The sequence below is a fragment of the Apodemus sylvaticus genome, chromosome 4 (assembly GCF_947179515.1).
Source record: "Apodemus sylvaticus chromosome 4, mApoSyl1.1, whole genome shotgun sequence".
Taxonomy (NCBI): domain Eukaryota; kingdom Metazoa; phylum Chordata; class Mammalia; order Rodentia; family Muridae; genus Apodemus; species Apodemus sylvaticus.
Window position 1 is genome coordinate 33,515,751 of NC_067475.1, and position 144,179 is coordinate 33,659,929.

Consider the following 144,179-nt stretch of genomic DNA (forward strand, 5'->3'; position numbering starts at 1 on the left):
CAAATACAGACTTATTACCACGAAAGGAGTTAATTATTATGTACAAATCTGAATATCCACTCATGGCTTTTCATAAAAGTTCTATTCTCTAGAAGCAAATAATTATGTTGTTATTGTGATGAATTAGTTGCCAATAGTCATATACATGTGATACATTGGGTTAAGTATTTAATGGCTGTTTCGACTATATGAATAAAAGATGTTTTTATTTTAAAAGTGAAAAAAATACAAAAAGCCATATAGCTTAATGCTGCATGGAATCTGAATTACTTGGATCTTGTCTAAGGGAAAAAAAGGACAGTAGCTGATGCAGTTTGAAGGTTTAAAAACTAGCCAATAATATTCTATCAATGTTAATTTTTCTGGCTTTAATCACTGTTCTATAAAACATTAACCTGAACATAAGTATAAAATTGTTTTTAATGAAGAAATACTTACACACAGGGATACACACAGATACATACACAGACACACAGACGCACAGACACACAGACACACACACACACACATACACACACGCACACATCAAGACAACTCAAACACAGATAGACAGACACACATCAAGATAACCCAAACACACACACACACCACACACACACACACACACACACACACACTTCAAGACAACCCAAGCAAAACTAAGGCAGAAGAAAACAAAGATTTCCTTTTACATTTAGTATATTTGAGAAATATCTGAGTAGCAGTACAAAATTAAGACATTCTCCATTGTCCATTGTTTGCTGATGTCAGAGAGTCAGTCTTCTCTTACTGAATCCTATGTGAGCCCAGGTTATTTCATCATCTGGATCTCCAGTTACCACCCCAGAGGTGCAGCCCATAACATGTCGCAGTTCTTTGCATACTTTGTAATTTGCAAAGCGTCTCAGCCCTTATCTAAACAAGAAGGGATACCTTAAAGAACTGGATGTAACATGCTAGCCCAGGTATTTTGTATTATGCTTTTTTTTTACTGTTATTAATTTAACAGTTGATGATAAAACATATATTCTCCCCTGCTTTACAGTTCAGGTTTTACTAGGAGACCATTTGATAATATGCCTTGTATCCCTACACTGACATGCTGGCTTTACTTTTGAATATAGGAGCCTGTTTCACTGACAACTGATAATGTGTTCAGAATCATCCATGATGCTGCAAAGTAATCTATCAACAAATGATGTAGACAGCTTGGACCAGAAGACTTTAGTGCAGTTGAAAGAACAGAATCAAACCTGTCTACTATCTCCTTGAGACAATGTACTACATTTAAAAGTAACCGTGTTCTCAAATTCATCTTGATTGGGGAGTATGGTGAATCAGAATAATACCAGAATAATTAAAGCAATAGAAGCAGTATGTGTGTATGTATGTGTGTGTGTGTGTGTGTGTGTGTACATGCCCAGGGAATCCAAAGAACACTTGTTTTCCCACTTCATCTCTCTCTGCCTTGTTTATTTGAGGGTCTCTCACCAAACCAGGAGCTACGTCTGGTGGGTAATTTGAATTAAATGTTCTTAAATATTTAGAAAATCTTGACAGGAGTTTCCTAGTTATTAAGTTTTCTCATTCTGATGTCTTTTATTTGGTGCAAGTCAGTGTTTAATTGCTTATGTTAATTTGACATTCCAATAACAATGCTTTCTCATAGAAAAACCATGCTTATCCCGTATCTATATGACTCGTCTCAAATTAGATATAGTCAAAGTTATGACCCTCAAGGAATATAGTCTTCTTTTATGTGTGACATTTTAACTGTGAATTGCTGGAATGATTTTGCTTTGCTTAAAGTTTTATTTCAACAACAACAACAATAACAACCACAGCAGCAGCAGCAGCAGCAACAACAACAACAAATACCTACAACCCCCCCAAATTCCCCAAAATAGCAACTTGTGAAGAAACATACCTTTGGTTTTTTTTTTTTAATTCGGTATATTTTTTATTTACATTTCAAATGATTTCCCCTTTCCTAGCCCCTGTAAGTGAGCAGTTGCCAGCTCTTCCCTGCTTCGCTGCGGAGGAAGGCAAATGTCCGGACCTGGCTTCTTAGTCCGCCTTCTGTATTTATAAGCGCTCTCATGCATGCATCCGCAGCCACCAGGCAGTGATGATCATAGGTGCTGCAAATTGATTCAGTTCCTTTAGCTATATTTGTGGCTGTCCTTCTAAGTCAGTACCTTTAAATTGGTATGAGGTATCACAATCTCCTCGTGGTGGTGGTGGTGGTGGTGGTGAAAGTTCTGTCAATGAATTTGCTTTGATTTGAAAGATTGAATTTGAATTCTATTTTGTCGCACACTTCTCCATGGTCACAGCTGCTCAGTGCTCAGAAGCATTCACATTTGGTTCCAATGTTACATGTATTGTCATTTATCTAAAATTATAGTCCACTGTACTGCTATATCTTCAGCTATTTACCATCTTCTCATAATGGGACTGTAAGGTCACTTCTGCTGTCCAACTTCCCGTCTCTATTGAGAATGCTATAGTAGTGACCATATTGTAGTATCAATTGCATGCTATTTAGGCTCTGTTATTACAAGGGAGAGTGGATGGGGAGATGGCACAGTTGGCATGAGTGCTTTCTGGGCAAGCGTGAGGACTTGAATTCAGATCCTCAGTACCTAGGTTAAAAGTCCAGCTTGGCTGCACACCAGTAATCCCAGGGATGGGGTATAGACAGGAGGATCCCCAAAGGATGCTGTCAACTAGCCTAGCTAAAAAGGGAGCTCCTGGTTTGGTGAGAGACTCTCAAATAAACAAGGCAGAGAGAGATGAAGTGGGAAAACAAGTGTTCTTTGGCTTCCCTGATAGAAGTGTACCCATAGATACCCAAATGTGATACACCATCTCTCTCTCTCTCTCTCTCTCTCTCTCTCTCTCTCTCTCTCTCTCTCACACACACACACACACACACACACACACACACACACACACGCACACTAAGTGAGGCTGCTCAGTTGTGAGTATTATACATTTCAATCTTTCATAGACACTGCAAGTTATTATACTGTACAAATTTAGCTGCTTATATTTCCAGGAATTCCATGGGAATTCCATCGAACAGTTCCAACTTGTTCAATTTCTTTTTAGTCTGAGTGGCAATAACATTCTCATCATTTTAATTAACTAGTGTTTAGAAAAAAGTTTCATATGCTTGTCATCTATATTCTGAAAACTCTATCTTCCTAGTCTATGTCCATCTTCACTTGAATTGTCTGTAACGTAAAGCCTCGACTCCTTGTATTCGACTTGCCCGTTCCAGCCTCTTGCTTGTCAGCCTCCTGCTTGCATCTCATGGCTTTAGGAGTTTGAAGTTTTATGTGAGAAAGTCTTCATCTGTTTGTCTTAGCAAGAGTGAGTGGCGATCCGTGCTGTCATACCTTGTTGGTGAATGTACCAACACAAGAAGCAGAAGTCAAAGTTGGTAAAGAAGTTTGATCCAGAAAGCAATTGCCACATGCCATAAGATGCTAATTCATCAGTGTTTAGCAAATGTGTCAAAGAATTTCTGTATGCAAAGCACATTTGTGCCTAATGTGCTTGAGGCCCTGGCTTCCATCCCCAGTAACATAAGAAATGAAAAGGATGAAAGAAAAACAAATTGTGTGTGTGTGTGTGTATGTATGTATATATATATGTGTGTGTGTATGTGTGTGTCTATGAATATATGTGTGTATGCCTATATAATATATATGTGTGTTTGTATGTGTGTCTGTATATATATGTGTGTGCAAGTCTATTTAATATATATGTGTGTATATATGTATTTGTGTGTCTCTATATCTGTTTCTATGTATTTGTGTGTATGTGTGTGTCTATATATGTGTGTATGTTTGTGTATCTCTCTCTATGTGTGTGTATTTGTGTGTCTATATATCTGTCTCTCTGACTCTCTGTCTCTCTCTCTATATACATATACATATACATATACACATACACATACACATACATATACATAATATATACATATACATATACACATACATATACACATGCATATACATCATATACATATACATCATATACATATACATACACATCATATACATATACATATACATATACATATACATACACATATACATCATATACATACACATACACATACACATACACATGTATATATATAACATGTGTGTGTGTATGTGTGTGTGTGTGTGTTAGGCAAGATCTCTATAATGGATGAAATTCCCAATCCCATAATGCTGTGGTAGCATTTATAGCCACTCACCTAAATTAGGAGTGTTGTTCTTAATTGAGCTTTCAATCAAAACCTCATGTGAACTTATTTCCTCATTTCAAGGATGAGCCAATGGCCTAAATTAACATGCAGTGGTTTGCAGAAGTTGTTTTGAGTTTAAGCTCATAAAACTGTATACATCTTCCTCCTTGATAATCGTATACCCTCCCAAATACAATATTAATCATGTAGCTGTGCCACTCTTGAGTTCTTGCTATTGGACTGGTACGACACTCCTGTATTTTCCTTTGGAGCCCACACATACACAGTGAGAGTAAGAAGTGCGCCAGACATCAAATAACTGCTGTATACCTCAGCCCAGAGCTTTTATGGAAATGCCTCATTTGGCACCTCAAGTCACGACCTTGGGACCCATCTGCTTTGGTGTCCATGGACTTTTCGCAGCCTATCAGACAGACTGTATTCATTATGCAAAGAGCCCGGTGCTGGAAGAAGACTGGAGGCAGAAATCACTTTGTCCCAGCTGAGTAGCTACATGTGGACACGCCTAAGAAGGCAGGGCCTCTCATTCTACAGGCCTACAAATAACAAGGTAAACCCACATCTTAACTCAGAAACCAAGAACAAAGATCTGTTCCTGACTTCAGGAAGTCATTCTAGCTTTTGAGACACTGAAGCCCTGACCATTAGTAAAGCCAATGTCACAAGTAAGAGACTGTTGTTCATTGACTTGTAATGGATCCTTCTGGGTCTAGGACTGAATAAGAGGATAGAGTAGGTCAGACAGATCAGAAAGGGTCTTGCTGATGGTAATGCACATGGAAGGAGGGAGGGAGCTTTTTATTTCTGTGAGCTGAAGCTGAAATGTACATGGGGACATTTATTTTAATGATCCCGTGTGCAAGGCTCTAATAATTTTCTCATTCATGTTTTGTAATGTAAGTTGAGCTTTGTTGCAAGTAGAGAATAAGATGTTAACGTACAAATATTTTTGGAATGCTGTGCTGAGGTTTGTTTGGCTTGCTGAAACTGAGTGTATTGTTTTGATTAGTTGAATCTGGACCTCACACTTGTATATCCTGGCTACTTATTGCATACAGGTAACTCTGTGCTAGGTGTGCCAGGAACCCAAATATGAAAATGACTGGCTCTGTCTAAATAGGCTTCTAGTATTCTGATATGGTTAAACATGAGGCCTTGGAATGATGCTGCTTGAGTTTGGTGACTAGTTTCTCTTTTCACCATCTCTAAGTTTTGGTTTCTTTTTTACTGGAAAATGAGAATATTAGTGTGGTTATATGAACATTATATAGAGAGTATATGGAAGGTGTTTGGCATTGTGCCTGGGACTTAGTACGTGCTCAGTAAACAATTACTGTCACCATCATGATGATGAATACTGTACTACTCTCAGAACTGCTGAGTAATGTGTGAAATGCTAACTAACTGACAGCTTCCAGAACACCAAGATTCCAGATATGAGTAATGTAGCCAGACCTGTTACCTGCTGCCACAGTTGCCATGTGGTTCTGCTTTCCTGACCATAACTAATTAGACTGAGCATTGGTACCCAAGAGCCAATGGTTCTGAGTTGTTTCCTTGTTGATGGATGTTAGAATAGAATTTTTGTCAACCAAGACAAAAGCAGCCCCTTGACAGAGCTTTGAGGCTAGGTTACCTACACAAACCCATGGCTATGCAAAATTTGTTACTTGGATCTCACGATTCTACTTATGATTTATACATATTTGTAATATCTGCTTATCTATGCCTTCCTTCAAGTGAGTGCAGCTCAGTGGACTCCACATCCCAGCCACACAGTACAGAAATCTGTCTCCCCTCCCAAAAGCAATCTGTCTCAATGGTGTCCATGCATGGGGGAAGGGGTGGGGCTGGATGAGTTAGCAGCATCCCCAGTTCTAACAAGACATTCCTTAAATACCACAGGGCCAGACTAGTGAGCTACTCAACTATGACTCTTCATAGTCCTCTTCATTAAGATTCAAGGTTATTCCAACATTGGAAATATAATTATACTGACAGCTTTATGAATATTCATTATTTAAGACAAGGTAGGTATTTGACATACAGAAATCCTCTAATGACATGGCTTTAAAACAAAGACTTTTGTATCTTTATCATTTAGGAACTTCAACATGGCAGTAATACTTTCTGTATTAGTTACTTCTCTAATGCCATGACTAAGGCAGTGTATAAAAGAAAGTATTTCATTGGGCATTGGTTCCAGAGAGTTGGAGTCCATTGTGGTGGCATGAAGGCATGGTTGCAGGAGCTGCCGAGAGCTTGCATTTCAAACTACACGTAGAGGGTAGAGGGAACTTACTTGAATGATAGGAGTCATTTGAAATGTCAAAGGCTAGCCCCAGTTACGTACTTCCTCCAGCAAGGTCATACATCTTAATCCTCCCCAGACAGTCACCAACTGGGGACCAAGTATTCGAATATATGACCCTATGGAGCCCATTCTCACCCAAATCATGGCATTATACTCCTTGACTTTCCTAGGCTCATGGCCATATCATAATAAAGAAATGCATTTACTCCAACTTCAAAGGTCCTCAAAGTGTTTCATAGTTTTAACACGTTATAGTCCAAAGTTCAGTGTCTATTGTGAGACTCAAGGCAATCACTTAACTGTAAACCCCTTGTAAGATAAGAAAAAAAAAAAAGCAAATTACACATACCTCCAATATACAAAGGCACAGGATACATATTAGCATTCAAAAAGGGAGTATGTCTAAGTCTGAGTTTCCATTACTGCAACAAAACACTATGACCAAAAGGCAAGTTGGAGGGGAAAGGGTTTTTTTTTTTTTTTTTTTTTTATTTTGGCTTACCCTTCCATATTTCTGTTCATCATCACTAAAGGAAGCCAGGACAGTAACTCAAACAGGGATGGGACCTGGAGGCAGGAGCTGATGGAGGAGTGCTCTTTACTGGCTTGCTCAGCCTACTTCCTTATAGAACCCAGAACCTCCAGCCTGGGGATGGCACCAACCACAATGGGCTGGGAACTCCCACATCCATCACTACTTTAAAAAGTGCCTTCCAGTCAGATCTTATGGAGGCATTTTCTCAACTGAGGTTTTTCTTTTTTCAGACAACTCTAGCTTGTGCCATGTTGAAATAAAACCAGCCAGCTCAAGGCATGTGAAATACCGTGAGAAAATACTGGAAAGAGCAAGTCTGAACCCTAACAGGGACAACTCTAAATCCCATTAGTGATCACTAACACCACTATGACAAAGTTTTAGGGTGTCCTCTCTGCAAAAAAGTTAGTTCATACTTTTTAACTGAGACTCAGAAGCATTCTTAGGACAAGGTAAGAAAGCAACCATGTTCTTTCCCCAGATAGTTCTTAATCCCACTTGCTAATATGGGTCTCCTTTGAAATCACTTGAACTGGGTCTCTACAGTCCATTGATCTCAGAACTACTGTCCTCCAGGCTCTGGATAAGACAGCCCACTAAGTTCTGCTCACACCATTCAAACATTTTTCTTGTTTAGAGTCAAAGTTTTCCATATTCCTTCAAAAACCAGTATGTCCAGGCCTGTCACACTTCCTGGTATCACCTTCTGGATTAGTTAATATTCTGTTGCTGGGATAAGACACAATGGTCAAGGCGACCAATAGAAGACAGAATTTATTTTGGATTTATGTTTCTAAAGGGATAAGAATCTACCATGGAAGCACAGCATGGCAGCAAGTAGCAGGCATTTTAACTGGAGCAGCAGCTGAGAGCTCCTGTTTCTAACCACATACAAGAAACAATAAGGGCTAGCCTGAAATGGTGCAAGTCTTTCGACTCTTCCCCACCCCGGAAGTGACGGAAGTGACATCCTTCCTCTAGCAAGGCCACACTCCCTCCTCCCCAAACAACCACCAACCAGGAACCAAGTATTTAAATGTGTGAGCCCCTGTGGGACACTCTCATTCAAACCACCACAAATGCTTGAAGTCCTTGATTTAAGCTGTCTCAGAGCCATTTATGTAATATATCCCAAGATGTTGTCATTATCTTCCTGGTCTGTGCTGGTTTTCTTCTGTCTGGGTTTAGGACAGTAAGCAAGGGAATAAGAATATGAATAAGGTAGGTTGAACACTAGGAATGAACCTGCAGATTGAGTCTAGAAGTAGTCAAGATCATTGCTTCTCTATTCTAATGCTGAGATGATTCATAAGTGCAAGAGAGAAAGGCCGGGAAGTAGAATTCGCCTGGGTCACCTGGGCCTCACCTGGAGAATATTTTTTGGTGGGCAGATAATAGCTCCTCCATTGAGTCCTTGTCGAGAAACATATTACAACTGTAGTTTAACATTAACTCTGACCAGGGGACTATAAAAGAAAACCATCTCCTTCTGAATTCTTAGATAAGACATTTTATGGCTTATGGAGATTAAAACTTTATATTCAAACCATTCACATAAACATATACATGTATTCATCATTGCATCTTGATTACCTTCTCGGGGTTGATATTATAATAAATCCAAGTATGGGGCACGTTAGGAGAACCTATGATGAGAGGTTTGACATAAGACACATAGGTTTATGATATGGGTTATCTGAAATTTAGTGCTGGCACTGCCGCTATCTGTGTGACCTTGGACACCTGTGTAACACTTCTGGCTTTCGTCCTCTCAGCTCTCTGATACTTGAATACTACAGTCCTATCCGGTGGGTCCTCCATGTCTTCTGGCTTCCACTCTCCTTACACAGATTCTCTCAGGCTTCTCAGCCAGTCCCCAAGTCTTCTCTCTTCTTACTTAAAGCACTCCTAGGTATTTCCCCCCACAATGATGTGTCAGTCCTACACTTCCCCAAGCCCTTCTGTTCCAAGACCTTTGCACTGCTATCCTTTTGGGCTGCAATGGTTTCCTCTGGTTTTGCATGGCTACCATCTCTATTCTCTACATTACTTTCTTTTTTTTTTTCCATTTTTTTGAGGAAAACCCATAATTTTATTAAGCATCTTTCTGATCGGTATTAGCCTAATTACGAAGCAAACCTTACAAATGACATTCATTAGCAGCTTTTTCTTTATCCACTTTTTTAAAAATTGCTTTACTGTAGTGGTTTGCAACCTCCCCAATGCTGTTACCCCTTAAAACAGCTCTTCATGTTGGGATGACCTCCAGCTGTAAAATTATTTTTGTTGCTACTTCATAATTGCAATTTGGCTACTGTTATGAATGGTAATGGCCCTGAGCAGTCTGTCTTTCCCCTGGACATCCACTGTCTGGGACTTCTCCTCTCCCTTTCATCACACTTGTTGATCTCGAACCACAAATGTTAGATTCTCTTCCTGCACCCATCTTCCCTGCCTGCCTCATCCTCTGGGGTGCTCCCAGCTGCCCCAAGCTGCCTGCCGTTCACACCACCCCCCAGTGCCCAGGACCTTCATCAGATCTGCTGATCTGAACCCATACAGGGCTACACCCAACCACTGGGAGACTTGTACCACCCCTGAGTTCCATGATCTAGCCCAAGGATACCTATCAGAGGCCTGCCACACCAGGATCATCAAGGTTAGGCTCATACCCAATACCTGCTACAACAGGAGCATCCAGGGTCATCCAAATGGCTAAAGGCCTATGAAAGAACACAACCAACAAAAGGCAGGGCACAGCTACCCTACTACAGCAAGCCCGAGGTATACAAATGGAACTGAAGCACAAAAAATGACCTCAAATTCAATCTGATAAAGATGATAGAAGCCTTTAATGAGGAAGCAAATAAATCTCTTAAACACAGGAAAATCCATCAAACAGGCAGAGGCCTTTAAAGAGGAAACACATATATCCCTCAATGGAAGAATGGATGCAAAAAATGTGGTATATATACACAATGGAGTACTATTCAGCCATTAGAAATAATGAATTTATGAAATTCTTAGACAAATGGATGGAGCTGGAGAACATCATACTAAGTGAGGTAACCCAGTCTCAAAAGATCAATCATGGTATGCACCAACTAATAAGTGGATATTAGCCTAGAAAATTGGAATACCCAAAACATAATCAACACATCAAATGAGGTACAAGAAGAATGGAGGAGTGGCCCCTGGTTCTGAAAAGACTCAGTGTAGCAGTATAGGGCAAAACCAGAACAGGGAAGTAGGAATGGGTGGGTGGGAGAACAGGGGGAGGGAGGGGAGCTTACGTGACTTTCAGGGAGTGGGGGTCCAGAAAAGGGGAAATCATTTGAAATGTAAATAAAAAATATAAAAAGAAATACAGGAATACACAATTAAATTGATAAAGGAAATATAAATATTAATGTAAATATTTTTTGGAGATAGAAATTTGAGGGGCTGCAACCTGCAGGTTGAAAACCATTGTTCTATTTACTGTTAGGTTTATTAAAGTAAGAGAAAATGTCTTTATTATTAGCACCTAAGGTAGTGCATCTAATGGTTGCTTTGGGAATATTTTTGGAATAAATGAAGACTTCACAGAAGTATCATATGATAATTAAAGCACAATTTAATATAATTATAATTAAAAATGAATTTGTATTTAGCAATTTGTAGGAAAGTTTTAAAAAATAAGTTCAGTGGAACATTTTAAAATATTTCATTCTATGCATTACTATTTTAAATATTTTTATTTCAAAATTTTTGATCTCATGTTTATTTCGTTTGATTTAGATGCTCTTTCAACGTTGCTAGAACCTTGCTAGATTAGGGGGAAGAGTACACACTGTTCTCAGCACTTCATTTTCTTTCATATAATTTTAATCATGACAGTTTTAAAAATCAGATCCATGTTTGCTTAAATATTTACTCCCTTTTGCATATGTTTGGAATCACATATGTTGTTTTAATTAGCAGCTTTGCTTTCTTGCTGTTAGATGTATTGTTTTGGCATTGGACCAAAACCCAGGCAGAATAAACACAGTGTATACTATGGAAAGGAAGGGAACCTTGGCATAGTTCAGCTTCTCATGGGCAAGAGTGTGTGATAAGGCAGGCAGAGAGAACTCAATACTAAGAGATGCAATTCCTGTTTATGAGAAGGTTTGATATATATATATATATATATATATATATATATATATATATATATATATATATATGTATATTTGTTTGGAAATCCTATAATAAAAGATCAATGAAGTGACATGAAATTGGTGGGAAAAGAGCCTTTAAAGAAATATGTTATAAGGGATTTAGTAGAGTGGCCGATACATGAAACTATGAATTTGGTCCTTTTTAAAAACTATATCAACAGAGTTTGGAGGTACACCTGAAATCCTTATACTCAGGAGAATCAGATCATTTTTCAACTACGTATCCAGTTTAAGCCAAGTCCAGGATACAATAGACCCACTTTCAAACCAATTAATCAACTAACCAATCAGTCAGCTAGTGAACTTACCAACCAACTCACCAACCAACCAACCAACCAACCAACCAACAAACCAACCAACCAACCAACCAACCAACCAACCAACCAACCAACCAACCAACAAACCAACCAACCAACAAACCAACCAACCAACCAACCAACCAACCAACCAACCAACCAACCAACCAACTCACTAACCAAGCTTCTTTTCTGAATGTTTCACAAGAATATGTGAATGGTTTTAGAATCTGTAATAAGACTTCATTACATATTTGTGATATAAATGAGCCACATAGGTGGTTCTGGGTCAGGAAAAATGGCAAATGCCTCTTAGGCAAGCATTCTATCACTGAGCTGTGTTTCTTGTGGCAAATGTTTGACCAGTAATAGTCATTCATATGTATTAGCAAACTTGATCCTGATAAGTTACCATTTAATTTTATTTATTAAGTTGTTCTTTATAGTAAGTTGTTCCTCTTCCACTTCCTCCTCCTCTTTCTCCTTACTCCAAACATCACACTTTTACTGGTATCTATTGTATGTTGGCTATAATCTAAATTACATTATTGTGTAACATTTGATTGCTATGTTATAAACTTCTCAAAAAAGCTAGCCTCAAACATTTATTGTAAATAACATGATTAATGCTGGTCATGTCTTCATAAACTGTTTGCTTCTGTATTTTCTTTTTCTTTTGTTAGTGAGAGACAGTCTTGTGTTGTACCTCAGGCTAGCCTAAACCTTATTATGATCCTCCTATTTTAACTTCCTGAGTGCTTGGATTAAAGACCTGCACCAAAACGTTTGGCTTGCTTGACTCTAAAGAAGGCAGTTCACAGCTGAAAATCAAGAGCAAGACAGGATGACAGCTACATTTTGTGACTCATGCACAATGCCACTTTCCCAAGTATTGAGGTTTCTGTTGGCTTGACTTGTGGGCTAGATGATCCATTTGGTTGCAAGCTAAATAGGCAAATAACATAAGTCATCATCAGTATACTACTAGTCTCTATCAGTGCAGTTTACAAGGCCTGGTCTTCAAACATTTCCATTAAAACTGTATCAAAATGCCATTGTTAAGGCTGGAAACATGACTCAGTTATTATGAGTGCTTGCTGCTATTCCAGAAGGCCTAAGTTTAGTCTCTAGCACCAAAAACTAGGTATGTCACAAATGCCTGTAACTCCCAACTGCTCCAAGGATCTGATGCTCTTTCTTGGTCTCTGCAGGAAGCAATATACATGTGGCATACAATAAACACACACACACACACACACACACACACACACACACACACACACACTAAATGAATGGATGAATGATTGAATGAATGAAAAAAATCTTTAAAAAAGAACAAAGGCTGTACATCACTGGCCATTGAGTCCTAAAGAATATTTCCTGAAGCAAGGTAAGCAAAGTTAGCTATTAATTAAAACTTGAGTATTCCATCTTTTAAATCACACCCATGTAACTCTTTAGACTGTTTGTATATTGTATATGAAGCTTTCATACCTCAAGCAATTTTGGTAGAACAGATTTACTTTTTTTAAAGGGACAATAGTCTCAAGTTTATGTGTGTGATGTGACCACAGATGTCCTCAGTTAAAGTAACTTTGTTTGGTTCAACTTGTCATGTGATAGAAGGGTGCACTGTAAAATGATTTACAAATGTGAAAGTTATGCATTTTATGCAACTGATCTAGGAAAGTAGCTTACTTTATGTTTTCAGCATACACTGATTTAAAAAAGAAACACTAAGGAAGTAAATAAGGAGACAGATGCTTAGAAAACCAGAAAAAAAACAATTAAAATTTTAGGCTTTGAAGACAAAACTACACAAAGAAAATTATTAAAAATAGCTTACTGGAAAACTTGGCTGAGATTTCCAAATTTGTCCACCATGATCAGAACACACTATCCATATTATTAATTGTAACATTTTGTTCAACAAATTAAAACAGATCAGACACTTGGAAGAGTTACTGTAATTGAAAAACCATTTCAAGACAATATGTTGGGTGTTTTTTATTCATTTACAATGACAATTAGAACCTAAATTTATAATCGTGCAGCTTGTAAAATGCCATTTGGATGTAATCTGGTGACTCTTAAACATCACAAAATCCTTAGATTAAAGTGTATAATCAACAACTAAAGCCCAAAGCTGTGACTTAGTACATACCATCACTGACTTTAGAAAATCTTCATGCAAGGGGTTCAGTTGGCTTGACTTTTATTAACAATGGCACAGAAAGTTAATAGTAAGGGCCATTAGCATAGTAGATTGTTTCTAAGTGTTTAGAGTTTGGGTCACAAGAGAGATACTGAAGATAAATATAAGATGTTTCCAAACACCTAGGGAATGGTGTTTTATTCATCTTTCTTTCTTTCTCTCTTTCTCTCTTTCTCTCATTCTCTCTTTCTCTCTTTCTCTCTTTCTCTTTCTCTCTTTCTTTCTCTCTTTCTCTCTTTCTCTCTCTCTCTTTCTCTCTTTCTCTCTCTCTCTTTCTCTCTTTCTTTCTTTCTTTCTTTCTTTCTTTCTTTCTTTCTTTCTTTCTTGCTTTCTTGCTTTCTTGCTTTCTTGCTTTCTTGCTTTCTTGCTTTCTTGCTTTCTTGCTTTCTTGCTTTCTTCCTTTCTTCCTTTCTTCCTTTCTTCCTTTCTTCCTTCCTTCCTTCCTTCCTTCCTTCCTTCCTTCCTTCCTTCCTTCCTTCCTTCCTTCCTTCCTTTCTTCATTGAACCTGCATGAATATTTTGTCTGTGTGCATTTGCATGTACTAAGCATGTGTGGTACCTGAGTAAGTCAAAAGAGAACACTAGGTCCTCTGGAACTAGAATCATGGACAAGTGTGAGCTGCCATGTGGATGCTGGGATCCTACGCTATGTCCTATGCAAAACCAGTAAATGCTTTCACACACTGAACCATCACTCCAGCCCCCTGGGGAATGCTGTTTAATGCTGGATTAAAAAATATGTAATTATGTATTTTCATAATTGCTTGTATTTGTCTTAGTTACTTTGTAACTGTGTGGTTTTGTTTCTCAGGCATGAATGAATATTATAGTTAACTTTTTTCTCAGTCACTCCATCCTTACTGACTACAGGGACTTCGGGCCTCTAAGTAATGGCAGGAGAAGAAGTAATATGTACTAAGTCAGGGTGGAGTTTGAAGGAGACAGAGTCCTAAACATTCATTGTAAAAATGTTGCCATTTGGCTGTTGCATATAAGGCGTTACTGCACCATGCATAACCGCTAGCACTCTGTGGTTGCTCATCATCCACATCTATGCAGACTGACATAAAAGTATCCTCCCTACCATCAGGGAATAGCCAGAAAGTAAAGAAGTTACTTGACAACTCTCATGATAGCACTGGCCATTATCGTTGGGTGGTTACTGAGAGGCCTGAGAAGGACTTTCATGCTTACGCAGGGTGAGACTAGGGGCTGCTTGTCTCTGCCTTTCAGATATGTCAAGCAAAGCCAGATAGAGAGAGAATTCTATGACGGGAGTGGTTTTACTAAGCGTGCTGTGAAAATGTATCAGGTATAAGGTATGTGATTTACAACTATGGCTTACTGATATTAGGGTAAGAACATTAAAGAAAAGAAAGTATTGGTTTGTCTCTTGGGAGGTTTGTGCTAATAGAGTAAAACTTCTTCCACATGCAAAAGGAGTTAAGAAAAATAGTTTTAGTAGAGATGTGAAGAATTAAATGAAGAGAAGAAAGAATGTGTAGATACAGTGCTGTTTGTAAGATGCAAATGGAGGAGATCTTTAAACCTAAAGCAGGATAGGATAGGCATGGAAAGGTACCAGAAGGGAACAGAGGCATCCTGAATACCAAATGAAGGATCAAGAGAAGACGATGTGTGTCCAAAGCCTTATGTTCAAATAGAATTATGGAATATTTTTCTTTTTAAAGAACATGTATTTATTTGCAAAGGAATATACATATGTTATATTTTAAAATGTAAACAAACCCACACATATTTGGAGAACATTTGCACATTGTTGAGATTGAGATATTTTCTTGAGACAGTGAGAATAGACAAGTTAATGCCTCTTTTAATTTTCCAGTGTTTTCAAAGCTAGAGGAACTTAAATACAAGTTCTTTGATCAGGAGAATCAGGATAAAACTATGACAGCATCATAAGACAAACCTAACTGTATCTTTTTAATAAAATGAATATTAATAGAGACTGGGGAGACAGTTCAGTGGGTAAGAGTGCTTGCAATGCAAACCTGAGGATGTGATTTAAAATCTCCAGCATTCATATAAAAAGCCAGATGTGTCTGCAGTTGCCTATAACCACAACACAGGCAGAGATAGGCAGAACTATAAAAGTAAATTTTGTTCACCAGATGTAATTGACATCTTGAAGGGTTACTGTTCAATAAGCTTACCATTGAATAAGCTCACCCTTTCTAGTTCTTTCTGAACTCTGGCTGGCTAGTTCAACTCAGATGTTCTGGCCCAAACTCCTCTCCAACATGAATGATTCAAACTGACTTCTCTTGGTTTCTGACAGAATTGCTCTACTTGGCCTCATACCAACTCTGGAAATGTGTTCCAATCTTCTGGCTTCTTCTCATTCTCAGCATAGTTCTGCCTTTGCCTGTAATCTCTCTCTGTAAAACAGGCCCAATAAAATAGCCTTATTCTCTCTCTCTCTCTCTCTCTCTCTCTCTCTCTCTCTCTCTCTCGTTCTTTCTTGTCACCTCTCTTTCCTGCACCATTCTCTTGAGAGTTGGATGTCTCCTATCTCTGACTCATTCTGACAAATCTTTCTTGAATTTAGCACTTTACTGGTTAATTACATGTCACTTTCAAACATGGCTGCTTCCTTTTACAAACTAACATTACCTTCATTGTTAGGGAATTAAAGGTATGTACTAAGGCCATGTCTATAGTTCGACCAGATCATACTGTTACCCAGCGCGTATATACATTTCAACTGGATCATATATTTGGATATGCTCCTTGCCAGAGCAGTCATGCTGCTGGATTAAAATTCCTCTACATAGAACCCCAGCATTTCTGGGTAGATACAGGCAGATTCAGAGAATTTCTGGTCAACCAACCCGACCAGATTGGCCCATTTCTGGTTCAATGAGAAACCTGTCTCAAAACGGTGAGTGATACAGAAAGACACCAATGTACTGTTCTGACCTATGTGCAGGTAAGTACCACTCAGTATGCATTCTCTCTCTCTCTCTCTCTCTCTCTCTCTCTCTCTCTCTCTCTCTCACACACACACACACACACACACACATACACACACACCTAGTGCTTTAAAATATATTTCTGTATTGGAAATAGCCTAGATATCTATCAACAGATGAATGGATAGGGAAAGCGTGGTACATTTATACAATGGACTATTACTAAAGTCATTGAGAAGAAATGAAATCAGGAAATTTGCAGGTAAATAGATGGGATTAGAAAAAAAATAATCCTGAGTTATCCAGACCTAGAAAAACACATGTGGTATATATTTGCTTATATGTGGATTTTTGCTGTTAAGTTCATGATAACCAAGCTACAATTCATAGAATTACAGAGGTTAGGTATAGACAGAATAAGAAAATGGGGAAGGACAGATAGATTCCATAGGAAGGGGCAATAGAATATATAGTGATGGATGGATGGGAGAGGCTGAAACAGGAGAGTTAAGTGAAGAGGGTGAGGAAAGAGGAGGATGAAGGAGGGAATATAGGGAGAGATGGCTAAAATTAAGGCCATTTGAGAATGACTATGGAAGCTTAATACAGTAAAAGTATCATAAAATTAGACATATATATATATATAGAAGATGGAGGTAAAACTGTCAAATACAGAGTCCCAACTGGTCATCTCTTGTCACCAATGAAGCTTTCATACTGGGAATGGGTTACTTTTAGTTGAATTGTTGGCCAAAGGTGACCCATGGGAACCATTGAACAACCCAGGCTCCTGTCAAAGCTATAAAATTATGGCAATATCCAATTGCTGAAGACCACTACCTATACAACTCGTTGAACATGGAGAAGTTGAGCTGATGCATACTTAGAGACTTTAACCCTGTGTGCTAGCATTTCTGGTACTGGAAGCTACCCTGTATACTACCAAAGGACAAATACAAACACTAACCCAACTACAAATCCTTTGATCAACAGTTGTGTCTTGCCTGCAAATTATGTTAGAGCAATGGTGATAAACTTGTGGGAGTAGTCTACCATCTTTGCTCCCAGACTGACCATACAGGCAACACCAGGTACAAAGAAATGAGTTTAACATCACTCGGGCACAGCCCACCAGACTTCTGCCTGCACCCAAGGCCTGGGCAACTCTGCTGGTCAGTCTGTGTGCCAGCCCTGTCCTGGGACCTTTGCCCTGCAGAGTGATCAGCACTTGGAGGGAGTCCCTGCAGCCTCTGCCATCTTTGCTCCAGGACAGACCAGACAGGAAACACCAGGTACACAGAGATATCCTGAGTTTAACATCGCTCAGGACACAGCCCGCCAGGCTTCTGCCTGTGCCCAGAGCCTGGGCAGCTCTGCAGGTCATCTGTGTGCCAGTCCTGTCATGGGACATTTGCCCTGCAGGGTGACCTGCACTTGGAGGCGGTCCCTGCAGCCTCCACCATCTTTGCTCCTGGACAAACCAGGTGGGCAGCACCAGGTACACAGAGACAACCTGAGTATAACATTGCTTGGGGCAAGGCACACCAGGGTTCCAAGGGCACCAAAGAGTAGGGCAGCCCATCAGCAATCTGTGCTAGGGGAAAACCAGTCATCCAGTGGTGCAGAAATAGCCTTATAGGCTCACAGTAGGTTCAAGCACTAGTCAGTGACAACAGGACCAACTAACGCCAGAGATAACCAGATGGCAAAAGGCAAACATAGGAACATTATTAACAGAAATCAAGGCAATATGGCAACATCTGAACCCAATTCTCCAACAACAGCAAATCCTGGATACCCTAACACACAAGAAAAACACGATTTGGATTTCTTCTTAGGAAGAAATCAAGGGTCATAGATGCAAATATCATCAACAGAATACAATAGATAGAAGAAAAAAATCACAGATGCCAAAGATACCAAAGAAATCATTGACCCAACAGTCAAAGAAAATGCAAAATGCAAAAAGCTTGTAACCCAAAACATCCAGGAAATCCAGGACACAATGAGAAGACCAAACCTAAGGATTATAGGTATAGATGAGACTAAAGATTTACAACTTAAAGGGCCAGCAAATATCTTAAAAAAATTATGGAAGAAAACTTCCCTAACCTAAAGAGAGAGATGCCAATGAATATACAAGAAGCCTACAGAACTCCAAACAGACTGGACCAGAACAGAAATACCTCCCATCACATAATAGTCAAAACCCCAAATGTACTAAACAAAGAAAGAATATTAAAGTCAGTAAGAGAAAAAGGCCAAGTAGCATATAAAGGAAGACCTATCAGAATTATACCAGACTTCTCACCAGAGACCAAGAAAGCTAGACTATCCTGGGAAGATATCATACAGACTCTATGAGAACACAAACGCCAGCCAAGACTACTATACCCAGCAAAACTCTCAATCACAATAGATGGAGAAACCAAGATATTCCATGATAAAACCAAAGTGACACAATATCTTTCCACAAACCCAGCCCTACAAAGGATAATAGGCGGAAAATGCCAATACAAGGAGGGAAACTTCACCCTGAATAAAGCAAGATAATAACCTACTTTCATCAAACACAAAAGAAGATAACCACTCAAAGATAAAAATAACATCAAAAATAATAGGAAGTAATAATCACTATTCCTTAATATCTCTTAACATCAATGCACTCAATTCCCAATTAAAAAAAAAACATAGAATAACAGACTGGCTACGTAAAAGATACTCTACATTTTGCTGCATCCAGGAAACACACCTCAGTGTCAAAGACAAACAATACTTTAGAGTAAAGGGCTGGAAAACAATTTTACAAGCAAATGATCTCAGGAAACAAGTCAGAGTAGCCATTCTAATATCAGATAAAATTGACTTCCATCCTAAAGTCATCAAAAGAGACATGGAAGGACACTTCTTACTGGTCAAAGGAAAAATCCACCAAGAAGAACTCTCAATTCTGAACATCTATGCTCCAAATCCAAGGGGACCCTCTTTCATAAAGAAACTTTACTAAAGCTCAAAGCGCACACTGCACCTAACACAATACTTATGGGAGACTTCAACACTCCACTCTCCTCAATGGACCAATGAGGAAAACAGAAGCTAAACAGGGACACTGTGAAACTAATTGAAGCTTTAGACCAATTGGATTTAACATATATGTATGTTAACATATATATATATATAAACATTTCATCCTAAAACAAAAGAATATACCTTTTTCCTCATGGTAACTTCTCCAAAATCGACCATATAATTGGTCACAAGATAGATCTCAACAGATATAAGAAGATTGAACTAATCCCATGCCTTCTATCAGATCACTATGGAGTAAGAGTGGTCTTCAATAGCAACAAAAACAACAGAAAGTCCACATACACATAGAAGCTGAACAATACTCTATTCGATGATACCTTGGTCAAGGAAGGAATAGAAAGAAATCAGAGACTTTTTAGAATTTAATGAAAATGAAGGCACAGCATACCCAAATCTATGGGACACAATGAAAGCAGTGATAAGAGGAAAACTCACAGTCCTGAGTGCCTCCAAAAAGAAACTGGATAGAGCATACACTAGCAGCTTAATGGCACACCTGAAAGCCCTGGAACAAAAGAAGCTAATTTACCCAGGAGGAGAAGAAGACAGGAAATCATCAAACTCAGGGCTGAAATCAATCAAGTAGAAACAAAGAGAACCATACAAAGAATCAACAAAACCAGAAGCTGGTTCTTTGAGAAAATCAACAAGATAGATAAACTTTTTGCCAGACTAACCAAAGGGCACAGAGATAGTATCCAAATTAACAAAGTTAGAAATGAAAAGGGAGATATAACAATAGAAACAGGAAATTCAAAAAATTATCAGATCCTACTACAAAAGCCTATACTCAACACAACTGGAAAATCAGCAGGATATGGACAATTTCCTAGACAGATACCAAATACCAAAATTAAATCAGGATCAAATAGATTATCTAAAGGGTCCCATAACGCCTAAAGAAATAGAAGTGGTCATTGAAAGTCTTCCAATCAAAAAAAGCACAGGACCACATGATTTTAGTGCAGAATTCTATCAGACCTTCAAAGAAGACCTAACACCAATACTCTTTAAACTATTCCACAAAATAGAAACAGAAGGAACACTACCCAACTCGTTCTATGAAGCCACAATTACACTGATACCAAAACCACACAAAGATCCAACAAAGAAAGAGAACTTCAGACCAATTTCCCTTATGAATATCGATACAAAAATATTCAATAAAATTCTTGCCAATCTTATCCAAGAACACATCAAAACAATCATTCACCATTATCAAGTAGGCTTCATCCTAGGGATGCAGGGATGGTTCAATATAAGGAAATCCATCAATGCAATCCACTACATAAACAAACTCAAAGTAAAAAAAAAACCACGTGGTCATTTCACTGGATGCTGAAAAAGCATTTGACAAAATTCAGCATCCTTTCATGCTAAAAGTCTTGGAAAGAACAGGAATTCAAGGCCCATACCTAAACCTAGTAAAAACAATATACAGCAAACTTGTAGCCAACATCAAACTTAGTGGAGAGAAACTTGAAGCAATCCCACTAAAATCAGGGACTAGACAAGGCTTCCCCCTCTCTCCATATCTTTTCAATAAATTACTTGAAGTTCTAGCTGGTGCAATTAGACAGCATAAGGACGTCAAAGGGATACAAATTGGAAAGGAAGAAGTCAAACTATCACTATTTGCAGATGATATGGTAGTATACTTAAGTGGACCCAAAAAACTCCAGCAGAGAACTCTCCTACAGCTGATGACTTCAACAAAGTTGCTGGTTATAAAATCAACTCAAGCAAATCAGTAGCCTTCCTATAATCAAAGGATAAGCAGGATGAGAAAGAAATTAGGGACATGACACCCTTCACAATAGCCACAAACAATATAAAGTATCTTGGTGTGACTCTAAGCAAACAAGTGAAATATCTGTATGACAAGAATTTTAGGTCTCTGAAGAAGGAAATCGAAGAAGACATCAGAAAATGGAAGAATCTTCCATGCTCGTGGATTGGCAGCATTAATATAGTTTAAATGGCCATTTTGCCAAAAGCAATATACAGATTCAGTGCAATCCCCATCAAAATCCCAACTCAGTTCTTCATAGATTTAGAAATAGCAATTCTCAAATTCATCTGGAATAACAAAAAACCCAGGATAGCTAAAACTATTCTCAACAGTAAAAGAACTTCTGGGGGAATCAGTATCCTGGACCTCAAGTAGTACTACAGAGCAGTAGTGTTAAAAACATCACGGTATTGGTACAGTGACAGGCAGGTAGATCAATGGAATAGAATTGGTGACCTAGACATGAACCCACACACCTATGGTCACTTGATCTTAAAGAAAGGAGCTAAAATAATTCAATGGAAAAAAGATAGCCTTTTCAACAAATGATGTTTGTTCAACTGGAGGTCAGCATGCAGAAGAATGTGAATTGATCCATTCTTATCTCCTTGTAGTAAGCTCAACTGGAAGTGGATCAAGCACCTCCACATAAAACCTGACACACTGAAACTAATAGAAAAGAAACTGGGGAAGACCCTGCTATACCACTCCTGGGCATATACCCAGAGGATTCCCTGGCATGCAATAAGGACACATGCGCCACTATGTTCATAGCAGCCTTATTTATAATAGCCAGAAGCTAGAAAGAACCCAGATGTCCTTCAATGGAGGAATGGATTCAGAAAATGTGGTATATTTACACAATGGAATACTACTCAGCAATTAAAAACAATGAATTCATGAAATTCTTAGGCAAATGGTTGGAACTGGAAAATATCATTCTAAGTGAGGTAACCCATTCACAAAAGAACACATATGGTATGCAGTCACTGATAAGTGGATAGTAGCCCTGAAGCTCTGAATACCCAAGACACAACAAACATATCAAATCATTCCCAAGAAGAAGGAAGGAGAGGGCGGGCCCTTGTCCTGAAAGGCTTGGTGCTGCATTGTAGGGGATTACCAGATCACATTATTTCTGTGGTATATGCATATCTCTCTGTCTGTCTCTGTCTCTCTCTTTGTGTGTGTGTGTGCATTTGTCTGTCTGCGTTATAAAAAAAGAAAGGGGACTGTGAGAGGAAAAGATACTAAAGTAGAGATAGAGGAAAAAGAGAGTAATTGAAAACATGCAAGGTAGAAAGGAGTGCTAAATAAGGTAAGGCAGTGGTATAGCATTGGAGCACCAAGGAGCAAGGAAGGATGGATGAAAAAGAAAATGTTTACATCTCATTTGCATGTGAAAATGTAAATGATTTTTAGAAGTTCTGTCCTTGTAATTTGGTGTAACAAATTGATGATGTCTCCAGAAGCTGTTGTTCACTTAACCAAGTAAGGGCCACTTCCCCCAGGGCCACAAATATGTAGGGCAGAACCCATGAGTACTTCTTGGCTGTTTGGCCCCATTCATATATGATGGATTCAAGCTTTTAGGACATAGTTTTCAAAATCAGATCAACATCCTTCTGAGGCATAGCAATTATATAATCTGTCTGAAGAATTATGTTACTTTGAAAAGTGATGTCTTAAACCCCATAAATTTGTTATGTTCCAATGAGCCATTTTCCATATCCTTTACAAGCTAAAAAGTACTCAGGCCTGTTGACAAAGCAAAGAAATGGTGTCAAAAATAATTTTAAAACCTTTTGACCTATAAGGTTTAAAAGAATTAGGCACAGATTCTTTGCTTTAAGCCTCTTGGTGACAAGAAATATGGTATGCTGCCAGAGCGTATGATTGACAGCGGCGTTTGTAGTTTCAGCTGTTAATACAGTATGCTTCTTGTATATTCTGAGTGGGTAAATATAGAAGACTATTTGTCACCTGGGCTGATGGACTACACATAAGCGAGACAATGTGGTTAGGATCCCAAGCATAAATGAGAAGTCAAAAGATTTGTATTATTTACAGTACAACACATAGGAGTTAGCGTTTGTTCTTTCTCTTATCTCAGTAGAAATTCTTGAGTTTTAAAATGAGCATGTGACTCCCTTTTAATAATGTCCCCTAGTTACAGTTATTTGTCACATGAATGCATCAGTTAAATGTACCACAAAGCTGATTAGAACGACGGACTTATTTTAGGAGCTGCATTTATTTTTAAATAATCATGATTCAAGTATCTTAAAATTTTTTCCACTCGTAGGACCTATGACTAATGACACATCTTTCCACCTAAATAAAGCTTGTTTTGAGAACCTAATTAATGCTCAGGCTTGTTGTATGCACTCAAGTTAAGAACAGTGGTGATTCTGAAAACTCTTCCTTGGTCAATAGCCCTCTAATAATATTGATTTCTCTTTCTACAACATTTTGAATTTGCTAAAGTGTTACAAGTGCTATAACATCATTTCAAAATGATATCGGGAATCACCCAGTAATTAATATTTTCAAAGAATCGTGCCATTGGAGATGAAAAGATTATTAAGGCGATATTACTGAATCTTTGGATTTAGAAAAGAAAATTTGCTTTGGAAAATGTGTTATCAGCTTTGAAGTCAAAAAAAGCAAAATGGGCATTTTCAGCATACTGTTCTTATCTTTATTTGCAGATAAAGAAAGAAACCAGAGATTTTCAGAACTTTAAATGAAAAGCTCTGGTGAGGTTTACATTACACAATCTTTACAAAAATACAATGAAAGTCAACTCTGGACATGAAAGCTCAGGACTGGAGCAGAGACAATGACGTTTGTGGCATTTGATTTTAGAGCTTTAAAAATATTTCTGTTCTCAACAAAACAAAGCATATGAAGTTGATTTGTTTTCATCTATGCAATTAGCACAGTATTATGTTCAAGCACATGAAAGTTTGTGGCTGATGGTCTGTAGCTGTAGCTTCATTTAACAGATGAATGCCAGGTCGCAATGGACACGGCTTCTTTTTGAGTAGCCTATTCTGCCAATGTCTATATGTGAGGTCAGCTTATATAAAATTAGAGGGAACATACTCAGTTCTTATCTAGATTTTACAGTTTTTGTGCAGGTTTAAAGATCTACTTTCTTTGTATTATTATTGTAACACACTTGAGTTTTTACATTTATTTATTCATTAATATATTGTGTGCATTTGCAAGTTTGCTCACACACATGTGTACATTCCACAGGCACATGTTGAAGTCAGAGGACAACTTTCAGGAACTGATTCTCTCCTTCCATCTTGTAGGCTCTGGATATTAAGCTTAGATATTCAGAGCTGGTGGCCAGTGTCTTTACCCATTGAGTTATTCTAGTAGCCCTCCATTGTGAGATATTTGTTACTTATCTCAACCTGCACTGACTTGAAACTTCACAAAGAAATGGTAATTTAATACAGAACTTTGGAAAACAGAATATTGTAAAAGAAGCATTATGTCCCTTAGAACTCTGTTTCAAGAATGTATGCTTATTTGGTTAATGATTTCTGAATTGTAATTTATCCTTCTGTATACATCATTTTCATAGGATGTGAGAGTTCTTTTATATTCTTATTCTCAGCCACAGTGCCATCACCTAGGTAGAAATAATTGACTGTTATATCACTTGAGCACCATTTGAGTTCCTCCCATATTTAAAGGGAAACTGTACATTCCTTGTTTTTGCTAAAACCTAAAACTCAAGGCTGTGTGCTACAAGGATTTCAAAAGATTGAGAGCAAATCACAGCTCATGCAACTCAGATACTAAAGTTTTGTTTTCCAGAAGGAATTGAATGTGATTACATGTTAGTGTTCTTAACGTTTTGTCTGCCTTTCCTGTCCTGTTTATGGGGCCATGGGATGTGAGGAGAGGGTGTATCCTGGGGCAGGGAACCATGTGGTGAGTGTGGTCCAGCACCAAGCTGCACATCCCGTGCTGCAGGAGCACCGATGGACCAAGATACTCCAACCCAGCATTTTCCTAACACTCTTTGGTTAACATTTCTTGATTCATGCCATGAAGATATTATGTGTTCATTAGAGATATAACTTCTATATATTTAAAACAGCAACAACTGTAACCACAGAAAAAAAGAAAAAATAATTGAAAGACCACAAATTACAGTTTTTGAACAGACAATAAGAAATTATTGTCTTCGTTTTTGTCGTTATTGATGGAGTCATGGTACAAAAGAGTGCAGGAGTGTGGGACATTTTTAACTGGGGCCATTTGTTAGTCTTTGATAAGAGTATAGTGGGAAACCGGTATCGATTTTATCTATAAAGGATGTCTTTTAAGATGATGGAAGTGAATGGTGTATTGATACAGAACTCATTTTCTAAATAACCCAAATGTGTGTAAACATGACTTACTTCACTGTTTCTAAAAATACCGTGCAAATCTTCTGAAAACATATTGAATATATTGTTTGTCTGGAGTGAAAGCATACACATAGCTTATACTTTTCCAGCTTGGTAATGCAGGACTCTAGGATATGGAGCCCTAGGCCATGTGTATGGGACATACGTTGAAGCCTAGCACCTTGGGAAGACATGTTAGTAGCTGCTGTGGTTGGTGTCTCTTGAAAATATGGTTAGCAGGTCTCATTGTCTTCTGGCTTTGCTTGCTTAATTGTGCTTTGATTGAGATGTGTCAACTGTGAAGGTATTGTGAAAGTAAAAGTGCATTCACACAAGTTCAAATGCTTACAATTTTATATCAATGGAATTAAAAATATGTATTTAATAATTTCCTATGCATGATGTGCATGTGTGTGTGTGACTATTGGCACTTGTGTACCCCAGTACATGCATGGCAGTCAGAGCAGAATATTTGGATGTCTATTCTTTCTTTCTACCTTGTAAAGGAAGACTTATTTGTTTGTTTGTTTGTTTGTTTGTTTTCTTCTGATGCACTGTTCTCTCCAGGCTAGCCAGCTTACGAGCTTCTGGGAAGTTTTCATTTCTCTGCGTTCCATTGTGTTTTAGGAGTGCTGAGGTCACACATGTGGCTTTTCACGCAGGTTTTCAGCATTAAATTCAGGTCTTCAGGTTTGCACAGTCTATGATTTTATACTTTTTTCCTCCAGAAGCACTCCAGATACCAACTTCTGTCTCAGGGTTTTACTGCTGAAAACAGATACCATGACCAAGGCAACTCTTAGAAGGACAACATTTAATTGGGGCTGGGTTCAGTCCATTGTCATCAAGGCGGGAACATGATGTCCAGGCAGGCATGGTGTAGAAGGAGCTGCGAGTTCTACATCTTCATCTGAAGGCTCCTAGGAGAAGACTAACTGTTCCTCACTGAGCAGAGCTTCAAACCCCACCCCAACAGTGAAACACTTCCTCCAACAAAGCCACACCTACTTCAACAGAGCCACACCTCCAAATAGTACCACTCCCTGAGCCAAGCATATTCAAACCATCACACCCATGAGCCACCTCTTCAGCCCAAACAACTGAAAATTTAATATATTATTTAAAAAGTTGTCATTAGATGGGAAGCTTGGAATTAGTAGTTGTAACTGAATATGAACCCCCCCCCCCCCATTAGCCTCTGGTGTTGAAACCTAGAGCTCTAGCTTGCTTTCCTATTTTGGGAGATCCTAGTAACTTTGGGAGACATAACCTGGCGGAAGGGGCCAGCCCTTGATGCTCAGCCTTACCTCTGCATCTTTTGATGTTCAGTCTCACTTATCCATCACTTGATGTCAGCCTTGTCTCTCCATACAATGATGCTTAGCTATACTTCTCCATCCCTTAATGCTCAGTGTTACCTCTTCATCACTCGATGCTCAACCTTGCCTCTCTATCACTCAGCCTTACCCCAGGCCCACAACAGTGGAGCAAGAGGACCGTGGACTGATAGTTCTGAAACCAAGAGGCACACGAAATGGTGCCTTCTTTTCGGCTATTTCTGTCAGATATATTATCACAGTGAGGAAAAATTTAAGATAGTGGTAGGTCAAGGGTGAATCTGAGCATCTAGACTTCTAGTTCATTCTGTCACTAAGTTCTAGCGTTAAGTATATTCCATAACATCCACAAAAAAAGATTCAGCATCTGAAGGAAATTAGGAATCATTATATGAAATGTTGACAAAAATATAAAAAAGGATTAAAAAGAAAGGGAAGTGAGTGTCTGAGGCTAAATTTGTTGAGGCCAGCATCCAGCATTATAAACATTTTATTGATGACAAGAAATAGTCAAACCTCGGTTGAGATTTAAAATATAATTGTGTGAAGTTTTTTCATGTATAGTATTTCTGTTTTGAGCCTCAGAATTATTTTGAAAGAACACAACATTTCAATGAATGAATTGCTATTTAAATTGCCATGATTATTATTTTATGCAATATATGAACCCCAAAGAGTAGATTCATTTTTATACTTAATATGAGCCTATAACATTAATGAACTAAGTAAAGTGAATCAAAGGTAGGGCCTAAGTTAATTTTAATTAAAGCAGGTAATTATTGCCTTTGTTAAGTACAATTAAATGTGATAACAAGCCAATTTACAGAAGTGGTCTGCTGTATTAGAACCTAGTAAATGGAGCCACATTAGTGTGATTATGCTGGCTTTTATGGATTCACAGAATTAGAATCAAGAATGATAGGTTGGCAGCTGAGAGATTCTGGGTGTGTAGGATGCATGGTATCCAGCTATCAACCCACCATTGAGCCCAACAATCTCAGTTGACTAACTCCAAACTCAGTATCACACAGAATGGCCTGATTACACTCTGTGGAACACTCAATAACACAAAACCTAGTAACTGGGGGGAAAAGAATTATGAGAATTGGGGTGGCTGGTAGGGATGGGAAAGTAGGGGAGAGGGAGAGGGATTAAAATAGACAGAGTTTATGTATGAAATTTTGTGAAAGAACAAAATTTACTAGTAAAAAATAAAGTAGCACAGTTAAATAAGTGTGCATTGGGAGAAAACCATTTACTTATAGCATGAAGAATAACAACCACCCAGCAGCCTGATCACCAGACAATCAACTTGACACTGGCTGTTTTAATGTATTTCTATTCTGCATGGTGTGTTGTGTCTATGACAACTGCATCTCAGATAGAGTGGAGCGGTTTATCAAGTGTTGGTGAAGCATCTTCATACAGAGGCATTGTGAAAACTCCCCGAATAAGTCACTAAATTTAAAGACAACAATCTGAAGCAGACAGTTTTGTTATCCTCAGCACTTAGTGGCGAGCACATAAAGCCATAGACAAGTTAAATAACTCTTCCTCAGTCCCAAAATTGCATCCAAAGCCAGGATTTGGATAACAGTGTCTCTTTAGTTTCTGGTAGGTCACACACTTGTTGAAGTTTCTGTACATTCAGTGAAGGGGACATCCCAGACTCTGCTCCAAGCTCATTCATTCACATGCATTCATAAAAAATTTCCTTGGGTGAATTGTCTGGGAAATGAAATAATTTCATAACAATACAATGTTTTAAGATTCTCCTTGAGTTTTGAAGGTGTGACAACAGTTACTGCAGCTGTGAGTGACTAAAATACCTCACTGTATGCTTTCTGTCTGTCTTTGCTCCACTGAAGAGAAATAGGGCCAGCTGGCTACAGAGGAGAGCGCTTCAGAGAGTTGTTTTATAAACTTAGTCTACCAGTGTTAAGAGGTTACATTTGGTTGGCCAGTGTATTAAGTGCTACACATTCATTAAAAAAAAAAAAAAACAGTATAACATCACAAACTCTTTTTTTTCACCTTTTAAAAAATCACCCTTTTCCATGCTCCCAACTCTATACCAGTCTACTCACCCTTTCTCTGCTAAATTCAGGATAAATCTACTTCTGACAAACTGTAATTGTTCAGTGACTGGCAGTGTCATCACATTTTGAAGGGGGAGCCACTTGTGGCCTCAACTGCATGTCTATATCTGTGTGCTAGGCACGCCATCTGAATCTCTGGGATAACAAGGCATGCCCATGAGTACCTCTTAGCTACTTCAAATCACTGCATCTCTTAGCTTGCCTCCCAGTCTACATACTGGTAAAATCCCTGTCTCTTGATGGCAAAGTCTTCTTTTTTATCAGTAGAGAGCAGCAACCAGCTAGGGCATCTGGGGGAGAGTCATCTGGGGCAGCCACATCACAAGAACAATAATTTCATGCTTCCCATTACCAGACCTATCTCTTTCCTATCCATTCACGATTTCATCTTTTCATTCTTCAGACTCTGTGGTTGGCTGGTAGCAATAAATAAGGAGCAACCTCAGCTAATGAGGGGATCACTGTCTGATAAAGAGACCCCAGGTAATCCATACTTGTTAGCAAACAAGGTGGGGGGGGGCTCTTGCTCTGGTCTGTGTGCTTTAGAAAGACTTATCTGGTCTCTCCTGTGACTGCAGGCTTAACGTTGGGGTGGAGAACTGGAAAGCCAAGAGATTATAGCCTACTAGAGTTTGCATTGCCTTCAATTCTGTCACTTGGACTATGGCAAGAGTGCACATATCTGTACAAAAGAATGACCCAGGCATAGCTGTTTATACATTCAGCAAATGGAAAAAATGGACAGTGTTAGGACAGGTGAACATAAGAAGCTATAATAGTGAAGAATAAAGAAAGGAGAATAGTTCATTTAGAAAGGGAGGTGACAGTCTTGGAGCTAACAGAGAGGCCTCCTAATTCAGCTAGTTTGGGTTTAGGACTATGAGCTCCGGAATTTGATTTCCAAAGCCATCTGTCTAGAAGATGTTTCTTCTTTTCTTTTTCTTTTTTTAAGAGGAAAACATTGATAACCCTTATTTTAATTTGTGGAGTGTCACAGAATTCATTTGCGATAACATTAACTAATTAATTAATTTTTGGGGAAGAGGTGAGACAGCTTATCTTTATGTAGTCCTGCCTATCCTGGAGTTCACAACATACACCAGTCTGGCCTCAAACTCACAGAGATCTGCCTGCCTCAACCTCTCAGGTGCTGGGATTAAAGGCCTTTGCCACCACTCCTGGCTAAATTAAGGTTTAAAGATAGGCAAATGTATCCATACTGCCTGGTCTGTGGACAAGCAACACTGGGAAAACGTTTCCAGACCCACTAAATCTGAACCAGTGTGGTAACGATGGAATCCATGAACCTGTTCAGGACTCTCAAGCTCTTTGTAATTCAAAAATGATCATTATTATTATTTTTATTTTTTTTATTATTTTTATACACTTCGTATTTTATTCTCCACCCCACCAACCCCTATCCACCCTCCTACTGTTCCACATCCCAGACCTCCTCCCCTCCTGTGTCTCCACGTGAATGCCACTACCCCCACCCCACCTGACTTCTAAACTCCCTGGGGCCTCCAGTCTCTTGAGGGTTAGGTGTGTCATCTCTGGATGAACACAGACCCAGCAGCCCTCTATTGTATGTGTACTAGGGGTCTCATATCAGCTGGTGTATGCTGCCTGTTTGGTGCTCTAGTGTTTGAGAGATCCCTGGGGGGGGGGGTGGTCCACATTAATTGAGACTGCTAGTCCTCCTACAGGGTTGACCTCTTGCCATTAGAATTTTTTTATTCGATATAATTTTTTATTTACATTTCAAATGATTTCCCCTTTTCTAGCCCTCCACTCCCCGAAAGTCCCGTAAGCCCCCTTCTCTCCCCCTGTCCTCCCACCCACCCCTTCCCATTTCCCCGTTCTGGTTTTGCCGAATACTGCTTCACTGAGTCTTTCCAGAACAAGGGGCCACTCTTCCTTTCTTCTTGTACCTCATTTGATGTGTGGATTATGTTTTGGGTATTCCAGTTTTCTAGGTTAATATCCACTTATTAGTGAGTGCATACCATGATTCACCTTTTGAGTCTGGGTTACCTCACTTAGTATGATGTTCTCTAGCTCCATTCATTTGCCTAAGAATTTCATGAATTCATTGTTTCTAATGGCTGAATAGTATTCCATTGTGTAGATATACCACATTTTTTGCATCCACTCTTCTGTTGAGGGATACCTGGGTTCTTTCCAGCATCTGGCAATTATAAATAGGGCTGCTATGAACATAGTAGAGCATGTATCCTTATTACATGGTGGGGAATCCTCTGGGTATATGGCCATTAGAAATTTAATGACTTTTAAAATTGTGTGTGTGCATGTGCCTGCGTGTGTGTATGTGTGTGTGTATGTATGTGTGTGTGCATGTGTGTGTCCCGTTGTGTAATGGCTAGCACTCTGGACTTTGAAGATATATTTCTTAAGGCAGATAGAATGTATCATATATAACAGTTTGGCAGCTGGATTTATGACTTACATGTTTGAGGATATAACAGATGGGCTTTCCCCAAGCCTGGTAAAAGCTGTGGAAAAGCTGCTCATGGTTAGCACAGTAGCACCGGAGCTAGGTGCTGGATGATAGACATTTCGGAATTATTTTCTTAAGATGGGTAGATGGAGAGAACAGAGAGTTGCCAGGGCACAGCAGGGGTAGGTTCAAAGCAGGCCGGTCTTCTACTGTATGAGACAGAGCAGAGAAGCCGCAAACTTGGATGGGGCATGTTTGAGCCTTGATGTAAGGCAGAACTTACTAGGAGGACGATGAAGTTCATCCTTTAGATTCTCCAACAGGAAGAGTTTGTCAGGAGTTCTCTGGGTTGTTGAGGATATTTTCTACCTGTCTGTCTGTCTGTCTGTCTATCATTTATATAATCTATTAATATGCATCTATAAATCATTTATATATATATATATCTTTCATCTATTTCTATCTATCTATCTATCTATCTATCTATCTATCTATCTATCTATCTACCTACCTATCTGCATCTATCTGCCAATCATTTATTTATGTATCTTTCATCTATCTATTATCTATCTATCTATCTATCTATCTATCTATCTATCTACCTACCTATCTGCATCTATCTGCCAATCATTTATTTATGTATGTTTCATCTATTATCTATTTCTATCTATCTATCTATCTATCTATCTATCTATCTATCTATCTATCTATCTATCATCTTACCTGTTCATCTATTCTTTCTTTCTTTCTTTCTTTCTTTCTTTCTTTCTTTCTTTCTTTCTTTCTATCTACCTACCTGTCTACCTATCATCTATCAATTGCTTATGCATCTATCTGCCAATCATTTATTTATGTATCTCTAATCTATCATGTTGATTTCACATTCACAAATGAGAAACATGATGATGGCCGTATTCACTTCCAATGCTGCATTAATCATTTATGACTTGTGTGACACTGGACAGACCTCTTAATCTCCGCACCTAAATTTCCTCACCTATAGAAACAGGTCATGCTCCCTCCTTCAAAGAGCTGCTGGGAGAACACCATAGGGCAGTATGGATTGAAGCCTGTGTCTCAGTGTCAGGAAGATATTAGGTAGTTGTTTTTTGTTTATGCTTTATACTGATTGATGGTATTATTTGCTATTTATTTTTCCTTACTAGTGATGGAATTGTTTTGAAAGTTCGAAATATCTGGTTCTAAAAGAACTTAAAGCTATTGTAAATAGCTATTTAGCTTTATTATTTGAATTTTTAGGAAGAAGCTCTATATTTGTAAGATTTCCACAGACTCAGAGAAATCATCTCTGGAGCCAATGTCCTTTGACCCGACAAATCACAGTTGTTTACTAGGGAGGTGGTGGTTTATTCACACTACAAGAACTCCTGGCACAAGGGTTAAAGACATTGCTGGTACTCATATTTTTTTAATCATTTTTTATTATTTAAACATTTTTAAAATTTAAATATATTTTGATCATACTCTTCTCCCCTAAGTCCTTCCAGATCCTCTCCTTGTCTATTGCCTACCCAACTTTAAGTTCTCTTAAAAACACTAACAAAAATACAATACCAACTCCCCCAGGAAGTTGCTACTGTGCTAACCATGAGCAGCTTTTCCACAGCTTTTGTCAGGCTTGGGGCAACCATGATTATAGAAAGCCCATCTGTTATATCCTCAAACATGTAAGTCATAAATCCAGCTGCCAAACTGTTATATATGATACATTCTATCTGCCTTAAGAAATATATCTTCAAAGTTCAACTTTGACAAACCAGGAAAAGAATAGTGAACACACAAACAGAATAATAAAATATCACACCAAATTGTTAACAAAAAGGCACACACACACACACACACACACACACACACACACACGAACTGTGGAGTCCATATTGTCCATTATGGATCAATTATTCCTGAACATGAGGCTTGCCCTGGAGTGACTGATATGCCCAGTGTCACTCCATTGGAGAAAAACAATTGTCCTACTTCCAGCAGGTATAAATGACAGTTCAGTTGTTAACCTTTACCATAGTGGCCAGTTTTTTATCCAGGCATCCATCTAAAACTAAAACAAAATATAATATAATAAATATAACAAAATAAAATATAATAAGAGAAAATAGAAGCTATTGCATGGCTTGGACAAACCAACAGAGCCCAAGAGAAAGCACAAGAACCGAAGACCGACTATTCTCACACTCATGAGTCCCATAAAAACACTAATCTGGAAGGCATGACATATATGCTGAAGACCTGGTGCATGTGCAGAGTCTGTGCATGCTGCTTCAGTCTCTGTGAGTTTATATGACTCATAGAGTCATTTGCTCATATTGACTTAGAGGGCCTTGTTTCCTTGATATCTTCCAGTCCCTCTGGCTCTTACATTCCCCCCCTCCCCCCTGCTTTCTCTGAGTTCTGAAGAGAGGGATTTGATGGAGACATCTCACTTAGGGCTGAGTGTTTCAAGGTCTCTCACTCTCTGCATAATGTCTAGCTGTGGGCCTCCGTTTCTGTTCCCATCTGCTACAGTTGGAAGCTTCTGTGATGATAACTAAGCAAGGCACTGTCTATGGATAGCAGAATATCGTTAGAAGTCATTTTGTCAGGCAGCACTCGACTTTTTACTTGCAAGTTCAGTTTGGTAGACAACAGCAATAGCTAATAATCTAGGTCGACCGGAATCCAATGGATTGACAGTTTGACATAGCAATTGATATAATGATATCAGGCAAACACAGCCCGTCACTACCACCTTCCTCTCCTGTTCTGTTTCTACATCTCAACACCAATGAGACTTTCATTGTTTTTACATAATGTGGTCTTTCTAAATTGTGAATGCACTTTTCCACAGAATGCCTCAGCCCCTCAGAGAGACACAGCAGTTGTTTTAGCAAAAGGCAAATAACATATTTCACTGGCTGGAAGTAAAACAAACACAAAAGATCCCTGCTCCTGGCGTTGAATGGAGTACCACGTGGCTACCTACATTCAACTCATTGTTTAATATTAATGGTAAGCTTAGGTATGTAAAGCAAGGCCTCCTATATTCCTACATGAATGCATTAGAATCAGACATAAGTGAATCTCGAAAGGAGAGGAATTTGGTTCATTTTACATAAGCACCCAGAAATTCAGCTGCTTATGTAAGGCTTATCTCGACTGCCTAAACATAGTTAAGTCTTCAGATGTTAGCAGAGCAGGATTGCATGTGAGATTGTCAGCATTTGTGTAGATAACTCAGACACAAATATTGAGAAAGAAACCTTTTGCTAGCATGCACTGTCATTTCTAGATCTAGTTATTATTGTGAAGCTCAAAAAGGCCCAAAGCAGAATTCTTTACTCAATTTAAGGACTAAGAATCTGTATGTCCCAATCTCACAAGGTGATGGTTATCTCCATTCACACTGATGATGAATTGTTATCATCCTCAGATTTATGATTGAGGAATGACTGAGGTCTAAAAATTTCACCATCACCAGGCATTAGAGAGAGGAAGTTAGCTTGTTATGAAATGACTTTTGCATTATAACGCAGATTTTCTCTGGTTGCCTTTTAAATGTAGTTCTTTTGTGGAACTTGCTTCCAGAGTGCAGATGCTTTGGAGGGACTTTCCCAGTAGAGAAATGCACCATGCAGAGATAAGTCTAGTTATTCCAAAGAGGTGCGATGTTGGCATGGCTGTTAAGGACTATTAGGACAGCATGAAGACTCTATTCTTTTCAGAGGCCCACTGATAGGCTATGTCAAAGCCTCCATTCAATCCTACACTAGAGAAGACTACCAAATAAAGATCAATACTCATGATAATATCAGGGAAAAGAGCCCTCTATGGTCAAATTAAAAGCAAATTATAAATAAAAGGCAAATTCTAACAATGTTTAAAAATATTAGCTGGAAATTACATTTAGTCTGACAGAGACAATGCCTTATTTTAATTTTATTTATTCTTTGTGAGTTTTGCATTATGTACCCAGTCTCCCCATCCCCTCATATCTACCTTTCACTTGTACAATCCCCCAATGAAATACCCAGATACACACACACACACACACCACCACCACCACCACCACCACCACCACCATCACCACCACCATCACCACCACCATCACCACCACCACCATCACCACCACCACCACCATCACCACCACCACCACCACCATCACCACTACCACCACCACCACCACCACCACCCCACCACCACTACCACCAGAAAACAAAGCATAGAAAACACCTCATTGTGGAAGCTCCAGTGTGTCCCCCAGTATATCCCTCTGTCCACAAATCTTCCCTTGCAAGTGTTTATTGCAATGAGTCATTCATCTGGTTCAAGATTTCTAGCTTCTCTGACACCATCAATATTGGATCTTCCCTGGGACTCATGCAGGTTATCCTGTTGTTGTCCTGTGTCCTGGAGATCCTGCAGCTTTAGAACAGCAAGACTGGTCCTTTCATGCACCCTAACCATTCACGGATGATACAGATTTTGGGGTGGGCCAATTCAGAGCCCTGGATCCGGGCCTTGGTGGAAGCTGAACTGTTCAGCCTCTACCTTTTGCTTGTTGCCCTACCAGGGTGAGTTCTCCCACACTGCTCCTGCTAGGCCACCCAGTGGCAGGAGGCAAGGTCAGCTCTCCTGTGACAGAGACACAATCTTAACAAGTTTAATTTAGCATGCAGCAGAGTCTTCAAAAGTGTGAAGTCTTGAGGGTCTAGACATGTCTCAATCTGTGCAGAAGCAGAGGACTGCTGATCTGAGAAAGAGACGTCCTCCATACATGGAATATATGTTGAAAACCTCACTGACTGTTTATGTGCATTATGGCTAAAAGCATCTGAACTTCTGTAGCTACAAAAACAAACCATGATTGTGCATCAGGGGAGTGCATGATTCTTTGAGTATTCTAATTAGCAGTGGGCTGGCTGCAAGTCTGTGGTTGGTTCATATTTACGATTTCATTTCATCTTCTGTGTGTTTCCATTTCGTTCTTCAGATTTGTATATACCATGTAAATAACTTGTCCTTGTTTATGTTATCCAGAAACTTTTTCTTCCTGAAGTAGGAAAATAGGAAGGTACTTTGTGTTGGAATGCCTTCAGTGTATTGAGTATTTACCATCACAAAGAGGAAAGGATAAGGTAGCAACATTAGTGTATTACATCATAAAGCTGACAAGGTTCTTTAAAAACATTCTTGATGACAATGACTTCTGATATGCAAAGATGTCTTTAATTTTCCTGGTACTCAGAATCATTCAGATTTTTGTTTAAAAGATTTACTGGGACTCTCTCATGATCTGTTTAACCCGTGTCTTTAGGGAAGACATTTAACAGCAATAGTCAAAGGGATATTATTTTTCTAATCAATTGTGTTTGACTATGATTGAATTAGTCCTAGATTATCAGAGAATGCTGTTCTTTGGCCTGAAAAAATGGAAATATTCAAGCTGGGCCAGTCATTGGTTGGCCACTCCCACAATTTCTATGCAGTCCCTGGAGGACCAGGAACCAGAGGCTATATAGCCCAGAGACCTAAGATAGGACCAAACATGATTGGTTTTACAAAAAAAAGTCAATGAAACGATTCTTGATTATATTATGCTACACTGATAGGTTTGTGCCTAGCCCAGTTGTCATCAGGGGCTTCATCTAGCAACTGATAGAAACAGTTGCAGATATCCACAGCCAAATATTAGGTGGAAAGAAGAAAGGAAGGATTGTAGGAGCCAGAGGGGTCAGGACAGCACAAGAAAACCTACAGAATCAACTAATCTGGGCTCATAGGGGTTCATAGAATGTGGTCCACCAATCAGGAAGACTGACCTATGCCCTCCATACATCTTATAGTTGTGTAGCTTGGCCTTCTTCTGGGACTCCTAAAAGTGGAGCAGGAACCATGTCTGACCCCGTTGCCTGCCTTTAGGGCCCTTTCCTACTTAGTGGGTTGCCTTGTCTAACCGTAATAGAAGCGGAGGTACCTAGTCTTACTGCAACTTGATCTGTGAAGGTTGGTTGATATCCATGGGGTGATCCATGGGAGGCTTGATATTTTCTGAAGAGAATGGAGGAGGAATGGATCAGAGGGTGGTTGGAGGAGGTGGAGGGTGCTAGGAGGAGGGGAGAGAGAGGAAACCGAGGTCAGGATGTTAAATCAATCAATCAATTAATCAATCAATCAAGTAATCAAATGGAATTGCTCATTATGATTTCATGTGCTCTTGACTTCTGTTGGCTTTATTGGTTAAAACACATTGGTTATGTGTTGGTTCACAACTGTTTCATGGTTGCCGCTTAGACCCTTGACCTAGTTATATCCTGACCCATTAACCTTCACCTCTTGACTTGTCAAAAGTAAGAAGGAAAAGTTAAAAACCCGGGTTGACAAGATGGCTCAGTGAATAAAGCCATTTACCTGTAGCCTTACTTGGATCCGAGGAACCCCCAAACTAGAAAGAACTGACTCTCAGCAAGTGTTCCTCTAACCTCTACCCCCATGTTGTGACATGAGTGCTGATCTCCCTTACCACACACAAAATACATGTAAAAAGTGAAATGGCCAATCAACAAGTAATTCCACAAAAATGTGGGGACAGAAACCCTACTAAAGTCTTTCACAATGCCAATGATCTATTTAAAGGTGGCACTTCTGGTCCAAGGAGTAGAAAAGTTCTTTTCTTTTCTTTTCTTTTTTTTGGAAAGTGAAAATCACGAATATTTCTAAATTCATCATAAAAATGAATTTAATGATTCATTGCTTGAAAAATGAAAAAAGAACAATTTAAAAGCATATAAATATTATTCATAGTTCTATTATCCTTACTTGGGGCAAGATAAGACTTGATTAGCATCTATGGTAAAAGAGACAGAGATGGACTAGGCTTGCAAAAGGAAGGGAAAGCCATTGCACTTAGTTGCTTCATTTTCTTTCTTTCTCTTTTTTATTGTTATTTTATTTATATACATTTCAAATGTTGTCTCCCTTCCCAGTTTCCCCTTTGTAAAATCCACATCCTATCCTCCTCCCCTTTGCCATTATGAGGGTGCTCTTCTACCCACTCCATCACTGGCTTTATTTTCTAATAATTAACTTTCTGAGATATAGGTTATATTACTTATCTTCTTGTTGCTGAGACAAAATACCCAACAGAAGCAATATAAAGAATAAAAAGCTAATTTTGACTGAGTTTGATGGACAGCACATCATGGTGTAGAAATCAGAGCAGCTGGAAGGTAAAGCAGTTGGCCACGTTGCATCCATAGTCTGGAAGCAGAGAGAGATGGCTTCGGTTGCTTGGTCTCTCTCTCTCTCTCTCTCTCTCTCTCTCTCTCTCTCTCTCTCTCTCTCTCTCCCTCCCCCCTCTCCTTTGTATGCTGTCTAGGATCTAGCCCATGGAATGGTACAACCTACATTTAGGATGAATCTCTGATTTCAACTTAACTAATGTAGATGTTTTGTCTCAGGAATGATGTTTGGTAATTCTAGATCCTGCGAAATTGACAATATTAATACCACACAGTTGGAAGGAAGAGCCTGATCTATCTTCTGGGCGCTTGGAGAACCTTGTGTAGATTTTTCTCTTTGGATATATCTCCCCTGGCATGCAATTTTAAACATCTTCCCTATCAAATTCTTTGAGCTCTTTGAGACAGGGACAGTGCTTCCTTTTTTATTGTCATATATACCATTAGTGAGTGTAAAGCTATAGTGTAATCCTGGCACAAATGATTGACAGATTGTACCAAGGAAAACACGGTTCTTATCTGCAGGGCTACTCAAGCAGATGCAAATAGGAGAATAATTGTTCTGCGTAATTGATATCAGCTTTATTATTTAATCCATAGGCAGTTAATAATTTAGAAACCATCATAGTTTTCTGATCAAATTTATTCAGTAATGTGTAGCAGTAATTAAAATATTTAAAGAGAGCAAGCACTACACTTTTCAGCTTGGCATCAGGATAAATTATGGGGTTGGAGAGACAGCTCAGTCTGTAAAGTGCTTACCTTGAAAGCACAAGATCCTGGGTTTGATCCCTGTATTCACATAAAGAAAGTCAGATATGATACATAAACTCACTACCCTACCACTGTGGAGACACTCTAGTCTCCCCAATGAGCTCCAAGCCAGGAATCTTCCTCAAAAGAAAGGTAGACCTCACCTGCACAATTACACCCAAGATTATTCTCTGGTCTCCACACATGCACATATATGTGCACTTTCACACACATAAGTATGCATATACAATATAGATAAAATAAATCATGGCATATCAGCATTGAACAGGCACTATGGACATTTTATCTTGGGGATTTTTATCAGTTTCACAAAGTAATCTTCTTTGCCATGCAGACATCTTCCTTTGAGTGCCATGAAGCCAAGGCTACCAGACTCAAAGAAGACATTTTTTTTTTTAAAATAGAATCCCCAGATTAGCAAGAACTCAGCAGTAGTTGAAAGGAGCCTACCATTAGAGCAACTAAATGACAAAGTTCTTTTAGAACAAAAAGGGATATGATTTGCACATGCAGACATGTGAAGATCATATTTTTCAAGGTTTGAAAATAGATTTTTTTTGAAGAAGGGTAATTTCAAGTTAAACAGGAACAATATTTTGTATATCAATGTGCTATTATAAGTTTATGATATTATTGCTTCTATTATTATCAGACATGTACACACATGCACATACACATACAATGTGGTTTGGTGTAACAAAAACCCAAGATCTATTCTTTATTCTTGATTCATGGTCACAGTTAGTGCATTGGAGACTAGCATTAGATGCTCGTTGTCATTGTAAAAGCCCTTGCTGTCTGGTTTCTTTCCCAGGATCTCAGGAAATTTGAAGAACAGCTAAAAATTTACTGAACACATTCTGGGATTAGTAATAGAAAGTAAAATAAATTGCGTCTTTAAAAATTAATTCTAGAAATATGTATGAAAAAATATGGGGTGAAGTTACATTTCCATGAAAAATGAAGAGCTGTTCCTTCAGAGCCCACAGGAGAGGTGTGGTCTGGAGCCACTCCCTGGACATCTTGGAAACATCACTGATGAAGAGCAGGTCAAGTTCTATGACCCTGGTTCATACTCATGGAGCTTGGGGAAGACTAATGCAAGGAACGCTTTATCTTAATATATAAGCAGTGACTACTGGGATGTCATTTTCAATAAATAAAGGTTGACTGGAGTACTTATCGCTAAGTTTTTACTCATAACCATTTCTTTCTGTGTTCATTTAATTTATAGTTATTGCAGGAAAACAGATTTTTCTTCCAGCACACACACACACACACACACACACACACACACACAAAAGCATGCATGCAGCAACACATTCACAAAACCATGTATGCAAGCACACAGGTATGTGTCCAATTATTTTAAAGTTATTCCAAAACACAGACACAGACACACAGACACACAGACACACAGACACACACACACACACATACATATATACATACACACACTTGTATGCATGGAGACAAGGTAGGGAAAAAGGGAGGGAGGAAGGAGAGAGAGGAAAGAAGGAAAGGGGAGAGAGGAGGAGAGAAGAAAATGAAAATGTTGGAGGAGAGGAAGAGGGTTTGTGTGTGTGTGTGTGTGTGTGTGTGTGTGTGTGTTTCTCTGCCTTTTTAAATTCTATCTCCAATAGCCAGAATGACTCCCAGTTGACTAGCCAGTTCCTACATACTTTATATGAACACTCTTGCTGGGTTATAGTCAAGTCTAGGTATTTTCTGATCTGACTCATGAGTGTTAAGTTTCAACTTCTCTGGGTGCAAATTGCCTTTCATGTTCTTGGAGTGGGTAGAGGTGGTAGTGGTAGAAGAAATGATCTTGTTTATTATCCATAGACAATGCTGACAAGTGCCCATGGAAATTCTTTAAATGAAATGTTAACGTAAGAACTTAAGTTTGTGTGAGATCAAGTAGAAAAAAATACAGAGAGTAAAAGAGAAGCAAATTCATCGAACTATGGTTTTTTGAAAGCTAATAGTGCTGGGTGGTGCAAAGCATTTTGTATTGAGCACACCGTGGAGGGCGAACCTTTCACATAGGTCGAATAGTTAAGCAGATACAACTTTTATTAGATCCTCTTCAAATATTCAGAAATTTATCAAAAATAGAAAAGCTACACAAACACCATTACTTAAACACTTCTGCTGAAAATGATCATATATGCATTTTTTATGGTTCTGAAACTAAGCCTGCGACATCTGCTGTTGATGAAATATTCCATTTAGGCCAAACTAGGTACCATGACAAAACTGTTAACAGATTTGGTCATTAAGTACAGGTCAGATTTCCTATTTCTGTTTGAACTGGGTCTGGAAAGTAAAGGAGAGGGGTCATACTTTGTTGAATTGCTAAGTGTGTAGTATGGCAAATATGCATGGCATTTTTAAGTTGTAAACGTGGGTGATCATGTTGGTGCCACCCGTCAACATATAAATTTCAGTTTTAGAGACTCGAGGTCAAATAATAACTGTGTTGTGAATGCAGTGAGCATTCTGTACTTAATCACCTCTCCTAATAAACACACAGCATGAAGGATTAAGAGCTGTAGATTAAGAGGGTCCATTACCAGCAAGTTTCACACTGTGAAATCCCACACAGAGTGCATTCTGCTTTGCCCGAGAAATCTTGATTATAAACTGGAAGTTATACCAACAGACAGCAGAGGTTGCTAAACTGTGATTATTCATTCAGTGATTCATATCTTTTTTTATTTTTTTAATATTTTTATTTTCTATATTTGTTTACATTCCAAATGATTTCCCCTTTCCCAGATCCCCCCTCCCCATATGTCCCATAAACCTTCTTCTCTCCATCCATTCTCCAATCACCTCCCTCCTTTTTCTCTGTCCTGATATTCCCCTCCAACACTAGATCAATCCTTTCTAGGATCAGGACCATCTCCATACTTCTTCATGGGAGTCATTTGTTATGCGATTTGTGCCTTGGGTATTCAGGGCTTCTGGGCTAATTAATATCCACTTATCAGAGATTGCATTCCATGTGTATTCTTTTGTGACTGGGTTACCTCACTTAGGATGATATTTTCCAGATCAAACCATTTGTCTAAAAATTTTGTGAATTCATTGTTTCTAATTGCTGAGTAGTATTCCATTGTGTAAATATACCACATTTTCTGTATCCATTCCTCCTTTGAGGGACATCTGGGTTCCTTTCAGCTGCTGGCTATTATAAATAAGGCTGCTATGAACATAATGGAGCATGTGTCTTTATTGCATGCCAGGGAATCTTTTGGGTATATGCCCAGGAGAGGTATAGAAGGGTCCTCCGGAAGTGTCATGTCCAGTTTTCTGAGGAACCGCCAGACTGATTTCCAAAGTTGTTGTACCATCTTACAGCCCCCACCAGCAGTGGAGGAGTGTTCCTCTTTCCCCATACCCTAGCCAACACCTGCTGTCTCCTGAGTTTTTGACCTTAGCCATTCTGACTGGTGTAAGGTGAAATCTCAGTGTTGTTTTGATTTGCATTTCCCTAATGACTAATGGTGTTGAGCACTTTTTAAGGTGCCTCTCGGCCATCCGAATTTCTTCAGGTGAAAATTCTTTGTTTAGATCTGTACCCCATTTTTTAATAGGGTTATTTGGTTCCCTAGGGTCTAACCTCTTGAGTTCTTTGTATATATTGGATATTAGCCCTCTATCAGATGTAGGGTTGGTGAATATCCTTTCCCAATTTGATGGTTGTGGTTTGTCCTTTTAACAGTGTCCTTTGCCTTACAGCAACTTTGTAATTTTATGAGGTCCCATTTGTCAATTCTTGATCTTAGAGCATAAGCTATTGGTGATCTGTTCAAGAACTTTTCCCCTGTGCCCATATCCTCAAGGGTCTTCCCCAGTTTCTTTTCTATTAGTTTCAGTGTGTCTAGTTTTACATGGAGGTCCTTGATCCACTTGGAGTGAAGTTTAGTACATGGAGATAAGAATGGATCAATTTGCATTCTTCTGCATGCTGACCTCCAATTGAACCAGCACCATTTGTTGAAAAGGCTATCTTTTTTCCACTGGATGTTTTTGGCTCCTTTGTCAAAGATCAAGTGACCATAGGTGTGTGGATTCATTTCTGGATCTTCAATTCTATTCCATTGGTCCACTTGTCTGTCACTGTGCCAATACCATGCAGTTTTTTAACACTATTGCTCTGTAGTATTGCTTGAAGTCAGGGATACTGATTCCCCCAGAATTTCTTTTGTTGTTGAGAATAGTTTTAGCTATCCTGGGTTTTTTGTTATTCCAGATGAATTTGAGAATTGCTTTCTCTAACTCTGTGAAGAACTGAGTTGGGATTTTGATGGGGATTGCATTGAATCTGTAGATTACTTTTGGCAAGATGGCCATTTTAACTATATTAATCCTGCCAATCCACGAGCATGGAAGATTTTTCCATTTTCTGAGGTCTTCTTCGATTTCCTTCTTCAGAGACCTGAAGTTCTTGTAGTATAGATCTTTCACTTATTTGGTTAGAGTCCCACCAAGATACTTTATATTGTTTGTGGCTATTGTGAAGGGTGTCATTTCCCTAACTTCTTTCTCAGCCTGCTTATCCTTTGAATATAGGAAGGCAACTGATTTGTTTGAGTTGATTTTATAACCAGCTACTTTGCTGAAGTTGTTTATCAGCTGTAGGAGTTCTCCGGTGGAGGTTTTCAGGTCACTTAAATAGACTATCATATCATCTGCAAATAGTGATAATTTGACTTCTTCCTTTCCAATTTGTATCCCCTTGACCTTCTTATGTTGTCTAATTGCTCTAGCTAGAACTTCAAGTACTATATTGAAAAGATATGGAGAGGACAGCCTTGTATAGTCCCTGATTTTAGTGGGATTGCTTCAAGTTTCTCTCCATTTAGTTTGATGTTGGCTACTGGTTTGCTGTATATTGCTTTAACTATGTTTAGGTATGGGCCTTGAATTCCTGTTCCTTCCAAGACTTTTAGCATGAAAGGATCCTGAATTTTGTCAAATGCTTTTTCTGCATCTAATGAGATGATCATATGGTTTTTTTCTTTGAGTTTGTTTATGTAGTGGATAGCATTGATGGATTTCCTTACATTGAAACATGCCTGCATCCCTGGGATGAAGCTTACTTGATCAGAGTGGATGATTGTTTTGATATGTTCTTGAATTCGGTCAGCAAGAATTTTATTAAGTATTTTTGCATCAACATTCATAAGGGAAATTGGCCTGAAGTTCTGTTTCTTTGTTGGATCTTTGTGTGGTTTTGGTATCAGCGTAATTGTGGCTTCAGAGAACGAGTTGGGTAGAGTTCCCTCTGTTTCTATTTTGTGGAATAGTTTGAAGAGTATTGGTGTTAGGTCTTCTATGAAGGTCTGATAGAATTCTGCACTGAAGCCATCTGGTCCCGTGCTTTTTTTGGTTGCAAGACTTTCTATGACCCTTTTTATTTCTTCAGGTGTTATGGGACTGTTTAGATGATCAGTGATTCATATCTTAAAAGAACCATGCCAATCAAAGTGCTCTATTATGTGCTCCATATCTTATTCTTTTTCGTCCTCTCTAGGCTGATTCTGTTAAATATCTGCTCATTTCCTTCTCTGTTATAAACTATATGAACTCTTATGAAGAGTAAATACTAAATTTGTCTCTTGCAGGCATTGTTTAAAAGAGTAACTAGACGTTTGAAATGGCTGAAAATTTTCATCAGGCTCTAGGCTCTTAGAAGGTATTGTCTGTACATTGAATTTTGTCTTTCAAGTAGTTGTGATGCTTGAGTAGGATAGGCTGACTTTATTAAAACATGCATGATGGAACTTAATCAACTTACACTCATTTCAGGATGTATTTGCCTATATGCTGTTTAGTTTTAAATGTGTTAAATGGATTATTATGTGTGCACACGTGTGTAATTGCACATGCCATGACATCACTTGAAGATCTGGAAAATGATGGGCTAGTGTATTTGGAAAGAAAGATGGATATAGGACCATAACAACAGGTGATGTTTGTTGAATAATGCTACTTTTTTTTATTGCTGTGATAAAAGACCATGACCAAAGACAACTTGAGAAGGAAAGAGTTTATTTTGCTCTACAGTTCCAGGCAACAACACATCACTGAGTGAAGTCCGCAGAACTCAAGGCAGAAACCTAGAAGCAGGAACTGATGCAGAGGTCATGAGGAACATGGCTTGCTTGTTCTGGTTCACTTAGCCAGCCTTCTTAGACACCCCAGCGCCACCTATCAAGGAGTGGTACCACCCACAATGGGCTGGACCCTTTCATATCAATATGAATTAAGAAAATGTCCCTCAAAAGTGCCTACAGGCTGATCTTATGTAGGCTTTTTCTAAGTGGTAGTTCCATCTTTTCAGATAACTCTAACTTGTGTCAAGTTGGCAATAGACTAGCCGAGAAATTGAGTAATTTTGCATTTTGGAAAATTAAGTCATATATACCATTTCTATCATCTTTAGATATCTCAAGAATTTGGCTTAATCTTCATTTTATAAATAACAAAGCCATCGCCCAGCAACCTTGAATGGTGCCCAGCATACAGAGCCTCTTATGAGTTCTGAATACAAGAAAAAAATGGATGAGCAACATTTGTGTACCTGGTACTTGGGGGAAAAGGAGTCATGAGGACCAGGAATGCGTAGCTCAAACTTCCAGTCGAGTTTAACTTGCATCACGAGACCCTACTTCCTAGCTGGCTACACTGAGGATGCCGGAGGCCCATCTCTTATGTCTTCCGCTTTCACATCTCTTTTTCTATCTGCTGTACCCTCTACTCCACAGCTCAGCATCCTGTCCTTGGCTCTGACACTTCGTATTAGAAGCATGGATAGTGCTTTTCAGGCCCTCAGCACCCAGCCTGACTGCCAGCCAGGTCTTCCCAGCCTCTGATGTCATTGGTTCACTTTCTTTTTGTTCTTTTTCTTTTCTTTTCTTTTTTTATTCAATATACTTTTTATTTACATTTCAAATGATTTCCCCTTTTCTGGCTTCCCACTCCCCAAAAGTCCCGTAAGCCCTCTTCCCTCCCCCTATTCCCCCATCCACCCATTCCCTGTTCTGGTATTGCCCTATACTACTACACTGTGTCTTTCCATAACCAGGGCCCACTCCTCCGTTCTTCTTGGACATGATTTGATGTGTGGATGCTGCTTTTCTCTGAGGTATGTAGTGATATCCTTTTGGATGATGACAAATGGAAACAGTAGAACTTAACTTCCGTCTCGAGACTGTGGCGTTAGCTTTCGCTGCTCTTTTCTGACATTACGAGAAGTAGAGTGGGCATCAAGAGTCACTCCTGCCTGAGTGAGATTTGGGAAGATCAAACTAAGAATTTAGCTTTTTATCAAATGGGATCGTGTATAAATACTTTTGACATTTATATTTTGCTGGGAGGATGGGTTGAGGTTGCTAACAGCTCTGTGCTTTTTGGTGAGCTTTGTGGCTGTGCTGAATCTGCATTTCTCTAGGTGTCAAATGGGGCATAAGCATCCCCAAACTGTGATTTCTGGGAGGAACAAGCAATGTGGTGACTGTAGTCAGAATCCTTGATATAGCATCAGACACCCAGTGTGTCATCTTCCTGCCTACCTGTGAATAGCTGTACGCTGCATAATTGGGTGTAGCGGCAGGGAATAAACTGAGAGCCTACAGACCCATAGTGCTTCTTCCCATGAGCTGCACTGGCTGGAGTCTTTGCTCCTGATATTGGAGGGGATGCTGGGGGCACATTGCTCAGGGCATCGCTGTGACAAAGCCCAGACATGCTGGGGGTGTGTCGAGAAAAGTACTTTGTGGCATATCTCTCACAATGAGAAGATGTGAACAATATGAAAATCACTCTGTTCTGTCTTTTTGGACAGAATGTGCTCAGAAGTAGGGTTAGAGCTTTTGGATGGATAAACCTGAGAGTTGAAGTCACGAGTTACACTTCATAGTGATCAGCCTATGGTTGGATTTTTCCCTCTTTACTTCCTAATTTTCTTTGTCCCTCACTGTTGATCCTGGGATTGCACTCCTTAATAAAACAGCAGCTTCTAAACCTTTCCCTGGGCTCTGCTTTCTGACAGAACAGAAGGTGCTTAATTCAGTGACTGGCTTCTGTTTATTTTGGATATTAGAATGCAAAGCTAATTTGTTAATGAGTGCCAATATTAAAAAAATGGCTATAGACAGAATTTGGCTGAGCTGGATAATTTTCATTTCCCAGACTCCATATCATTCTCAAGAGACAATAGCATTTCACAAAAATGCTTTTAACTTGTCCTATATAGACTTGGATGAAATTTATGTTAGATAGGAAACTTTCAGTGATATCTTAGAAATGATCACTCAAAGTTGACTTTGTGGTATTTTTAGCCACAGCAAGTCAGAAGCTTTCTGCAGCATGGTCATGGTCCTCTAGGCATGCCACAGCAGCCGAGAGTATCTCTCTTTAAGTGTCTCAAGTGGAATGCTCTTCCTGCAGCATGAACTGTCTGCATGGCATGCTATGTGTATGTCTGCATGAGCTACTGTCGTGAGATAGATACCAAGAGGAGTTCCAGCCAGCAGGGCAGTTCAGTGAATCTCCTTGGCATATTCTACCTGAGAATTACTGTGTTTCTATTTATACATTCATTGGCTCATTCATGAGGGGTCAGATTGAAGTTAGTGAATAAAGCACTTCATTATTTTTGGTCCACTCCCAGATCTGCATTTAGAGATATAAAATGAAGGGCCTGTCTTTTAGGGCCCTTACCATGTATGTGGACAATCATGAATATACTTTAATTGGAGAAATTCACTTGGAAACCAGACCCGGAGCCAACTTCTCATTTGCTGAAGCATGGGGCTTCTCCCGTTATGATCAGATAGCCACTAACACTTTCCTTTTGAAATATTGTTTCCCTTTAAAGGACATATACCAAGCTGGAGAGATGGCTCAGTAGCTAAGAACACCTGTCGTTCCTGTAGAGGACCTGGCTTTGGTTCTTAGCACCCCTGTTGGCTGACGACCAACTTGTTGTCTAGTTCCAGGGGATCCAACACACTTTGCTCACTTTCACCAACACATGGAACAAACTGGTTAATATACATACCTACAGGCAAAACACTCACATGCATAAGACAAATTCAATCTAAAGGAAGTGTTATTTAAAGGAAGCTATTTAAAGGAAGTGTTCCTTTTCTCTAACAGGAAGTGACACTGTGAATTCATACATCCAGATGACAATGTATTGCTTGGCCTTATCATAAAGATTCCCCACTTACTTCCGAAGTATATGCTTTTTTCTTTTCTTTCCAATAATGCTGTTCTATGGCAGAGATATACAATTTCTTTACCGTGTTCAATTGCCTAGAGTAGCGCCTGCAGTGAGCTCATTAGCCTCACTTCCTGTTTATGAAACTCTACTGAAGACCTTTCTGTTGTTTTCTAAATGGAAGAACAGGCTCACTCACATACAATACGCTTTCCTTAACAGGAGACATATGCAGCTACCTTACAATGCTAAAGGAGTATAGCCGTTGTTCCAGAGCGTAGCCATTATGCTCTGAAGTCTTGTGACAAAGCGCAGAGATGACATGGTAGGTCAGGGGAACTAAGAGGAGCTGAGTCATTGTAAAGGGATAAAGCCACACCGAAGCAGGCAACGGCAAGGCAGTCCAAGCTGAGAAGTACCTGGCTGGGCTTTACAAGGCAGGAATACAATACTCTTACTAAGATGCACTTTATAGAGTCCAATTCACAGCCAAGGAAAACAGCTTTTGGAGCTTTCGGGTGCCCATAAACAGCTAGATGAATGCAAGGAAGCCAAAACCAGGGATGAGTGGGGTATTTAAATGCTCCGCTTGCCCGGCTGCCACAGCGGGCCCCTCCCTTCACACAAACGCAATGGCATGGGAATATGAACAACGCCCCACGTGTGTGATTTGTGGAAACTCTGTACATGAGGGCTAGGCAGGAAAACTGAACAGAGCGCCCCGCCTGCCAGCTGCTCTACAACGGCTCTGAACAAAACACAACCTGGATCCCTTTCTCAAGGTGATCGCATAGCATGATGCTGAAGGGGGGGGAGCCCAGTCTGGTACTGACCCCAAGATCGTGGTCACTTGAGTGCTAGGCGACAGTTGCTGGTTGATAAGCTGGTTCAAGCATTTTCTTAGTCAAGACGCTTCATAAACTTTGCCAAGAGAAAAGGGCAAGTGACTGTAAGTTGTGAAGTGATAAAAAACAGACATGAGTGTAAAAATATTTTATCAAGAGAGATAAAATTGAGAATTTCTGCGACTATGATAACAGGACAACAAAGAATATTTTATAGAAAAATTTTGTAATGTTGCCAACCATTAAGGAGAAATGAGTGAAGGGCAAATGGGTTGTATTTCAAACACATACCATCTCAGTGAGCTACAGTCACGTTTTACTACCCCAGTCACATTTTTTGACCGATGCTATAAAATTTGCAAAACTCAAAGAAAAACATGGGATTTATATCTTTCTTTTTAGCTTCAGATTTGAAATGGATTTTATGGTTAACCATTCAATAAAAATGTTTTGAATCATTTGTAGTCTTTTAGGAAGCCGCAATGTTTATAAGCAGGGAGTTCCCTGTGGCTGGCAGGCTCGCCGGATAATCCTTGCATGTTTTTAATGGCATGATTTTTGTGCTGGTTTACTTCAATAATAGTGATATTTAAATAGTTTGTAGTGATTAGAATGGTCTAGGAGGGATTCATGGATCATAAATTGTGAACATGTTTTGTGATGCTGAGAATTGCTCCTGTATGATAAGCGATTTCTTCTTCTAGTAGTTTCGTTTGATTTGACTTCTGATGATTGAGTAAATGTGATTTGAAATTATTTTCTATAAGTCTTTCCTTGTCTATCTTAGGTTCACCGTTGAACACTTTGGTTAAAATAGGTAGCTAAAAGGAACTTGGATTCTGATTGTAAAGTGAGACATTATTTTTACCATTTTTAGCAGGCATTAACTACGAGGCAGGACAGTAGTACTACTACTACCTTTCATAATTTACCTAAACTCAAAGGATGATTGCACTTTGCAGAGATTTGTCACCATTCCTTTGCAGGTTAAAAAGAGTGGTGAAAACATAAAATAACAGCAACATCAAAACAACAACAACAATAACAACAACAAACAGCAACAACTAACAGACCAACCAACCACCACCATCACCACAAACACCAGAATTCACTGGTGTCTTTAGACATGTTTCTCCGACTCCACACTGTTGTTGTAGCTTAGTGAATAACTTCTGCTTTTGGCATTTTTCTAAGCAGCTATCACCCATTAACCAGAACGTCAGAAGAGAGCTCACTCTGGAGCTGCCCATGTGGTGGCTGCTCCAGTGTCTTCCGCATTCTTCAGGAAGAGCCCCTCGGCCAGTGCACACGTCTCTAGAATGGCATTTGCTTCTGTGCACAGTTGTCCTGAAAGAAAATCCGAGGTGCGCTGTTCCTGCTCAAGATAACAAACACTCCTGAAGAAGTTCTATTTGCACTTAACAACCTGTAAAGTTTTGTCTTTCGAATTAACTGAGTAGAATAATATGTAGTTGCAATGTATGTGGCGTGAAGTGATCAGTACATGCTGTAAGAAAAAGATTATTTTGAATGTTAATTCAAAAACTTGAGATCTTGTGAAGGGTTCTCAGATTCTATTAGTCTTGAGTATTCTCTTCTGACCCGGAGTAAACTACTCTAAGTTATATAGGCAGTGGAATTTCACACAACATGTAAATTAGAAGTTCTGGGAAATCAGAAAATTGCTGAAATTCGAGGTGGAGCGCACCTGACATCTGAAATTCCGTGTATGTGCAACTATACCTGCTTTCCAGACCCTCTGTCTCTTTTGTACTTTCTGCCTTTTCCATCATCCTTAGTGGTCTCAGAGACGGCCACAGACCATCTGGGTTGCAGAAGCTGTGGTGGAATCCTTGAGAGTCTGCTTTAGCTATTCAAGAACCTCAGTCTCCTCATCAGGGCAGCAAATGGGCTGAGTTGGAAGTATTTCCAAGAAAGGATTTCTAAAAGGGCAGAGCCGTCTGTTAAAGGAGAAGATAAACAGGAGCATGGACTTGCTGACCCAGCGAGTGCTGACCCGGCCCGAGATTACTTTCTGAAAGAATGAAATCTTGACAGCATTATAGCTGTGTTTAGAGCAAGGAAATAAATGTCAAAAGGCCCCTTTGAAGTTGCTCTTCTATTTTTCTAGCTTTAGAATCAAGCACTATTTGAGGGATGCCAGCAGTAGAACTGACGTTGAAGCCAAGATGAAAACATTTGCCCTGCTTTTGATGAGTAGTGGTGTTTGGTCCTTTTTATTAAGTGGGACATAGTTGCTAAAGTTGGTTGCTTGGATTCTGAATGGCCTCACTCCATCTACTCTGTGCTTACATTCCTCTTATTGGCAATACTTATGTCTTGCTCAGAGAGTGCCTGCCACTCACATGAGCTCTTTTCAGCTCATAGTAGTGGTTGGAAATCTATTATTATTATTATTATTAATTTGCCAATTCTTTTGAAACTAACTATCTTTCAATCTATGATTTTTAATGTACATGGCGTTTGTCTTTCTTTATGCATTTGTTCCTCCAGGTTCTTGTAGGAGGGTCAGGAAACATTTGTGATTTTAGCTTTGGTAGCCAAAATGTCAGGATTTGAATAAGGTCTTGCTGTATTCTGATTTGGATTCTAAAGCTCATGCTTCGGCAGGGTATCACTATTACTCTCGTGACTAAATGACAAGATCCTGTTGCTGAAGACACCATACACTTTGGTTGAGGGACACAGAGAAATCACAAGGGAACCAAACTGGCAGCCTTCTCTTTGTTAGCTTTTGTGGTGCTAGAAAGTGCTATCTGTGTAGGATGCAGGAGCACAAAGTTGTCAGTGGTCTCATCCCATTGTGCATAATAAAAACCAAGCCTTCCAGGCAAGATGATGTGGTACAATAATGGCATGGAGGGTATAGAAGGAACCAGTCACTGATTTCTGATTGGATTTAGATTTGTTCCACAGAAGAGAATTCATGTTTGGTATTGTGAGCCTGGTCAAAAGCCTGTGGCAGAAGAGGTTAGGGTTAGGTCCTAGAATGGAGCCTGCTACATGCTACTGTTGTATTACTGAATGGACATAGTATCAAACTGCCTTCTAAATATTTATGTTTATCCCTATATTAGTGTTACTTTTCATGAGCAGCAGTCAGTGTAGACACTTCTAGTGATCAAAGTACTGAGGATAAGTTCTGTTGAGTGCTTTAAATAGGACACATAACAAACCTGTCCTTCCATGCTTCCTCAAAGCTCAGGGACTATTGTATAAGAGGATTGGAAAGAAAGCAAGAAAGCACTGGATTTGGAACAATGTTATGAAAAGCTGTTTTCTGGACACAATGTAGTTGCCAGGCTCATGAGTTCACGGCAGTAGAGGTTACCTGTACAAGATCAGCGCAAGATCAAGCCAACCAACATGCCGAAACAGATAGAGAAAAGGTTCGTCGACTCCAGCACTAGCCAAGGAGGTGTTGTCAGTTGATGACAGATAACAAAGAAGAGTCATTCTTCCTTAAGTGTGGTAGCTGCGGTGGATGGATTCACACCAATGTATCTGCAAACAGTATGAACTGGATTCGGTCATCATTAAAAAGACAAGGACATGAAGGTGGGCTAGAGAAGTATTGGAGGAGTGTAGGGAGAAAAGAAAGGGGAGTTTGGGTATATATATGCTCAGTTCATACTTGTCTCCTGGATATTTTGGTGATATCTCTCCCTTTGTTTCTGCAGAAGAGTTACTACAGTCTCATTTCAAGAGCATGTTGCAGAGGAGAGGTCTGAATTACGTACTATAGCAATATAAGTCGCTGGCAATGTCACTGAGGAGTCTGAAGAACTTCTCCCCCAGCATTTTTTCTCCTTTCTCCTAAACACTGAGAACTTCATCTAGAACTGTGGAAGAAGGAGAGACACAACACGATACAACACAGCATTCTGCATCACAGAGCTCCCGCTCAGAAGTGACACTGTATGACTTTTGACAGTTTATTTTCCAGTGCACATCAGATAGTTAGACATGATTCCAACAGGAGAAGATCGCCGTCAGGTTGGTAAGGAAGACTGCACTCTGCTATAGAAGCTGAATGGAAGTATATTCTTCCTTCCTCTTTTAAAAAATGTCCTTGTTTTGTGGTCAAGAATTTCAGTAGAGAAAATGAGTCATCTATTGTAATAGATACATTCTTTATAAGATGATTATAAATACAACAGCATCCCCTAATTGCTCAATTTTGGTTTTAATGTGATTACAGTTGCTTCCATAGTTTGGGTACAGAATCAACTATTTTTGAAACTCTTGCTACAAATGTATTTGCTTTTTTTTTTTCAGCAGAAAGAGGATTATTTACTTGGTCCACAAAATAATTTAGATTAAACATAGTGACTATCGTAGAAAACACCACTGTGGATTATAGTATCGGGAAGGATGCTTCTGTTACATAAACAAGTGGAAAAGCAGGAAGTTTCAGTCTTTAGTGCTACCAGAGCAAATGGGTCGACACAATATGCCCGCTTCCTGTTCTGTAATGTTAACGTTGGGGTTGTCGCACACCAGGAACGCACTGGGTGCCACATGTGAATGGGTCATGTTGAATGATGCAATGCTTAATGAAGGTGGAATTCTTTTTTTTAATTTATTTATTTTATTAGATATTTGCTTTATTTACATTTCAAATGGTATCCCATTTCCAAGTTACCCTTCCAAAAATACCCTATCCCCTCCCCTTCCCCCTGCATATTGCCTCCACCCCCAACCCCCCTCACCCCCACCCCCGCCTCAGTTTCCTGACTTGCATTCCCCTATTCTGGGAAATTGAGCAGAAGGTGGAATTCTTACCAGCATTCTATGCAGTTATTCAGCTGAAAGGTGACATCACTGATACTTAAACTCTGAAAAAGTCTGTTGCAAGTCTACATGCTTAGCTATTTTGCTGTGTAAACAGGATGGTGTACTGATTACTGCTATAAGCTGTGCTTTGATTGGCTACCTTAGCCTTTTCTTTCTTAAAAGGAAAGAGCTGTGTTTTCATAACTAACTCTGCATTTTCCAGAATTCCTCTAAAGTGTACATGAACCAGGCCAGCCTAGTATCACCTAAGAGGTGGCAGCCAGAATGCATGGATATCGTCCTGACCTGCTGTATCCTCTTTCTGCAATTGATCTGCTGACACTGTGTACTATCCAAAAGGCATCGGGGACTTTACCCAGAAAGGATATAGTTCAATATGAGTGGGCTTATCTCGCTGCAGTACTTCTCTGGCTACCCAGGAACACAAAGCTAATTTGTAGGGGACATTATAGTTTCATCTCATGCTTTGTATGCAACCTCTATCCATGTTAATGGGAATTTTTTTGTGTGTGCTTACTCTAGGGAAAATTGATTCCAATTATTGAGTATAATTTATTCCAACCCCTTGATGGAATAATTTATACTCTTGAGATACTCTTGAAATGTGTAACCAACAGGGGACTCTATTTATACATAAGTTTTTACACATCTTTCAATTAAATAAGAAATCCAAGTGCAAAACCCATCACTCCCGAAAGCTCATGAGTTCGTAACACTCCCGAGAGGTTCTTTGGTCCATAAACCAATAAATGGATTACACTTACGGGGCAAAATTCGTCTCTCAGATCCCATGTGGAGCTCCTATTGATGTACCAGTGAGGCAGACACAAGGGATGTGAGGTACTTTAGGTTGCAAAGACAGAAATGGTCATTTTTTTCATATAATCAATTTTAGAGCTCTAAAACGATTTCCGTAAAGAACATATTTAGCAGGATACAAACTATTACATGCTTAAATACACACTTGTTTTGTTATATGTCCTATGGACAATAGGCATTTTATCAAGAAGTGGATGTAATGTTTTAATATTAAAAACACATTTATGAATATTTACAAAAACAAATCAAATCACATGAGAAGACCGCTATAGGGTTTGTATTATGAAGTTGTAGCAGTATGTAGTTAGTGGGAAAAAGAGATGTTAAAAGATTTTTATTTTCACGTTTTCAGAATTTCATGAAAATCCAAAATAAAAAGGTTAAGCTTGAAAATACAAACTGGAAATTTGTACTAAATGTTCTGTTTTACTTTTAAGCTGAATATCCGTCTTTATAGTGAATGCCAATGGAAAATGCTATTATTGTAGCTATCAGTCTAGGGAATAATGTTTGAGCTGCCTGTACTGAAGTGGTTTATAAACCAAGTTTTATTGTATTTTGTGGTAGATTTTATTTTAGGAGAAAAGAAAACCGTCTATTTTAGAGAATTACTATTCTATACAGAGATTTAAGAATTTTGAAGTGCCCTTAACCTCAAAATAGCTATTATGTTTTGTGAGAGAGTTTCCAAATCTAGAAAGCAGTTTTTAAATATCAGAAGCGGAGTCTTGATACCTGTTAGCATTTGCTGTTGACCCAAATCTTTCTTATAAGCCTTAAGGATCTAACGTGATGGAATATCAACTCCTCACTCACAGTTTGTAAGTCAAAGCTATGGTCCCTGATGCAATGTTTTGTGGAGATCAATGAGAACATTTATGGCCTTAAAGAATATTTTAAATTTTATGAAAACAGCATTATCTAGCACATATATATTTTCATAGACATTTTGGGGGGCTTGAGACTTTTGCCTCCCAGATGGGTTTAGTAAGCATACATGGCGTTTGGTTTTTATATGGATGGGGGTATTTAATGCATTAACCTTCTCTCCACTGTACAAGAATGTGAACAACATTGTCCATTCACCAGATATGATCTAGCCTTTCGTCACCCACTGCCTGAAGACAGCAGGAGTGGCATGGTTGCTCATAGGTATGTTCAAATAATGTGTTTACATACCTTACCTTCTCCAGCTGACCTTGTCTTTCCGAACAAGGCCTCGTCCTTACAATTCTCTCAGCGAATTGTTTTTGTCATCTGCTATTTTTAATATAAGAATTATTGCTAAAGATATTTTAAAATGGAGTCCCTAACCATCAGTGGCAGTCTACGGAGAGGAATGCCAAGTCAACAGCCTTGGGCAGCCTTGGACACACCCCAATGGCTTAAGCTTCTCTGGTCTCAGTTTGCTCCATCCTCATCTGTGGTAAGAAAACAGAGGGCTCTGGAATGTCTCTTGTCTTCAGCCCACTCTGCTGATTTATGTCTGGAGAATCTCACTGGGTTTAAGTGGAAAGTTCATCTGATGCTGTTGTGTCCAAAGCAGTGGATCCAGGTGCCCGGGAGCCACTGGCTACCCAGCTTCTCTTTTCCAAGCACATTCGGTTTCTGTTTTTCAGTCCACCCAAGAAAGTGTTGGGATCAACAATTGACTCGTGAAAAGATAAAGAAGCTGATGCCCTAGAGAGCCAGAGGTGTGCATCTGCTCAGGCACAGTTCCTGGGCACAGGGTGATGTTATTTCATGCTGCGTTTGCTGAACTACGAGCTTTAGGAACAGGAACAATGATGTAAGCTCTCCCAGGGTCACTGTGTTCACCTGTAAAATGGGAGTTATAACAGTGTCCGTCTCCTAAAGGTGGGGATGAATTCAATAACAACACTGAGCATTGTGCCTGCCTGGGGTAAACAATAAAGACTGTTGTTGATATCATTTTAAGTTGTTGTTATCATTAATCTGAAATTATTGGGAGGAGGAAGTAAATGATGGGGCAAATATTTCTGAAGACGTCTTAGGTGTGGATCAGAATTCATATACTGATTCATGTAGTCATTGAAAATGCCAATTTTATTTTATTTTACCTGTTTATATAACATGTACTCAGTCACAGGCTCTATTTTAGCCACTTTACAGCTAATAATTTGTGTGTCTCCACACAAGATTAAAAAGGAGTTGCCCTTATTTAAGATACGTTAAAGAGGCAAAAGAGAGACTGAGGTTGGTGTGTCAAGTCACAAACCTGGGAGACACAGGAATTTGGCCTGACCGACAGCATGCCTGCATGACACCCCCACAACAGAGTCCCAGCGTGGCAATGCTATGCTTATTTGTGGGCATGGCATTCCCAAACAAGAAGAACGTAGCTTTAAAAGCCAGTGTAGAAATAGAACCTTAATTACATAAATATCTTTGAAGCATTTGTGTAAACAGTCTACTGTTTCAAAAGAAAAAAATAACACCGTTGAAAAATCATGCCCATTGTGACAGTATAAAATAAATCATTAGAAGAAGGAGCTTAGGGGTGGTATACACATAAAAACAGCATATATCCTGTGTATAAATATTTACAGTCTTTGTTTTCTATTTTCTTGGCTTTAGTCTTGTATATATGTATGAATATTTGCAACATCACGCACAAATGTAGGAGGATTTAACATCTGGCTGAACTAGCTTGAGACTGTTTTTTTTTTTTTTTGGCTATTTTGCTATTTTTTTTTAAACTTTGAAATCTATTGTATCATTCCATATGCAGACAGCATGACCTTCATAAAGCTAAGATATGGATAGGTGTTACGAATACAGAGAATGTGTATCATTGTCAAGCCTTCTTATATTTAGTTATGCTATTCCTATTAAATGTTGCTGGTGATTGTTTGGGGATGAAATATGTGATTGAAAATTTATTAATGAAAGAATGCAGTTATAGATCTTCTCATTTTTTTGAGTTCTCAGTATGTTGGCCTCAGAATATATTCCCTTACACACACACACACACACACACACACACACACACACACTCTAACAAAACAAAACAAAAACCAAAAAACCCCCCACAAAACAAATTAGCAGTTTGTTACTACAAGACTAGATAGAAATGGTTTGGTTCAAAAACTTAAATCTTTAACATTCCATTAAATGACTCAAACATTTTTCTCATTAAACACTATATGCTCAGGCATATACATGGTCATTGTGCAATTCCTTATTCGATTGCTGCTGATAATGAGTAACTGGAGTCTCTAGATAAGAACTCAACTTTATGGCAGATGATTCGATAGCTGTTTACAGATGCCAGGAGTTAGTTTGTGAGAAATAGAGAAAAAAAAAAATACCAGTGTCTGTCAAACGAAAGGAGCTAGCCAGCGTTGCTCGCATGCCGCGGTGTTTATCATCGCGGGCTTTCATTCTTCCTTTAGAGCGAATGAATCATTTTAAATAGAAGCAAACTGATCCTCCTATTAGCGAGTCTAAATCAGTAAAGCAACATCTATTTTCAGAATCTTTGTAGCTATAATGGGACCGTTACAGTGTGGAACACTTAGCCCTGTCCCAAAATGACAGCATTCTGTTACAAATAGATGGTTAAGGCCCTGGTGCCAGTGTCTCTATTGTGGAACCTTTGGTTGGGAGAGTGGACAGCTGGGCGAAGCTCTGTGTTTTGAAGGTTATGATCACAGCAGTTTCGTAAGTGCTTCATTTCAGTTCTCTTCTGGCGGCAGAAGGGACAGGTGCTGCAGTGGGTCCGATTTCACGATTTCACTGCTCTTAATTTCTTATCTGACCTGGTAGTCAATCAAGGGCGTGAGAGAAGGGACTGAAGGCAAGATGGATGCATGGGAGGGAAGAGGTTTGGGAGAGAGAAGTTGCAGGGGAGGGTACCAATGTCTGTGAGGGACAGTGCATATGTGTGTGTGTGTGTGTATGTGTGTGTGTGTATGCGCGCGTGCATGTGTTTCCCTCCCTCCCTCTCTCTCCCCCTCCCTCTCCCTCTTTCCCTCTTTCCCTCCCTTCCTCTCTCTCCCCCTTCTGTATTGCTAAGACTGACTTTTCTCATCCAGAACCTGGCAGCCCCGCCTGCCACTCTGCACTGCTGTGTGCACGCATGCTGCCCCGTGCAAAATGGATTTCCTAGTGTTAACCATCATGTTCTTTTTTTCCAAAGGGTCTTCTGTAGGATTTCATTTGCAGAGCACAGAGGGCAATATCTAGGGTAATTCCAGGGCTTAGTGGCAGTGATCTTTTGTCAACTCTCCTTGTGAGAGAAATTAAACTTGGTATGAGCACTCACAATCGCAGAGAGTGCAGTGCCATCCCTGGCCAATGGGTAGGAAATCCTAAACCCGGCAAGTATTTATGAGAGGGAAAAATGAGATGCCATAATATGACAAGAATATATTCATTAAATCTTTCAATTTCCCAGAAACAGAATTCCCACTTCAGTAAAAGGCTTTGAGCAGATTTATCAAGTCAGATATTCTTACTTTTATGAGATTTGACTCCCTATGCTAAAACGAGATATATTTAAAAGCAGGACAGCCTCAGAAAAGGAAGAACACTTCTAAAAAAGATGGAGTTAATAACATACTCACCACTGTGCCTTAGATGAAATACCAGATAAAGTCCACAAGACGCACTGAAAACATCTGAATGCACATGCAGACACCAAAATAAATCATGTTTCAAAAGCATAGGGAGAGGTATTGAGTTATTGTATGTTTTCTTAAACAGTAGTCAAGGCAGTTTTATAACCTCTTATAATTGCAAGCAGTTCCATTTTATTTTGATACAATCAAACAAGAACAGCTTGCATTTAAGGTATTTGCTTGAATATGACTTTCCCAATTACGGCAAGCCTATAGACTAGACTGCTTTCCCACAGATGTCTTTGGTGTATGCTGGGAAATAAACACACAGGACTACACCCAGCACCACTGCCTTGATTGGTTCTTGATCTTTGAGAATAGCATAGGTGTAGTATGGTAGGTGTAATTCTAGTCATGGTTCAAAGTCGAAATAATTTTATGTTGTGTTTGGTTTAGAATTTCTTAACTCCATATGTCTCAAACCAGACCAAGGTTTTATAAGGACAATGCTTTCGGCAACTGGGACACTAAACTTCTCTTCGATTTTCTTAGAATTGAGCCAAGGTTTGGACGTTGTCTTCTGTGGGAAGTGGACAAGAGCTGCTTCCAATGCCACTGTGTTTTACTGTTTTGACTTTTACAATACATGGACTAAAAATGGCCTTGAGTTTCAGGTCGTAACTGTGTGACAATTGTAACTGGTATTCATGCCAAGAGGCCCTGTGTTCTTGTGCGTGTCTTTGGGGGAAATACGAGTGGTTGTTATGGTGAGAAGAGAAAGACAAAACTATGGTTTTCACTTAACTCCAGATCCATGATTGAGACTTTAACAGGAGCTCACAGCATCCTAGTAAAGTCTCATGGTTGGGATTGCTATAACATAGTCTTAAAAACGTACCCTGGATGAAAATGCTTCTAACTCTTCTAATGTGTGTAATATTTAAAAGTGCTATAAACACTAAAAACAACTCTTCATTTAGGTAGCTTTTATTTGGCCTTTTCTTTACAGTCTTGACAAAAGAGAAGCTACCTCCGAGAGTAAGAACGGGGAGACAGGATATTCACAGCTGGACTATTCCAAACTGAATGCAAATATGGTGACTTTAGTATAAACGGATGCATACATCGAGGGTACAAGAAAAGAACATGACAAATGATGCTAAAAATGATTTGGAAACCTTTGCTTCCCGTATACAATCTATTTTACTTATTAATTATTGTTATTTTCAATTATTGTGTGTGTAAGTGTGGGTGTCGGTGTGCGTGTGGAAGATGGAACAAATTTCAGAGTCGGAGTCTCTCCTTCCACCTTGCAGAGGCTGGCGGATTCCTTCATTTTGCCGGCTGAGGGCTGAGGGCTGAGGGCTGAGGGCTGAGGGCTGAGGGCTGAGGGCTGAGGGCTGAGGGCTGAGGGCTGAGGGCTGAGGGCTGAGGGCTGAGGGCTGAGGGCTGAGGCTGGACTATCTGTTTTCACTTCTCCCTGATTATGGGAGTGCTGCAGTTTCTTTCTTTTTTTGTTTTTGTTTATTTTTTATTTATTGATATACTTTAAATTTACATTTCAAATGATTTCCTCTTTTCTGGGTCCCCATTCCCTGCAAGTCCCATAAGCCCTCTTCCCTCCCCCTGTTCCCCCATCTACCCCTTTCCGCTTCCCTGTTCTGGAATTCCCCTATACTCTTGCACTGAATCTTTCCAGAACCAGGGGCCACTCCTCCATTCTTTTTGGACGTCATTTAATTTGTGGATTATGTCTTGGGTAATGCCTGGCATGTCACCTCAGATTTTTACATAGGTTCTAGGGATCCAACTCAGGTCATTAGGCCAGCACTTCTGCCCAGGATCCAGCTCACCACTGCTCATGCGCATTGTTTATTCCTAAGCTCTAACCCCTCTAACCCCTAACAACATCCAGTGTTTCCTTGGGAGTCAGCCTAGACTCCATTGTGTCTGTGGCCAAGGATTGCTCTCCCCTTCACAGCCAGGCAACATCAGGAGCAGTCAATGAACGCAGGAGCTGAAGGGACCTCATGAAGGGGAGCCTTGTGATGCCAAGAGGAAGCTTGTTTTTCTAGCTGAGTGTCCATGGCCAAGTATTGCTGTTTTCCCTACACCTCAGTGCTCATTCTCACACTAACGTTATTGATAGTCGTTTATATCCTTGAGAGTAAATTTTTCTCTTTTTGCCTAGTACAGGGTCAAGCTCACCACACTGCCAGTTTTATGGCTCTTCTTGTACAAGTTCTGCCTTTACCACCTGTGTGACCTTAGATAAATTAGTATCTATGTGCCTCAGCTTCCGACGTGTAAAATAGACACGATGCTAATATTTGCACAGTGGAGCTTTTATGAGGATCAAATTAGAATCATTTACTGTGTCCTGTGTAGTAAGCACTCAATAAAGGCCAGTTGTATTTAGTAGAGAATCAATGTCTTCAATGTCTACTGATGCAAGGCCTACTACCAATCAGGAATGTGTTATTTATTTCACATGTTTAAATGACCTCAAGAAAGCATGGAACATAGAAACCATTACTGAACCTTTTTCTGTGCCATAGGAATTACTTTATAGCTGACAGGCAAAGTCCCTACCTTAGGGCCAGACTTGGCATCTTCTTCTGTCTAGGTTCCCCGAGTTTGTCTCTGTTTTAAGGTGTTATGAATTCTGTGTCACAAAATCATGAAAGGTTATCTAATTTTATCCTAGCTAAGGTGTGTATGCTTGGGGCTAAGGAAAGGCCATTTTTATTGTCATATTTCATGTAGATGACATTATTTCTTTCCTTACCTCAGTCAAGGTAGCAGATCCCACTAGTTATCCCTACAAAACTAAAGTGGGGCAGAACAAGCTGCATCTCTGCAGGCAATGTTCCAAAAGGAAGGAGGGAGGAGGGAACAGAAAGGAGGGAAGAAGGAGGAGGGAGGAGGGAAGGAGGAAGGAGGGAAGGAGGGAGGAGCAAAGGAGGGAGGAGCAAGGAGGGAGGCGGGAGGAGAGAAGGAAGGAGGAAGAAGGAGGGAGAACAGAGGAGGGAGGAGGGAGGAGGGAAGGAGGGAGGAAGAAGGAGGGAGGACAGAGGAGGGAGTAGGGAAGGAGGAGGGAGGAGGGAAGAGGGAAGGAGGGAGGAGGGAGAAGGGAGGAGGAGGGAAGGAGGAGGAAGCTGCTGGTTTACCCAGAGCCCTTTGTGACTTTCTGGCTGGCAGTTCCTGCCTCATGTCCTTACCCTGGCCACATGATGTGGCTAGCAATTACAATTGGTAGGTATATGCATTAAGCTCTCCTAAAATCTCTCTTTTGTTTTCCTTCAAGAACCCATATAGTTTTCCCTGAAAGATTACTCAGTTTTCCTGTAGAGTATGGGCTTTGCTGATTACATGCCATCATTTTTGTTTTTTGTCTTTGTTTTGATTTTAGACTAAAGGCAGGTTTATCCAGGCATGATAGTCCTACCCCCCCTCTGTAGACAAGCTATACCAAGTTGCATAGGGTCGGGTATATGCTGAATCCCTTCAAGTGCCAGGGGCCAGTATGTATACTGGGGATCTACTTTGGAGAAACATCAGGGACCCTGTTATTGGGCTCTAAGAGCTTGGTGGTGTCTGTGGCAGGTTTCTAGTTTCAAAGTCTCAGCATTCTTGGCTTCCTACAGGGACTTTGGTTCTGGGCAAACTACTTACACATGGTGGCCATTTCCATGAGTAGACAGGCTTCTCGAGGTAAAAATTTGAGTAATTTACATGTTTCTTGCAAAATGGCTATCTTCTAGGATGCCGCAGGTCTTCCAGCACAACTGGGAACATGTCAGTGTGTGGAAGGAAGGAGTGCCACAAAGGCTCCTGTCTTATCACTATGACCATACAGAAGGCTTTGTCTTTCCATTCAGGAGAACGCAAGAGCCAGTGGCAAAGATAAGCCATCTTTGGAGCACAGCATGAGTGTCCCACAGAGAGGAGGTAGGCAGCAAGTAGATTGAACATTTCATGGTTGGCACGGTGACCATGTGCTCTAGCTGTATTTATGACTACACGTTGATGCTGCTGCTAGCATCACATGGCCCACTTGAACCCTGCCATATCCCAGGCCTGGACCGAGGCAACCAGCACTCGCTAACCCTATAGCTTGAGGGACAGGCTCAGCTGACAAGTGATGACTCCGTCCTTAGGGACTACATCTAGCTGGTAAAGAGGTAGCAGCTTAGGTCATTACAAACACAATGCCAGAGAAACTGCCCTCCCATACCCCACCGCAGGCTTTGGTTTAATTTTGGTTTTGTTTTCTCATCTTACTTTTGGTTATTATTTTTGCTTTATTTGTTTTTTTGTGTGTTTTATTCATGTTGTTTTATTTGTTTTTATTTTTGGAGATACTATGTATCTCAGGCTTAGAATTATCATCCCTTTGCCTCTGTCTCCTGAGCCCTGGGACTACAGACCTTTGTCACTGGGCCCAGATGTTCTTCCTAGATTTAAAAATTGACAGCTGAATAAGATTCAGTTTCTTTGATTTCTTTCTTTTTGCCTTATCAGTCTCCTGGAATTTCATACACATATTTAATGTATTTATATCATACTGCCTGCCACTCTTCCTGGAGCAGCCCCCTGTCCCTTCCCAACTTCACCTTCTCTTGCCACCCTTCTTACACAACTCATTGGATCTATTGGTACTCTTTCTTTTTGTAGGCAATACTTCACTCGTTTATATCCCTTTCTGATTTCTGGGTGCTTGAAAATGTTGAACTCACTGCTATTGGCTTGGTGCTTGTCAGTGCTTTGACCTAGGGTCAGAATCATCCTCATTAGTTGGGAAGTCATGGAGGACAGGGTCTGGACAAGCCTCAGACTGGCTGAATCAGAAGCTGGGTGTAGAGTCCAGTAAGATACGTGTGGACAAGCAATTGGGCGATTCTGACACAAGCTAGCCAGTCTATCATCACTGTGAATTCTCTAGAGACCATGGACCTTTTGCAGTCTTCAAAACCAAAAGCTTACTGGTACCTTTGAAAAAGCAATTGAGTGAATTAATCATTGCGTATTGTAAATATCTGGGCACATTTGCAGTTGTCCTTTTTACTTTTGTTGCTTCTAACCTAGTTGTGACTCAAATTCTTGTATGGATTATCTCAGTAAAAAGAATACAGGGAATCCAATAAGTAGCTGATGTTAATCAGTCTATATCCTTTTTGAGTTCGCCAACATCCTTGTCCACCTGCCTTCTGCTTTGTAGTTCTTGAGGTTCTCTAAGGGACTAGAGTCAAGAGAATACACACACACACACACACACACACACACACACACACACACCTGAAAGGGCTGAGGGCTGAGGGCTGATGTGCAAGTTGAATACAGCATCAATGGATGCACTCTCTCAGGAAGAGTGGAGCTGAACGCTCTGGCTGGTTTCCTCCTCCACTAAAAGCTTGTCTAGGAGCTCTCTAGTGGAGTTCTTTGGGTCACTTAGGTAGACGATCATGCCGTCTGCAAATAATGATAGTTTGACTTCTTCCTTTCCAATTTGTATCCCTTTGACCTCCTTATGTTGTCGAATTGCCCGAGCTAGTACCTCAAGTACAATATTGAAAAGATAAGGAGAAAGGGGGCAGCCTTGTCTGGTCCCTGATTTCAGTGGGATTGCTTCAAGTTTCTCTCCATTTAGTTTGATGCTGGCTACCGGTTTGCTGTATATTGCTTTTACTATGTTTAGGTATGGGCCTTGAATTCCTGTTCTCTCCAAGACTTTAAGCATGAAGGGATGCTGAATTTTGTCAAATGCTTTTTCAGCATCCAATGAAATGACCATGTGGTTTTGTTCTTTGAGTTTGTTTATGTAGTGGATTGTATTGATGGATTTCCGTATATTGAACCAACCCTGCATTCCCGGGATAAAGCCTACTTGATCATGGTGGATGATCGTTTTGATGTGTTCTTGGATTCGGTTGGCAAGAATTTTATTGAGTATTTTTGCATCGATGTTCATAAGGGAAATTGGTCTGAAGTTCTCTTTCTTTGTTGGATCTTTGTGTGGCTTTGGTATCAGCGTAATTGTGGCTTCGTAGAAGGAATTGGGTAGTGTTCCTTCTGTTTCTATTTTGTGGAATAGTTTGAAGAGTATTGGTGTTAACTCTTCTTTGAAGGTCTGGTAGAATTCTGCACTGAAGCCATCTGGTCCTGTGCTTTTTTTGGTTGGAAGACTTTCTATGACTCCTTCTATTTCTTTAGGCATTATGGGACTGTTTAGATGGTCTAGTTGGTCCTGATTTAATTTTGGTATTTGGTATCTGTCAAGGAAATTGTCCATTTCCTCCAGATTCTCCAGTTGTGTTGAGTATAGGCTCTACAACTTCAGCAAAGTGGCAGGTTATAAAATCAACTCAAGCAAATCAGTGGCCTTCCTATACTCAAAGGATAAGCAGGCTGAGAAAGAAATTAGGGAAATGACCCCCTTCACAATAGCCACAAACAGTATAAAGTATCTTGGGGTGACTCTTACCAAACATGTGAAAGATCTGTATGATAAGAACTTCAAGACTCTGAAGAAGGAAATGGAAGAAGACCTCAAAAAATGGGAAAACCTCCCATGCTCATGGATCGGTAGAATCAATATAGTTAAAATGGCCATTTTGCCTAAAGCACTATACAGATTCAATGCAATACCCATCAAAATCCCAACTCAATTCTTCACAGAGTTAGAAAGAGCAATTATCAAATTCATCTGGAACAACAAAAAACCCAGGATAGCTAAAACTATTCTCAGCAACAAAAGAAAATCTGGGGGAATCAGTATCCCTGACCTCAAGCAATACTACAGAGCAATAGTGTTAAAAACTGCATGGTATTGGTACAGTGACAGGCAGGAGGATCAATGGAACAGGATTGAAGATCCAGAAATGAACCCACACACCTATGGCCACTTGATCCTCGACAAAGAGGCTGAAAACATCCAATGGAAAAAAGATAGCCTTTTCAACAAATGGTGCTGGTTCAACTGGAGGTCAGCATGCAGAAGAATGCGAATTGATCCATCCTTGTCTCCTTGTACTAAGCTCAAATCCAAATGGATCAAGGACCTCCACATAAAGCCAGACACTCTGAAGCTAATAGAAAAGAAATTGGGGAAGACCCTTGAGGACATCGGTACAGGGAGAAAGTTTCTGAACAGAACACCAATAGCGTATGCTCTAAGAGCAAGAATTGACAAATGGGACCTCATAAAATTACAAAGTTTCTGTAAGGCAAAGGACACCATCAAGAGGACAAATCGGCAACCAACAAATTGGGAAAAGATCTTCACCAATCCTACATCAGATAGAGGGCTAATATCCAATATATATAAAGAACTCAAGAAGTTAGACTCCAGAAAACCAAACAACCCTATTAAAAAATGGGGTACAGAGTTAAACAAAGATTTCTCACCTGAAGAACTTCGGATGGCGGAGAAACATCTTAAAAAATGCTCAACTTCATTAGTCATTAGGGAAATGCAAATCAAAACAACCCTAAGATTTCATCTTACACCAGTCAGAATGGCTAAGATTAAAAATTCAGGAGACAGCAGGTGTTGGAGAGGGTGTGGAGAAAGAGGAACACTCCTCCACTGCTGGTGGGGTTGCAAATTGGTACAACCACTCTGGAAATCAGTCTGGCGGTTCCTCCGAAAACTGGGTACCTTACTTCCAGAAGATCCTGCTATACCACTCCTGGGCATATACCCAGAAGACTCCCCACCATGTAATAAGGATACATGTTCTACTATGTTCATAGCAGCCCTATTTGTAATTGCCAGAAGCTAGAAAGAACCCAGGTATCCCTCAACAGAAGAGTGGATGCAAAAAATGTGGTATATCTACACAATGGAGTACTATTCAGCCATTAGAAACAATGAATTTATGAAATTCTTAGGCAAATGGATGGAGCTAGAGAATATCATACTGAGTGAGGTAACCCAGACTCAAAAGGTGAATCATGGTATGCACTCTCTAATAAGTGGATATTAACCTAGAAAACTGGAATACCCAAAACATAATCCACACATCAAATGAGGTACAAGAAGAAAGGAGGAGTGGCCCCTGGTTCTGGAAAGACTCAGTGAAACAGTATTCAGCAAAACCAGAACGGGGAAGTGGGAAGGGGTGGGTGGGAGGACAGGGGAAGAGAAGGGGGTTTGCGGGACTTTCGGGGAGTGGGGGGGCTAGAAAAGGGGAAATCATTTGAAATGTAAATAAATTATATCGAATAAAAAAAAATGTAAAAGGAAAAAAAAAAAAAAGCTTGTCTAGACTCATAGCCTATTGGATGGTGCTGCTCCCATTCAGGGTGGGTGTTCTCAGTTACTACAACTACAAATCAGTTGTCCTAGCAAAGGCCCTCACAGAAATAGCTGGGAGCAGGCTGTATTCATGTCCTGGTATTACCAATCATATCCCATATCTCTGTGTTAAAAGGTCTTCACACATTTAAAATTTTAAAAATATTAAATATATTCAGAACATGGACTGAATACATTCTAGCTAATCTATATTTTCCAGTAGCAGTGTTTTCTTGGATGAACTCCAGGGTCATGACAAACATTTATGAAGTACAGAAAGGAAGTTCATAGCACAGGGCCTGGACTCTGAATCTTATGCTTGTTACTGTTGTCTGCAGTGATTTTTTTCATCTGTAATGTGGGGACCACTAGAGCACATACTGACTTCATTGTGGTGTTATAAGGACTGAATAATTTGTCACATATAATATGCTTTGAAGACTACTTAGAAAGACTTACCTGCTTTTCTCTTAGACCACATAAATTTCAGTTTATAAGTTCCCATGAATATTATACATCCAAATGGATTCATGTTGGCCAGGAATTATGTGCCATTGGGTTTCTGCTAATACCACATTTAATTCAGTGTCACCTGCAATTAGGTGTTTTGAATTTAGTATTGTTTAGGATGCCAGACCTTAAAATAGAATGCAAGACCCACAGGGAAACACATTAAGTAGAGTGGAGCATCAAATAGAACAAAAATATTTTAATCATGTGTTGAAAGGAAAGCAGACAAATAGTTAATGAGCAGGGCCAGGGGGGAAAGGGGAGGGGGGTTTCAGAGGGGAAACGAGAAAAGGGGATAACATTTGAAATGTAGATAAAGAAAATATCTAATAAAAAATTTAAAAATGTAGAAAAATAATATTTACAAAATACAGACTTTTAATATTGTCTATGTAGTTTCCTCAAATGGCTTTATATTCTGATGCAAGACTGCTCTTCATAGCAGGGGAACAAGTGACCTGTCTTGTCAGCACTTGTGAATTGTAATAACCTGTGTTGAAAGGTTTCAAAGTCTAACTTGTAGTTAACAAAGGCACCTTAAACACCAAGGCAATGTGTTAATGGCCACAGGAGGTAAATCTAAAGGACACATTGACAGTTAAAGTGATGACCCGAGGTGACATATAATTAGCTGGCTAAATATTATAATTGGTTTTCGTTCTTGGTGTTTACTGCTCTGTGGCAGAAATCAAAGTGATCACAAGATACATGCAATGTATAGCATATATAAGTTACTGTCTTCCATATGGTTCCTATACTGGTCAGTATTAAATCAATTTGTCAAACATTAAATCAGATATGCTGGAGGTCAGTTCTGTGCCATCACAATTCACAAGGCCTATTTAATTTCTTTCTCATATTCAGATTAACCCAAAATGCTTGCCTTGTATTTTTCTTTTAACAGAGGGTGAGTATCTCTTCTAGTCCCCGGGCATGACTGGGACTGTAGTTGAAGCATAGGTATATTCACACCATACCTACGGTCCTCTATTGGATGTTGATGTCTTACAATTTTGCTTTGAAAATAAATAAAGGAGAATTTAAGTAAATAAAGTAAGTAAATAAATAAAAAGAAAAATAAATAAAGAAGCCATTTCTTTAAATTAGCCAAGAATCACGATTTTTCAGAAAAATGGTTAGGATAGACACAGAGGGATAATTCTAACCCATCTTGAGTTTGCTCTAAAGACCTATGTGTTAGAATTTGCAATGGGCCTCAGAAGGTGCTTCTCAGAGTTAAAGGCTGTACCAGGTTAGCTATATAGGAACATATTTTTCTGTCTACATTTATCATTAGCTGGTTCTGATGATGGCCAGAACAGAAGATACTTGGAGTTATAGTGGACTGTGGAATATGCTCTCAGTTTTTTAAAAAAAATCATTTCTCTTTCTATCTTTCATTCCCCAAGTCTCTCCTTCGGGGTGAGGCTTGCTGAATACCTTTAGCAGTATGGTCTGTGTGCCACACTCCAATTATATGTTTTTCTCAAGTTGGAGGATAGAAGTGTTAGAATCTTTGATAGATGGACAGTCAACCCCAACATTATGATTTAAACTGAAAAAAGAAATTAATCCTCTTGGGTTATGGGCATATTGTACACACACACACACACACACCATGTGTGGGATAAGAAGTCCAGGATAGGAGCTATGAGACAAAAACCATGCATTTTACCAGATGGAGAAAGAGAATAGAGTTTAGAAATAGTGCCCTATTCGTGTGCTCAATATCAAGTTGCAGATGTAAGGAAATGTAGTCTGAAAGGAAAAGCAGTACATACCCCCTTTAAAAATTTCAGATCAATAATGAGGAAATACTTCTGTCATCCAATCTGTAAAACGTACTGAGGCCTCAGGAGCAGGTCACAGGCTGAGGGGCAACGGCTTCTCCTGCAGTTGTATTTTTATATCACCCAGAATACTTGTGAGAACCAATTAGTGTCCACAAGTCTCCATGCTGCTGTTAAGTGACCCTGGCACAGGAGTTGGCTAATCCTCTGGCAGCTTGTGTGAAGTGCTCAGGAAACTGGCGTGTCCTTACTCCAACCTTATGTCGCTTGAGCCGGCTCTGGTCATTGGCTATTGGCCCTTTATTGTGCACTGGTGAATTTTTGATGTACAAGGAATTGTGGAGATTGTCTGGACAAGGTGATGCTTAGGGGTTCTTCAAAGTCCAATTGTTTCAAGCTTCAAAAATATTGTCTTTGGCCTTAATAACATATGGCCAAGGCGAGCATTCTAGACTTTGAATTCTCAAGTGCATCAGAAATATGGCCAAGAGATAGCACCATGGTTATGAAGAAAAGAGTCTCAAGTAAGACTTTACTGAGTCAGGGCAAACTTGTTAGATTGAAGCTTGGTTCTTCAGCTTGTTACCTGTGTGGCTTCAACATTTACTGAACTTCTTTCTACCTTAGTTTTCTTATCTAGAAAATACACCTGACAGAGACTGTTGTCTTGGGATGAGTTAAGATAATGCAGATCACGTGCATAAATAGGCCACTGCTTCTGTAAAGTTGGCTAGTTAGACTTCAAAGCTTCTGTAAAGTTGTTAGTTAGACAAGGAAGCAAAAAACATGCCTAAATCTCATTTTAAAAATTAGAAATGTGATACTGAGTAACCATTAATATTCAGACTAGTAGAATTTGGGTGTATTATTATTTTTTCTCAAGAATGTACATTTTGATTCAATTTAGAAAAATAAAAATAAAAAACAAGCTCAAAACTTGGGTCAGCCAGGTAATTAATTCAGTGACTACAGGCACTTACTGACTGACAGTTCAGGTCTGACCACTCAAGGTCAAGGCCCAGAACCTGCATAAATCTAGAAGAAGCAAATTTATTCCACAAAGTTGTCTGGAGACCTTCACACATTCACTTCCCCACAAACCCTCACACTGATATAAATAAATAAAACACTTAAATAAAACATAACCTCAAACCTGAAAAAACTTCACAAAGGCTGGAGTTGAAAACACCAGTTAGCAGTTCATTTGGTGGTTTTTCTAGATAGGAAACAAACTGGGTATTCTTTCCTCCACTTTCTTGGTAATCACGTCACGGCTACCATCCTGAAGGTGACCAGAAACACTAGATTGTTGTCATATGGCCTCCATTTGTAAGAATGTAGGGACATATAAAGTGGCTTCATGAGATCTGGCCATCCCCACATGTCACAGCTTTAGGAGTATGGGTGTCAGTGACAGGTATACTGATAGGAACAAGCATCATCCCATCAGGACAGTGCCACACTGCAGTGACACCATCAGCCAGGGCTGAGTTTCAGGTTCAATTTTCTCTGATCTGCTATGCAAGCTTGACCCTTTCTATCTCAGTTTATTCATCTGTGAAATGGGTATGAAGGAGGTAATGAATGAATAGGCAATTTACTCAATATCTGATTCATAGTTAAGCCCTTACACCACCCAACAATCGTTCCCTCAGCTCCTGCCTGTTTCTCTAGAAATGTCTAAGTCCCGTTTACTGCCTAGGGACCTCTATGGAACTTCACGCCTAAATGACGGAAGGGACACATGGAGCAGATCTGCAAGAACAGGACTTCCTGAGAACATCTGAGTCATAGCTACGCAGACAAAAGTGCCCTTTGTCCCACAGAAACCTTTTGATGAATACACAAGGTAGACAATTCAGTGGGGTCTGTACTTTTTCTCATGTAGGTTTGTCAGGGAAATACAAGGTGACAGTGCAGTGTAAATTGGTGTTATAGAATAAGGGTTTCTCCAAGTAGATCCCAAATGTTGCATGGGGCACATACATGTGCTAAATGGACTCATTTTAATTGAGAGTTAAAATGTAATTGGGCCACCTTGTACTTTTACCTGTGAAATCTGTACATCTTAGCACTGTTTTCTAATCTGAATTTCAGTTTTGTTTTCTTTGTCATAGATATATTTTCTTCAAAATCAGCAATTTATAAGTTTTATTAGAATAGTAAGGTTACACTCTATGTGTGTACAAACATATATATGCCTACAATGTGTGTACATGTATATGTCTATAAAATACAAGGATAAAATAAATTATGAAATAAAAGTACTATGGGATAAAAGCTAAAAGGAACATTAAACAGACCCATGTCTAAGATATATAATTAGTATAATTTTAATCTGATTATCATGAAACTAGGAGCCAGTAATGAGTAGAGTGAGAAAACAATTCAAATCCAGGTGACCCATTGATGCTACATGATAGTTTTAACAGATTACCAGTACAACAACAATAAACAAAAATCCTTAAGTTTTTCTAATTCCAGACTTAGACTATTTTCCTGTTAGTATTTCTATGCTTATATCTTGAGATGATTCATAATATACTTATTAAAGTTCCTGTACTGAATAGTTACTACTGAGCTAGAACATGAAACACTCTATACACAAGGACATTTCCAGGCCAAAAACCAACCAAACAAACAAACAAAACCAAAAAAACAAAACAAAACAAAACAAAAAACCCGGTAAAGCCATGGAATTGGGCAGTTGTAAGATCCTTGTTACCTAAAAAACCAATGCTATTTACTAATGTTTAAGACACCGATATGTATGTGTAAGCACATTTCCATCAATGCATGTGTCTTCATGGCTATTTGTAAGATAAAGCTTCCTTTGGACCTCAGAGCTCTACAAAATGAATCACAGAACTAGTATGGTTCTTACTCTTTGAAAATGTAGATGACACCAAGAGTCACAGGCAACCAAGGAATTCTGGGAATGGGAGATAGTCTTCCTTGGGGAAGAGAACACCAGTAGGTTATCCAATATCTAGTGGTCAGCCCTGAAGACATACACAGGTAAGAACAATGGTATAGACTGAGCAGGTTGTATTTATGTATTTAGGAATATATAGTATATACATATACATAAATCTGTGTGACAACTAATGAAAACAGGAGACATGAATCTGAAAGGCACCCTGGAGGGGTATGTAGGATGGTTTAGATGGAGGAACAGGAAAGGGAAAAATGATAAAATTATAATATTAAAACATAAAAGAAATAAAAAAATGGGTGAAGCAGAAGCTCTATTTTAAATGGATAAAGTTTAAGCTTTCCTGAAACAAAACTGAGGGTCCACCAAAAAAATACTGAAAATAGATGGCCCATTAGATGCTTATGAATTGTGATGAGAAATGCATTTGTGTGCCCTAATTATTTAAGTGCGTGCAGGCAGAACACGCGAATGCAAGAAATTCCATGCAGCAGAGGGGGCCAGATCGTGTGATAGCATTTCTTGGCTTTATTGATGTTGGGAGGTCTAAAATAACATTAGAAGGGCTTTGTTTTTAAATTTTTACTAGCTTCGATAATCCATCCCATTTTAGTTTTTGCCCCTTTAAAATGTTGAACTCTCAGTGTCTCCTCTGCAACATCTCAGTGGCTTTGTTTTCCTTCGGAAGATGAAAGTGCTCTCCAGGACCGTGCTACCCTCCTGCCCTGTTGCCCTTTTAATTTCCGCTCACTTTCTAGAACCTTCCCTCCTGCCCTCAGGTAACATAGTAATTAAATTAGGACAGAACCAAATAGCTCTGATATTCGGACAAACGTAAACACTTCTTTCACATGCCTAATAAATTACCCTCTTGGTTTTCCTGAATGTGTAAAATTATCTAAGCCGTTACCACTATTGTGTTACCATTTAGGGATGGTGGCTACTCTAAAATGTCAAACTGTCATGGAAATTCTGGCATTATTATGCATTTCTAGATTAAATTCTATAGGAAAAGATATTAGGCCCAATTAAAAATAACTGGTTTATATCCCAATACTATAGTGAACTTTTTGTGTAATAGGAATAAGCTGCACGTTTTTATGTTTTCATAAAATCCCAGTTCAATTCCCTGCCAATTCATCCTTAACCTTCAAACTAAAGGGCCCTATGAAGTTCATGTTGTCCCTGCATAGGTGAATATATTTTTAATATCAAACTAAGGAAAATTTAAAGGTTAAAAGTCAATTGGACTTTAAGAAGAGTCTATGCAACAGTAGCATTGAAATATCATAAAATTTAAAGCAGCTGTAATGAAAAAGGCAAATAAAATCTTACTTAAGGCCCATGCTTCATTAAAAATAGAAAACATTTATAAACAAAGGAAGTTAGTAGGAACATTTATAGTGGTTTTTATTGTTACTTAAAAACTTAACTCTTCAGGATAACTACTTCCTTTGCCATAAATAAATGAGTAACATTGTGGATGATGACAACGATGATGTTGTACTGGCTTGTTTTATGTCAACTTGACACAGCTAGAATCATCAGAAAGGAAGGATCCTCAACTGAGAAATGCTTCAGTAAGATCCAGCTGTAAGGATTAATTAGTAATTGATGTGGGAGGGAGGGCCCAGTCCATTATGGGTAGGGCTTCCACTGGGCTGGTGTGGTCTTGGGTTCTATAAGAAAGAAGGCTGAGCTCTGCGAGGAGCAAGCCAGTAAGCAGCATCCCCCACCCCAGGGCCTTTATATCTGCGCCTGCCTCCAGGTTCCTGTCCTGTTTGAGTTCCGGTCCTGACTTCTTTCAGTGATGGACGATGATGTGGAACTACAAGCCAAATAAACCTTTATCCTCCCCAGCATGTCTTTGGTCATTATGTTTAGCTGCAGCAATAGAAACCATAAGAAATAATATTTTCAAAAGCTGAAACACTTTATTAAGTTCTAGAGTAATAGAGTCTATTTTGGTGGGGAAGACATGACAACAGACAGGGAAGGCATGGTGGGGGAAACAGGATGGAACAGGAAAGTGGTCACATTTTCATATATCTCCAGTAAGGAAAGAACAGGTTATAAAACTTTCGCAGCCTGTCCTGGGTGACGTAATTCCTCCAACAGGCTCTGCCTTCCATAGGTTCGACAACCTTTCCAGTCAGAATCCGTAACTGGGGACCAAGTGTTCAATGTCATGATCTATGCGGAGTAGTCACTCGTACACTCAGGGTCACCTCATGATGCAAAATGCACTTAGTCTGGCTTTTAACGACTCCATCGTTTTAAACTGTACAACCACCGTTCAAAGTTCAAAGCCAAAAGGCTCTTCCGGGACTCAAGGCTATCACTTAACCCACTGTAAAATCAAAACAAAACAAAAGAAAACAAAAACCAGTTACATACTTTCAAATACAGCGGCCCAGAATATACACTCCCATTTCCAAAGAAAGGAACGGAAGCATAATGAGAAAAGGTTGGACCAAAGGGAGGCGGAAGCCCAGCGGTGCCAACACCGAATGCCATGGCTCCGTGTCTGCCATCTGCTGCTTCAGTGTCAAAGCACTTAGACTGCTCTGCCCCTCCAGCCTGGTTGCCTGAACCATAAGTCACTCACTTGCCCTCCCTGTATGCATCTCTACTTGGAGAATGTGTCATATTTCTGGCACCTCCAACATCTTGGGGTCCTTGGGGATCTCTATTCCAAGACAGGTTTCACCTTTACAGGTCTTTTTGTTTTGTTTTTTGAGACAGGGTTTCACTGTGTACCCCTGGCTGTCCTGGAACTCACTCTGTAGACCAGGCTGGCTTCGAACTCAGAAATCTGCCTGCCTCTGCCTCCCAAGTGCTGGGCTTAAAGGCGAGCGGCACCGCTGCCCGGCTTCACTTTTACAGCTTAATGCAATGGTCCTAATGAGTCCTATTCAGGGATTCTGACTCTGCCTGGCCTCAGAGGCCCTCAGAAAAGGAAGAAAGATCCACGACCCCACCAATCTTGTATCTTTCACACCTCCAAGACTTTCAATCTGATGTTGCAGGGGGTTATGTGGTTCACAGAGTGAACCACACTGGTCTTCTGGAAGAGCAGTTCTCATTCTTAACCACTGATCCATTTCTCCAGTCCCTTGGGATAAATTCCTTGTCCCAGACTGTATATCAATAAATCATTCAGAGAATGAGGAAGAAGATGGAATGGTATAATTAATACACAGAAGAATACAGTGATCTTGAAACCAGGATTTCCTTCAGCCCTTTGGCATACTTCATTTTCCATTGTATTACTTTGGCAGCATCTTAATGCCTGGCCCTTTATGATCTGATTACATTGAAACTGAGTGTTGGTAAAGATAAGAAGGGTCATACAGTGGCTTGTTTTTCTCTGTGGGTAGAGAAATTGCCTTACAGGAGAACTATGGCCAAATCTCAATGCTGCCCGCTCAGAAAAAAATAGCTAGAGTGTAAGCTTTCTAAGAGCAGACATACTTCATCAGGTTACTGATGTACCTCTAGTGCTTACGAGCAGGGGCTGGCACACAGGTAGTACCCAAGAAATACTTGCAGAGGGAAGAAATGGAGTCTCGGTTGAGCCAAACAGGGTGTGGGGAGCAGTTCTCTTCTGCTGGGAATCCCTGAACACAGAGGACCCGTGTGAAGAGAGCCTGAGTCTGTCTTTGGCTTTTGGCTTTATGACTTGTTTCTCTCTCTTCCTGGGTGATAGGCCTCTCCCCGCTGGAGATTTTCATCTGCTTCTGTGAGACAGTGATAGAGAAGCAGCATCCGCCAGTGTTACTCTTTTCAATTCGAAAGCATAAGTTCTGCCCTCATCCAAAGATCTCTCTTTTCCTTTCCTGCCCTACCTTTGTGCTTTGTCACTGCCTTCAAATGAGGAAGCAGTCCTCCTTAAATGAGAAGAAGGCCGTTTTGTGAATACAGAACTAGTTACGAGATGTTTTCATTGTGTTGAACATGCTCATGGTTGTCAATCTTGAGTGGCCATTTTGAATGAAATGACCTCACAAGACTACAACAAATGTCTTGAAACATTTACTTTAGAACATATACATTGAATACTAATGCTAGACTCTCAGTCCAGTGAGGTGGCAGACATATGTAGGAAAATAAGACCAACACACGAAAGAAATAGGTGCTAGTAGGTTCAAAATTTCAAAGAAGGGATTAATTAAGCAAAGTCAGAGGCAGCTGCACAGGTGCCCTGCTTGAACAGACTGAGCAGCACAGGTATGGGGAACTGGGCTGAACCTCAGTGTCTGGAAAACAGAACAAAACAGATCCTTGCTTGCAGGAGCAAGGGTGCATTCCAAGCATGGAAGCCTGAGACTGCAACTGGGAGTCTGCAAATTTGCCAGAACAGATATTGGCTTTGGAATATAGATATGGCTAGAACATGGATTCCAAAAGAGAATAAGCAAGACAGTTGAAACTGGTATTTAAGAGACCTTTTGTGCAAAGGAAGACGTGGGGAATTCTGATGAATTTGGAGCATGAAAAATGGCATCATCATTTATTCAACTTAGAAAAACAACTATGTGCTTTTGTCAAAAGTAATAAGGTTGGTATAAAACACCTCATTCTCTTTTCTGCTCCCTCTTTACTCCCCTTCCTCTTCTTTCTAAAAAAAAAAACACTCTATCAAACCCAGATAAAACTGCTAATACAGAAACAATTTAGGGAGAGAGAGCTCACTCAGTGGGAAAATGTGTGCTGCGTAACTAAAAGGACCTTGGGTCTCATGCACATCTGTAAAGGCCTGCCTTGGGAGTGTACTCCTATGATCCCTGTGCTGGGAGACAGAGGCCGGAGAACCTCTGGGGCTTAATGGCTACCTAATCTAACCAACCAAGTGAATTCTAGGTTCAGTGAGAGACTGTTGCAAAATAAGGTGGAGACACTGAAGTTAACTTCTGGCTTTCAAAACCCTATGCACGGGAGAGCATGCACGCGTGCACAGACATGCAAACACTATACTACAACACACATATGGACATATGCACACACACTAATAATATTAATAATAATAATAATAATAAATTAAACAAAATACCAGCACTTTATATATTAAAGTACATATTCTCTCTACTCTCTGGAAAATCATGAGTTATTATTATTATTATTATTATTATTATTATTATTATTATTACTTAAAGAGCAAACAGGTTTGAGGAAGTTAATGAACTTGACTTAGGTCCCAAGAGTAGTAAGGGGACAAATCTAAGCAGTGTGATTGCAGAGTGTGACCTCCTGTTAGGTATTAATGGGCCCATTGATGCCAAAATTCTTGAAGTTGCTGTGACCATTCTTACTTGCTGCAGAAGGATAGTAAGCACCTTCCTTAAGTCTCACTTGTTTATTTCTGGTCATTTCCAGTTGGAGTCTAAAACCCAGAACTGTCTTCTCATGTTTTTGTCCTGGGGTCACAGATAAGCCCAGACTTGTCTGTGTCCCAGCTTAGATTCTGGCCGCTGTAATCATTGTGTTGCTTCACACTGACTCCTGTGGAATGTGCCAGTCTCTGAATGGCTGTTCTGACCCAGCTGCTAAAACTAACATGCTTTATATGATTAAGTATATTCAGATACATTGATCAGTTCATAGATTTCAAAACAGAATTGAAATAACTTTCTATCTTCCCCTTTTTCCTGTCTTCCCATCATTATGAGAACAAAAGAGGCATTTCAAGTTAGGGTCACAGATGTAGGTATTAAGAAGAATCTCAGAGGGGCTAGCAAGATAACTCAGGAGTTAAGAGCACTAGATGAGTGCTCGGGTTCAATTGAGCACTAGATGAGAGGACCCGGGTTCAATTCCCAGCACCCACACGGTAGCTCACAACTGTTTGTAACTTTGGTTCCATGGGATCTGACACTCTTACACAGACATACATGCAGGCAAAATGCTGGTGCATATAAAATAAAAATAAATCATTAAAAAAAGAACCTGAGATCACTCTTTGGCTATCTTGGAAAAAGAAAATAATTAGACTATGTTAGTGTATGTGTGTGCATATATGATATTTGTTTTGTTTTGGGTGAGGCCACGCATGTCATGAAAGATATGTGAGAGTCAAAGGACAACTTGTGGGAGCTGGTCCTCTTTCTTCCCTGTTGGTCCTCAGATCAAATTCAGATTATCAAGCTTGCCTGTCGGGCATTTTTTCTCTGCCAAGCCATCTTGCTGACTCAGAAATTAAAAACACTAATAAGAATAAGTTGCTCTTTCTTATATTTTAGACTAAGAGCTAAAACAAATTCCAAACTCCCATCACAGATTTCAGATAAAATATTAACTGAGCCAAAAACCTTGACAAAGGATGCCGGCCATTGAGCTTGGGACTCTTATTTTTACCTATACCGAGCATTCTTCTGTAAAGCTAAATAATTCCTCAGCTGACTTACGGCTCAATGTTTATCTCTTTTGATAAAATGATAGTGTCTTAGGGAAAAGCAGTTCTTATTTTTAGACATGTATTTTCATTTCTCCTTCCCTCCCCCTCCCTCTCCCTTTCTCCCCTCCCTCTTCCCCCTCTCTCTTGCTCTCTCAGACACCCTCATGCACATGTGTGCTTGTGGGGGTCTGAAAAGGGCATTAGATCCTTCAAAGCAAGAGTTACTGCCTTATGTAAATATTAGACTAATGTCTTCTGGAAGAGCAGCAAGGACTCTTAGCCACCAAGCTGAGCCATCTTTCCAATTCGAAGAAACATTTTAAAATGTTTATAGTTACAACTATAGCATCAGTCTTGAGAATAGGGCATTAATGCCAGCAGAATCTCAGCGCATACTTATTGCATACACAGAAATATGATTGATCAATTGACAAACTGATAGGGATTTGACTTTTGTCAGCAGAGGAATGAGCAGGGTTAACGGTGCTCTTTGGGATCCCATCTCAGGAATGAATCTGTTCTGAAGAATACAGGTCCATTATGTACCATGGTCGAATATCCCTTGACAGCTAGGCATTTCTTGCCATCCTATCTTAACTGAAATGAGGCTTAGCCCAGTATTCCATTCTGCTTTTAGTTTTGTTGGCTCAAGAACACTAGTAGTAGTAGTAGCAGCAGCAGTAGTAGTAGTAGCAGCAACAGCAGCAGCAGCAGTAGCAGCAGCAGCATTGAGAATGAGGATGTTTTTAATGGGAAGCGAGTGCCTGGTCTTAATTGTTTTTAACTGATTCATTGATTTGCAGCACAAAGCTTGCACCTTCTCCAGTAGTGAAACTCCAAATAGTTTTCTTTTTGATTATATTCTTTATTTACATTTCAAATGTTGCCCCCTTACCTGAAAATCCCATAATCCATCTCCCCTCCCCCTCATTCCCCAATCAACCCTCTCCCACTTCCCTGTTCTGGTATGGTTTTCTAAAAGCAAGACACTCTTCTAAAAGAACACAGTTCAGACATTTGAGTGGTAGTTTGAAGAGCCCATTAAACACTCTGTACAATTGGAATTTTAATTCTGGCATGTGCAGCCAATCTCATCTCTGCACGGACTCACACATGGCCTCTGGACAAAACTATATCCTTCTAGCATGTAGATTCAGGAATCCTTAGGAATGATGATTTCCACATAAATGGGTTTTAAATTCTTCCTTTCTGTGATGGAGATAAAATCTTTGTGAATGGAGGAAACGCACTCTTTGGAAAACAACACGGGGACTCCGGATTATTTCAGTGCTCATACTCGAATGTTCTCTGGTAGCACTGTGTTGTCCTGCTGCAACTGCTGCAATTTAAGAAGACACAGAACTCTTAGCACACTTGGCAGAAGACCTGAAGTAGTGGTAAGGGCACTTAGGCTGGAAACCCAAGGACTAATCTGTCTGAGGTTAGAAAGTCAGAGGGACATCTAGAAGATCACGTGATATGTTTTTCTGAGGATTCACATGGTCGTTGCTTTTCTTTCACTGTGCTTCATTCAGTTGGGTAGACACAGAACCAATGTGGCACCCACACAAGGTGCGTTTGTCCTCCTGCAGGGAGTAGATGGTATCCAAACAGAAGGTGACTACCCAATCACTTCCTGTGACTTATTTACTTCTAGTCTAATGAGTAGGTCCACGGCTAGTTTAATTCCCCTATTGTTCTTTGCTTTCTGAGCAAATCAATAAGCTGTGGAGATTATTATTGAACTTTGATCCCAGCTGGATCACAACTCTGTTTTCTCTCATGCCTCCTGTCTCCTCTGGCAGACACAGCAGAAAACAAGGTTTGCTATGCAGAGAACAAGCCATCGGCCTAAGAAAATGGTGGAACAACTTGGGGCTTTCCAGAGTAACTAGAAAGGAAATGTCCTTGACAAACACAAACATATTGGAAACAGTAGCTCTGGAGTCTGAGCTACCTCCTGTTTTGTTCTGCTGGATCAAGAGAGGGCATGATGTTGACTCTGTTTGTAAAAGGAGTCGCCTGTGCCACCACTGGGACTGCTCCAAGAGCAGGGATAGAATGAAAGGCCTGACAGGAAGTGGCAGTGATGCCCACAGTCCCAGCTGGCGTAACTTCAGAACATTGTGGAGGATAGTGTTCCAAAGAGATATTGCAGTGTGCCTCTGGTAAGTGCTGTACAAATAGACTTAGGGCTGCTCTATGGGAGGTAAAATCAGTCCCCGGAATAGAACATGAACAGAAACAGCAATACCAACAACAAAAACCTCTTGTCAATAAGCTATTGCCAAGACACAACCAAACTATATGGTTGTAAGCCACTCAAATCCTCTGAATATGAGACACTATCTCTGGGAGGCCTTAGAGAGGCCACCAGATGACTGTCCGCTCCTTCACACAAAAATCTAATGAGTGAGGGCTCCCTTCAGTGTGAGGCGGCCAGGCTGACTCTTGATCATACCTGGTGGACAGGATTAATTTTTATATAAGAACATTTACCTTTCTGTAGCTTATCCACCTTAATTCATCTACAGAACCCTCCGTGGTCGAGCTCTTCACTCTTCACGTCTGTGTTGGTTTAAATGAGAATAGCTCTGTAGGCTCATGTACTTGAAAGCATGGATTGTTGGGAAGGATCAGGAGGTGTGGCTTCAGTGGAGAAGGTGCATTGCAAAGGGGTGTGCTTTGAGGTTTCAAAAGTGCAGCCCAGACCCAGTCTCTTTCTCTCTGCCTGCTGCTTGCGGATCAGGATGTGGCTCTCACCTCCTTCTCCAGCACCATGCCTGCCTGCCCACCTGCCTGGCGCCATGCTTCCCACCATGACGATGATGGACTAACCTTCTGCCACTGTAAGCAAGGCCCCGGTATATATAAATGCTTTCTTTTATAAGAGTTGCCTTGGTCATGGTGTTTCTTTACATCAATAGAATAGTAACGAAGACAACTAATCTATTAATTATCATCACTAATCTTCCTTGTCTTATTAACAAGCTAAGCATTGATGTTCAGGTCACATTCCTATCTCCCCTCATTGCATGGTTTCTAGACCCTGGGCTTTCTGAAAATGAATGAATGTGATTTTACAATGTATATAAACTTCTCTGGGACATAATATGTGTCTATAAGTGACATAATGTTTACCATATAAGGCTAAATTATTGCTTAAAAAAGTCTTGTCACATTTCAGATAAAACTGAGTTGAAGTCCAGACAACCTTTCAAACATAGCAGCATGTTATTGCAAGCTGATGTTTTGAACTATATTGAATTCTTTGTATATTATTAGTGTACTATCATTAATAGCAGAGTAGGGGATGGAGAGATGGTGCAGTGGTTAAAAACACTGGCCTCTCTTCAGGAGGAACTAGGTTTGATTTCCAGTACCGACATGGTGGCTCACAACCTGTTGGACCTCAAGTCACCAGGGATCCAGTGTCCTCTTTGGGCCTCAATGGGCACGGCATGGATGTGCTTCTCAGACTTGCAAGCAAGCCAAACACCCACATACATAAAATAAAATATTGGAAACTGGAAGCAAAATACCTTGGGCAATGCATATGATGTATTTGTACAGCCAGACTTTCTCAAGGTTTTTGTTTGTCTGTTTTGCTTTGCTCTGGTTTGCTTTCTCAGCCAGTTGCTTGAGACATGCTTGCTTAAGTGAACTGATGTTCTTCTTTTCAGTGGCTTCTGCTCTGAGAATAATAAGAAATCTATGTCCAATGGAGATTGATCTTTATACTTTTTCCAGGAGAAGGTTTCTCAGCGTCACACCTTTCATGCCAAGGAGCACCCAGAACTGGAAGCTACTCTTTTCTTGTTTTTCACAGTGACACCCACTGATCCACTCCTGGCACCATGTCTCTGCATGTGTTGTGGATTGGACCTGATGAAAGGTCCTGTGCTGTCAGCCCAGGCTGTGCTTTGCTATGTCAACCTGTTGGCAACCGCAAGCTGTTACATCTGCCAGATGACTCAGCCCAGATGGGAACGCCCAGAGGAGAAGATGTGTACTTTGTGTTGCAAGAAGATATTGGGTGACATGATTGTCACAGGTGTATGATTATGTCTTAAAGTCTGGAGAGAGTGACAAGGGAGGCTTTTCTCTTCTTTTGTAGTTTAAAATATAGGAATGGCTTCTGTCTTAAAGCAGAAATAGTCTGAAGAAAAGCTATGATCCTCAAGGAGGAAGCCACACCTTCTCTGACTTACAGAGAGTGATTTCCTTCCCGGGTCAGGCAGTGGTAGGCATATGTATTGTACTACAAGTCCATTTTAATAGAGATTTAAATCAGTCAAATGCGATAATAGCTACTTACTGGTGATAATCATAGACAAAAAAGAACAACGTGGCCTAGAAAATAAGATGCTGCCTACAAATCCAAAATCACACACAAGGGTCAGAAAAACCAAAGGTGTACTTTCCTTTTCCATTTTCAAAACTGTGTCTGCTACTTGGTTGAATGTTTGATTCTTTTTCTTTATCTCTCTATGAATGCTTACTTGATTTGAATCTGAATATACCCTTTCAATCTAAAAGACTATTTTGCGTAGGCACTCACCCACTAATTCTTTATGGAGAAGTCAACAAGCCTGTTCCTCATCAGGCAGCTACAAAATCTTCACTTTGAACAGAGTGGCAAACAGAGTGGAGAAGGTCCACCTTTTAGCAATCTTGTACAGATCCACAATGATACAGGTCAAAAGAAAGAGACACACAGAACCCGAACACAAACCCCCTGTCCGGGGCTAATGATCTGATAATGTGAATGATCTCAGGCCCACCACTGGTGGAGCTGTCTGCTGACCATACAGGTGATGAATGTGGGGGTACCATACCCTGTGCTGCTTGGGTCCTGGAAACTTGACTCATGTGGAAAGGGCATGAAGAAAGGACGGACTTACAGACACAAGTGCAGAAAAGCTAGGGTCATGTGGGCTATGTGCACTCTGATTAGTGACCCCCAACTCTGCAGCAACCCAGAACCCCAGTGTGTTTGTTATGTGCAGCACACAGGGATGAGTTAACTAGCCTTGGCTGGAGCTCTCTATAGGTGGTACACAACTGGTCAGTTGGTGGTAATCACTGGTTCTTGGACCCGAGGGAAGGTTTGACAACTTCCTGTGGGTCCTTTAGCATGGCCTAGCAATATACGTTCACTCACATTTTCCTTCCTACATGCCCCCCTCCTCCCCAGGGAGGCAGCCATGTTGGTGCTAATAAAGATAAGAGATACCTGCCCTACTCCTCTTGAGCCTTACTACAACAAGCCACTGGGTCTCCTAGCAACGCCACACACCAGGCTTTATAGCACTGCTGGCTGGCACCCCAAACCTTCCTTTCTCTGTTTCTCATTGCATCTTTCCTGATGCCTGACAGTATGACAGGGAAGGGAAGATTCAGACAGGGCTCCAAATCTGTCAACCCATCAACAGCTAACGCCTGCTGCTGTCTCATGCTGACCTTGCCTGACAGCTCCAAGTTAACTTTGCTCCCTACCTTTATATTACGATGCTCTATTTACTGCTTTATTATGGCCTAACCTCTTTCCACACCTCCTTTTGCTCATTTACTATAGGCAATTCCTTCTCTGTGGCATGGAAATAATTACCCAGGTAGAATGACATTCATATGAGAATTAGTTAAAACAACAACAACAACAACAACAACGACGACGACCACGACAAAAACAACAACAGCAGCACTCCATCCATTTATATTTTTATCCCCGAGAGTGATTTAAGTTAACAACAAAAAAGCAGACATTATTCCATGATATAAACAAACATTTTTTTCTGTATCTAATATCTTAAGAGCTTGTGGTTTTATGCTATTTGATTTCTTTTATTTCGTTTCTTTTTTTCCTTTTAAACATGAGTTCTTTGAGAATATTGCACAGTGCATTTTGATCACAGTCACATATCTCCTGCAGTTCTAGGAGCTTGTCTAAGACCACTTGTCCTTGTCTTCCCAACCCCCACCCCCTTTAAAGCCCAATGAGTCCAACTTAGGCTGCAATCTACTTTTGAGGGTATGGCTTCCCACTGTAGTGTGGTTGACTTTCCAGGGGCCACACTTCTTAGAGAAAACTTACTTTCCCAGGGGTTATCAACTGTCTATAGCTCCCCAGATAGGCATGAGCCTACCTCCTGCTCCTTGCCATCTAGTTTAGCTTGAGGAGATCGTGTGCATGCTATCACAACTGCTGTGAGTTCATATGTGCTGCTTTCCTGCTGTAGTGGAAATCATTGTTTACCTACAGTCACCCTCTTTCACTGGCTCTTATACTCTGTCCTTTTTCCACGATGGTTTCTGAGCCCTGGGAGGAGGCAGTGCGGCATAGATGTCCCATTTAGTTCTGGTCCTTCCAAAATCTCTTATTCTCTGGCTCATTACAGGTCTTTGTGTTAATTGCCATATCTTGTATATAGGAGCTTATTTGATGAGGATTGAACAATTCCAAAAAATTCTGTATAACTCTGTGTCATTAGAATTAACTTTATTTCTATGTGCATTAGGAAGTATAATAGTAGTAGATTTTCCCCTAGGGGCTATGACCTGCCTAGCCTCATGTTCCTGACAGTGCCAGGTATGGCTTTCATCATGTGCAGTGGGCCTTAAATATAGCCTGAAAGTGGTTGTTTACTTGCATGATGTTCGTGCCACTATTGCTATACCAGCAGATATATCTCGCCAAGTCAGTAATTAGTGTAACTCACAATGTTTATGGCTGAGTAAGATCGATCACTGCCTTTTGCCTACAGTGGTGTGCACAGCATCTTCTCGTTTGTGGGAACTCAGTCTGTAGAGATGAAGCTTCCATATAAGCACCAGCTTAATTTATCCACATTCTATGACTCAAGTATGTAGTGCTTTCAGAAGGGTCTTACTGTAAAGTCTTAGTGGGGAACAAGGAATTTGGGGAATCTATGGGCTCTCATTGGGCAGTTACAGCAAAAGAGCATTAGAAAAGTCACTGTGGAGATTCTCATAGCAGGGATCAAAGTCCCATGACTGGAGGGTTTGGTCTTGGAACAGAGACAACTGGGCATGAGTTTGAAGCCTGGTAAGAGAAAGTAAGTGTAGAAGAATCCTAGGGCTCTGCTCAGATGCAGATGTTCCTACGGACTTGTGGGTTAGACAGATAAGGATGCAAGCTCTAGCCCATCAGATCTCCTTGAAAACTTGGAGTGGAGAAGAAGGGAGAGGCCTCTGAACACTCCAGGAACCGCAGTACATACAGTTATCTTTGGGTTCCCTGCTATGTTGTAGCTTTGAGAATTGGAATAAGGTTGGTCATGAGAAAATGAAAAAAAATGACTAATATTTTTCTATGTCTGGATCAAAATAAGCTGAAGAGTGGGGTGAATTTGTCTCAGAATCTTCATTTTTGTCTTTTATATTTTGCCATGGCTCTAATATATCTGATAAGAGTGAGTATTTTGATGTATTATAATAAGAGGTCCAATAAGGGCATCCTTCTTATAAATGGCAATACTCTTAATTTCTTAAATTAGTAAGAAATAGTATTTTTGGTCTATAAAATGTTTTATAAAAGTTTAAGAGGCTACTTTTTTATATAAGACACCATTCATAAGAGTTATAATATAAAAATTTTATTAGTCTGTGAACTTTAACATTGCATCTGTACATATTTATATCTATATCTATATATTTTTTGATAATGATTTCTTCCAAAACAACTTCTAAAACTAAACTAAAAATTTATTTCATTTTAAATAATATTCATGAATAACAAAATCATAGGAAATACAGAGGTTTTATGTTAATCAACGTTCCTCTAAGTAGTGACATTAAAAATCCCTTTAGTAGACTAGTTGTTTCAGATTATTTTTCCTGAAACAACCTTAGTTTGGTCTTAACTTCCTGACCATCCTGCCTCCACCTCTTTAGCATACCCTGTGAGTGTGCCCCAGCACAACCCAGCTTCAAAAATATCCTTAATGTATAAATGACAAAATATAAGATTTGTATTTAAAATAAAATAAAATAAAATAAAATAAAATAAAAGTCACAGGAAATACAATCCCAACTAGCAGCAGCATTCAAAATGTAGGTGAGCTTGTGATGTCATGTACTAAAAATGGCTGCTATTGAGTTTTAGTTATAATAACTAACACCTTGCATTTTAAAGATAAACTTTCACAAACAGTCGTGACATTTGGGAAATGATTTTAGGAGCACTGTTGATGTCTCTACTAAGCTTACTTAAAGACACATCAGGCTCTGAGTCTGTGTCTTCCCATGGAAGTCTTCTGCCTCGATAAAAAAAGGACACATTTTAATTAAATATCGATAAATGTTACAAAAATAGGAATCCAATCAACATTTGAATTTAGGGCTGATACATGACGTGGCATTATTTTTTAATTCTGTCTTTATATATGAATATGCATGCGCCTGTTTTCTACATGCACTTGTGTTTTTGTACTGTTTACAGGGCAACAAATTGTCTTAAAAGTAATGGCCACATGAAGTCAACAACAAGAACAACAACAGTAATGACAACAAAAACCAGTGAATAAGAAAGGAAAAAGTAAGAAATACAAAAGTATTTATAGTTATAAAATAGAATTTCAGTAAAAGTCAAAAGAAAGTGCTCTGAGAGGAGAGGACTTTATATGCCTTTTATATTGATTAATCTTGTATTTTATTTTTATCGTGTAAAATTTATATCTTCTAGGATACATGTTAAGTTCAAATGAAACTTTTTAGGATGTAGGGATTCTGACTACTTCCTACCACAGGAAATCTAAACTTAAACCTCTGCTCCTGTCGTTGTATGAAGAGGAGAGAGTTTTGTGGTCTCTCTCTGACAGGGACTATGGCCCCTCATAAGCATCCAAGAAGAAGTTAGAGAAGATTGATTGAGCATCACCCTTCTGTTCCTCAATATTTTATGTGAGTAGGACTATCAAGGGCAGGTTGTGATGGAAGAGAAGGAAGGGTTGATCAGATGATCAGTAAGAAGAGGCTATTCCTGAGACTGTAAACCCAGTCAAAAATCTGCTCCTGGGAGAGGCCTTAAGAGGCAACTTACCACTGTTGTTTAGCTAAGTGGTCATACTAGCAAATTGCCTTATTATCATATGTTTTATATTCCTAGACAGATGCTGCTCTTGGCTTTAATCAGAGTAGTGTCCCTTTGCAGGGATCTATGGTGCAAGCTGAGGTGCACCGCTGCCCAAAGTTCTGAAAAGAAGTGACAGATGAGTACTTAGCTCTAAATAAGATATTTACGCCCCTTCCTCTGTAAAGTGCAGGGAGTGTGATGGAAAAGAGTCAGAAAGGATGTAAGAGGCAGACAGTGAGGAGAAGGGCCATCAAATGCCATCTTCAGTGCCTGCATGGCATTCTTTTTTTTTTCTTTTCTTTTCTTTTTAATTTTTTTATTCGATATAATTTATTTACATTTCAAATGATTTCCCCTTTTCTAGCCCCCCACTCCCCGAAAGTCCCGTAAGCCCCCTTCTCTTCCCCTGTCCTCCCACCCACCCCTTCCCACTTCCCCGTTCTGGTTTTGCTGAATACTGCTTCACTGAGTCTTTCCAGAACAGGGGGCCACTCCTCCTTTCTTCTTGTGTCTCATTTGATGTGTGGATTATGTTTTGGGTATTCCAGTTTTCTAGGTTAATATCCACTTATTAATGAGTGCATACCATGATTCACCTTTTGAGTCTGGGTTACCTCACTTAGTATGATGTTCTCTAGCTCCATCCATTTGCCTAAGAATTTCATGAATTCATTGTTTCTAATGGCTGAATAGTACTCCATTGTGTAGATATACCACATTTTTTGCATCCACTCTTCTGTTGAGGGATACTTGGGTTCTTTCCAGCATCTGGCAATTATAAATAGGGCTGCTATGAACATAGTGGAGCATGTATCCTTATTACATGGTGGGGAATCCTCTGGGTATATGCTCAGGAGTGGTATAGCAGGATCTTCTGGAAGTGAGGTGCCCAGTTTTCAGAGGAACCGCCAGACTGATTTCCAGAGTGGTTGTACCAATTTGCAACTGCATGGCATTCTTCATCTCCCAACAGATAAAATTGCCTTTATTGGGCCCTGTGCGAGACTGGCTCTATCAGCAGTCAATCAGGGACAGGGAGGGGCCTGCCGGGACCCCTTCCAAGCATTGGTTACCGGTGGATCTGGCATGGGCAGCAGTCATTGCCATCAGATCCACCAGGCTCCAAAGCCATAGTCACATAGACCTGCCTAGGTTGAACTCAGTGGGTCATAAAACAAAAGAAAGACATAAATGTGAGAAAGGGACTTGTGGGGAAGAGGTGAGTTGACGGAAGTAAGTAGAAGATAAAAGAGGGGAAGGCAAGAGTAATGGGGATGCACTCTATACATATATAAAGTCATCAAAGAACAAATTTAAATAATTATTTAAAAAGATAATATGCTGTTTTTGCATATGTTGCAATATGAACATGCACCAGAAGGTTTATTTTAGTTAATCATTCATCAAAAAGATTAAAATTGAAGTAAAAGCGTCATTCATAATTTGGGGTGTTGAAATGTATTTATGAATGTGCAAAAACCTAGTTTATATCCACAGGGCAATAGTCACCTGCAACGGGCAGACACAAATATGCATCTCAGTTGACAGCAATTCTTTGCTTCTCTCAGTGAGCTGTAGGTTTTCTATAAACTAAACACAACCCACAGAGTTGTGTACTGTCTCTTCAAAGGCCAACAGAGGGGGACAGTCTTAAAGCATCTGATCACTCATTGCATTGAAAGTCTATCCTGTGACCTGTTCTGCCTACTTAAAAAACTTAAGTTTTGATCTATCCTGGCTCCAGTGGACAAGACATTTTAACAGCCAGTTTTAAAGAAATCAAGCAATTATAGATTAGTCAGAGGGCATTAGGTTGTCCCTTCCTCAATTTGACAACATCATCCATACATCTATAGCTATATATCTTCCCTAGTACTTGTACGCTATCAATTCTCTAATAATCTGATTGTGGTATATGGCTTCTCAAGTTGTATGACGTATACCTATACTTCTGTGTTCAAGAAGAGAGAGATGGGCAGCTGTGCTGAGGCTGCCTAGGGCTCTGGCTGTTTAGGCTCGGCTGTCTCCAGCCCAGCTTGTTGTCCGGATGGCTTAGGAAATGGATATACTAGCACACCTGTAATCCATTCACAGCCCATATTAATGCAAAGCTTTGGCATAGACAGTGGGAAGCTGTCCAAGTTTACAAAGCTGCATTTGAGGGAGATTAAGCTGACAGTAGTATGTGTGTGCAGAGAGTGTTTGGGGCAGGAGGATAAAAGTGATTATGCGAGTCCAGGTGTGAAGTAATGAATACTTCCAAAAAGACAGCACACAAGGCAGACAAGGGACAGAATTTGCGGGAAATGAAGAAAGACAGATGATATTCTGATGTTGAGCCTGGGTGAGGGGAAAGCGATGAGACCTCTCAAGAGGCATGCAAGAGAAGAGCCAGAGGGAGAGCTTGTTCTTGTGAAGAAAGATCATAGGTTTGATATACTAACTGCAAGGTTGAGGGAGGAGTGGCCCGGAGAAGGTGGAAATTAGCCTGTGAGAAGGGGCTGTAGTGAGGGTGCAGGGCTGCAGATTCCTGCTGAAGGGCTGCGGATGGATGGATGAGAAACTAGTTAAAATCATCAGAGTAAGTGAGCACTCTGAAGAGTCCACCAGAGAATACAATAAACAACACAATATAAACGCTAAGCCTTGGGCAATTCTTTACCAAGTGTGCTTCCCAGACCAGCAGGCAGCTTCTGCATCGATGGGAATTTACTAGAAATATGGATTTTTTGGTTTTTTTTGGCCTCACTCCAGGCCTACTGAACTAGAAGGTTTGGGATTAAAGCATAGCAATGTTTTTTTTTTTAAATTTATTTATGTATTTAATAAACTTTCCATGGTGTTTTAAGGCATGGGCAAGTTTACAACTTCTGTCCTTGGGGTTGTATCCATACTCTTGATGCAGGTGATGCAAACAGAGTCAACAGGAGAGAACGAAACCACACAGAGGGAGGGGAAAGGTAAATGATAAGTGGGCTCACAAAAGCAGAGACTGGAAGGCAAGACTGGACAGTTGATGGAAAGGGGAGAATGGTGGTTGGCGACTGGAATTACTGGAAGAAGAATCTCATTAGCTTGCTATGTAAGGACACTTGATTTTATGGGGATTCAAGAGAGTGGTAAGTACAAAAACCAGATGTATTGTGGTAAACTGGTGGTTTATTGTTCTAATCAAGAAAATAAATCAAGCAACAGCAGAAAAGGAACCATTTAAGAGGGATGGTCTCTTCTGTGGTGGGAGAGGGTTGAGCTTGCCTCTAGGAGAAGCCCCCAGTCAGCTGGGAGGAAGGAGACCTGAGCGGCCTCCACCATGTTGGCTCTGCGGGCAATCTGCATTCGCAAACTGCTGCTGCAAGCTCCTCTTCACAACTGTGACACAGCTGCTTACAGATGCTGCCCATTGGATAACAGGGTGTACAAGACAAGACTTCGCTCTCTAGGATGAGAATCGCACCACAGAGAGAGAACACAGCTGGAGACCCTCCTGCCAGACTTTGGATGAAGTCAGCCTGCAGTCCGTATTTTCCCAAAGAGTTGTTCTCCTGAGCAACTGCCTCCCCAGTAAATACAAAAGTGTCCTTCAACATGGGCACTTACCTAACTGGAGTAATATAAATATTAGTTTTTATTTCATTTTTCTTTTAAGGGAAAAGTAGTCTAAGAGAGCATTCAAAATGTTCAACAAAATGGTAGTTACTTCTATTATGTTTTTACTTTCTATATTTCTTTATATTTCTATAAGACATTCTAATTTATAGTCACATATTACACCTTTGTTACTATAACATTTAGTATTATTTTTTTCTTTTTTAAATTTAATTTTATTTTTATGTATTCATTTTACATTGCACTCACTGTCCCCATCCTGGTCACCCCTCCCACAATCCTTCCCCTATCTCCCCCGTCCTTTCTCCTTTCCCTTATCTCCTCCTCCTTTTAATGGAGGACTTCTTTTTTGAGGGTTTAAAAAATGAAACCATTAGGGTAGATGAGGTAATACTTTTTATCATGCCTTTTGTTCTTCATCATCTGTTAATGCTGATTTGTTGATGTAACCTTTTATTCCTTGAAAGTTATTTTTGATAATTTAATTTAGTCCCAGATGCATGATTCTTGGTGAGCTACCCAGCATTTTTGTACATCAATTCTCTCAGCAAAAAAATGGGTTTATAATATGAACCCACTTCAAAACACTTCACAGATAATAATAAAAATAACATATTAAAAATATAATGACAATTTTAGCTCAACTAGGTAATTTTCTAAATGATCAGTACATAAAAATAACACTATTCCGTAGGACTTATAATTGAGGATATTGTGATTATGTGAAGCAATGCACCCTATTTAATTCTAATTAGAATTTAAGTCCCTGAATTAAAATATCAGCATTTCTCTCTGATTCAGAACATAGGGTACTTACATAGATATTCTACAAGTCTAACTATTTCTTCTCAAACTTAATAGCCACACAATAAAGAATTATACATACTCTATAAGCAAGCACATTGCAGAAGAATTAGTTATAAAACAATATTTCAGCTAATCTGGCTAACAAGGGAACAAATTCTGTGGCACACAGTGATTCATAAGAAAAATAGTGAAGGTTGGGACAGAGAAAATTCAGGGGAAATTGATTGGGGAAACTTCCGTGTTCTCAAAAATGCTATTGGGAGATGTCAGAAGGGTTCTTTTGATTCTCTCTGTAGCATTGTCTAATCTCTTAGATTGTATCAGTGCACCAGAATAGATATTCTCAGTGCTATTTGTAGTTCATGTTGCAAAGTGAGACTGGCAGCTTTCTTTTTTCTCATGTAACAATAGAGGAGACAATATTGTGTGTGTGTGTGTGTGGGGGGGTATTGGCAGTACCTGCACACATAGAGAGATGGCACCAATATACATGGACACACGTGATTCTGGGAGCGTTAATGAGCCTGTTATGGTGATGCTGATGGGTTCCATGGAGAGCTCATGGCTTCTGTTAGTGTCTGGATACTTGGTGTGGGCCATCTGGGGACAATGGGGGCTTGGACATGGGTCTTTTCCAACTTGGACAGCTTTGTGGACCCATTTATGTAGGCTTATACAGAACACCCATGCCGACGCAGTATAGCCCCTTCTGAGATGTATTGATAAAGAGAACTCTGTTCCATACAGTCTGAAAAATGTTCTTATTAAATAGATCATGAAGACACTTGCTTTTAACCTTCTTTATATTAGACAATAAGGATAACACATAAAATGTCTGTAAACATTTGTCTTGCCCAATTCCAGATCATCTGGCAACAGATGGCTCATAAACAACAGAAATTCAGTTTTTATAATTTGGAGATTGGCTAGAGGCCAGTAGAACGTCTAGAGAAGACCTAAGTGTCAGCTTGGTCAGTTTCTGGTATGGGTCCTCTTCTGGGTTGCAGAATGGCAATTTCTATTGTGTTTTGATATGGTCAAGAGAGAAAACTCTCCTTTGTGATAACTGTAGAATGTGTAATGTAAGGGCAGAGCCCACTGATAGGGCTCCGCAGTGGCCTCTTTGCCTATCACAATTCCCTCCTGAAGGCTTCACTCCAGAGCTCCGAGGGAAGGACTCTCCATAAGCATTCATATACCACGCATTCTCCTTTTGCTCTCTTAGAAAAGTATCAGAGGAGTTCTGCAAGATCTGATCTGACTGTAGAAGGAGACACAGTTTCCCTTTGCACACATGTCCTTAAGTATTAGCCCTGATTGTTTCCCCTTCAGATTAGAAAGTATACTCACTGTCACACACTTCAGCATCGTCCTTCTGGAAATGTCTGCAGAGAGGGGTTGTTCCTGTTTACCTCCATGTTACTGCAGAATCTAAAGTGTAGATGCCCCAGGCTTCCTGCTCGGTGCCCACGAGAGCACTGTCTGTCTTCCCATCTCGGTGATATTGGAAGCATGGAGCGGTTAGTCCCCCATCGTATTTCTAATCCTTAGTTTTGCATGCTCACTACAATTTCAAGTTTTAGCTCTGTGACTATAGTTTCTTGTAATATGTATGAATATGTTTAGCATCCTTTCAGTTTCCTCCTTGGTACGAGAAACTAAGTTAGGCCAGGGAAGCCAGGCTTGGCTTTTGTCCTTTCCGGATGTTTCACGCCATGCTGACACCAACTGATGCCTGTTTCTATAACCATGCTGTCAATCCACTTTCTAGATCATTGCTGGATTTTTGGGATATTCTTTGGGAGAATGTCTTGAGACATAATTATCTGAATTATTTTCATTTAACTTGCATTTTATCCTGAGTGAGATTGAAATAATAAAGATGAAAAAAAAAACCAAAACACCAAAGGTGTTTGCTTCTTCTGGGTGACACTTATAAGTGACAGCTACTGCTTTTTTTCTTTTGAAATTAATTTCAATTAATTTTTGCTAATTTTCTTTTAATTTCAAAAGAAAAATCTATTAATATTTTATTTTTTATAATACCATTAAAGGGGAAAATGTGTTATTTCAACTCACTGCCCACTTGTTGATCGTATTGGCTCACTGCTGTATTAATATCAGGGATATAACAGAGGTTAAAAGCATCTTAGAAATTTCCAAATAAAAGAGCAATTGTGGCATCAGATAACTAAGTTCTAAAAAGGTGGTTTAGTTTTTTTTTGAAACAGACATATACAAATTAGAAAAGTGCATGCCTGCATAAAATATGGAACATTTCAAGCATTTTCTCGTCTCTTGTAAATGACCATGCTTCTATTTTGTTACTGCTAAGGACACCTGATTTGTTTCTTCTAACTAAATTTTGGCTGTTTTCTTGTGTCTCAATGTACTTTAACATCTCTATATATTTCTCCCAGCTTCCGAGTTTCTAATTATTGTGTTTGGGTAAGGCTAGTCCTTTAGAACTTTAAAAGTTCTCTTGATATATTTTTTTAAATTATTATTATTTCACTCCAAGGTCTTATAATTTCCTCCTGTTCCTTCCGTGTGTCAGTCCTTCCACTAACCCTGTGACCCGCTTCTGTCTCCTGCCAGGCTCATACATGTACTCCCTGCACCTTCATGCCTCTCTTCTCTCTGACATACTTGTCTTGCTTTAGCAGTCACGTTCCTTAGCTTGTGTCTTTTCATTCTCCCTCCATCTTTCCCCTCTCTTCCTCTTTATCCTCCTTTCCTTCCTCTTTTCCTTCTCTTGTGCACTCTCCAGGTGTTCTTGTGCCTTCTGTCTCCCATTGTTTTAGCAGACATGTCAAACAATGGGTTTCTTCGCGAGTTTTTCCATCTCACATCCATACTTGGCTCACCATGTTTTCCATGTGCACTACTGTTACTTAAGACCCCTGTCCAAGACCCTTGGGGGCATGGTAAGAAGGCACTGAGTCAACAACACAGACTCAGGGAGTCAGACAAGAGGCAAAAGCAGACTCCTTTATTGCAAAAACTGGACAAACCTTTATAACCCCTCCTCCACCCAGCATCTCATTGGCTCTCAAGTAGCCAGATGTGGCACTGTCTCTTTCTGATTGGCTCAACCCATTGCCTGATACAGTGTCAGTGGTTTCTAGCCATGCTGGCAGATTCGAGGTTTGCTTGGGGAAGAAGTATCGGTGGTGCATGCACTAGCACTGAGGTTGGACCTCCTTGGCTCAGTTTCTCCTACACACTACTTTCCCTTTTGTCTTTTCATCTCCCTTTAAAACTGTTCATTGCCATGTGGCACTGTTTGTTTTCAGGGTCTCCACTACGTAGCTCTATATTATTGGGAGGTAGCAATGAGGTCGAGACACTGTAGACCCTCATCCATGTTTGCTGAGTCATTGAGATCAGTCATATTTCTTCCTAAAACATTATTGTTTTGTGTATTCTATTAAGACTAATAACCAGTGATCCATAGTACTGATTATTAGTGATAATTAAACCACATTCTCTCACTGGATTTTAAATTTGTAGCTCTTACAGTCGAGTTTGACATTGTTTCTTCATTGGAAAATTTTCTTAAAAATCTCTGACAAGCATAATTTACATGTGAGGTGTAAAAAGGTGTTCAGTTCAGCCTTGGGTCACATTTCTAAATGGTGTCTTTGGTACTGTGCTGTTCGTCATTTCTCAAGCACTACAGGAAACACAGTACTTCCAACTAGCTCTGCGACTTGGTCAAATTTCTTAACTTCTCAGATCTTTGCAATAATTCTTCTAAAATTGAAAATATCTTCTCTAAAAGACTAGCATGAGAAATAGTACCACCGTGATTGGCTGTTATTCAGGAGAAGTGCAAGTCCCAGGGTACTCTTTAAGTTAAATACTTCACTTTGATTTTTAATCTATTTGTTATAACATCTGTGTTGGAAGTTTAACACATATTAGCAACATGCGATCTCTATGCAGTGTGTTTCTCACCTCCATTTTTGGGTATTACCACAAAAAGGGACTATTTCACATTCTGAGGGTAAAAGTTTGTAGCATCTAGAAGTATTGTTAATGCAGAAGTCTTGGGAATTCTTTGAAAGCACATAGATTCACTGACATACACACTGACATTTTTTGTTGTTGTTGTTTTGAAGAGAATGAAAAATAAAACATCCCAATAGTCATAAGTCAGGGGATTTGCAGAATGCCTAGAATCTTTGTCCCGAAAGCTATGCAGGGGAAGAAGATTTGATTCAGTGCTCGGCTTAGCTTCTACACTCAAGTCAAAAGCAGCTTATGTCCTCTGGAAAACTTGAGGAAACAATTTTTCTTTCTTCTTCTTTTTTAAATAAATTTCTGTTTCACCACACACTGGTTATATTATTAATTTCACCCCTCACTCTTGTCCTGGGTTGCTTTATATTAGTAAAAAATTAGTAAAAATAATTTCAGCTTCACGTCTAATTGGCCTGTAAGCACTATCTATCAAGAAATGTACACTGGTCATTAATATCATGAGATCTATAAATGGGAACATTTTCCCCCTTTACTCGGGAATTGATCCGTATCTTAGGTTGTTTTTATTTCCTTCCCCAAACAAACCAAAGATTATATTAACAGGATTTTAAAATCGAGTCAGGTTGGTGAGTGGCTTAATGATTATTTGGTACTCAAAAGACAACAGGCTTCATATCATGTGGGAGTTCAAGTTCTACCAAGAACTTCAAAAGGAAATCTTGACTGCACATCCTATTTTAAAAATAAGAATGGCTGGGGGAAAAAGCGACGCCGAAGTTTAAAATAACAGCGTGCAGATTTCTTTATAGAATTTAAAGAATGGAAAACACTTGCAAAAATATCAGCAGGCAGGGGCAGGAAGAACAAACGGTAACCAAATTGGTTCCTTTGACGAACCATAACATTTACTTTAAACCATCAGTGTGCTACTCAGTAAAAGGCAGGCTACTACTCTTTTAATAGATCCCAGGCCTTGTTAAACTCGCAGGTCTGCAAGAATTACCCAGGTCAAGAGCAGGTCAAAAAGTGAAAAGCCATGTGAACGTAAACTTTGAAATATCTGCTTCTGAAGAGTCCCAGCCGACTGTCTCCTCTGCAGTAAATACACTTCCTCTTTGTGTACGACAGTGTTCAATATACTGTACTTAAAATATGTGCAGGTAATGTAAATGGTATTAGGATATTTCATATCCTTGACTGCTAATGGCAATTTCAACTCTCTTCATAGCTGATGAATCTTTGTTAGTGTATTTATTTCTAAAAATCTTTAAGAATTGCCCAATATTTTGAGTCTGCATTGAATAGTTGTCTCTATTTTGTTTTAAAAAGTTATACTTTACTTAAATTTAGAGCTACCACTCTTTCATATATGGAAGAAAGAGTTGGCGGGTGACTCACTGTGGAATTTATTTGCCTGGTAAACCGGGTATTAATCTGGCCTCCAATACACTTGCTGTAGATTTTGTTCAAGTGTAAGGTCACCCTGAGAAGCTGTTTTTCATTTTGTTTTATATGTGTTAATATAATGCCTTATGAATTACCCTAGAGTTTTCTTCTGACAGCTAAAAAGCATAAACGTTTTTCCTTTCAAGGGGATTGAAAGTAAAGCAATTGACTCTATATTTGAAATGATTTATCTAAGATCCTTCTGCTCACATCTTGCCTTAATGTTTATAGAGAATATTCTTTGAGTTTTACTGGTAGCATTGTATTTGCCAAGCTCTGGACCTATTTCTCAAAATTGAGTCCATTCTAGGATATGGTCTTTTAGAGTTTATTGGTCAAATTGTCAGCAGAGTTAATGGACACCATACTATAAGTTTGGTGAGAAAGAAATAGTATCTTGAGACTTAAATCAGAGCTATCCATTGAGAAAGCAGAAGAAAAAACATACCTTATTGCTGTCTTTGTAAGAAATGAAGAAGAAAGGTGTGTGATTGATTTTCAGATCTTTGACCATTCTGCATGACTACACTGAAAAAATGTTAACCATACAATAAACAATGCCAGTTCTGGTACGAAGCAGAAAAAAGAATGTAAACATTCTTTTTTTAAACATTCTTTAAACATGTAAATATAAGTCACATACAAGGATGAATTTAGTGGCTGTCCACAGGTGGTAGCAGTGAACGTGGACTAGGAAAAACCGGTATATAGTTGTGCTTGTAAGAGATATGTGAGATTTTCAGATACATTACATGTCTTTACTCATTAAACCTTCACAGCACAGAGAGGCAAGTGTTTGGTCAAAGACTCAGAGCTAAAAATAATACAACTGGACTCAAAGAGAGGGGCTAGCTCCATTGTGTGCTTTAAAACACAATGCTAACTGAAGTAAGGTTGAAGAAAATTCTGTGTTTCAGGGGCCAAAGATATATATCACTTCTAGCTTGGCTTGTTATAGTAGACCTTGCATGTCCTTCAGTTGATTGCAGAGACTTCATTTTCTTAGAAGCATGGTGGGACAGCCTAGCTAGTCTTTAGACATTCCCTGGCACTGAGCACTGGATTCAGTTCCAAACAGGCATGTAGTGACTGAATAACATCTGGAGGTTTAGGTAGAGTATCTTCGGGTCCACACTGGTCTGTCAGTACACTGCAGTAATTGCACTTGACACTAGTTATGAACTTAAAATAATTCTCCATAATATTGAAAAGCACACATGCATGATTGCTTAAACCTTTCTCGTCAGTGAAACTTATAAAAGAAACCAAACAACCAACTAACCAACCAACCAACCAACCAACCAAGCAACCAACTAAGCAACCAACTAACCAACCAACCAACCAACCAACCAACCAACCAACCAACCAACCAAGCAAGCAAGCAAGCAACCAACTAAGCAACCAAGCAACCAACCAAGCAACCACCCAAGCAACCAACCAAGCAACCAATAAACCCCTCTAGTTATATCATTAATTATTCTGCCTACTTGGCATAATTATAACTACAGAGACCTGATTTAGATTACTTAATATGTCCTATCTCTTTAATTCTCACCTATTCTCTTCTCCCTGTTTCATAATCATCTGGGCCAAAGCCACAGTAATAAACTATCTCAAAATTTGCTACCATTATGATTTTGCTCATAGTAATCTCGCTAACTGCTAAGAGCAGAGGTAAAATGATGGCTGAAGGAGGTGGGCAGCAAAAATGGCTCACATACTCTTCAAATGAATCTACAACCAGTAGGATTTTTGTTTAAGACTTCCAGTATTTTGCAGAATTATATAATTTATTATTTAATATAAAAATGCTTAGCCTGATATCCTTACATAAAAAGAACTCAGTGAGTGGTATGTATCTGTAACTTATTGCATTTAATTATGGAGAAACACTAAGGAACACATGTAACAACATGGTTGGAGCCTTCGAGGAAACTTTCATCAAGGAAAAGAAAGAACCATTTATACAAGAGAAATCATATGGCCAAGGTCTGTTAAAGGGAATAATTCCATCTTCTGTGAAGACACATCAGAAGCTGGCCCCTCTATGAGGAGGCCAGTGGAAGCTAGGACTGAACCTTTCAGTGATAGGGGTGCTCTTCCTTGCCACTGGAATATGCCAGGCTAGTCTAGTCCTTTGGGTGAGCCTAGGTGATGGCGAATTGAGTGGTTCTTAAGGAGGATGTAGGGAAAGATGAAACCCGGTATTTGAGGAAGATTTGACCTCATGGGGTTGGGATAGACTGCAAGGGGAAGGGCTTTCTGTGCCTCTTTGTGTGGTGACAGAAGCTATGTAGATGGACATCTTGTCAAACAACCATGAAAGCTGTGGAAATGACTAGAAACCTGAAAAACTCAAACATGTGTCTTGAAATACAAACCAGTGAAAATGTTAGAAAACTCATTATTGTAAATAAAAATTCAGGCTTTTAAAAAAGTAAAGGTAATTATTATGGGTATGAGAGATGGCACAGTCTGTAATGTGTTTGCTGTGCAATAATAAGGACCTGAAGGGATCCAGAACCTACAGAAAAGCCTGGTGCTATGAAGCTGGCCTGTAACCCCAGCTCTAGGGGCAAGGAGACAGGAAGTACTCACTGGCCAGCCAGCTTAGCTGGATTGGCAGCTTCCAAGTTCAGTTAGCAACTGTTCCAAAGAGTAAGGGGGGAAGTGACAGAGAGAGGAAGACAGCCACATTAACCTTCTGTTTACACACACACACACACACACACACACACACACACACACACACACACATGTTCACATGTGCACATGCATATACATGTATGCATATATGTGCATACATGTATGCCTGCATACACACACATGCTCACGCACATGTATGCATACTCACATTCACACACATATGTGCACACATGCACACGTGGGCACTTGCATACATGCACATATACAAACTTGTACATGTGCTCAGTGATTATTCCAAAATATTGTAGTGACTGCTTTAGAGTGACATTGCCCCATAGTTCTTGTAAGATAGGAAGGGAATATGAAAGCTTAACTAAGCTGAGAATTTAGGGCTTAATATAAATAATGAGGTCTTCTAAATCTTATCAAGTCTTAAACCACATTGTTTAAATTGAGTTTTATCGCAACTATCTCTCCGTTAAGTAAATCGCTTTCTGATGTGCCGGGGTGGAGGCAGTCTTCTCACATTAACCAGATGAAGTAGCATCAGCTTGCTTTTAAAATTGTCTATTTTATCTCGTCATTCCATCCTTCCCAGGTTTGTCAGATGCTGCTGTCTCAGTGGCTAAGTAGTGTTCATTTGGCGCAGTGTTGCATCTCATTCTGAGGAGCCGTGGGGCTTTTAACCCGTGATGTTAGGATCAGATTCTAGTTCTGAAGAAAATGCCTAGTAATTTCTAAAGAGGGAATGGTCTCAGGAACAATGTATCTGCCTGTGAAAAGTGACAGAAGAAAAGTGACATGGGAAAAGGAATCCAGTCATGATTCTAAAACTTAACAATGTAGAAATATTGCTGCTTTGTAAACTTTATCAAAATTTCCCTTTTCCTCATACTTAATAAATATGCATTATATCCTTTACATTTTACTCTGTACAATGGCTTCAAGGGTGGAATCTTAGGGACTGGGGAGATGGCTCAGTGTAAAGCACTTGCCCCGTAAGTGTGAGGACTGGAGTCTGAAGTCCCAGAACTCACATACAACTGGATGTGGTAACAAACATATGCATTCCCAGCACACATACAGTGAAATGAGAGGCCAAGACAGAATAACCTTAGAAGCACACAGGCCAGCTAGTGTGACATGTACAACAGACAGTGAGAGACCTTGTGTGTAGATTATCTCATAAATATCAAGTATTATTTCATGAAGTGTATAACTAATGGTATAAGTAAGTCGCTAAAATTTAATATGCAGTTGCAAAAAATAGATGGATACACATTCCAAATGATACAACATTGATTTGAGAAGATAGTAATTACTAGAAAGAAATCTGCTAACAGCTTTTACTATTTGGGTTGAATTGGCACTTCGATGCTTTGTCAATAATTTTTGAGAACTCTGTTCTTCTGGTTTTATAGTCTCCTTTCTGTAGGAAAGAAGAAGGTGACATGGGGAAGGTGAACATTTGGTCGCAACACTTTCTAGAGAGGATTCTGTGGGCAATCTCGTTGGGCAGTCTCGTGTGTAATTATCGATTTTTCTGTCTGCCAGTTGCTCTCTGGCAGGGTCCTTGGAAGGCTTCATGGTACTATTCCTCTAGTTGGGGTGTTTTGTTGTTATTTTGGTTTTAAAGACCATATTCTGCCTATTTTGAAGAACAGCTTGTGATATGTGGCCATGTATTGCAGAATAATTGTTTTTCTTTTGATCCTTAGACACAGATTCATAACATTAAAAAAGAAAAAAACCTCAGTAGTTGTTCTGGTAGAGCCCAGATACCATCTCTTGTGTTGAAAAATTGCACTGGAGCCTGTTTATTTACAAGGGTCTGAACATGCGCATCTTTATGGCTTTCTGCTGTCACAATGAATCACAGGCTCTAAGTTGTTCTTTGTTGGTTAGGGTAAAGAGCAAATGAAAGCCAGCAGGAGATCTCAGAGTGCCCCTTTCCCAAGTGTGGAAACACCACTGTTGACAGATCATACTGTTTTTATTAAAGCCCAGAACACTGACTTCACTTTGCTTTTTGACCCTGGTACTCCACTGTCAAGGTGATTTTATTTCTACAAATTTTCCTTCTGCTGGCCTCATCAATGATTCACCATAAAACATTAGACAAATTCTCATCATCTGTATGCGATTAGAGTGGGCTTGCTTGTGCTGCTGTTCGCCACGGCTAGAGAGATGTGTTCAGCTTTGTCTGAAGAGGGATCAAGTGGCCAAGTTCTCTCCTTGCGTGACATCTTCTTGTGTTTATATCAAATTATAGAGTGATAGAGATTTTCTATAAAGCCTCCTGCTGGGCCAGGTGATAACACTTGTGTAAAGACTCTAGTTCATCTTTGTATATTTTTTCAAAAAGAGAAGAAACCCTCTCTCTGCTACACAAGCACCTTCTATGTGAGCAAAACATGTAGGATTGTCTGGTCTCAAATACACATATGCATTCTTGAAATGATATATGGACACATATGTATTATTGGGATGATGTATATTCCAAGAAATATATGTATGTATCCTCATATCTTGGAATGATAACATTAGTGATACTGCTTCACGTAAAAGTAACATGTAAGTATTACCGAAGGTTCAGGAACTGTATGTAGTCAGCCATCTTGAAGGATTCTGGCTCTTCTTTTGACACATCTCCCTCTTTGCAGTTTTAAGCTGTTTTCTTACCATGTCACTTCTGTGGTCTGGAGCTACTTTGTGTTCTGAAGCAATTTTGTACAGGATGAAAGGGCTGTACATAATTTTTGGGGTCTTGTTTTTTGTAAGAGTCCACATTAATAATAAAACAGATAATGGCCAGTAACATGGTATCTACAGATTTCTAATCACTTTACATACTTCAGCCATCTACCCGCTCCCTGAAATCTTGAGCTAGTTAAATAGGGATAATGGCAGAAATACTGAGTTCAAGGTTTCAGAATTAAACAGTCAAATGGAGAAAAGAAGCTTTGCCGGCAGCAAAGCTTGGGCTCTCCCTGCTGTGTTGGCTCACTGGAAAGCAATAGATAAAACAATGAAAGAGAAAGGTTAAAAGCCCAAGCTTTCTAGCTGAGAGCCAATTCTAATACAGCAATATGATGACACTCAGTGCAGCTTGGATCCTCATATAATGCTCTTCCTAGAGAGTCCTCAGAGGCTGTACCTTATCAAATAAATTACCTGGAAACATCTCATGATTGTACCGAGAGCACCCAAAGGCCCCAGCTTATCATGTCAGCCTCTTGTGAGTACCTCCTTTCAAATGTCCCAACCCAATGTAGGAACTTTATAGAGGCTCCCAACATGCCTTTTGACTATTATTATTATTGGGAGAAAGGTCTTCCCTCGCTCCTGGTTTTCATGTAGAAAAGCTTTCCCTCACAGCGTGTTATTGGTCTCTCTCTCTCTCTCTCTCTCTCTCTCTCTCTCTCTCTCTCTCTCTCTCTCTCTCTCTCTCTCTCTCCTGTGCTCGCTCCATCCTTGAAGGACAGAGTGGTTTTCTGATTAATACCTTTGGGGAGGATGTCGGGAAGATGCCAGATCTCCTCTGCTGTTTTTCTTTGGGACTGCTCTGCTGAGTTTGGCAGTCTGCTGTGACATGGATGAGGTCTCATTTGCTGTCAAATGCTGGGATTCCATTAGCTGGCCCATATAGCTCTTGAACCAAGTTGTATCCTCAACTTAGCATTCAGTAGTAAAGTTCAAATTGGGCTTCCATCACCGCACCAGCACCTCCAGCATCGGCACCACCACCAGCACCACCAGCACCACCAGCAACAGCAGCACCATCACCACCACCATTATTAGTAGTAGTAGGAGTTGTGCATTCTGGGTTTTTTTTTAATTGCTTTTTACTTTAAGACAGGGCTTCATTATGTAGTCAAAACTCACTATGTACCTTAGGTTGTCTTCAGTCTCTTGCTTATCTTCCTTCTAGCTCAGTCTCTGGATTGGTGGGATTCTCAGCAGGCACTGCCATGCCTACAATCCAAGACTCTACCTTTTGGCTTCCATGTTCATTCTTCATTTTTACTTCTCACCTTGTTTAGAAGCTAGATCAGTGAGGGATGCCATCCCGTTGATTGATGGCTCTGAGATCCCAAGAATGCTGTTCCTTTCAGTGCCATTTTTTCCTAATGTCCTCCCCACCTCTTTCATTAGCCTACCCAATCCCATTTAACACTCAAAACCTTCTCAGGTGCCCTTGCTCTTTCTTTTGATGATGGACACACGTGGATGGAATTCGCCTTTCCCTTAACCACCCCCACTTCTTTGAGATCACCTCTTTAAATAATACTTATCTTAGTCCTCCTCTTTTACTTATAATTATCCACTTTGTCATTTTGAGTCCTCTGTTACCTCATCCTTTGTTCTTGCAGTCACAGCAGTGAACAATTCAGACTTAAAAAAAAATTATTTCCACAGTTGTTGATCTGGCAAAGCAGGCAGGGACTGAGAAGCAGTGGCAGGGGGATGAGCGCCAATTGGGTGTAGAGGGTCCCACAAAGACAGGGTACATAGTGGAGGATGCTGCCAAGAGGGGGTGCATAGGAGGGGTACTATCTTCATCCCGGGTATAGTGAAAGTAAATCCCAGGTGTCCATGAGAGAGAGAGTTTAAGAAACTCACAAGAAGTTGTGAGTTGGGTAGTTCTTGAAAAATGGATTAAAGCTGAATGGATGAATAGTAGACAGGAGGTAAGTTGGGAAGAGAGAGCACCTCCTAGAAATAAACCAGTGTGCAGAAGGAATTCAGTAGGGAGCAAAAGTGGAACATACCACGGATGCTAGAGTTAGACACTCAGAGAGAGTGGAGCATCACACAAACTGACAATTGTAGAAATGAGTTTTTTTTATTTTAAATTAAGATGAGTTTCCTTGAGGTAGAACTATCCCTAGATTTCTGAGATACCGCCCAATTGATTTCCACAGTGACTGTTCAAGTTTGCACTCCCACCAGCAATGGAGGAGAGCTCCCTTTGTTCCCTTTGTGCTATCACTTGAGTTTTTGATTTTAGCCATTCTGACTGGTGTAAGATGGAACCTCACAGTTGTTTTGATTTGCATTTCCCTGATGACTAAGGTTGTTGAACATTTCCATAAGTGCTTATCAGCCATTTGAGATTCCTCTGTTGAGAATTCTCTGTTTAGTGCTGTACCTCATTTTTAATTGTTATTTGAATTGTTGGTGTCTCACTTCTTGAGTTCCTTATAAATAATGATAGCTCTCTGTCAGATAAAGGGTCTGTGAAGATCCTTTCCCAATCTGTAGGCTGCAGTTCTGTCCTATTGACAGTGTCCTTTGTCTTACATAAGCATTTCAATTTCATGAGATCCCATTTATCAACAGTTGATCTTAGAGCCAGAGTAATTGATGTTCTGTTCAGGAAGTTGTCTCCTGTATCAAGGAGTTCAAGGCTATTCCCCACTTTCTGTTCTATTAGATTTGGTGTATCCAGATTTATGTTGAGCTCTTTGATCCACTTGGATTTGAGTTTTGTGCGGGGAGATAGATATGTATCTAGTTGCATTTTTCTATATGCAGGCATTCAGTTAGATCAGCATTATACCAATCCTGGGAATATACACACATATAGCCAAAAGATGCCCAACCATCCCACAAAGACACTTGTTCAACTATGTTCATAACAGTTTTATTTGTAACACTCAGAAACTGAAAACAACCTAGATATTCCTCAACTGAAGAATAGATAAAGGAAATGTGGTATATCTACACAATGGAATACTATTCAGTATTAAAAAGAAAACAAATACGTCATGAATTTTGCAAACAAATGGATGGAACTTGAGAATTTCATCCTGAGTGAGGTAACCAAGACCCAAAAGAACATGCATAGTATGTACTCACTTAAAATGGATATTAGCCATAAAATTCAAGATCCCCATGTTATGCCCCATAGACCTAAAGGAGCTAAACAAGAAGGAAGACCCAAGAGAGGATGCTTGAATTTCACTTAGAAGGTGAAATAAAATATTCATAGGAGAAAGATGGAAGGAGGAAATTAGGTGGGAGAGGATATGGGGAGGGCAATGGGAGGATTCAGGATCAGGTGTTGGGAGGGACAGGAACGATGGCTAGATAGTCCAGAGAAAGAATGAATATCTGCAACTGACAGGGGTGGAGGGTTGGGGGTCATCTCTAGTATGTGACAAAAACCTGAGATAAGGGAGGCTCCCAAGAATCAGTGGTGTTGACCTTAGCTGTGACTCACAGTACTGGTGATATGGAACCTGAAGAAGCCACCTCCTGGAACTAGGCAAAAACCCACCAACCAACCCACAAAACTTGTGACCCAAAATTTATCCTATCTAGAAGAAATTCAGGGATGGGAATAGAGCAGAGAGTGAGGGCATGGCCAACCAATAACCAGCCCAACCTGAGATGCATCCCACGTTCAAGCACTAATGTCTGACACTATTAATGATATTCTGTTGAGCTTGGAGACAGCAGTCTAGCACAGCTCCCTTCTGAGAGGCTCCATCCAGCAGCTGACTCAGACAGATGTAGAGACCCACAGTCAAACCGTAGATGGAGTTTAGTGACTCTTATGGAGGAGTTAGGGGAAGTCCACAAGAAGACCAACAGAGTCCACTAACTTGGTTCTTTGATGGCTGTCAGAGACTGAGTCACCAACTGAAGAGCATACACAGGCTGTACTTAACCCCCACCCCGACATATGTAGCATCTGTGTAGCTTGGTCTTCATGTGGGTCCCGAATAACTGGAACAGGGGGCTGTCCTAAAAGCTGTTGTCTGTCTAGATATGTTCTTCTAGCTGGGCTGCCTTGTCTAGCCTCAGTGGCAGAGGATGTGCCTAGCCCTGCAAAGACTTGATGTGCCAGGGTTTGGGGATACCTAGGGGACCTCCACCATGTCAGAGTAGAAGGGGGATGGAGGAGGGAAGAATTGTGGGTGGGGCTGACCAAGAGAGGGGAAGTGAGTGGATGTAAAGTGAATAAATAAAAAAAACGTTTCTTGATCTTTTCTTTGTAATAATTCTCACTAATCAGGATTATTATTTGTATGAAAAGTATAGTGTGGCAGGTAGTGCGTTAACATTTAATCTTTCCAATAAGCTTATTATTCTACTGATATCTCAGGTTTAAAGATAATAAAACAGGAGTCAGGTGGAAAAAGTAACTTGGCAAAGGTCATAAAGTCAATAAAGTTGGCAGAACTGAGAATCTGGGAGTCACCTTACTCCAAAGTCCCCACTTCATGTGGCAGTGACTATTACTTCCATCCGGCTGCCAGATATCACCTCTAATGGCTTTACTGTGTGGTCAGTGTTCTAAGTGCTCTGTGTATCTTATCTCATTTAATCCTTAGAACAAACTTATGAAGCTGGAAGTGCTCTGCTATTGGTATTACTTATCATCTCTCTTCTGTAGGAAGTGGAACTGAGATCCAAGGAGGGTTAAGTGTGGTGATGACACCATCCTTCTTATGAAGGACAGCATCTTTCTTATGACAACAATTATAACTGTAAGAAGGGTTTTTTCTGCCTGTATGTTAATGATCTTAGAGAAAGAAACTGTGGGGAAAATTCAACATTTCAGAGTAATTGGAGTATTAGACTCCATGGGAAGGAATTTTAAAAGGTGCCATATGTTCACATCTGGATATTTCTTCAAGAAAGTATATTGTGTAGGAAGAAAATAGTAAGTGGTTAGTAGTTTTGTCCCAAGATGGCAAAGAACACAATGCCCTTGGTGGAAATCAAGTCAGTTTTGAGGTACTTGAGGCATGGCAGATAGTAAGGAGGTGGGTGTGAGGGGCCTGACTAGGACACAGCATTTCACTCAGAGAATGCAAATGTATTTCCTTTTCCTGAAAAGAGAGGCGTCATGAGTGGAGAACAGTTACTTCCAAAGTGATGGATTTGTTCCCCCATCAGCAAAGCATCATCTTTAGGCAAAAAGGACTCATAGAATCATGCCTCAGGGAAACTGGTAGGAACTGAATTTGGAATATGTGGTTTTGAGACTTGCTTGGGTAGAAATTTGAGGTTTTTCAGATTCCAAAAAATTAGGAAGATAGCTTAATGGATTTCTTTTTCTTCCCTGGGAAAGTCTTAAATTCCTGCTATGATAGCTATAAGGATATAAATGTAACAGAGATGTGGTCTAGAGGGCTCGACTTGGGAGAATGGCATGGTCTCAGTTTACCTTGAGTAATCAAGAATCATATCTTACAATGTTTCAACACATTTGCCCTCATTCTGTCTTCTTGTTCTCAGGTTTGTTATATCCCCAGAACAGGCTCAGAACCTGGAACGTGTGATACACTCTCTCAGCAACAACATCACCACCTCCATTACTACTACCACTATCACTACCAGAACCTCCAGCAGCAGCAGGAACAGCAGCAGCAGCAGCAGCAGCAGCAGAAGCAGGAACAGAAACAGCAGCAGGAACAGTAACAGGAACAGCAGCAGCAGCAGGAGAAGCAGCAGTAGCAGTAGCAGCAGCAGCAGCAGCAACAGGGACATCAGGAACAGCAGCAGCAGCAGGAGCAGGAGCAGGAGCAGCAGCAGGAGGAGCAGCAGCAGGAGCAACAGCAGCAGCAGGAGCAGCAGCAGGAGGAGGAGGTGCAGCAGCAGGATCAGGAGCAGTAGTAGGATCAGGAGCAGCAGCAGCAGGAGCAGCATCAGCATCAGCAGGAGCATCAGCATCAGCATCAGCAGGAGTAGCAGCAGGAGCAGCAAGAGCAGCAGCAGCAGGAGCAGCAGCAGCAGCAGCAGCAGGAGCAGCAGTAGCAGCAGGAGGAGCAGCAGAAACAGCAACAGCAGCAGGAGGAGGAGGTGCAGCAGCAGGATCAGGAGCAGTAGCAGGATCAGGAGCAGCAGCAGCAGGAGCAGCATCAGCATCAGCATCAGCAGGAGCATCAGCATCAGCATCAGCAGGAGCAGCAGCAGGAGCAGCAGCAGCAGGAGGAGGTGCAGCAGCAGGATCAGGAGCAGTAGCAGGATCAGGAGCAGCAGCAGCAGGAGCAGCAGCCCAAATTGCTTTGCAACCATTCAGATGGTTGTGCTGAGACTCTTGGCCTGTTTGGCTCTCACTGTAGTTTCCATCTTGAAGTCTCAGATCTTTGTTGATCTAAGACTTGATCTTTGTTGATCTAAGGCTACTATTGTAGCCTAATATATCTGCTAATTTAGAAATGTTATACCAGTAGGACAAATATAGAAACTACTTTCTCTCATGGATACTAGAAGTACTATGTTTTCATTTTAATTTTGAAAGCAGAGACCAGTGTTAAAGAGAAGGTAGATAAAAAGGACATTGGTTTATTTATTTATTTGTTTGTTTGTTTTCTAGACTCTACAACTTCCAGGTTGTTTCCTTCTTGGGACTTTTGCTTTTCTGGGATGCAGGTAGGTCAAATTTAAAGTAGAGAAGAGAATATTTACTTTTTCCAATTTACACCATTGACGTGAATAACTTCATCCAAGCAATTATTATATTAATGGCCACTTGGTTGACTTGGGGGCTTGTAGAAGTGAGAGACTCCATCTCAAAAAATCAGTTAAGGAAGACTAGGAAAAGGGATTTGACCCAATGGGGCTTCAACATGCACTCACATTTGCTAGCCTGTTAACAGACATGCATACACCCTCCCTCAAGAAGCAGAGGACAACAGGAATGATGTGAATGTGAGTCAATAGAGTGCATTGGAGGTAAATTTCTAGAATGGAGAATTTGTTCAGTAGCTCACATGCTGCTAGAGATATCCATGAGTCATTATCAAAGTGCCTGCCCCTAGACCTTAGTATAGGAGGTCATTGGTGAATGTGATAGAGGTCATTGCTGACTGTGGGGAGGTCATTCATCACTGTGTCACTGTAGGGGGCCATTGGTTACTGTGAAGAGGTCATTGGTGACTGTGAGGAGGTCATTGGTGACTGTGGGGCAGGCCATTAGTGACTGTGGAGAGGTCATTGGTGACTGTGGGGAGGTCATTGGTGACTATGGGGGGGGTCAATGGTCACTGTGGGGAATCATTAGTGACTGTGAAATGGTCATTAGTGACTGTGGAGAGATCACTGTGGGGAAGTCATTGGTGACTGTGAGGGAGGTCATTGGTCACTGTGCCAGGAGGCAGAATACTGAGGATTCAGCAAGAAGGAGGAGGAAGCAATGAGTGTGGAAAGTGCTTCATGAGGCTTGCCTCAGAGGAAGGAGAAAGATAATGCAATTCTATAGAAATCAGAACAGTATGGGGGCAGGGATCTGGACCATTTCAACACGGATGAGAAAGCTCTGTTATAGATATAGGTGTGAGGGCAGCTGAGGAAAGCCTTCTAACAAAGACAGGAGAGTGTGGGGTGCCCTGTTCCCCCATCCACCCCTTCTCACTCCCCTGCTCTGGTATTGTCCTATACTGCTGCACTGAGCCTTTCCAGAACCAGGGTCTACTCCTCTGTTCTTCTTGGACACCATTTGATATATGGATTGTCTTGGGTAGTCCAAGTTTCTAGACTAATACCCACTTATCAGTGAGTGCATACCATGATTGATCTTTTGATTTTTCACATACAAATTAAGAAATGGGAAATCATGCATCCTTATGATCTATCTCAAATAACACAAATGTATTTCCAGCCCCATCATTTCTAAAATGGAATTAGCTAGAAGGTGGCTGAGTTGTTGCTCAGGAGCCTACTGCCTTCAGACCACCACTCAGACTCATCAACTTCCACAGTGACCACCAGGCAGAACCCGCTTTGTGGAATTTCTTGGGTAGCGATTATTGAACTTCCTGCTTTCCTTGTCAACATTTTCAATGTGGTCTTGGTATGGACTAGCAGGCTCTCAGTTTGGGCTCTTTCCGGGCTAAATAACAGTTGGGCCAGGGCTGTGTTCACATCTAGGGTTGACAAAACACTTAACGCCCTGGCACACGGTGCACCTCGATGTCTTGCTGTAGTCTGGCAGAATTGCCTTTCCCCTCCTTTCTACAGGATGTTTGCCGGGCATGGGCCTCCCCAGCTTGGAGCTGTCTTCACTTTACTTACAGATGGAACACACAACAAAATGGTTTCCTTCCTCCTAGCCAGAAGGAGGCCTTTACCTCCTCATGGGCATATCCTGGGCTCCAACCTTTGACAAATTTTATTATCTAAATTGGAAAGGCAAATCACACTCCCTGATGTATGGCCCATCTTGTGGGAGCAGCGTTTAAGCACCGGGAAGACAGCAAACTCACATCTGTGAATGCAAGTTTTTAAAAGATTCCAGTTTTCACGTGGAAGCTTGAACCAGGTCATTGGCAGCATGAGCTAATGGCTGTTTTCCTTGAGGTAACAGGGTCAATTTGTTCACCTCCCTCAAGATAATGAGTTCCAAAATCCCCACTCTGTATAACCATAGCATGCTTTTTGCTCTTAGGAAAAAGGGCACTCCACGAATAATACGGCAGTAAGGCAGTGTGTGAGCTATTTGCTTTTCTTAAGAGAAAAAAAAAAAGTCTTATCCTTGTGTTTGGCCTCAAGACCCTTTCAGAAGGTCAGTGGGGTTAACTAGGTTTTCATAATAACATTAAGATGCCAGTCGCCTGTTTCACTGGTTCAGCAGTGACAAAAGCAGCAACATGGGATGATTGACACTGGGCATGAATGGGGACCATGAAGAAGTCATCCTGTGGTATGTCACCCTGACTCACTGGCACTCTGAGGAAAATGTTGACAGTTTGGCCCTTGATCCAACACAGTTGACTCTGCAGCATTTTTTTTTTAGTTTTTGTCTTGTTTTGATTTTATTTTATTTTTGTGGTTTCTGTTTGTTTGTTTTGGTTTTTGTTCTATCCTGAGGGCATATCCTTTACTATTAAAAGGGAGGAAAGGGAAGACCCCCCCATAGCTCTTATATTTTAAACTCTCGAGACAGCTATTGTAACACTGAAGATTAATTCATTGACAATCTCAGTAAGTATTGTACTTTGCTGATTTGATTCTATTTCTGAAAGAAAATGTTTCATCTCATTTGAAGTTGGTTTGCTACACGAAGGATGATAGAAAAGTTACTAGTGAGTTGTGCCCCAGGGTGACAAAACTTTATCTTATTTTTTAGCGTACTGTCAGTTGAAAATCATAAATTTGAAAGTAAAGCTAAGCACAATAAACTAAATTTCACAACCTGTGATCATGAACGTGAACTGAAATTCTAAACAGAAAAAAAAAAAACCCTAAAATAGATCCCAAACTTAAACTCTTTTTAGTCCTTAGAATTTAAGACAAAATTATAAAATTATATCACACTTTTGCCTCTTTCAGTTTTATTTATGATTTTTTATAATACATTTTTTTTCAAATGTCCATTGCTCTGGTTTTCAAACATTTCAAACAGTTGGTCGCAATGCATTAATAACTAGAAGACTGGATTTAGATGAAAACAATTGGGTTATTATTTGAGTCCTATCACTTGCAAGCTCGAAGTCTTTTATGTAGGATTTCTGTTTGTTTGTTTCTAGCTTTTTCATATTTCAAGGTCCTCCTCAGCACACAGAGAAAGATTTAATGATAATCTGCCCCATAGCCAAGCTCTATGGTTCCAATCAGGGATGGAAGGTGCTTTGGTTTGTCACCAGGATCAGTCGTTGCCAATAACACTGCCTGGCCATTTTCACAGACAGACATCTCTCAATAAGTCCCACACATTGTAAGTAGGGGCATTTTATGATGCATTTCCTGAAAAACAAAAATATTAGTGTAAACTTTTTCATATATTATTTGATAAAGACTGCTACAACATTTGCAAGTTTTTGACTAAATATTTTTCTCTCTCATGTTAATGTTTGTTACCTCTTCTGTAACATAACTTTAAATATTCATCACTCTGACCAAATGGCTTATGAAAAGGAATGGAAGAATACTGAGGGAGATGACAACTTGTGCATCTGTAACTAAAAAGTGCTGGCATATGGAAGGATCCAGAGGGATGAACGCTGCAGGTACCTTTTGAAGACTATGGGTAAGCCCATAGCGGAGCATTTCCAATGCATGAGTTGCTCTGAACATCAGAGACCTATCAGAACAGGCAAGAGGGCAACTTTGCTCACACGTTGCCCTCAAAATAAGTCATGAGTTTTAAGGCTAAGCCGATCTGGCATGGGAAGGGATGGCTGTTGATCTTTTATCCTAATTTTGGATTAATTGTGATCTACAGCCTTGCGTAAACATGCTATCTCTGTGCTTCTGCTCCTCCACAGCTAAACATTAATCCCTCTTAATGCTCTAAGTCAACTTTTAGTCCTTAGCAGAATTTACCTTAATCTCTTAGTAGTAAGTTAACTGATTTACAAAACATAATCCATGAGCCCAGAATCTTAAGGATGTGTGATCACCAGCAACCTACCTTTACCCAGTTGACTTCACTTGACACAAGCTGCAAAATGAGCTCGTGAGGATGACCCCATATTGTGAATTTGTGCTGTTTTTCATTGTTTTCCATTTAATATAGCAAAGCGACAGCTGAATGTCTGTTTGTTGGAGTTGATGCATGTGTGTGTGTGTCTTGGTATGTATATAGTTAGTATTTGTAATTTTATAAGTATGGCTAATAGGAGCCAATTACTTTTCTGTGTTGTATTTTTCTTTTCTTTTTTTTTTTTTTCTGCTTAGGTCTTTGCAGCTAATGGAGTCAGTCATCTGAATTAGTGGCAGATCTTTCTCCATGCTTAGGTACCATTTGACTTTATTTCCTAATTATTTAAGCATGTGCTCTATGATCATGGAAAACTGCCCTGTGCCCAATGTCTGGTTTCAGTCTTTCAAATTGGAGTACGGGCATCAGTATTAGTGATGACAAGCTCAGATGGCTCTGTAATGTAATTTGCTTCTGAAAATCATTCACATAGCATGGATTTTAAATTTGAAACTTACTTGACTATGGAGGTCGCCCAAGGTTACATTCTCTCTTACTAGGAGCCAGTCAGGAGGTACTTTTCTATCTGGAACTCTGTCCCACCTCACTCCAGTCAGAGCTTTCTGACTTCCTGGAAACCTCTTTCCTATGAAGACTTCTCTTAAATTACAGAAGTAAGACTTGTCAAGCCCCTACCCCTAAGGCAAAAGATGACATATGCAGTCTGTAAATAGTTCTTTGTTACCATATTCTGAGACCAAGGACTCCATTCTCTTTAAGGAATCACACATGCCCACATTGCTTGCCCTAAGTATACAGACATGTTTGAGGTTGAATGCTTCTTTGTAAAGCCCTTGTAGCTTATTCACATATGCCTAGCAAGCCTGTCTAGAAATGGAGGTGATCAAATACAAGAAATAACCTCATATCTACTGTTAAGAAAATTTGAATATATATATTTTTTATTTGATATATTCTTTATTTACATTTCAAGTGATATTCCCTTTCCTGGATCCCCCTTCCCTGAAAGTCCCATAAGCCCTTCTTAATTGCCTTTAGAAACTTGTTGTTTTCCCTTCGTCTGCATCTCTGAGAATGCACGTAATGCACTGAGTGACACCGGTGGGCTTTTGTCTGCACACTCACCGGTCTCACCTTTGTTCTGTGGCTCACCCAATGTGGTGATCATCAAGAATATGGCAGCAGCGCTCTGTGAAGTGAGTGTTCATGGCTCAGTTTCTTGTAACCATAATCAGTCTTGGGGAAACACATACACACACACACACACACACACACACACACACACACACACACACGCTACCTAGGAGGAAAACTGCTAGAAAAAGAAGTCCTAGAATAGGAATAGAAGTTGCCAGAAAGGGAGTTATGAAAAGTTGCCTCTGAGGCAGGAAAAGGCACCCCATCACATGACAATTGTCAGCCCATGGATGAACTATCTATTTTGGGTGATTTTCCTTTGTACTAGAGATGGGCCCATCAAATGCATCCTGCCTCTCTTCATTCTTTTCAGTTACCTTCAGAATGTGGTAAATTGTGGCACATTAACTAGCATGGGTGAACATTTTAAGCTTTGATAAAGGAAGTTTGGGTTCCTCCTCTGAGCCTACAAGAGCAATCAGGGTGGAACCAGTCCAGACAGCTCCATAGCACTGTGAGTGAGAGAAGACACAGCTAGAGAGACGTAAGGCCGAGCAGACACATGGAATATGGCTGCCATCACTGAGAATAATTATTTTATTCTCAGTATTATTTTAGGCACAAGGGATAAGCTATCAGGGACCAAGTCAGACATGGTTCCTGATCTCTACGGCCCCTGTTCAAGAGAAGAACAGGAGTGGGGCCAGAAAATCAGCAACAGATGCGATGAATCATTCAAAAGATTTGTTGGCGGATGACAAGTATTATAGAACAAAAGAAGGAACAGGGCAGGATGACACAGGTGAGGTAGCAACACCTGGGAATGGGCGTGGCCTTTTGCCTTGTCTGTAGCATCAGCGTAGGTAGGTAAAGGAGGCAGCTGAAACTTGGTGAAGAACAGGAAGAAAGGATGTTTCAGGGAAGAATGCTACAGCCAGAAGTAACAAGGACCAGGACTCTCCTAAGAAGGGAGAGTGCCCAGGGCTACCAGCCTAGGGGCTGAAGTTGAAACCAGGGAAATTGAAAAGGGGCATAGAGATAACGGGGACAATAGCAGTCAGAAGAGGCCCGTCTCCAGGTCCTCTGCTCTTGGTTACAATTATGGCATCTGGTTTTAAATTAGGGACCTTCTGGGAAAGTGATGTTGCCTGATGCGCATTATTGGAAGACGCTTTGATCTCGCCACTGCAGATGGACTCCTAAGAAACAAACGTTGCAGCAAGAGACATTTGCAAGCTGAAGAAAAGTGTCCTGAGGACACTGGAAGAACTTCACAGACCAGCTACCAAAGAGTGCGTAGTACGCAGTGTTCAGTGGGTCGAATTCAGCTTTGAGGCACTATATAAAGGCTACTGACAATATTCATAATTATTACCTTACTACCTGCCTTCACCTTCCTGATTCATTATGATCTAGAATGAATTTAAAGGCTACTGATAGTGGATGTGCTCAGCCATGCTGGCAAAGAAGATAATTTCCTAGCATTTTAATAATGTGATAGAAGCATTAAGAAAGTTGCAGGTGAGGCTTGTTTGAAATTCCTTGAAGTGATGAGTGTTATTGTACTACAGGTTTGAGAAAAAGCACGAGGGGCTGGAGATTGTCTACTGCTCTCGAAGAGGATCCAGGTTCAGTTCCCAGCTCAAACAGGTTAGCTTAGACAATCACAAGCATGAGAAACCTGAAGATAATAATCAATGTATCCAGAAGATGAAGCAGATGCGTTTTGCTTTGGATGCATATACTTAGGCATCATATCTTCAAGGCATTCAAGTATTTTTTTTTAAGCATTCACTATATCTTGCGAAGCTGTGCTGGAAAAGGGTATCCTCCAGGGTCAGCCCCTGCCTTCCCGAGTGTCTGCATTTCAGGCATGCAGCACCATGCCTGGCTAAGGTAGAATTTTAGATTGAGAAGACAGAGATTATTAAGTTTTGAAGTCCTTTCCATCTCCAGTGAGGAAATGGATGTCCAGCATGGTGAGTGGCAGAGTCCTGCCTCCAGCCCATCCTCTCTCGAGCACCATGCTGCTAGTCGATTAGTGGGGTTGTTATGAGCATTGTAAAACTGTTTCCTTTTGGATATCCAGCTCCCCTGCTGTTTTAACAATGCCTTAAAAGCCATTAAATACATATGGAAGCGACATGGCCACAGAGGTGTCTACCAAGCTGTTGTAAAAATGGACAGGTTGGACCAAGAGAATCTTTGAAATTAGAATTTTAGAAATTGAACTTCATGATTTAAGTTTTTTTAAACATTCACTGATTTGTAACTGACCCCATAAAGTAAGATTTCAGTGGCGGGTTTGCAAAGGTTGGGACAAATGGGGCCTGTAAGCAGGACTGAGCACCCTGAAGATGAGCTGTGATGGAGACCGTTCATTCACTTCTTCCTCATACAGGAGCCTAACAGCGGTGCTGTAAATCCATCTATAAGTTATCTGCAACTCAGCCAAGACTTTCCTTAATTATTTAAGGGACAGAAATCATTTGCTCTACGTTATGTGCTTGAACCTCAGAGTCACACAGAGTGATTTTGGGCAATTGGGTAACTGAAAGGGAAATGCCAGCTTGTCATGGGTGCATGGCTGTCCTGTGCAGCCATCTGAACCAGAGCCTTAAGCCATATATGTAAGTGTATTTGTTCTCACCAAAGGGAATAAAGATGGATTAGGAAACAGAGGGAAAAAGGAAAGTTTCGAGGCCCCTGGTACCTTTACGCTTTTACAGTTTTACAAACTCCCGTGTATTGACAGAAAGAAAAAAAATAACAGAGTGGAACAGTTAAGGAAAGAAGCTATTGAACTTGACACCCTGACTTGGATGCCAGCTCTGCCACCTGTTCTCTGTGAAACACAGGGACCTAGTTAACCACTTTGTAAGATGGGTGTGGTAATAGAAACTACTTGCCTAATCAGGCTGCTGTGGCAACAGGAACCCTGAAGGCTTGCACACGTCACAAACCTTTACTGAAAGTGCTAAAAATCATAGCCTTATCCACTACAAATATAATTGACTGTATTTTATTTGGGGCAGGTGAGTCAAAGTGCCAAATAAGCCTTTAGTACATTGTTACACTCCTTGGCAAGAACTCATGGACATAAAACGTCACTCTCTCCTAGTATGGCACGGAAGTAAAATTCTGAAATGCAATAGATGAGTCAGAGCAGAAGTTATACTGATTCATTAGAAAGCTAGAAAGCCACTCATATTCCAATGTAGTTTAATATTCTTACCTAAAAAAATAGCCTGGATAAGATGTTTAGAAACAGCACACACACACACACACACACACACACACACACACACACACACTCACACACATTCTTCATGGTATGTTTTAGAATATACAGTTAGATACATGTGAAGATAATATAAAGCACAAAGATAAGGCCAGAGGACTTTAAAGGCAACAATAGAGCTCTAGGGAACACAATTCAGATACACAATATTAAAGATCTCTGAGCTAATGTCCAGAAGCTTTGTGTCACTACATTGTGGGCACTGGCAGCATTGCTGAGACCCAGTCTGTGGCATTCCTTTATTCTGGAGAACCTCCTACTGGGCATTACTGTGCTTTGTTCTATCTGCCAAGTTGAAGGAGTGGGATTTGAAGAGATCCCAGTTTGTGGCAAGAAATTACCACAGACTTGGTGGTTTGCAGTAGGAATTCATTCTTTTACAGCTCTGGAGGCCAGAAGTCCAACATCAAGTCATGGTCATGGTCTTTCATTCTCTGGAGGTTCTGGGCATTCTTTGGCTGTAGCTGCATGACTCCAAATTCAACCTCTGATGTCATACTTTCTTCTGCTCTCTGTCTTCCTCTAATTTTTCTCATAAGTAATCTTGTCGTTGGAATGACCTCCATTGCCCTTTGTCCTCGGAAATCATCTGGAGACCCTAAATGCAGTCACTTCTGCAGAACACTCCAAAAACTGTTGTATGTGCAGGTCTCCCATTTTGGCACACGGATCACTGCTCTTCCTGCTGCAGGTCAGTACTTTCTATCACTCCAGCTAATGCAGCACACACATTTGCCAGTTGTCCTCTGTTGTTACTATTGGTAGACCACTGCAATTTTCTAAGTAGCCTAATGTTTTCTTTTCTACTTTTCTGTCCTCCACTAAGAGTGCCTTCCTGTTTTCCCTTCCCTTACTCAGTCTCAGAGTTGATGGTGTCATATGTTTTAGCCATTTTGGATTGGCTACAGTAGCGCCCTATTTTCCACACAAATTAGTATTTCATTTATATCACTTCATAAGTCAGCCCAATGTGTAACAGTGGAATGAGAAGACGACAAGACTGGAAATGCAATACAGGAGAAGGACTAGATTCAAGAATCAAACGACTTCATTCCCAAGCCACTTTTTGGCTTTAGCTAATCACAAATTAGTAGAGATTCCCTGACTGGGGAGATGGGAAGGCTTTGGGAGTCTGCATGCCTGCAGACAGCATACCATGGCATCTTTAGACCATGAGTTTCTGAAAAGTCCGTACTTTAGAGAAACTTGGAGAGGCTCAGTGCTATCAGTGAGGACACAGATTGTCTTCTTTGGAGGTTTTTATGTAATGTAAACCACATTTATTTCTCCCTGGGTTCTAAAACTCTCTCTCTTCCCCTCCATCTCTCTGTAAACCCAAAGATGACATTAGGTGCCTTCCTAATTAATTGAGTCTCAGTTCCTTATTGAACCCAGGGCTAGCCAATTCCAGGTAGTGTATTTAGCCAGCTTACCTGGGATTTTCTGTTTCTGATTCTCACACACTGGGATTATAAGTGGTCACCAGGCCTCCCTTCCTCTTAAATGCGTCCCAGGCTCTAAACTCTCATCCTCAAGCTTGCATAGCAAGTGTTTTATCCCTTGAGTCATCTCCTCAGCCCTAAAGCTGTTTTTCAATAGGCTCAGAATTCATAAAGAGTGTGGAGACATCGTTTATCAGATTTCATATAAACTCAGCAAATGAGGCAAGAAATGAAGGACTGAACAGTTCCTAGGGTCAGCTCTCGATTTGAAACCCAGTGGGATCTCTATTGTATCTCCATAGTAAAGAAATAGCCTTAAATATACACAACAATCTAACAATAATTTAGTTTTCCTCCATTTGCGTGTGTGTGTGTGTGTGTGTGTGTGTGTGTGAAGACAGAACATTGTGTGAGTCAGGGCACAGTTGGCAGTCAGAGCACAGCTTGGGAGAATCATTTGTCTTCTCCCACCATATGGATTCTAGGAATTCAATTCCGGTCACTGTTGGCAAGTGCCTTTTATCTGAGGAGCCATCTTGTTAGTCAGATTCAAATGCTCTATTATGGCAAACTTGGAATTTCTTCTGGAAAATGATAAAGAACAGTGCAACATGAGACATATAAGAGAAAATGACAGTACGCACAGACTCCAGTAGGAGAGTGGCCCCTTTAATTAAATGTGAGATTTGGTGCACACAGCATTCATAGTGTACCTGAAGAATATGCATTGGATAGTAGACGTCTACAGGAAATGGCCTGCTCTTGGTTGACAATGTGAACTATGATAGAATGCTCAATAAGGCTGGCAACCTCCAAATGATGGCGGAGTTTCATGCTGATCATAGAACGTATTAACCACAGGCATTTGCGTTATTTATTGCTGTCATTGGGCACTATTTTTTACATCCATGAAAATCTCTCAGAAACCATATTATTAGTTCAGATGACAAAAGATACTACTTCAGATTTGAGTCTAAAGCTTCTTAATGGTTTTTTTATTATACATGAAACCACATACCATTCCAAGCCATTTCTTTTGATTTCTACGCTTATTGAATTTGCAATTAATACTCATTTATTCTCTTAGCAGAAGACATATTCATGACGTTACCTACGAAAGAGTGAATATCTTTCCTGCAGAATTTGGCTTCTAAATTAATTATATCTTTAAGAAGAAAAGAATAAAAAAAGAAAGGAAACCTTACTTGGAACAGCCCTTTGCCAGACATTGGAAGATAGTGGCAGTGTGTGTAATGTGTGACTGTGTGTCTTTGTTTTTACACATCTCCTTTGGACATTAGACCTCACAGACTAGTACATTTACAGCAAATCCACAGGGCATGAGAGAGCATGGGGCAAGCAGTAATTGTCTTAGAAGAACAATTTTGCTCCTCCTTTTTGTGACTTTTCTCATAATGGTTCCTGCTTTAAAAAGAGTTTTCAAACAGAAGAACACTGTCAAATGTCCCTTTTCAATACAAGAATTTTCAGTGCCTTTATATTTACACATATGCACACACAGTGTATGGTAGTATGTAAATACTATAATTGTCTGATCTGAGCTGGTCAGTAGGTTAGACAATACTTTTCTTAGGCCAAGGTCATGCGTTCAAATGCCTGTGGGATAGCACAGTCTCACAGAAAAGGCCCTGCTCTGAAGCCCTGGGTGTCTCTTCAATCCTTGCCCACCTCCTGCTATGCTCATTAGTGCACTTCAGAGCTAGTGTTAGGCAACTGCTGGCAGTCTCCTGGCATGCAAGGTGGCTTGGCTCTTCTGATGATCTGCATTGCTTCATTTGTTGAAGCAAAGTGAAAAGAAAACCATTCTAAACGAATGTCTACTTTGTACAGTTGTTAAACTAATGTCTAGCAACTTAGATGTTGGTTTGCAGAATGTACTCTGAGAATAAACTCTTGAATTCTATAATGAACAGGGCCAAAGGGAGCCTTAAGAATCATGACCTTGAGGACCCCCACAGGCCCCCTCCCCCGAGATTTCTCAAACACTGGACCACCAAACAGGCAGCGTACACCAGTGGATATGAGGGCCCCAACACACATACAGTAGAGGACTGCTGGGTCTGTGTTCATTCAGAGATGATGCATCTATCCCTCAAGAGACTGGAAGCCCCAGGGAGTTTAGAGGTTAGGGGGGGCTGGTTAGTGGGGACATCCACGTGGAGACAGGGACCTCAGGAGGAGGTATGGGATGTGGAGCAGTTGGAGGGTAGACGGGGGATAGGAAAGAATAAAATATGGAGTGTAAAAAATTAATTAATCAATTATTAATAATAAAAAATAAAATAAAAAAGAAAGAAAACAGAAGCAAAAACAAAATAAAGATAAAACCTCATAGGTATGGAAAAAAAAAAACAAGAATCACAATCTTGAATGTTATCATCTGTTTTTATCCTAAAGAATCTTTCTCTTCTAAAATCTTTTGGTTTGCCTCCCCCATCTTCTAGAGTCAAGCATGTTTTCATTTCATAATAGAAGATTTAGTAAAACTCCATATAAACTTGAAGCTTCAAAACTAATGAAAAGCTTCCTTTGAGTACAAATGAAGCGAGGCTGCAGGAGCCTGACAAGCTGCTTCGGGGCTTAGTGACACACACAGTAAATGCTAATGAGCGTCTAACTGTACCACATGCAAGGAAATACAACATAAATAGTCTAATGTTTATTTATTCATTCGGTCACTCATTCACTCGTTCTTTTATTCATTTATGGACCCAACTCTCCTGGAATTCACCATTTGGATGAGAGTGACCTCAAACTCACAAAGATCCATTGTAAACCTAACTTTGCCTCCTGAGAGCTTGGATGACCTAGGCTGGAAACACTACTATTCTAGCTTCTGAGCTTAGCTTTCTAAAATATTCCTCAGACCAGGTAAGAGCAGATTCAATAATCTAATGAGTTATTTAAGCACATTCACTTGGTGAATGTTCTAACCTGGACTCACAAGAGAAAGGATATGAAACCTTTGATATCTAAAAAAGTTTTAAGTATATGCTCTTTAGATCCACATACATCACTGAGTTCATTTTTTTAGAAACTTCCCCCCCTCAGTTTAATGTTGGGTAGGCAGTTAAACTTTCAAAGGTGTGAAATTGACACTGAAGACATGAAACCCTCATCTCTTCACTGATACACTTCCTTACTGTCGTGTCGGGGACATTCCAAGCTCATAGTATGTCCTCTATATTGTACTGGGATGGAACATTAAATTCAAGGTTTAAAATGGTCCAAGATACCCAGAATGTTCTGTACTTTGGAGAAGTCATTGTTCAGGCCAAGCAGATACTGTGTCAAAGGTGTGATGGAGAAGCCTCTACATTGAACCTAGATTTCTGGTCAGAGGGATCAGAGGTTGGAACTGATCAAGTCTTCAAAGACCTATTTAAAGGTTTTTTTTTATTTCTTAGTAAAAATTATATTTACTTTAGTATAATTGATAAATTGTGTGCATGTTTGTACACAGACACTCATCTATGGAGGACAGAGGACAATTTGAGGGAGCTGGCTCTCACCTGCCCCTTCCATGTGTCTCCGTAATTGAATTTAGATCATCGGACTTGTAGACAAGTGCTTAGCTGTCTCACTGGCCCTACATGGGATTCTTTCTCTTTTTTTTGTTAGATATTTTCTTTATTTACATTTCAAATGTTATCCCCTTTTCTCATTTCCCACCCCAACCCCCTCCCCATCTCCATCCCTTTGCTCAGTTAAGCAAAATAATTGAAAGCTGAATGCTTTCATCTCTAGCATCCTAAAGATACTGAATGTGAAAAACAGTTTACCAAGATGGGCGTGGCTTCTCATTCTTCTTGATTGGCTGCTCATGGTAAAGTTTCCTGTCTTTGCATGAAGATTCCTGAGCAAGGAACATTGAGTATAAATACAAGGTTATGGGGGCTTCGCAGAGACAGATCAGGGGTTGAGTACTTCTTGCTCTTTGACTTGAGTTCAGTTCTTAGCATCAATGCTGGGTGGTTCACAGTCACTTGCAACTCCAGATCCATAGGATTTAGTGCTCTCTTCTGCTCTGTGAGCATATATGAGATACAATCATACAATCAAACACATAGATGAGAACAAAAAATAAACTCTTAAACAAGGAGACAAATGTAATATCATTAATAGTCATATTGATGATCACAGTCTCTTGCATTTTATAATGAAACTGGAAACCCACTGAACTTTTAAATAAATCACACCCAGGTTTCAATGAATGTAGAAATAAATCAGCATAAAAGCTCTTAAGATTCTGATTTTTTTATTCTTGGGGAAATTTTCTATATGTATTTTTTCTTTCTGGAGAATTACTCAATTTCTGCATCATCATAAATCTTTGACCTCAGAATTTTTCTTTGCTATAAAAATTGTATATGAGCATATTGATGTGCAATTTATATATCTTTATTTATATATGTGTGTAATATATCTATATCTATAATATCTATATCTGTATCTGCATATCTCTATCTATCTATCTATCTATCTATCTATCTATCTATCTATCTATCTATCGAATGTGTGTGTGTGTATGTAATTTTTTCTTTCTGGAGAATTATTCAAGTTATTTTGTGTATTCTTCATCACCATAAAACTTTGACCTCAGAATTTTTCTTTGCTATAAAAATTGTGTATGAACATATTTATAGTTTATTAAAACCTCAGTGGTCCCCAGGAAGAGGCTAGGAACAGTGATAATGATGGAACCATACTGTAAGTTATTTAGGGACACCTCCTCTTTGAAGCATACAAAAATCTCCATTACTGTTTAGACCAAAATCTCTGAACCAAATATGGAGTCCTACATATTCTCTGTAAGCCTGTTGAGAAACCACACGAATGACAAATGCAGTGGTCTTTCTTCAACAGAGTAAGGTGAATTGAAATCTTAAGTACATCACATGTCCAGATTTTACAGATAAACACTAGATAACAGCCTGTGGGGGAGGCAGAAGAGGTGATAAGTGGTGTGCGGGGTTGGTCCCTGACACAATGTCAAGAGCAGAGGTCATCTCAGGTGGATAAGGCTTCCACAGCTTGTGGCTCATGGTTATGTTTATATCATGTCTCTGAAAACAAATTTATGTCCAGGAATTCAGGGTAAAAGCACAATTGATATAAGGGGTAGATGGCAGTTTAGGTTCAAGTATGGAACTCCTGCCTCCAAGAAGTCCCAGGAGTTCACTGTCTTACCATTTATTTCATTGTTAACTGTTTTGATAGATGATCACTCCCTATGCAGTTTATTTATTGAAAGGGTGTTTATAGGCATAACTGGGCATATAAACATGGAATAATAAAAATGTGACAATTAAAGTTTTTTTGATATTCACTTGTAGTTATCTTAAATTCTACAGACAGTCAAGCCAATATTTAGCATATAAAAAGGTACCATCTTTAAATTAATATTTTGCAAGAATTTCAGGCATAAGCAATACGCACATTATTTATGTCCCAAAGTTCATCAATTGGCCTCTTTACTTTAGTAATATGAGTATTGTTGTCAATGACCAGAACAAAAAATGATCAAGAAACCTTTGTATTTTTCCAGGGAACAAAGTGTGCTAGCTGTACGAGGCTCCTAGTCACTAGCCCAGATCTGGTTCTTGTACTGGTCGACATCCTTCCTTGGATGTCTCAGAGACACCTCAGAATCAGCCTGGGCAAGAGTGAACTCCTGATCTTCCCTCCGACGTGACCATCCTTCAGTGCTTCCTATCTCAGCCCGTGGCACTGGCATCCACCCCTCCTGTGACTCTGAAATGAAAGAATCATTCTTCTTCCTTCCAACCTCTTAGCCCTCCCTTTAATCCATCACAAGATTATCCCTGTGAAGATCTCAGATCTTCCCAATGCTTTCTATCTCTGAGGCCTCCATTGTTGTCCCAGCCATTGACTCTGGTCTACTTCCAGCCTTCTGACCAATGTGAATCACTTCTCTTATCACCAACTGTATGCCAGTGACCTGGTCAAATCTTGGTGCTAATCACATCACCGGGTTGTATCAAACCCTTTAGTCTATCTTACCTAAATGCTGTGGGTTTGGGGAGGAGACTTAACCACAAGTACCAAGTACCACGGCTTGGCTCTCTTCCTGCAGCCTCACACTCCCTGTTGACCTCGAAGTGTGGTAGTTGGATGGAATAGCTCTTCCTCTAGGATGTCACATCTATGACACTGGGCCTTAGCGTAGGCTTTTCTCTGCCTAGAATAAGTTACTCCCAACAGTGAAAAGCCACATTTCTTACTTAGAGGTGCGCACTGAGCCCTGTGGTACCTACCCTTTTGGGTAGCATTTCTGTGTTTTGATGGTGTCACTAACTGTAGTAGTACCACTAGTCCTTGTTTATTACTTCACTCCCTAGGCTATAAATTTGATAAGAGCAGCAGATATCCGTGTTCCTTTCTCTTACGTTTCTGGCACCGTGTACTTGGCTGGGTTAGTTGTCACTTGATAAATACCGAAAGAACAGCCCAGTACATGACTGAGGTATGACTTTTTGTTAGTTGGTTCTACAATGCTCCAATGAACAATATGGAGGATTTTATACTTTTAGTAGTTTTGCTTTGGATTTTGTTTGTTTGTTTGTTTGTTTTTTGATTTCCTAACAGTAGCCAAAGGATGCCTAATTTGACATTGAGTATGACTTAGAGAAACACGTTCAGTGGCGACTTGTTACTCTAACCTATCAAAGCAGAGTTGGGAGTGTGGGGTGTTTCAGAGAGGAAGGAGAGGGCAGGGAGGGGAGGAGAGAAGTACATGTTCTTTGAAGGACATTGAAGGGATGGATCGAAAGTAGATGAGAAGAGGGCAGAAATGTGGCACTGTTAGTGACACCTGGTAAAGAGCACGTGACAGAAAGGCCAAACTCCATCAGGTGACCTGCTCATGTCTCCATTTCAAGACACACATGTGCATAAGCGCACTTGTGTGCACACATCCACACTCACCCTCATACACACACAAACACATGAAAGCTAGTGACTTTCTCACCTGACTCCAAACAGGTGAATGAGTGAAAAATTTGTGAACTGAAAGCAGGAGTCATTATTATTGTCTGTTTCTGTTTTGTTAGGAGACAGGGTCTCAATGTCTGGCTGAGGCCCAGGCTGGCCTCAGACTCTTAACCTTTTGCATCAGCTTCCAAGCAGAGGGTTTAGAGGGAGACACCATGCCCACCTCATCTGGCCTGAACTCAGGATTCTTGGCCTCCTACTTATTGCATATTGTTTTTCTATCAGATTAAAACATCTCTATGTCTTTTGTGTTTAATGGTAATGAGATAAAATTACTAATAAATTATATTTAACTGTCATTGAGCTTTGATTCAAAATATTTTCCTCTATAAAATATTTCCCTCTAATTAAAGGAGAGGAAAAGAAAAAAGAAAAGATTGCCTTGCATTTCCTTGGCCTCAAATGGGCCTCCCTATGAACATTGTCTTTAATAAAATCAATCCCTGCATTTTTCATGTTGTCTTTTAATATAATAATTGTGTAAACATACACATTAATTTTCTCAAGTCTTTGTCACAGGAGCCTTGGCTGATTCCCAATCAAACACAAAATCTTGTAAGCTTTTGATATTTTTTTCTTCTTCTTTCATTTTGCCCGTAGCAGCTTTTCCAGAGGTAGCTGCCTAGGAAAAGCACTTTCAGTCTCTGCTTACTACTCCAACATTCGCTTGACTTTAATAGGCTGGGATGATTTCAGCTTATAAATCTTCAACTGGAGGATAAAGTTCAAGTAGATAAAATCAAACAGATGTTGGTGGGAGGATTTCTTCGTGACCCATAAAAGTGCTATCATCAAAGCTGCGAATCATTTGTTTTGAATTATTACACTGTTATCAAAAGGATTGTAACCGTCTGTTTGTTGAGGAATTGGATCTGTTTATCTGAAAACAGAACAAAGATGCCAGGCTGAGGCGTTCCTGGGAATGTGTGGTTCACATGATGGCTGACACTGGGGGGGGGGGCAGCTGAGACACTCTGATTGACATTTGTCAGCAACATGGGCGTCTTTGGGGCATGCCATTCCTGAGTCGCAGCCAGAACTTGGCTGAAGGCAGGGGTGGGGTCAGGCTGGGGAAACCCCAGAGGAGACTGAGAACGCTAGCTTCGAAGTGAAGAATTAGCTGTTAGGGAGCTGAAAATAACTCATTTTCTGCACCTCAAACGGCAGGCTAGGAAAGTGCATGCCTCCATTGCTTTCAGGAGGTCTGTGTGAGAGGGGTTGCAGCACACAGACCAGAGGCTGCGATTCTGCTCATTCCTATGCCCACCCCTGTCTATAAAGGGGCTCTCCAAATGCCTTTTTCTTTGTATGAATTTAGTTTATATGATCAGGAGTGTCTCAATATCCGGGAATTTAAGAGGAAACACATAAATTAAGAATATTAAAACATTACATGAAGAATTATCTTTATTTATTTATTCATTTATTTATTTACATTAGATACGTTATTAACATTTCAAATGTTATCCCCTTTGCTGGTTTCCCTTCCAAAAATCCATCCCCCTCCCCCTGTTCACCAACCCACCCACTCCCCCTTCCTTGTCTGGGCATTCCCCTATACTGGGGTATCAAGCCTTCTCAGGACCAAGGGCCTCTCCTTCATTTGACATCCAACAAGACCACCCTCTGCAATAAATGCAGATGGAGCCATGGGTCCCCCCATGTGTACTCTTTGGTTGGTGGTTTAGTCGCTGGAAGTTCTGGGGGTGCTGGTTGGTTCATATTGTTGTTCCTCCTATGGGGCTGCAAGCTCCTTCAGCTCGTTTGGTCCTTTCTCTAGCTCCTCCATTGAGGACTCTGAGAGGCTCTACCAGTACCTGACAAATACAGAGGTGGATGCTCTCAGTCAACCATTGGACTGAGCACAAGAATTGTCTTAAACCTACAGAACTGATATGTTGAAATGCCCCTCTCCCCCCCCCCCCCTGGTTCAGTTATCAAGTCTCCCACATGCCATTGGCACTAGTAAAATCAAACTTAGCAGAAGGTTCCAGCCACCACACTGATTCCAATGGAGTTTTCATGCACTGGATAATCTACCTCTCTCCACATAACCAAGGTCATGTTTCCATCAGCACTTATGTGCCCTCAGTGCTTGCTTCCTAGTTGTTTTGTTTATTAATGACAAGTGGCTCATCTTTGTCGATCACATGTAGTTGTCCACAGTTTGCTGCTCTACAGGATTGTATTGTCACTTCCCTGAAAATATGATGATATTTAAACAGTTATATGTGGTCACAGGACATTCCAAGATCTGCTGAAGCAGTGTGTGTGTGAGTGTGTGTGAGTGTGTGTGTGTGTAGAAAATGTTAGCTCAAGTAAATCAAGTATTACTGCCTTTGATGTATTTTATTACACTTTACCCCCTTCTTAAGAAGCTAGTCTACATTATCTTCAGTGGTCAACTGACTATGGACAGATAGAAATGACTATTCTTTTGAGAACTGTCCCTAGTTGATGTCTGATTAGATGCACACTGATACTATATGAATATCAATCAGAATTTTTCTCTCCATAAACATTTTCAAATCTAATTTAATTGAAGTCATGTGATGTTTTCCTACAAATGTCCCTCCCCAAAATAAATAAAACAAACATATTAATGGGAAAGCATTATATCTTGGGACCACAGTAATGCTTGGATGGAATTATCAACAGGGGTGTGCCTGATACACCCAAACAGGAGTAACTGGCTAGGGTGCTGAAGATGTGAAAGTTGACAACTCTAGTCAGCCGTTCTGCTGACTTGACAGTACATTCTGTGGTCACGTCACTATTGGCAGGGAGCATCCCAGTCTCCTTCTTTTCTCTTTTCCCCTTCTTCTCCCAGAGCATCATTCAAGTGAAAGAAGCTCTGGTGTGAATTATTCAAGGACTCAAAACGCGACCTTAGAACTAAACTGTATTTTTTTAGAAATAAAAATTAAAAATCATTAGTCTACAAAATGGCTTGATGGGTAAGGAAGCATGTGGCAAAGTCCAATGGCTTTAATTACCAGGATACCCTTGGTGAGAACTGATTCCAGTCCTCTGATTCATTCCCCACAATAAATAAATAAGTACATAAATAAATAAATCTAACTTTTTAAAAAGAGCACTGCCCAATTTAGATTTCTCTGATAAACTATTTAGCATCGATTAAATTGCAACAGAAGCTCCTCTCTCTTCCCTGTGCTCTGTCTTGATGACTGTCAGTGTTTAGGACCTCACTTCTCTTCTGCACTAGTGGCATAGGTGGTCATGGGTGTGTCCTACTCACTTTCCCATCCGCCCACCCCATAACACACATACAGAAAGACTGAGTTGGTGTTCAAAGAAAGAAAAGAAAGCAATGTGGGACAAGAAAGGGATCTAGGGAAGGTGGAGCAAGAGAAGGAAATCAGGGGGTGAATATAACGAAGGTGTATTATATATATGTATGCCAAGCAAATGCAATGATGAAATCTATTTTATGTGATTATTGTAGGCTAATAAAAAGAACTTGAAGAAAAGCCACAAAGTAAGAGCACAGCCAGGGGTTTCTCTTGGCATTTCCACATTCCCTATACTTTTAAAAAATGTCTATTCATTTTGCTATAGGACTGTGGTGTTTGAATGAGAAATGCTCCCTCCCCCCAAAGGTTCATGTGTTTGAATGCTTGGTCCCCACTTAGTGATGTTGTTAGAGGAGGTTATAGAACCTTGACAAAGGGAGCATTGCTAGAGGAAGTGTGCCACTGAGGGTGGACTTTGCCCAACCTTCAGTTCTTTCTGTTTCCTGTGTATGGTTGTAAAGTGATAACCCAGCTTCCTCCCCTTGATGACTTACAGCGCCTTGACCACCATTATGGACTGTAGCCCTCTGAAACCATAATCCTAAATAAACTCTTAGTTCCTTAAGTTGCTTGTGGTCATAGCAACAGAAAAGTGACTAATACCTGTGCCACATCAGGGCATGGTTACGAGACAGAAGCAAAAAAGTCCCATGATGAAATTGAAAGTTTGAAAGATGGATGAACCATTTTTTGGGGGGGAGGGCACATTTTGATGAAACCAAATTCCCCAGCATTGACAGCTATAGGGAGTTGGGACAAACCCAAGCACTTACACAATAAAAAGACAGAAAAATGGATGGAAAGAAAGAGAAGAGAGGGAAGGGAGGGAGGGAGAAAGGTGAGGCGTGATGAGGGGAGAAAGAAGGAAAAGCCCAAGGCAAACATGCTTAGCCACGTATCTGGAGTGCTCTCCGTGCTGCTGTCACGGGAAGTTAGATGGGGGTTGACCTCTGGCCAAGGGCTTATCAACGACTGTTCTGATAACTTCCTCCCATTGAACACCATTAAGTCTTCATGGGAAACTGAAGGCACTTTGACCTCACACAGCCCAAAGCTTATGTTGTTTGGATCACTATAGGTTTTTGTTTTAATTCCTTCTGCAGGAGTACTAGTATTTATTAAAACTTAGACATTTTCAGATGAAATCTTTGGCAAGGTTGACTGAAAAATCAGAAATTCTCACAGATATGGTGACACGTTCACATGCTTAGAACACATTAGTTGTAGATTAGAATTAATTTCTTAGATGTAGATTAGAATTGCAAGTTTATAACTATTCATACAATATTTTGAGCCAATATAAACATTCAGCAATCCCTTAAGCCCATGTCAAGTAAAGAATAAGGAAGAGAGAGAGAGAAAGAGAGAGAGAGAGACCCTTAAATTATACTCAAAACATGTGGAAAGCATTTTTGTGACTTTCAAAGCATTATAATCATGTACCTATTTTACAGAATAACATGCTTCATGTCTGTTTCATACACTTCTAATACATTCAGGGAACTCCCCTCACCCACCATTGTCCTCCCATCCCAGTCCTGCTGGACGTCTTCTCTTTCCCTAATAGTCTCCTTATACTTTCATGTCTTCCCTCTTTTCTATTCACTTTGTGCTTGTATAATAAAATAAGTGCGACTTCTTTTTCTGAGTCTGGAATCTTTTTCAATTCACATGATTGTGCTGGGTACTGTTATGTCAACTTGATACAAGATAGAGTTATGCCTGTATAAGATCCAGTTGTATAGTCAAGTCCATTGTGGGTTGGGTTATTCCTGGGCTGGTGGTCTTCTGTTTATAACAAAGCAGGCTGAGCAAGTCCTGGGGAGCAGGTAAGTAAGCAGCACTTCTCCATGGCCCCTGCACAGCTCCTGCCTCCAGGTTCCTGTTCTGTATGGACTTCTTACAGTGATGAACAGTGATACAGAAGGGTTAGCCAAATAAACTCTTTCTTCTCCAATTTATTGTTGGTCATGGTGCTTCATCACAAAAATAGAAAACCTAACAAAAGATAACAATGCTCTCCAGTTATGTTTGTTTCTTAAAAATGAAATTTTGGTCTTCTTTATGACTATATAACATGCCAATATTTGTGCATAGCACCCTTTTTCATCTATTCATTGGCTGATGAACTCCTAGGCTGAACACACAACTATAGACTTTCTAATTTATGTTCAGAATATTATGGGAAGAAGAGTCTCTCTTAGGGACTCTTCAGGTTCCAGCAACTCAAACAGTGTTCTGAGTGACTTTAATGAATATTTTGCATAATATATAGAGAAGAAATATGTATATATTGACAGTTTCCTTTGTTTGTCTGAAATTAATGGTTACTTTTAACTCTCTTTTTTCCTTGCTTTTTAATTTTTATTTAATATTTTTATTTTCTATATTCTTTGTTTACATTCCAAATGATTTCCCCTTTCCCAGATCTCCCCTCCCCATATGTCCCATAAACCTTCTTCTCTCCATCCATTCTCCAATTACCTCCCTCCTTTTTCTCTGTACTTATATTCCCCTCCAACGCTAGATCAATCCTTTCTGGGATCAAGACCCTCTCCAAACTTCTTCATGGGAGTCATTTGTTATGCGATTTGTGCCTTGGGTATTCAGAGCTTCTGGGCTAATTAATATCCACTTATCTGAGATTGCATCCCATGTGTATTCTTTTGTGATTGGGTTACCTCACTTAGGATGATATTTTCCAGATCAAACCATTTGCCTAAAAATTTTGTGAATTCATTGTTTCTAATTGCTGTGTAGTATTCCACTGTGTAAATATACCACATTTCCTATATCCATTCCTCCTTTGAGGGACATCTGGGTTCTTTTCAGCTTCTGGCTATTATAAATAAGGCTGCTATGAACATAATGGAACATGTGTCTTTATTGCATGCTGGGGAATCCTTTGGGTATATGCCCAGGAGAGGTATAGCAGGGTCCTCCGGAAGTCTCATGTCCAGTTTTCTGAGGAACTGCCAGACTGATTTCCAAAGTGGTTGTACCATCTTACAGCCCCACCAGCAGTGGAGGAGTGTTCCTCTTTCTCCACATCCTCGCCAACACCTGCTGTCTCCTGAGTTTTTGACCTTAGCCATTCTGACTGGTGTGAGGTGAAATCTCAGGGTTGTTTTGATTTGCATTTCCCTAATGACTAATGATGTTGAGCACTTCTTAAGGTGCCTCTCGGCCATCTGAATTTCTTCAGGTGAAAATTCTTTATTTAGATCTGTACCCTATTTTTTAATAGGGTTATTTGGTTCCCTGGGGTCTAACTTCTTAAGTTCTTTGTATATACTGGATATTAGCCCTCTATCAGATGTAGGGTTGGTGAATATCCTTTCCCAATTTGATGGTTGCCATTTTGTCCTTTTAATAGTGTCCTTTGCCTTACAGAAACTTTGTAATTTTATGAGGTTCCATTTGTCAATTCTTGATCTTAGAGCATAAGCTATTGGTGATCTGTTCAGGAACTTTTCCACTGTGCCGATGTCCTCAAGGGTCTTCCCTACCTTCTTTTCTATTAGTTTCAGTGTGTCTGGTTTTACATGGAGGTCCTTGATCCACTTGGAGTGAAGATTAGTACATGGAGATAAGAATGGATCAATTTGCATTCTTCTGCATGCTGACCTCCAATTGAACCAGCACCATTTGTTGAAAAGGCTATCTTTTTTCCACTGGATTTTTTTGGCTCCTTTGTCGAAGATCAAGTGACCATAGGTGTGTGGATTCATTTCTGGATCTTCAATTCTATTCCATTGGTCCACTTGTCTGTCACTGTGGCAATACCATGCAGTTTTAAAAACTATTGCTCTGTAGTATTGCTTGAAGTCAAGGATACTTGCTTTTTTTTTTAAATTTCATTCGATATATTTTTTTATTTACATTTCAAATGATTTCCCATTTTTTGGTCCCCCACTCCCCGAAAGTCACATAAGCCCCCTTCCCTCCCCCTGTTCTCCCACCCACCCCTTCCCACTTCCCTGTTCTGGTTTTGCCTTATATTGCTACACTGAGTCTTTCCAGAACCAGGGGCCACTCCTCCGTTTTTCTTGTACCTCATTTGATGTGTGGATTATGTTTTGGGTATTCCAGTTTTCCAGGCTAATATCTACTTATTAGTGAGTGCATACCATGATTGATCTTTTTTTTTAATTTTTTTTATTATTCAATATCATTTATTTACATTTTAAATGATTTCCCCTTTTCTAGCCCCCCCCACTCCCCGAAAGTCCCGCAAGCCCCCTTCTCTTCCCCTGTCCTCCCACCCACCCCTTCCCACTTCCCCGTTCTGGTTTTGCTGAATACTGTTTCACTGAGTCTTTCCAGAACCAGGGGCCACTCCTCCTTTCTTCTTGTACCTTATTTGATGTGTGGATTATGTTTTGGGTATTCCAGTTTTCTAGGTTAATATCCACTTATTAGTGAGTGCATACCATAATTCACCTTTTGAGTCTGGGTTACCTCACTTAGTATGATATTCTCTAGCTCCATCCATTTGCCTAAGAATTTCATGAATTCATTGTTTCTAATGGCTGAATAGTATACTCCATTGTGTAGATATACCACATTTTTTGCATCCACTCTTCTGTTGAGGGATACCTGGGTTCTTTCCAGCATCTGGCAATTACAAATAGGGCTGCTATGAACATAGTAGAACATGTATCCTTATTACATGGTGGGGAGTTTTCTGGGTATATGCCCAGGAGTGGTATAGCAGGATCTTCTGGAAGTAAGGTGCCCAGTTTTCGGAGGAACCGCCAGACTGATTTCCAGAGTGGTTGTACCAATTTGCAACCCCACCAGCAGTGGAGGAGTGTTCCTCTTTCTCCACACCCTCTCCAACACCTGCTGTCTCCTGAATTTTTAATCTTAGCCATTCTGACTGGTGTAAGATGAAATCTTAGGGTTGTTTTGATTTGCATTTCCCTAATGACTAATGAAGTTGAGCATTTTTTAAGATGCTTCTCCGCCATCCGAATTTCTTCAGGTGAGAATTCCTTGTTTAACTCTGTACCCCATTTTTTAATAGGGTTGTTCGGTTTTCTGGAGTCTAACTTCTTGAGTTCTTTATATATATTGGATATTAGCCCTCTATCTGATGTAGGATTGGTGAAGATCTTTTCCCAATTTGTTGGTTGCCGATTTGTCCTCTTGATGGTGTCCTTTGCCTTACAGAAACTTTGTAATTTTATGAGGTCCCATTTGTCAATTCTTGCTCTTAGAGCATACGCTATTGGTGTTCTGTTCAGAAACTTTCTCCCTGTGCCGATGTCCTCATGGGTCTTCCCCAGTTTCTTTTCTATTAGCTTCAGAGTGTCTGGCTTTATGTGGAGGTCCTTGATCCATTTGGATTTGAGCTTAGTACAAGGAGACAAGGATGGATCAATTCGCATTCTTCTGCATGCTGACCTCCAGTTGAACCAGCACCATTTGTTGAAAAGGCTATCTTTTTTCCATTGGATGTTTTCAGCCTCTTTGTCGAGGATCAAGTGGCCATAGGTGTGTGGTTTCATTTCTGGATCTTCAATCCTGTTCCATTGATCTTCCTGCCTGTCACTGTACCAATACCATGCAGTTTTTAACACTATTGCTCTGTAGTATTGCTTGAGGTCAGGGATACTGATTCCCCCAGATTTCCTTTTGTTGCTGAGAATAGTTTTAGCTATCCTGGGTTTTTTGTTGTTCCAGATGAATTTGATAATTGCTCTTTCTAACTCTGTGAAGAATTGAGTTGGGATTTTGATGGGTATTGCATTGAATCTGTATAGTGCTTTAGGCAAAATGGCCATTTTAACTATATTGATTCTACCGATCCATGAGCATGGGAGGTTTTCCCATTTTTTGAGGTCTTCTTCCATTTCCTTCTTCAGAGTCTTGAAGTTCTTGTCATACAGATCTTTCACATGTTTGGTAAGAGTCACCCCAAGATACTTTATACTGTTTGTGGCTATTGTGAAGGGGGTCATTTCCCTAATTTCTTTCTCAGCCTGCTTATCCTTTGAGTATAGGAAGGCCACTGATTTGCTTGAGTTGATTTTATAACCTGCCACTTTGCTGAAGTTGTTTATCAGCTGTAGGAGCTCTCTAGTGGAGTTCTTTGGGTCACTTAGGTAGACTATCATGTCGTCTGCAAATAATGATAGTTTGACTTCTTCCTTTCCAATTTGTATCCCTTTGACCTCCTTATGTTGTCGAATTGCCCGAGCTAGTACCTCAAGTACAATATTGAAAAGATAAGGAGAAAGGGGGCAGCCTTGTCTGGTCCCTGATTTCAGTGGGATTGCTTCAAGTTTCTCTCCATTTAGTTTGATGCTGGCTACCGGTCTGCTGTATATTGCTTTTACTATGTTTAGGTATGGGCCTTGAATTCCTGTTCTCTCCAAGACCTTAAGCATGAAGGGATGCTGAATTTTGTCAAATGCTTTTTCAGCATCCAATGAAATGACCATGTGGTTTTGTTCTTTGAGTTTGTTTATGTAGTGGATTGTATTAATGGATTTCCGTATATTGAACCAACCCTGCATTCCCGGGATAAAGCCTACTTGATCATGGTGGATGATCGTTTTGATGTGTTCTTGGATTCGGTTGGCAAGAATTTTATTGAGTATTTTTGCATCTATGTTCATAAGGGAAATTGGTCTGAAGTTCTCTTTCTTTGTTGGATCTTTGTGTGGCTTTGGTATCAGCGTAATTGTGGCTTCGTAGAAGGAATTGGGTAGTGTTCCTTCTGTTTCTATTTTGTGGAATAGTTTGAAGAGTATTGGTGTTAACTCTTCTTTGAAGGTCTGGTAGAATTCTGCACTGAAGCCATGTGGTCCTGTGCTTTTTTTGGTTGGAAGACTTTCTATGACTCCTTCTATTTCTTTAGGCATTATGGGACTGTTTAGATGGTCTAGTTGGTCCTGATTTAATTTTGGTATTTGGTATCTGTCAAGGAAATTGTCCATTTCCTCCAGATTCTCCAGTTGTGTTGAGTATAGGCTCTTGTAGTAGGATCTGATGATTTTTTGGATTTCCTCAGTTTCCGTTGTTATATCTCCCTTTTCATTACTAAGTTTGTTAATTTGGATACTTTCTCTGTGCCCTTTGGTCATTCTGGCTAAGGGTTTATCTATCTTGTTGATTTTCTCAAAGAACCAGCTCCTGGTATTGTTGATTTTTTGTATGGTTCTCTTTGTTTCTACTTGATTGATTTCGGCCCTGAGTTTGATGATTTCCTGCCTTCTACTCCTCCTGGGCGAAATAGCTTCTTTTTGTTCTAGGGCTTTCAGGTGTGTCATTAAGCTGGTAATGTATGCTCTCTCCATTTTCTTTTTGGAGGCACTCAGGGCTATGAGTTTTCCTCTTAGCACTGCTTTCATTGTGTCCCATAGATTTGGGTATGTTGTGTTTTCATTTTCATTGTGTTCTAAAAAGTCTTTAATTTCTTTCTTTATTTCTTCCTTGACCAAGGTATCATTGAGTAGAGTATTGTTCAGTTTCCACGTGTATGTGGGCTTTCTGTTGTTTCTGTTGCTATTGAAGACCACTTTTACTCCATAGTGATCAGATAGGAGGCATGGGATTAGTTCGATCTTCTTATATTTGTTGAGGTCTGTCTTGTGACCAATTATATGGTCGATTTTGGAGAAGGTACCATGAGGTGCTGAGAAAAAGGTATATTCTTTTGTTTTAGGATAGAATGTTCTATATATATCTGTTAAATCTAATTGGTCCAAAGCTTCAATTAGTTTCATTGTGTCCCTGTTTAGTTTCTGTTTTCCTGATCAGTCCATGGAGGAAAGTGCAGTGTTGAAGTCACCCACAATTATTGTGTTAGGTGCAATGTGTGCTTTTAGTTTTAATAAAGTTTCTTTTATGAAAGAGGGTGCCCTTGCATTTGGGGCATAGATGTTCAGGATTGACAGTTCTTCTTTTTGTATTTTTCCTTTGACCAGCAAGAAGTGTCCCTCAGGGTCTCTTTTGATGACTTTGGGTTGAAAGTCAATTTTATCTGATATTAAAATGGCTACTCCAGCTTGTTTCCTGAGACCATTTGCTTGTAAAATTGTCTTCCAGCCTTTTACTCTAAGGTAGTGTTTGTCTTTGACCCTGAGGTGTGTTTCCTGTAAGCAGCAAAATGTAGGGTCCTGTTTACGTATCCATTCAGTTAGTCTGTGTCTTTTTATTGGGGCATTAAGTCCATTGATGTTAAGAGATATTAAGGAATAGTGATTGTTACTTCCTATCATTTTTGACGTTATTTTTTAAATTTGAATGCTTAACTTCTTTTGGGTTTGATGAAAGGTTACTATCTTGCTTTTTCTAGGGTGAAGTTTCCCTCCTTGTATTGGTGTTGTCCTCCTATTATCCTTTTTAGGGCCAGGTTTGTGGATAGATATTGGGTAAACTTGTTTTTGTCATGAAATATCTTAGTTTCTCCATCTATGGTGATTGAGAGTTTTGCTGGATATAGTAGTTTTGGTTGGCATTTGTGTTCTCTTAGAGTCTGCATGAGATCTGCCCAGGACCTTCTAGCCTTCATAGTCTCAGGTGAAAAGTCTGCTGTGATTCTGATAGGTCTTCCTTTATATGTTACTTGGCCTTTTTCTCTTACTGCCTTTAGTATTCTTTCTTTGTTTAGAACATTTGGTGTTTTGATTATTATGTGACGGGAAGTATTTCTGTTCTGGTCCAGTCTGTTTGGAGTTCTGTAGGCTTCTTGTATATTCATGGGCATCTCTCTCTTTAGGTTAGGGAAGTTTTCTTCCATAATTTTATTGAAGATGTTTGCTGGCCCTTTAAGTTGTAAATCTTCACTCTCATCTATGCCTATAATCCTTAGGTTTGGTCTTCTCATTGTGTCCTGGATTTCCTGGATATTTTGGGTTACAAGCTTTTTGCATTTTGCATTTTCTTTAACTGTTGAGTCCATGGTTTCTATGGAATCTTCAGCATCTGAGATTCTTTCTTCTATCTCTTGTATTCTGTTGTTGATATTTGCATCTCTGTCCCCTGATTTCTTCCCAAGGCTTTCTATCTCCAAAGTTGTCTCCCTTTGAGTTTTCTTAGTTGTTTCTACTTCTGATTTTAGATCCTGGATGGTTTTGCTTAGCTCCTTCACTTGCATGTTTGTGTTTTCCTGTAATTCTTTAAGAGATTTTTGTGTTTCGTCTTTCATGACCTCAGCCTGTTGACCAAAGTTCTCCTGTATTTCTTTAAGAGATTTTTGTGTTTCGTCTTTCATGACCTCGGCCTGTTGACCAAAGTTCTCCTGTATTTCTTTAAGTGTTTTTTGCATTTCCTCCTTGTTGGCTTTTGTATTCTCCTGGATTTCTTTCAATGATTTTTGTGTTTCCCTTGCAAGGGCTTCTAACTTTTGATCCATTTTCTCCTGAATTTCTTTATGTATGTCCTTCATGTGTTCCTGTACCAGCATCATGACCAGTGATTTTAAATCCAAATCTTGTTTTACTGGTGTGATGGGGTATCCAGGACATGTTGGTAGAGGAGAATTGGGTTCAGATGTTGCCATATTGCCTTGATTTCTGTTAGTGACGTTCCTGCGTTTGCCTTTTGCCATCTAGTTCTCACTGGTGTTAGTTTATCTTGTCAGTGCTGGACTCACCAGTGCAAGCTGCCCCTTCCCAGTTGGCCTCTGGTGCACAGCTTACCTCCTGCACTGCTTGTAGACAGTGTGCTGCTGCCCAGGCTGTTCCGATCCCAAAGCAGGCACCCGATGGCTCCCGCTGGGGCCCACTGGATTCACTGGAGCACACTGACTTCTCCCAGCTGGCCGCCCGGAAGCCCAGCTAGCCACTTGCAGGACTTGAAGATGTGATGCTGCCGCCCAGACTGATCTGGATCCGGAAGCGGAGAGAGTAGAGCTGAGGACTTCTGCCTGAGGCCTTGCCCCAGATTGTGTCTGTGGAACAGATGGAGCCTGTGTGCACCCCCAGGGAGTGCTGACGGTGTATGCTACTGTGACCTCCCCTGTGTTCCGCTCACTCCGCTGGGCAGCCGATCTGCCAACCGGGCTGTTGCACACAAGGTTAGCCTGGCCGCCCAGTCCCTGAGTCCAGGCAAAAGCCTGGGAGGCCAAGGTCCGAGCAAAGTTCCCCTAGGGCTATGACTGTTAATTGGGTCTACCAGGTGACTAGGATGGCGGGCGTGTGAGCCCGCGCTCCCTGAAAGCGCCGGGAGAGTCTGCTTTGCTAACAATCACCTGGGCGGGTTGACTCACAGATGGCCCACCGAGCCGCCCAGTTCTTGGGGTCAGTCCTGTGCCTTTTGGGGCCTGGACCCCAGCTTTGTTAGCCTTAGGCTATGCCTGTTACAGGTCTGCCCGCCAGAGCTCTCTGTCCTCCTGCAGGCAAAATGGCGGTGGCGCGCACGCAGGCCTGGCCAAAAAACCTCCTGGCTGGGTTGGCACACCGATGGCCCCCGACCCGCTTAGGGCCTGGGTGCAGGCCAACGCCCGTCGGGCTCAGACCACCGCGGTGTTGGCCTCGGATTATGTTTGTGTACCTCAGTCTGTCCGATCCCTGGAGTACGGAACCAAGATGGATGCACCTCTCCTGACTGGTGGGAGGCCGAGTTCTGAAGTGGCCTCCGTGCAGGAAAGGCGCCGCACAACTGCAGCTGCTTGCTGCCCGGCTGGTCAGCGAAGGTCAGTGGTCGTGGGCGCAGGGCCTAACTGTTCCCTGTGACGCCTTGGTTCCACTGCTGATGGCCCTTCAGCTGAAGCAGCCACTGCTGCCGCTGCCGCCGCCGCCCCATGATTGATCTTTTGAGACTGGGTTACCTCACTTAGTATGATGTTCTCCAGCTCCATCCATTTGTCTAAGAATTCCATGAATTCATTGTTTCTAATGGCTGAATAGTACTCCATTGTATATATATACCACATTTTTGTATCCATTCTTCTGTTGAGGGATACCTGGGCTCTTTCCAGCTTCTGGCTATTATAAATAGGGCTGCTATGAACATAGTGGAGCATATGTATGACTTACAATAACTTGGACAAGGTCTGTTTCACCCACTTCAGCCTTTTCTCTGAATTAGCTGATCACACACCATCAGCCATAGTAAGCTGTAGAAACAGACTTACAGAATATACAGGGAGTCTTGTCTTGTCCCTTCTGGCTGTCTTGGCTACTATATGTGAACCCTGGAATATTCTTTGATGTCTCTGGTTATTCTGTTTCTCCTCTAATTTTCGTGTAAATATGTATGTGTATATTCCATGTGTGGAGGCCAGAGAATAACTTCAGGTGTTCTTTCTCAAGGGTTGTCACCAAATAGGCCAGGCTGGCTAGAGAGTGAACCACAGGGGTCTATGCATTTCCACCTCTGCAGTGCTGGGATTACAAGTGTGCACTACCACTCCTTCTTTGGTTTTCAAAACATAGGTTCTGGGAATCCAACTCAGTTTTTCATGCAAGTGTGATAGCACATTACTCACAGAACCAAAGCCTCATCCCAACTATTCTGGTTAATATTTAAAAAAAAAAACCAAAATTCTCTGGTCACGCTAAGTCACAAGCAAAATCTCAGTTTAGAAAGAAGAACTGCACTCTTTTTGTGTGTTACATGAAACTAAATATACAGTGGAAAGGACTAGAGCTGTATCACTCAGTAATAGAATGTTTCTCACCACTAGGTCTAGGGTTTGACTCCAGCATTGATTCATATACAGGTGGATATCTGTGGGAGTGTAAGTGTGTCTGTGCTCATGTAGATCTAGAATAGACGCTCAGAAATGCTTTGTGAATGCCCCATAACTAAAACAGGTGAGTGGAAATGTTTTGGTGGGATGGGGAAAATAAAACAGTTCAGAGGGCAGTAAAATCAGTGAAAGCAAATTGGCTTTTGACCAGAAACACAAGGCAGTCAAGTCCAGGGCGTGGCACTGCTCATCACCTCTCCCCCCCCCTTTCCTCTGTTTTCCTCTCCTCCCTCCCCTGTTCCTCTGGTTGCTGCCATCCTATCTGTGGGCCCTTTCGTGCGTTTCCCTAATTCTTCTCTTCTGGATCCCTTGAGTTGCTCTCTGATGATCACTCTGAAGACTCCATTTTTTCCCCCTCCTCGATCTTTGTTCCTCAGAAAACCCCTTCGTTGGAACCTAATCATCTGCCAGGAAGTATTTTTTGCGGGGCTCTAAGGACTGTGGCTGCCTGCCTTTCTTCTTCTCCTCTTCTCATCATCCACATTGTGTAGAAAGTGTCTTTTCACCTGGTTGTCCTTCTGTCCTTGGTGCTCCCTAGGTCAGCATCTCACCCCATGCACCCGTGGAACATCATCAAATGTTGGAACAAGGGAGGAGAAGGAAGGGTCACTATGTGTGGACAGGCAATACCCTCCTCAGTTTCCGTTATGAAAGCTCTGTCCATGTGTATCTCGACAAGGTTACTCTCTCTCTCTCCCCCTCCCTCCCTCCCTCTCTCCCTCCCTCCTTCTCCCTCTCCCCCCTCTCTCTCTTTCTCCCTCTCTCTCCCTCTCCCTCTCTCTCTCCCCCCCCCCCGTCCCTCCCTCTCTCCCTCCGTCCTTGTCCCTCCCTTCCTCTCTCCCTCCCTCCTTCTCTCTCTCTCTCTCTCTCTCTCTCTCTCTCTCTCTCTCTCTCTCTCTCTCTCTCTCTCCTAGTCTTTACTTACCATGGGCTTAATGGATTACTGGAAGTTTATATAACTGGTTTATGGCTCAAAATATTGTATGAATAGTTATAAACTTGTAATTCTAATCTACATCTAACAAATGAGGATCTTTGAGAAAACACACAAGAGACCGGAGAGATGATTTT